The following is a 144,179-nucleotide window of genomic DNA, read 5'->3' as shown; positions in this document are numbered from 1 at the left end:
GAACGTGGCGAATGTGCAGCGAATCCTAAAAAGGATTCGCTGCACCTCGCAGGTATTCACATTGAATACCGCCCTTTGTCTATGTCAAAGTCACTTAAAGTGGTTAATATTATAATTACATTCAATACTTTTGCATCAATTTTTATAAATAGCTCTGGCTGTTTAGAACACTAACATTTATTAATACTTTCGTTTTCTCTCTGGTTTGCTGCTCTGGGCTTTCTGGCTTATGCTCAGGACCGGCACTACCCACTCAGCAGCTCCTGCAAAGCAGGGATACGCCATGCTGAAAAGGCGCTGTCTCCCTCTCTGCTCTGCTAAAGCTGCCTCAGCTCTCACTGTCACTGCCTCCTGCACGCCGCCCGCAGCGCCTGTCTGATAGCGGGCGGCAGTATGGAGAGGCTGAGCAGCTCCCTGCACTGTGCACACACTGTCCTCCTCCTGCGACCTGCCCCCCATTCCTCATGGACACTTGCGCTGAGGCATGTAGCGCTATCTGTGAATGCCTGGATGACATGTCATGTCCGGATCCGCCCCCTACCCATTGCTCCCCACGCCTGTCAGCTGTCAATCAAATGGCGAACAGGCAGCAGCGCCGCCTCCCCTTCCTTCCCTCTTCTCAGTGTGCTGTGCCAGTGCCGTTGCCAGTCCTCAACACTCCACCCCCTCTATCTCCTCCCCTCTTCTTTCATCTCCTCCTTCTCTCCCCTCCTTTCCCCCTCAGTCACGAGTTCTGCACATACTTTTTGTACTGCTTTCGGATCGCATCGCACACACATTGCATGCATGCCGTGCGATGCGATGTAGCCCATAACTTATGCGATTCTCGCAGCGTCTAAGGGCACCTTTAGTGCCTGCAACATTTTGTGGACACAGCGCTGAGATGGTGTATGCATACATGTAAATGCTCCTGAGATCCTCCATAGGATCACATGTTGCATCCACTCCCACAATCGGGCTGCAGCTTGTTGCAATGGCAATGTGAAAGGGCGCCAAATGTATGGTTTGCAGGAGGGCGCAGGTCACCCTAGCACCGGCCCTGCTTATGCTGATATTTGGGGTGCCGCAACCTGCACCTAGAAATAATAATAGGGACCCCCAATGCACAGAGAAGCCTTGACGATGGCTTGGGGGCTTATTTATATATTTGCAAATATATGTAACCAAGATCTCTGAATTCTATTATCATGTGGTGTTTAAGTCTGGTTACTGATACCATTCAGTGTGCAGGGGGGAAACAATGTATTTTTCCAACGTAGAGTTTAATGTGAGTTTGCACACAGTGCATATTCCAGAGTTGAGTATGCACAACTTTAGGCAACACAGGGTAGTACACTTGCTGATGATGCTGTGTAATTAGTCAGTAAGAGGGACTTTTGCTAAGTTAATTAAAGGTGTTTTAATTGCAATTGCTTTCTATGCAAAATTATGCATTTGTAAATTTTAGATAGATCTTTGCACCAGGGATAGTAGGGTATAGGTCAACAGTCAATGGGTCAACACGTGAAAAGGGTCAACATGCAGTAGGTTTACATGGTCAATTGGTCAACACAAGAAAAGGTTGACATGGAAAAAGTCAACATGAAAAAGGTCGGCATTATTTTTTTACTGTTTTTACGTCTATGTTGACTTAGGTCAACATGGACACTGTATAAGTGTGCCGCTTTCCATGCTTTGGGCACGGTGTCTCACTGTCATCGACACACTTTTATATTCCCCCTCCATGCCTAGTAGGATGGTAAAGTATGAACGAGTCCTTTCTTTTTTTTTCATTAAATCACGAAAAACTAATTTCGACCTGTTCCGTGTTGATTTTTTTTATGTTGACGTTTTGCTTGCATCAAACTTTTGTCCATGTCGACCGAATGCTTGTCAACATGTTTCTTGTGTTCACCCTTTGACCAAAAGTGGTTGACCTTTAAATTATCGACCTAATGACCACATCCGGTATAGCAGGCATGTCCAAACTGTGGCCCTCCAGCTGTTATGAAACTACACAACCCAGCACGCCTTGCCATAGTTTTAGCATTTCCTAATAGCAAAGCTGTGGCAAGGCATGATGGGACTTGTAGTTTCACAACAGCTGGAGGGCCATAGTTTGGGCATGCCCGCTGTATAGTAAGGGGGAATTAATAGTGATGATGGTAATTGCATAGTTGCCTACCCTCCTGCATTCTGCAGGAGACTCCCTGAAATAGCAGCAATCTCCTGCTCTCCCTCATTAGTCTAGCAATCTCCCTCATTTCACCTAGCCCACATTACACTGTTAAATTTTTTGGGGGAAAAAGGAATGAGAGACAGATACATTTACATAGAACCATCAGCACCATATCCCAGCTCTTTACCAAGAATAGTAGTTCTTACTAACTGCTTTGGGGCTCATCTACATTTGGATATAAGTAATTTAAAAAGATTCCTCTCAGATGTAGCAGTACACACCAGCGCTACAAGGTGCCACGTCCACAATATTTTTTCACTATCTCTCCATATATGGAAGTAGACACGCCCTTCAGTTGGAGCATGACACGCCCCCTCAATGGGGCACTGTGCAAAATACTACTATCAACTATAATCTCCCTGAAACTAGTTTTCAAATGTAGGCAAGTACTGTATGGGTAATCGTGGAGCTCTGGAGGTGCATTTACAGTAAGTTCTGTGGAAGCAATTACAGCCGACTTGCATTATACTTGTCACTAGCACCTGGAACTTATTTTATAATTCCTAAAGTATGCTGTATTAATGAGTTAAATAAAAGTAAATGCTTTTTTTTTTAAAGGGTCTCTTTTGTAATCATCAAAATGTAATCATGTTATTCACAGCCTCTCAACAGGGATATATGCAAGTACAACTGCAACAAAAGGAACTGAAATGACAGCACTCTGACACACTCCTCCATCATGTTTGTTTAGGAAGGTCCTAGAAATTGTATTTCACCAGCCACATTCGCTATCAACACACAATTATCTGGCTTAATCATGTGGAACAGTGGCAAATTCACCTGGGGTTTAAGAACTAATGACATTCTCGTCTGAGCTGCTTTAGTGAAATGGGCAAGCACCTGAAGCAGGAACAGCGAGATTGCTCAAGAAAATTTGGTTTTCTTTTTTCATTTCACAGCATAGGGTTCTGCTCAAATCAACAAACACCGCTGATTAAATAGCTGTGGAAGCTGACTTACTTGCACTTCTTCTGGTCGCTGTTAATGTTCATTGAGAATCAAAGACTTTTTTTTTTTTAGGAAAAAGAATCGCCTGTTGTTTGCACACATCCCTTCCCGAGATAGGAAATGCTCTCAAGTAAATCAGCACATAATATATTTGGAATGATTGCAGGCATTAGCATGGGTGACTATGAAGTTCAAGCAACCATCAAAAAAAAAAGAAAGGTGCAAAAGTAATTATGTATCAAACATGCAAGTTTGTATTTATTATTTTGAAACAATTCCCATTATATTTCTGCTTTTTGTATACCAGAGGTTATTTAAAATATAAACTTTCTGCAGTCTACAAATAGCACCTTGGTGGGCAAGAGGCAAGAGTATAAAGGTTACTATTCTGTTCATCCTCCTAAAACTCTAATACCACCCCATAAATTCACAAGAGAAAAATGTTTCAGGCTTTTCTAAGTACTGCACAGTTTAGTCAATAATGAGAGAACATTTTTGGCTTTTTTTCATGTGGCATGACTCTTTATGCATCATTACTGAGAGAGCACCTGGAAACGCAAGAAGTACCGGGAGAAAACAATTCCTTCTCTGCTTCTTCTATTTCAAATAACTGCCACATGCAACCTCTGGGGCTAATTTTTCTGCCAACTGTTAACCAATAGGCAACAATGGTGTTTTAATATCTAGAAAAAAAAATATTTGCTAAGCATTGCTTTTAATCCTTTGAGTGCCAACATCTCTATGAGAGAAATAGAGAGCAAAATATACACTAAAAATGCCAGCATCACATTTGTTATATACGTTCAAATAAATAATGAGTAAAATACAATTATATTCCCTATATAAGGTAAACATAATAGGTCATTATGATGAATAAAAATCCAACAACAGCTTCTAACAATGAAAAGAGGCGATGTTGCGAATAGCAACCAATCAGAATCTATCATTTCTCTATTAGATTCTAGAAAATTATAGAATCTGATTGGATACTATGGTATACTTGCCTACCTGACCCTCTCCATGAGGGAGAAAATGCTCTGCTCCTGGGACTTCCCTGGTAATGTATGATTGCCATCACCTGTGGGGAGCTAGGTAATTGATAAGAATGGTGTTTCACCACAGGTGATGGCAATCATACATTACCAGGGAGTTCTGGGAACAGAGCATTTTCTGCCTCATGGAGAGGATCAGGTAGGCAATTATTTACTATGGGCAACATCACACTTTTTCATTGAAAAAGCTTTAATAAAATTACTCCTATAAATCCCATTGGTTTCCAACTCAATAGAAGGAACAAGCAAATGCACCTGTAAAACTGACCAAAAACCGAAACTGCTGAACGCTGTTTCTGAGTGTTCTATTTGTGAGTAATCTGATACATAACCAAATTAACCCCTAGTCAGGCGCAGCAGGCCTGACAGGTGCCACAAAGCTGTTCTCTCTCCCCTCTCCACCCCAAGGAGGTGCAGGATGTCGAATTATGAATGCCATAAATGTCACAAAGTGATCTGCCTGCTCCATGCAAATATGGTCTTCCAACCTTGCACTTCACTATGCCAATGCTTCTCTACTGCTGAACTCTCCCACAATGATTCCGAGTGAGACTGACAATACTGTGCCTATATTTTTGAGTTGTGTTTGTAATTTTAATGTTAATTTGATTTTTTTTTTGTCTTGAAAACAAGACAATGTGATGGTGGGTCTTAAATTTGAGTATTTTTTGTTTTACTTGCTTCAAGGTTAATAAATTAAGTTTTTTTATCAGATTTTGAATATTCTCCCTATTTATGTCCTAATATAGGTCACTGATCACTTTAAAGGGGCCCATACACGGTCCGTTAAACGGATCCGTTTGGGTCTTAATTAGCATGCTTCGCATCGGATCGCATGCCTAGTGCATGCGGTGTGCATGTAATGCGATCCGATGCGAAGTTTAGCTAGTACAAAAAGTATGTGCAGCACATACTTTTTGTACCGTACTATGTGATGCGCGGGAGCGCGCATCGCATAGTACAAAACTATGGGCACCTTAACATACCTCCCAACATGACCCTATCCAGGAGGGAAAGAATGCCCTGCTCCTGCACTTCCCCCTGAATGTATGATTGCCATCACCTGTGGTGAAAACCTTTCTTATCACTTAACCTGTTCAAAACAAGTGATGGCAATCATACATTACCAGGGAAGTCCAGGAACAGAGCATTGTGCCCTTCCTGGAGAGGGTCATGTTGGGAGGTATGCTTTAAGAGCATTAGAATTTAGTTAATTAGGTGCTAATGACAATTTTCTAAAAAGCAACTGTCAGGTGCACTGCACCCAAACCCGGGAGTCTCCAAGGTGCGCCTGACAGAGGGTTAAAGTGAGTGAACATATAAATTGCACCCAGGCTGATGATCTGCTATTTTGTCATGCCATATAACCCAAAGAAGACAGTAAACAATTGAAAAAAAGAAAGAAATATATATATATATATATATATATATATATATATATTACCTATATATATATATGTCTAGTGTTCTGCTGGAAGAGAGTGAAACTACATCTCTTTCTTACACATACACAAACACAGAAGGTCCTTGTTATATAAGATGGTGGCAATAAAGGCAGATTTTTAAATGCAAAAAAGTGTACAATTTATTGCAGGCACAGCTCCAACATAGTTACATAGTTACTTAGGGCCTTATTCTGGTTGGTGCGACCGGGCCGTACGCGTACGTTCCGGGTTTTTTAATGATCTGCGCATGCGTACCATCTCCAATGCGCAGGCGCGAACACTCCACAACGCTTACGGACGGGTCTCTACGTGCGAAAAAACCTGTACGCGAGAGTACGGGCATTGGGGGCGGCATAGGGGCGTGATGAGGGGAGCGGCCGAAATAATGAGGGAAAATGGGCGTAAATATGGGCGTACACGGGGGTGTGCACCAAAAATGAACGGTGCTACTACCGCACGATCGCCTAAAGCACCGTTCATTTCGGACACAAAACAGGCGCCCGCCAACCGCCAGCTCAGACCACCCCTACAGATACCGCATGCCAGCGTGCGCCTGGGTTTGCTAATTAACGCTGATTACTACTCAAACACATAAACCTGAATGTAATAACCAATGCTGCAGTCTATTAAGTCCAAACCATGATTTCACTACCTGCAAGCCACACACAGCACTCAAACACATTGGAAGCTTATCTTTCTATACTTCTCGACATTTAAAGGTTTGTTTAATTTAAGGTAAGAATCTTTTTAAGACCTGCTTATATATGCTAAGGTAGGTATTTGTTAAACAGTTATACACATTCACTACGTGCTTTCATAGACTTTACACAGTAGCACACTCAATCTACACAAGTCGACATGTGTCAACGTGTTCACTCTAATACAAACATAGGTTTTGTATTTATGATACAATAACAGGTACTTATGAGTTATCTGGGCGCCCGATTTTTTGATTGTATGCCTTAAGTTAAGGCATACAATCAGATGCGATGCGATGCGATATCGCATCGCATCGCATCGCATGCGACCATCGGATGCGATGACCCGATTTTTCCATAGGAATCAATGTTAAAATTGACGGAGTCCATTTTAACATGGAATTCAATGGGAAAAAGGGGTCCTCTTCATACCCCTACTATCCAAGTGGGCATGGAGTTGGACATAAACCTGTGGCGAGCGTAGCGAGCCACCGAGCCCGAAGCGTGGCGAGCGGACGGTATTCTATGTCCCCTCGCGGGGCTCGCTACGCTCGCCACGCTTCGGGCTCGGTGGCTCGCTACGCTCGCCACAGGTTTATATCCAACTCCATGCCCACTTGGATAGTAGGGGTATGAAAAGGACCCCTTTTTCCCATTGAATTCCATGTTAAAATGGACTCAGTCCATTTTAACATTGATTCCTATGGAAAAATCGGGTCATCGCATCGCATCGCATCCGATGGTCGCATGCGATGCGATGTGCCCGATCCGACCCGATTTAGAAATCGGGCGCCCGGATAACTCATAAGTACCCAATAACATAAACCACATCTAACACCTACAAAGGATGTTTCAGCAATGTTTTAAGCCCATGCCCACTATTTTGCACACAATCTTTGTATAGTACCCAAAATACAGAACTGTACCACTATCTGATCTGCTATGAATTGGATTTTACTACACTCTGGATGTAAGATGCCACCAATCACATTATTGCACTCACATCTCTCTAACAAAGGATTCCTACATCTGCTTATGACACTGTAAAATCATATATATTTAAAAAGTTATACATGTTTGTTCACAAGCAATTTTCTCATGTTTGGCCGATTCACACATCTTTTTTTAGGGAGGACACATATGCATTCCTACACAAATGTACCTTTTGACCCTTGTTTGTCTGCCTCACCCACTCCATGAGGAAAGCATTGTTCTGGACCTGCTTTTACCTACTACTGTAGGAGCTACCTCACCTGCACACAAACTGCTTTCTCACCTATTAAGTTGCTCTGCACATGTGCTGACACAAACTAATTAGCAGGGAAAAGTTGGATAGGAACATGGGAATGGCCATGGAGAGGGTTACACATGGGAAACTTCTACCACACTTCAACAAATGTTCAAAAATACCCTGGTCAGTAAGTACACATAAATGTAGTATTTGTTTCACACAAGAAATTACACATACAACAATTTTGTTTTAATTGGTAAAATAAATTTATTTGCTGTTCAGCATCACAGCTTATTTGACACTTTAATGTCATAAATCAAATAAACAAATAAAATAGACACAAAAATAAAAAAACAGCCAGAACAAGAGGTTGCATATCTCCAAACATGTGTTACCCTGCAAATGCAATGGTGAAAGAAATGGGGACACCAGAATACGCACTGCAACAACCAGGGTGAATACTAAGCAAGATACACACCACCAAAAATTTATCCTGCATTTGTAGAGGTCAAAATAAGAACTTTAATGCCCATGGCACGAAAATGGATCGATGGCCAACTCAGGAAGTGGATGTCCAGTGCAATTTAAACATTTGGGGTCCAACCACAGAGGAAGTGAACCAGGTCTCATTATTTGGGCCCTTTTTTCCCCTTTTTAGATGGGGCCTTGGGGACAGGGGCCTTTGGCTCAGATGGCTTGCGGCGTCTTCCCCTAGTGGACACAGGAGGGTCAGCAGAGGTGGAAGGTTGGGGAGCAGCTTGGGGTGGGCCAGCAGATGGGGGATTGTCCCTTAGGGACCTGGCGGTGGTCAGCAGCTCCGCAAGAATTTCATTCTGGCGGCTGAGGTGTTGGCCAATGCTTTGCATGCCAGCCGCCAGAGTGTCATTCATGCGGTTGAAGGCCTCACACTGCTGCCTGGTTGTGGCCTGCCAATCCGCCAGAATGGCCACAACCTGCTGCTGACGGGCCGCAGCATCCTCCCCTTGCTTCTCGATCCTCTCCAGCGTCACCATCAAGCTGGCATCCCATGTGTCCTGTGTCTGGGGGTGTCGTCTTGGTGAAGGCTGGACCACTTGCTCCACCTGTGGCTCTGCAGAGGAAGATGCTGCCGGTTCATCCTGGGTTTCTGCTTGTTCTAGGATAATAATTGAAAACAATGTCACCATCACATACGCACTAAAAAATATCTTTCAAAATACAATGCATTACTATGACTTACCATCAAAATCAGCAGCAAAGATCTCCACCGGGAGCTCACTATCCACATTGGATATCCCCCTGACCTCGGCCACATCAATGACATCCAAGGCCTCCTGCTCCAGGGGGGTATATTCCAAGGTGTCTGGCATAGGCCCCCTCCCGGTGGACATGCTGTGGTTGTACCGGTAAGTCATCTTCCTCTTCAGTGTCGTTTTGAAGTCTGTCCACCTACAAGTTTAAACATACAAATATCACCATGAGATATGTGCACCACTGTGCTATTGAACATCATGACTACGTTACATTTCCTAGTGTGGGTGATCTTATGTTTTTTAGCCATATGTGTCCCACACACACATTAATGTCTCCATTAGGAGGCATTTCAGTGTCTCATCTCATTCATTAGGCCACTAAATGCACATACATAGATCACTATGCAGAAATGACATCATCCATGGCCAAATTATGCACCTCCACCTGTTGTGAAACTACACATTCCACCATAGCTTGACAGTGTGGTTATTATGGAGTAATTTAACTATGGGATGGCATACTGGGATGTGTAGTTTCTCACCAGCTACATGTGCACAGTTTGGTCATTCTTGTTTCAGTAGCATCATATGGAACATGTTACAACAACTCTTTCAAAAACACACTTTCTCTTGTCCCATCACATACTTCACATACTTCACATGAGCAGAACTGTGCCCATAACCTCACATCACACCAATGGTGCATGTTTCATATATAAATGTGGGTTATTAGACATGGTTGTGTTCACATGTGACATTGAAGTGTAGCACTATCTACAAACACACCTTTCTATTATTCTCAAAACATACATGTAACATATGTACACACATATGACATTATCAGGGGGACAAACACACTTGCCTTTTCTTCACCGCTTGCCAATCTCTGACCACTGGTGACACCTGGTTCACTTCCTCTGTGATCTTGTCCCAAAGGTTTCTCCTTGCACTGGCACCCGGCTTCCTGGTTGGCAATTCGATCCATTCGCGTGCTCTGGGCACTAAAATTCGCAATTCTGCCTCTACAAATGCAGGGTTTCTCTTTTTGGTGGTGGTATCCTGCTCAGTCCTCACCCTAGATGTTGCAGCTCGTTTTCTGGTGGCCCCAGTTCTCTCACCATGCACCTGCTGGGTCACACCTGTTTGGAGAGATGCAATTGTGGAGCTGGTGGAGGTTGAACAGGGCCTGTTAGTGAGGGGCCTGCTTGGTCTTGCAGGCTACTTCTCTCTTGGGCCCTCCTTCTCCGCTCCTGTTCCCTCTTCTGCAAAGCTTCAAGCAGGGATTCTGCTGTAGCTCTCTGTAGAGCGTACTCAGCTGCGGAATCGTCTGAGCTAGACATGTTTGCAGCAATTCTGGCCTGCATCTGACTGAATATTTATATGGTAATCTCCCGCCATGAACAAGGGGGCGTATATTTTTCCCCGCAATGTAGTTGCTAATTTACGCCGATATTTCCCGCCGATAATTGCCGCTTAAATTACGCAGGTCTCAACGCACCTGATCAATCACCTGTATATGCACATACACAGGTTGTGGAGCATTGTGTGCTACATCGTGAAATGTGTGCACCTGTCATTCCAATGATGAGTGTTGTCAGCTGGTATCTGTTGGAGTTCGTGTATGCTTTGTGAGTCACATTTCAAAACATCACGTTATAATGCTTTCCTTACATATGTAATGAGTATGAAATTGTCATACACCAACATGTTGCATTGTGCCTTTTTTTGCAGCATATTTATTAGTAGACGGTTGCGTGTATTCTTTTCCGCACACTGTATATACAGTACATCTCTCCATGGAAATCAGTGTATTGTGCCCCTTTAAGCTGCGTATTTATTAGTAGACGGTTGCGTGTATTCTTTTCCGCACACTGTATATACAGTTCCTCTCTATACATTGAATGCATGCTGTTGGTTATGGTTTGTGTATATCGGAACGGTCCGCGTAAGTTTCTATTCGCATCCAGTTTGTTAATGTAAGAAGGATTAATAAAGTTAATACTAAACAAACAATTTTTTACACCAATCAGCAAGCACCAAAAGTGATATATGTACCTGCAATTAATAACTGCGCCATTGCCACTATGACTTCAACCAGGGCTAGCGCGTTTTCGACCCAGGAGCTGGTGGCCTTGGTTGAGGTCATGGACCGTCGGCTGGGGCCCAGGGGCCCATATGTGTCCAACATGGACAAGCGGCGGGCATATAATGCTGCCCGCCGCCTAATATACACCCGGACCGGCGTACAGAGAAGCCTGGCCCAAGTCGAGCGGCGCTGGTCTGACCTGCGCCGGCGCCAGCCAGTCATGCTGAGTTCCAGTCGCCGCCATATTGCCCGATGTAAGTTTTTATTAACTAGTATGTCTGCGTTTTTTTTTCAAATGATTTCTGTACTTTTTATAAATATGTTCCTGAGTATGTGGGTGTATGTGGGTGTATATGGGTGTATAGGGGGTGTATAGGGGGTGTATATGGGTGTATAGGGGGTGTATATGGGTGTATATGGGGTGTATAGGGGGTGTATATGGGTGTATAGGGGGTGTATAGGGGGGGTTTAAGTAGTTGCTCAGTTTTTGCGTGTAGCATATCAATTAGTTCGCATGATAAATGTCTAAACTATAACAGCAATGATAATTTGTAAGGTTATGAGCATGACTAATGTGAATTTTTCTTTCCCCCATTTTTATGAAACCCAACCTTCGATTTCTATGCCATCAACATGAACATTTCAGCACGGGCAATGGCACGCATAGAAGCCCGGGAGGAGGCAGCCCGGGAGCAGGCAGCCCAGGAGCAGGCAGCCCAGGAGCAGCCAGACAATGAGGAGGAAGAGGAGGAGGAAGATGAGGAGGAGGAAGATGAGGAGGAGGAGGAAGAGGAGGAGGAGGAAGAGGAGGAGGAAGAGGAGGAGGAAGAGGAGGAGACAATGGGTCCAGCCGGGGACCACCAAATATCCACATCCCCTTCCACCAGCCACTCCCCTACCCCCAACCCCCACCCCCCCCCTCCCCCACCCCCTCCCCAACCCCCACCCCCTCCCCCACCCCCTCCCCAACCCCCACCCACACCCCTACCCCCACCCCCTCCCCAACCCCTCCCCTACCCCCACCCCCTCCCCACCCCATTTCCAACCCCCCTACACCTCTCCACCACCCACCCCCAAACCTCTCCAATCCCCACTCCAACCCACTACCAGTATCCCAAGTCCTATCCCATCCCCCTTGCTCCTGACCCCCCCAACCACCGCACACCCAACCAGCGGCGAGCAGGATGGCTCAACTAGCCGTAAGTAAATAATGTGTCTGATGTTTACCTACACATTTCTACACATAAACAATCACAACAACCACATATGTGTATCCAACATCAACATTAGTTGCAACATATCACTGCAGGGCGACCATGAGGTGTGGCCTGTCCTTCTCCAGGAACAAGGGTCCCCTTGGTGGTTTTTTGGAGTGTGGCCATGGCTCACCACTTGAATAATTGACATAACAGTACATCCAATGAGATATCCGACATTAGTGGTGTTGTAGTTATGTGGGTCCAGGTGTTGGGTAACTCCACTTCCCAGCATGATGTGCAACATTAATTTATAGATTGTTTTGTTCATAGTGTGTGAGGCCATGCGGATGCATGCTTTACAAACATAGCTTTAGGCCTATAATTTGTACAGCAATGTCCTAAATTTAAAATATTAAGGAGTGCTTAAGCCGCAACAATGTCATAACCCTTAAATAGCACAGCCTAATTGTGAGGTTAGAGGTGAGTCCCCCAAAACAAAACTACCAATTGGGATACAGAAAACATTCACAAGAAGGAGTAATTTAATTAATGTTATTTACTATGTACAGTATGTGTGTAGTTTTTAGTACTGTGTTTACATCAGACCCATCTTCAATGTAGTTAAAAAATGAATGTGGCCTTCACACATAACTCACAACTTCTTATTATGTACAAATACAACAAACATTTGTGTATATTATATATATATATATTTTTTTTTATCCCTTCACTACAGACACTGAACAGCACCAGGAGGAGGTGGCAGCCATTATTCGGGAGATCTTCCTGACCCTCCTATATTTGCAGATACTTTTTGGCCTACTGGAGGCCCGCATTTAAGTTTGTTTATTTTTTGTTTTTTTGTTTATTTTTTTTTATGTTTGTATTTTAAAATTAAAAATTTCTGTACAGAGAGAAGTTACCGGTGTTAATCAAAAATATGTTTGCAGGTTTGTAAGGGCAGGTACATACAGATGTGTAATGTAAGTTATATTTTGATGTGAGGGGTAACGATTGCTGTGTGAATGTGTGTGTTTTTGAGTTAAATAACACAGTAAAAATGCATGAATGTTTAATGTTGTTAGATGAAAACATCACACATAACATCAGGGTAGGTATACATGTTACACATTTTGGACAAAATAATTATGGACATAATTTAGTACATATACAGAAACACCAACATAACTTGTTTTAAAAGTAACAGCAATGTGGGGACACATAGATAGTGATTAAAATGCCACATTAGAACATAACAAATATACATGTAATGAGGGTTAAAATGTTGTTTTATTAGGGTCTTTATTAAGGTAGACAATTGAGTTAATAGAAAACAATAATTGAATAACAATTAGAATAATTAATTAATTGTCTGAATTGTAGTTGAAAGGCAAGATTTGCAGGTCCATATATGTGAAGGGTATGCCAGCGTGCACGGATGTACGCTCACTCTCACGAGCGGTGACATAAGCTGAGTTTTCTATTGAAAACAATAGGGACCCGTCCGTGCAAGCTGGCGTACGCTCAGATAGCCGCAAGAAGTCGGTGGGAAGACGGACGAGAGACGTCCGTAAACGGTGGCGTACGCTCTGTTGTACGCCAGTTGTCGGAGTGTAAGGGCTGGTCCGTCCGTGTACGTTGGCGTACGCTCAATTGTACGCCACTCCCCTTTGACGTTGTTTCTGGCCGTACGTAGGCGGCTGATTTGTGGGTGGACTTAACCCCAACGGCCGCGTACGGAGAGCGTACGTTAATAGTGAACGTACGCATGTTTGGCCGCTCCGATCAGAATAACCTCCATAGTATGTAAGGCTGAAAAAAGACTTGCGTCCATCTAGTTCAACCTGGTATAGATATCCATTGCTGATTTTGTAGGTTCTGGTATTTTACAGACAAATTATATTTCTTATTTGTACCCATGGATGTTTTTCTCCAGTAAATGTTTGTCCAACTTTGCCTTGAATGCATTTAATGAGCCAGCCGTTACCACCTCTCTGGGAAGAGAGTTCGAGAGTTTGACTGTTCTGACTTTTTACTAGCTGAATGAAATCTTTTTTCTTCTAATCTATACTCATGCCCCCGTGTCCTAGATTCCTTTCTAGTAGAAAAGAGGGTGTGTGACAGTTCCTTATATTGGCCCTTGATATACTTGTACATGTTGAGCATGTCCCCCCTTAAACGTCTCTTTTCTAATGTAAATAGTCCCAAATTGCTTAATCTCTCCCCATAGCTTAAATTCTCCTTTCCCCTAATAAGCTTTGTTGCTCGCCTTTGGACTTTTTCTAATTCTATGATGTCCTTTTTATAGTGTGGGGCCCAGAACTGTACTCCGTACTCTAGGTGAGGTCTCACCAATGCTTTATATAGTGGCATAATTACCCTTGAGTCCCTAGTTTCCATTCCCCTCTTAATACATGCCAGAATTTTGTTGGCCTTTTTTGTAGCTACATTACAATGGGCACTACATCCCAGTTTGCTGTCTATTTGGACTCCTAGATCCTTTTCAAGTATGGAATTACCCAGTTCCTCTCCGCTAAGGTTGTAACTTGCACACTGGTTGTGTCTCCCAAGGTGCATAACCTTACATTTATCTACATTGAACCTCATCTTCTATATTTTTTGCCCACTCATCTAGAATTGCAAGATCATTTTGAAGCATGGTGACATCTTCTGATGATTTGATGACTTTGCTAAGTTTTGTATCATCCGCAAAGATGGATACATTGCTGAGTAACCCTATCCCAATATCGTTAATAAAAATGTTAAACAAAATAGGCCCCAAAACCAAACCCTGGGGCACTCCACTTAGTACCGGTATCATATCTGATACGGCACCATTCACAACCACTCTTTGTTCTCTATTACATAGCCAATTCCCTACCCATCTGCAGATATTTTCACCCAATCCTAGGTTCTCCATTTTATTAATCAATCTCTTGTGTGGGACAGTATCAAATGCTTTAGCAAAATCTAGGAAAATCACATCTACAGCATTTCCATTATCGAGGTTTTTTCTAACCTCTTCATAGAACCCTAGTAGATTAGTTTGGCATGAACGATTTTTCACTAACCCATGTTGGTTAGTACTGAGTAGACGGTGATGATCTAAATATTCCTGGATACCATCCCTTAAAAATCCTTCAAATAGTTTACCCACAATTGATGATAAACTAACAGGTCTGTAATTAGCGGGATCTTCCTTTTTTCCTTTTTTGAATATTGGCACTACCTCTGCTATTCTCCAATCTTTTGGTACTATACCTGACGATAGTGAGATATAATGTTGGGGGGTAGCTAGTTCATCCCTTAATTCCATTAATACCCTCAGATGAATCCCATCTGGCCCTGGTGATTTATTTGTTTTGAGTTTGCTTAGCCTCAGTATTATTTCCTTCGGCGTGAAATCCACAATGAGATCTGGCTTATTTGTCCCATTTGTGGTAAATGTTCGTTCCACAGTCTGCTCTCATTTAGTAAATACTGATGAGAAGAACTCATTTAACAGTTTTGCTTTTCCCTTGTCCTCAGTAACACTTTTTCCACTAGTATCAGTTAGTGGGCCTATGTTTTCCTTAATTAAACTTTTACTATTTATGTATTTAAAAAACTTGTTTGGGTTGGTTTTGCTTTCAGTGGCTATGCACTCTTCATATAATATTTTAGCTGCTTTGATTACCCCTTTACAAGTTTTGTATGATTCTTTGTATTTTGCGAATGCCTCCTCATTCAAGTTATTTTTATAGAATTTAAAGGCTCTGGTTTTATTGTTGATAGCTGACCTTACTTCTTTGTCCAACCATGGTGGCTTTTTTTTTGTTGAATTTACCTTTAGTTACTTTAGGAATGTATTCAATAGTTAGTGAATCAAGCACCTTTTTTAGAGTATCCCACATTTCCTCTGCATTTTTCCCCTCCATAACCGTTTCCCACCCAATTCCTGTTAGGGCTTCCCTGAATAATTCAAAGTTCGCTTTTCTGAAGTTTAGTATTTTTGCAGATCCTTTTTGATGTAATTTACTGAAGTTGATTTCCAGTGAAACCATATTGTGATCACTGTTCCCTAATTGTTCAATTACTTTTGTGTTTGAAACTAATTCTGTGTTATTTGTTAATACTAAGTCCAAGAGTGCCTCATCACGAGTTGGAGTTTCTACCGTTTGTGTAATAAACCGGTCTTTAAGTAAGCTTAAGAACCCATTGCTTCTTGCTGATTTACCTGTTTCGTTTTCCCAATCAATGTCGGGTAAATTAAAATCCCCCATAATTAATACCTGACCCTGATTTGATGCTCGTTTGATTTGGTGGTCTATAGCATACCCCTATTATAAATTTGTTTTTGTTTTTTTTATTATTGTCGGTTATCTCTGCCCACACTGTCTCCGAGTTGTCTTCTTCCAGGTCTGTGCTCATATTTTTCTCACATGATGTTAAGTTATTATTTACATATAGGCACACACCCCGCCCCTTCTATTTTCCCTGTCTTTCCTGTAGAGTGTATATCCCTCCATGTTTAATGCCCAGTCATGCGACTCATTACACCATGTTTCTGTAATACCAATGATGTCGTAGTCGTCCCTACTGATCACCATTTCTAGCTCCCCGATTTTACTCACTAAGCTTCTTGCATTAGCCAGTAAGCATTTTAATTTATGTTTATTTTTAGATATGGCTCTAATATTGTGATTAGCTTCACCCCAGGACCCATTTGAATTCTTTACTAGCTTCCTCTTTCCCCTCTCCCCTTCAATAGACTCTCTACAGGCCTTCCCACCATGCACACTGCCTGCCCTCTTTATAGTTCTGGGAATTCTTCCTCTGTCCTTCCCTCCTTCCCGTATACTAAGATCATCTGTACCTAAGAACTGTAATGGGGTAACGTGACAGTTACAACATAACATTTTATTACATGACATTCCTGATGCACCCTGAGAGTTACCCCCGATTATACCCTTGTTATGTCCCAGGACTTTGTCTATGTCTCTGTCTCCGTCCCCCCCCCCATCTCCTTCCCCCATATGATTCCTGATCCCAGTCCGGCTTCTCTCCCTGATGGTCCCATAATGTCTTGCTGCCCCCACCCCCCTGTCGCCTAGTTTAAAATCTCCTCCAACCCTCTAACCATCCTTCCCCCAGCACCACAGCCCCCTCCTCGTTCAGGTGCAATCCATCACTGCAAAAAAGATGGCGCCTGACCGAGAAGTCCGCCCAGTGTTCCATGAACATGAATATCTCTTTCCTACACCAATCCTTAAGCCACACATTTACCTCCCTGATCTCCCTCTGCCTCCCTGAGCCAGCGCATGGCACTGGTAATATTTCCGAGAAAATTACCCTAGATGTCCTCGCCTTTAATTTCTTACCTAATTCCCTATACTCTTTCTTGAGGACATCCCACCTGCCATTGACTTTGTCGTTGGTGCCGATGTGCACCAAGACCGCCGGGTTGCTCCCAGCCCCTCCCAACAATCTGTTGACTCGGTCCGCGATGTGCCGTACCCGAGCACCCGGGAGGCAACAGACTGTGCGGCGATCGCGGTCCCGATAGCAGATTGCCCTATCTGTTCTCCTAATGATGGAATCCCCTACCACCACTATCTGCCTTGGTACCTCACTAACTGTCATCCCGTTTGAGCTAGAGGGACCACTCCTCTGGTTGCTAGAGGGAGCAGTCTCCTCCAGCTCTGTCATTTCGTCTCTATCCTCCCCCGAAACTTCATCCAACCGGGCAAATTTGTTCGGGTGTGATATATCCGAGATGTCGTTCCTGTCCCTCCTGTCCCTCTTGTTTCCCCTTCTAACCATGACCCAGCTGGCTGCCTGATCCTCCTCCTCTACCAGTGACCCCATCTGCAACTCCTCCATGTTTCAGGCTTGGCGGCCCGTCCTCAGAAAAAACAACCTGATATTGTACCGATATATTATTTTCGTTACGGAAACTACTACCAAGGTAAAAATTTTATCCGCCATTCAAAAATCCTACTTTTAAGACCTTTATGAGGACTTTGGAACAAGAATCTACATCCATGGCGTTACTTAAAAATTGTTACAACAAAAGTAATTTAACTAAAGATGTGTGGATATCTTTACAGCATTTATCCAATAACAAAGATTTGATTTTCCGGGCCGCGGATAAAGGGGGAGACTTAGTGATATTGAATGTAAAAGATTACATGATGATGAGAGAACATATTGCAAATTGGCAAGGGACCCTACAAGTAAATATACGAAGGACCTACTGTCTTGTTTGAAAGCCACTTCTGCAAACGTCATTGATAAAAATCTTTGTGATTTATTATTTCCGGAACATCCAAAGACTCAATTAATTTATCTGATCCCTAAGATACATAAGGCCTGCCTGGCCACCCTATAATAGCAGCCAGGGGCCCTTTTCCAATTAGTTTCTGCCTACTTCGACACACTACAGTATGTCAACTGTGTGGGCAAGATCACCCAAGATATTTACTCGATACTACCTTGTTGAATAAGTTGTCATTACCGCCATTTCCTATCAATATTTGGTTGGCTACTGTAGATGTCAGCAGCCTGTCCACCTCGATCCTGCATGAGGATGGTGTGCAGGCTGTTAGATGTTTTTTGACTAATAACCAATTAAATATGGGTCTACATATATCATTGATTCTTGAATTGTTGGAAATTATTTTAAGTAGAAATTATTTTGCTTAAGTTAACAATTTATTTTTAAGTGGATGTGCGATGGGGTCTCCCGTCACCCCATTGTATGCCAATATTTTTATGTTCTTGATTGAGAAAATGGTGCTTTTTAATGTGGCAGAGATTTTGTAAAAAAAAAAATTGTATACGATGTATAGACAATTTATTGATTTTTTTTTGGAATGGCCCGCAAGATACCTTTTGTAGCATTAATGGAACAACACAATTCAAGTAATAATCCCATAAAATTCAGTGAGTGAAGTTTCATATTTGGATGTTACAATTATAAGAGAAAATTAGGGTGTTACTACTACTTTCACAAAGGAAACAGACTGTAACAATCTTTTATTGTACAGTAGTATTCACCCAGTGCCTTTACAGACGGGGTTACCATACTCTCCATTTTTGAGAAAACGTAGGATTAATAATGACTTAAAGACAGCAATTGAACAGACTGATGTTATGGGGGAAATTTACTAAGATGTATATTCTACTTCACATGTGATGTTGCTATGGGCAACCAATCAGAATCGGCTTCTTATTTATTTAGCACCTTCTTGAAGATAGTAGACAGGATCTGATTGGTTGCCCTTAGCAACATCACATGTGAAGTAGAATACACATCTTAGTAAATTTCCCCCTATGTCTTTAAAACTCAGAGAGAAGGAATATCCAACATCTTTATTGAAAGAAGCTAAACAAAAGGTACTAAAATTGGAAAGGAAGGATGTCCTTATAAAAAAAAAGTCTAAAACTCAACCTCAGGATCAATTTATACAGACATAGTTCAATATCCATCTGATGTAGAATGATTGGTTATATTTCTCCACCCAAAAAAGGGGGTAAACGTTGTGCTATGTTGCTTAGGAAAGAATGCCAGTGGATTATGAGATTGAACACGCTAGCTCCATATGGTTTAAATGATCAGCTGGGTCTGAGCTGCTTTGATTGAATTACAGTGTATTTTTCAAAATGTTTTTTTACAATTAAGCTCAATGGTCATATTTGTATTATCTAAATTTAACAGGGTATTATTTCTATGTACAGTATATATTTGTATTGTATGTTGAATTATGTTGCTAGGTGATGGTGGTATACAAATGGTCACGGCCTCGGAATAGTAAATACCAGGCTGGGGATAGACTGGACCTGAAGCAGGGGTGCGTAACCTTACCGTGTGTTGGTAATCAGGATTTATGGTTCAGTCTGCTTTGGTTTTCTGTTCAGTTTGTGTTTGGCATTTGACTCACTGGTGGCCTCCAGTGGCAGGTCTGTGCCACATCAGCTCAATTTTCTGTGAGCAATTATTCACAAGGCTGTGAGGTAATTAGCTCGTTTAGCACTTGCTTGGGAGCTGCCTGGATATCCACCAGGTGTTTTCAATCACCTGAGACCTTGATAAGGCATGCTGACATGTGGAATCCTGCCAGTGATAGCTTCCTGTTACCAGTGTTTATTTCCTGCTTTCTGTGCAGGGAACTCTCTGTCAGGATACATATCCTCTGCAGCTCAGCGCCCAGTTCCTTCATCTCCTCCTGGGTCCCATTACGTCTGCTGCTCTGATTCCGTGCCTGGCCCTGATCCACTGTTACCTCCTTTCCGTGGGTCACATAAGTGATCCAGTGGAGCCTGGTATTATCTCTCTTCTTATTCGGCGGCTTGCCGATTTCTTTCGTTTTTGGGGCTGCTCAGCCCGTAGTTTAAGTTGGGGGTTCTGGACTTCGCCCCGCCGTGGGCTTAGCCTGCCTATTTCTCTGGTGGTTTCCAGTGTTTATTTCCCTGTTACCCTCTGCCCGTCATTCCAGTTCCTTGTAGGCAGGGCCCCCCGTTCTATATTGGGTTGCTTTGAGGATTTGCTGTGCTGGGTTATACCTGTTGTTTGTAGATTCCCCGAGTCTCTCTTGTGCCTGCGACTGGGTCGCACTCCCGTCCTTGGCCAGGTGCCGGTAGATAGGGGCGCTTACTTAGTCAGGCCCATTAGTCAGATCATCCTCTTGAGTAACCCCCTGACGATCGCTCACCCTTTGTCCGTCCCTAAGACCTGGCTGCATCGGGGCTGGAGTGGGCCTAACTCGCTCCTTCGAACGCGGCGGCCACAGGTGAAGCCTAGTTCCTGCAGGGGTTTGACATCTGCCCGGGGGACTCAATAGAGTCAGTGTAGGGTTCGCTGTGGCTGTCCTAACCAGCGGTCCTGGCTACGGGCTCACACCTGATCTCCAGCTTCCAGCCTCCGGTAGTTACATCCAGCGCCCAGGCGGCAACCATAACACCATGTTGATGGTTTTCGCCAGTGACCGATCCAAGAGGGATATGTGCATTGCTGCACCAGACATGCGGGTTGCAGTCCCCTGATTAGGTTCCCCATTTAGGACTGTTAAACCCTGGTAGACAGGTGGAGCAGAGACTGGATTACTCATGGTCTTCATAGCCAGGTCAGAAACAAGCGGGCAAGGCAGTTACCAAAGGATTAGTTAAGAGAAGTAAAAAATCAGGCAGGGTCATACACTGGGAGTCACAGGAAGTAACACTAGCAGCGGTACAGAAGGGTAAAGCAGGAGAATAGTCACGAGGAAGCCATCAATCACTGGTAGTCTGGAGAATACAAACACAAGGAATGCTGGAGCAGTTTTTGAACCTATACTCTGGCTGGGTATACCTGCCAGGAAGTGTCTTTTATAAGGAGCTAATGAGCTCAGCTTTCAGCACTGAGGTAGAGCTTCACAGGTTACCTTATCAAGGAGAACTGTGCGTGGACTCACCCAGGTGCTGCAATCAGCCTGCAGTGTTCAAACTAACACAGAGCTGGTCAGCAGCATGGAACAGAGGAAGACAGAGCAGAACCAGCAAGATTTCACAAAGCAGGTAACACAAAAATACAGAATATTATGACATTACCGCCCCCCCCCCCCTCTAGGGGTGGGCTCCGAACACCCCATAAGGAAAATTTCAAGGACACCCACGGTGCTTCTTTTCGTTAGACTGTTTGGATTTGTTTGACTGAGATGTGGCCTTTGGCACCACAAAATGGGCAGTAGAGGATATTGGACATCCCAGAAAGGTCCATGGCCAGTGTAGAAAGTTCTTGAGAATCCACCAAATTGGAAGAACATACATGGATAGCATACCTCCAGCTCTTAAGTCAAAGGAGTTGGGTTTCAAACATTTTTTGAGGATGCTCAGGAAATTATAGAATGGTTTCTATCCAACTGACTGATCTTCAACCCAGGACACTTATCAACTGAGGACGAGGAAGGTCCTACACCAGGATTCACAGATCTGAATTTATCCACCACGGCTCTTGAGAATGAAAGTCTTGGAGTCTGGGATAATTATGTTCCAGAAGTAGATTAGCTCATTCCAATGCTTCCCCTTTAAAGGACATCAATAAATATTTGACAATATTTGCCAGATTGACCCCGGAGGATGGGTCGTAGTTCAAAGTGTCTAAATATTAGTCTGCTTGGGCTTGGTAATGGGCGAGATCTCTATCAAAGTGGATGAACTGAGGCTCTTTAGATTAATCCAGTTGAACTGGATCCTCCTGGACCATTGGCTGGACAGACAATTTGGATTTTTTAGACAAGGCTGATAGTTTGGACAGATTGACCATAATAGATTGTTCTGGGACCTTGGGCACAGCAGAAGCCTCAGATAAGACAGACACCTCAGATGAAACGAATGCCTCTCAAACACCAGGCACAGCAGGCAAATCCTCTCAGACATCTGATGCGGCGGGCATCGGCACACTAAAAATATTTTTGTGGCTGATGTGTTTAGACCCAGGGGTCATGAAAGCAATAGACTCAGGGCCGGAGGTTGCAGAGGCAATGCCTGGAGGCCCCAGAGGCAAAGGAGACAGGCCCAGAGGCCACAGAGGTAGGCCTGGAGGCCATGGAAGCAGATCCGGAGAACATGGGGGCAGGCCCGGAGGCCACAGAAACAGATCCTGAGACCACAGAGACAGGCCCAGAGGCCACGGAGACTGGCCCATAGGCCAACGAGACTGGCCCGGAAGCCACAGAGACTGTCACGGGGGCCACGGCACACAAGTTCTCATGCCCGGAGGCAAGGGCCAACAGATTGTCATGCCCGGAGGTAAGAGCCAACAGATTCTCATGCCCAGAGGCAAGGGCAGATGGGTCCTCATGCCCAGAGGCAAGGGCAGATGGTTCCTTATGCCCAGAGGCAAGGGCAGATGAACCTCCTCCAGGGGTGACGGACTTGGAACCCCCACATTTGGTGACGGACTTGGAACCCCCACATTTGGTGACGGACTTGGAGCCCCCACATGTGGTGACGGACTTGGAGCCCCCACATGGGGTGACGTACTTGGAGCCCCCACATGGGGTGACATACTTGGAACCCTCACATGGGGTGACGTACTTGGAGCCCCCACATGGGGTGATGTACTTGGAGCCCCCACATGGGGTGATGTACTTGGAGCCCCCACATGGGGTGACGGACTTGGAGCCCCCACATGGGGTGACGGACTTGAAACCCCCACAGGGGGTGACGGACTTGGAGCCCCCACATGGGGTGACGGACTTGGAGCCCCCACATGCGGTGACGGACTTGGAGCTCCCACATGGGGTGACGGACTTGGAGCCCTCACATTGGGTGACGGACTTGGAGCCCCATTCTGGAGTAATAGAACAGGAATCCCCTTCTGAGGCAAAAAACTCAGACCCTTTTTGGGTAACATACAGAGCCCCTTCTTGGGGAAAAGTGCTCAGTAACCTCCTGGGGTGTGACGACCAAAGAACCCTTCTGGGGTGAAATGCCTGGAAATCCTTTGTGGGGTAATATACTCAGAGACCCTTTTAGGGGTACCATGCTCAGAGACCCCTCCTGGTGTAAAGTGCTCAGGAACCCCTTTTGGGGTGCAATGCTCAGAGACCCAGCCTGGGGTGTAGCACTCTGAGATCCCGCTTGGAGCCTGACAGTCTGTGACCCCTCCTGGTGCACAACACTCTGAACTCCTTCCTGAGGCTTGAAACTCTGAGAACCCTCCTGGGCTATGACAGTTTGACACCCCTCCTGGGGTATGACCCTCTGAGACCCCTTCAGAGGTGCCTTCAGAGAAGACTCTGAAACCCTTCTTGTCACTCACCGCTCTCAGACCCCTCTTGGAACTCAACACTGTGAGATTCCTCTTGGGGTAAAGCACTCTGACACCCCTCCTGAGGCATAATTCTTGGAAGCCCCTCCTGGGGCAATATACTCGGAAGCTCCTCATGGGGTAAGTCACTAAGAAGCTCCTCCTGGAGCTAGACACTCGGCAGCCCCTCCTGGGGCACAACACTCGAAAGCCCCCCCTGGGGCACACTACTCAAAAGCCCCTCCTGGGGCATGACACCTCCTCTTGTGGTTGGACCGACAGGACCCCATCTTGGGGTTGGACCGACAGGACCTCCTCTTGGGGTTAGACTGACAGGAACGCCTGTTGGGGTTGGACCGGCATGAACCCCTCTTGGGGTTTCATACTCCAAACTTTTCCTTTGGGACTCTTATTCTTGGCCTCATGGAGGGAGCAATCCCCAATTAAATTATCCTGGGCCCCACAATAAAAGCATACATTTAAGGATCTGCACTGCGGTCGTTCCTCATCTGACAACTAGGGATGATGGCGACTCAGGTACCTTTACTTACAGGTCAAACATGCAGATGCCACTGGAGTGCCCGTAATTGTTTCTGAGGGACTTGCAGACAGTGTGGAAGAAGTCCTGCTATCAGCAGAATCGCCAAGCAATTAAGTGACAAGGGCGAGGCTCTTGGCCAGCAGCTCCTGTAGTGGGATTGTATAGGAGATTGGCGCTCTACCTCTATGCCGGCTGCTTGGTTGAGGTTGTCCAGACTCAGGGTAGACGTAGTAAAAAAGGGGTTTGACCAGCGCTCTGGCTCTATGGTGCTAGCCCAGCAAGTCGCTGGTGGATGCCTAGTGGGTCTGTGCCGATAACGTTGGGTGCAGATGATACCACTAAATTGATGACTACAGTGAGTGTGCTGATAAAACAGTATTTATTCAACAAGTGACATGGCTGTATTAATACATACAAGCATGTAGGGTAGGTGAGGGAAAAGTCTCTGGTGGAGGGAGGCGGGATGGGGGAGTCTGGCTGTGGGTAAGCCTTTCAGTCCTGTGAATGCCACAGGGGGGTGTGGAAGGGCAGATAACACTTCACCTGCTGCGGTAAACGTGGTTCGTGTGCCCTGGATGAAGAGTCACTGTGTGGAAGTCACAATAAAGCTCCGGCTGCTGGTGGATCACATTAGGGGTCATGGGAAGTGCAGAAGTGTCGCCCGGAGCCACCCTGTCCTCTGGTCCCAGCGGTGCACCTTACACTTACCTGATACCCTGGTAGGATAGTTACATAGTTACATAGTAGGTAAGGCTGAAAAAAGACTTGCGTCCATCTAGTTCAACCTGGTATAGATATCCATTGCTGATTTGGTAGGTTCTGGTATTTTACAGACAAATTATATTTCTTATTTGTACCCATGGATGTTTTTCTCCAGTAAATGTTTGTCCAACTTTGCCTTGAACGCATTTAATGAGCCAGCCGTTACCACCTCTCTGGGAAGAGAGTTCGAGAGTTTGACTGTTCTGACCGTAAAGAAATTCTTTCTACTAGCTGAATGAAATCTTTTTTCTTCTAATCTATACTCATGCCCTCGCGTCCTAGATTCCTTTCTAGTAGAAAAGAGGGTGCGTGACAGTTCCTTATATTGGCCCTTGATATACTTGTACATGTTGAGCATGTCCCCCCTTAAACGTCTCTTTTCTAATGTAAATAGTCCCAAATTGCTTAATCTCTCCCCGTAGCTTAAATTCTCCATTCCCCTAATAAGCTTTGTTGCTCGCCTTTGGACTTTTTCTAATTCTATGATGTCCTTTTCATAGTGTGGGGCCCAGAACTGTACTCCGTACTCTAGGTGAGGTCTCACCAATGCTTTATATAGTGGCATAATTACCCTTGAGTCCCTAGTTTCCATTCCCCTCTTAATACATGCCAGAATTTTGTTGGCCTTTTTTGTAGCTACATTACAATGGGCACTACATCCTAGTTTGCTGTCTATTCAGAAACTTTTCTGAAGTTTAGTATTTTTGCAGATCCTTTTTGATGTAATTTACTGAAGTTGATTTCCAGTGAAACCATATTGTGATCACTGTTCCCTAATTGTTCAATTACTTTTGTGTTTGAAACTATGGCCAGTATTCAATGGCCGGGGGTCGAGGGCAGCAGCGAATCCTGTGTAGGATTCGCTGCACTTTCGCCCAGATTCTCCCTGCTGGGAGATTCGCTGGCAGCCGCCCGTTCACATTATTCAACGCGTCAGGGGCTCTCAGCCCCTGACGGCGATAATTACCCTCTGCGGCGAATTGCACTCGGCTCTCTCCCCTGCTGCTGTGGCTACAATGCCACTGCAGGGGATTGAGCGGAGTCACAGCGGGGGAGCACGCTGATGCTGCCAGGAGCCCCCGCACAGCTTGAGGATGGGGACGGGTCCAGCAGCAGTAGCAGACCTCCAGCAGTCCCAGCGCTGACATCTGCTATCACCACGCTGGGGCTGCCAGAGCCGGAGGACTGCTGCTGCTGGAGCCTTCCCCGCCCTCAGGCTGTGCGGGGGCTCTGTGTTGATCAGATGTGCCGGAGGTCTGCTGCTGAGAGCTCGTAAAAGCAGCTCCTGTCCTGCACTGTGCACTGCTCTTTCTTCTGTCAGCGTCTCACAGCAGCAGGACAAGACGCTGCTGGTGATGCTGCTGCTGCCGCTTGTCAGAGGCTCTGAGCGCGATGAATGGTGAGGGCAGCTTGCACTGCTTTGTCCCCCACTGCTAGGATACACAAGTAGGGGGGTCCTGAAACTCCACCTGTATGTTCTGCATGACTTATCCCCCATAAAATAAATCATGAACCGAAAGTGTCTGGTGCTGTCAAGGCCTTGTCTGTGGTTGATTATTGTATACAGTGATGTAACGTCGCTAGTAGCTAGCCAGTAATCGTCCTTCCAGTCTGTATGTTGCAATGTGTTAAGGATATCCGTCATGTCTCTGATGTGTGATATTTGACAATTCCCTGTAAGAAGTGTGTATTGTGCGAGATTGGCGGAGAGTGACTTGATGCCTGAAATAATAGGTCTGCCTGGCGGGTTCTTTGGGTCTTTATGTAGTTTAGGTAAGTAGTAAAAAAACGGTATGATTGGATGGTCTGTCTGGTTTGTTTAGAATGCCTGTCCGTTTTCCCTCTTCTAAGAGCGTGTCCAGTTCTTTTTTTATATGATGATGTGGGGTCTCTTTTCAGCTGTAGGTATGTGTTGGTATCTCCTAAGATTTTTTGGGATTCTTGTAGGTAGTAGTGTTTAGAATTACAATGCCCCCCCCCCCCCCCTTTGTCCGCGGGTTTGATGTTGATTTCATTGTTCTTTTCAAGTTCTCTAATGGCCAGGATTTCTTGTTTGGTAAGATTGGGTGTGGTGATGTGTTGTGATTTATTTTGATCGATGGTTTCTAAGTCTCTTGTCATCATCGCTTCAAAAGTTTTTATGTGATGACTTTTTAGATGTGTTGGGTTGAAGTTTGATTTTGGTTTTAAAGTTGTGTGCTGGTATTTTTCAATGTTGTCTTCATGGTTCCTGACTATGGGATTGGAGTTAAAAAAGTACTTTTTTATGCATAGTTTCCTGGTGAATGACTGTAGGTCACAGAATACGTCAAATTTGTTTGGTTTGTTGTTAGGTGCAAATTTAAGTCCTTTGGTCAGGGCATTCTCCTGCTCTAGAGTCAATGTGGTGTCACTTAGGTTGTAGATTGGTGTATTGTTTGTGATTTGTGTTCTGTCTGTTGTGTGTTTGTCACCTGTTTCTGTTTTTTTTTCGGTTCTTAGAACCTCCTCTACAACCTCGTCTTGTTCTATTTGTCTTTCTTTGTTGTTGGTTATCGGGTTTGTTTTGTTCTTATCTGTCTGGCAGGCTTTTCGGCCTGCCTCTGTATCTAAAAAATGTTCCCCCCCATGTTGCTTTAGGGGGGGGTGATGCTATTGCCTGGTGGGTCAGAGGTGTGTGTTTGTGTTTCTATTGTTTCTCTATTGAGATCTTGGTAGTACCTGAGTGTTGTGACCCAACCTTCATCAAAGGAGAGTTTAGCTAGATTGTCATACTCTGTATCCTCAAGGGTCTTGCAGACAGTGTGGAAGAAGTCCTGCTATCAGCAGAATCACCAAGTAATTAAGTGACAAGGGCGAGGATCTTGGCCAGCAGCTCCTATAACTGCTGGATTAGCACCTCAATTGTCTCTGAATCTGATATAACAGGCGTTGAAGGAGATGGAGCGAGGTTCATCTGCTGCAGCACAGTTTGTAAGCTTTGCATAATCAGAACCTGGACCTGCTCTTGCTTACAGACCCTAACAGACAGTTGCTCCCATAACTCCTAGGGTTGTGCCGATCCTACACAAATGGGGCCAATCCGAGCGGCGCTCGGAGTTTCCCGCCTGACTCAGATCCGGGCGCACGGGCAAAACGTCATCGCCTGGCGCTGGATTCTCAAAATGCTTTAAATAGCAGCTCCCGCCATCTTCACTCCAGTCTAGGAGCAGGTTGGAAGAGGGTGTGTTGGCTGGGTGCTGCTGCTGGGGCTTGTCGCTGGGGCTTGTCTCCCTCAGTGCTGCTGCTGTGTACTCTGTCCACTCTGCTTAGGGTGGGATCACCCTAGCAAGGATAGCTGTGTTAAAAACTAAATTTATATAACTTATTATTCTGCTGTGTGTACTACTGTCTCCTCTGTGCTGGGGCTTACCTCTGGTGGTGTACATATATTCTATATATAGTCTACTGGTGCTGCTAGTGCCTGCATTGCAATGAGGCTGCCAGTACCACTACCTACCTACGTATCTACTGAGTATATTTTTTGTACTCAGTCCGTTGGTGCCACTGCCAGTGCTACTGCCTACCTAGGCTGATGGCGCCAAGACAATAGGTACAGGAAGTAAAGGAAGTACACCCCTTTTATTTGGGAAACGATCCTCTTCTCCCAGTTTTAGAAAGCGTAATGTATAGTGCCAGAATACCGTACGTCCCTCCTGATGAGGTAGCGTATCCTCTTCTCCAATGTGTGACCACAGAATGTAATATTCTCAATTCTCGCCAAGCGGCACCAATGGAGATTCCAGGAGATTAACTCCAACAGATACCCAAAAACAAAGATACAAATATATGGTGAAATACTACTTTATTTGAAACACACAAAAAGGAAAGGAGACAAATGATAAAATAATGGCCAATATCCAAGGTGGTGGAGAACTGAAACAAACCGCTCTCTATCTGCGCTAGAAAAGGAGGTCAAGCCCGGGATCGGCCTCCACAGGCAGGTCAGGTAACTGGTTCAAAGTCCATTCAAAGGTCCCCACAGATAGCAGCTGGGAACTCCAAACGCGTTTTTGACCGTCCCCACGGTCTTTTTCAAGGAGTGCACCTGGGTGAAGATTCGGCCCCCTGGTCACACTCAATAGCGGTGGAACTGCGCCCATTTTTTTTGAACGCCTGATCCGTGGTGATCAAAGGCCACTGTTCCTTAATGATATGCTGTGTGCTCTTGAAATTCGTATCATAGTGGGTATTCAGGATCATTCTTGGAGTGGCAGGTAGGACCCTGGGGACCATCTGTTGGGTTGAAAACTTTTTTCGGGCTTTAGTGAGGCTTCTGTTCAGGACCACCTCCTTAGACCTAATATAAAACCAGAAAAGGTCAACAAGGAATTGTGGCTAGCTAAGAAGATTGGGTGCTACAAATGTCTTGGATGTGCCACCTGTCGGGCACTTATCACAGGTGCTTTCTTCTGCCACCCTCATAGGGCACTAAAATCTATTTGAAACACCGGCTGTACTACCAACTGGACTATGTGGTATATTATCTTATTTTGCCCTAATGTATTTCGGAAAAACCATACGGACCCTACGAGAAAGAATCAATCAACATCGATCCTCGATCCGCATGGCATACGCTACGGGTACCACAGACAAACCCGTTGCCGCACATTTCCTAAGAAAAAAACATAAACCTGCTACTCTACGCTACATGGCGATAGACTGGATCCCACCCCCACCCAGAGGCGGGATAGGGGACTTATGCTTCTTAAAAAAGAAGCCCAATGGATCCACCGTCTAGATACGGTCTTCCCAAGGGGTCTGAACGAGAAGACCCATATGAATAGTTTCTTGTAACCTCGCTCCACGATTTAGTTAGCTAACAAAGAGATTGAGCTATACTATTAAGTACTATAGATGTATCTATTGATTAGTATAGTGATTTACCGGGACTCAAGCAATTAATATTTTAATGACAGTTCTAGAAGTCTACTGGGGTGCCTTGCCAGGATGTTCTATCCTGAATCGGCTGCCCAATAGACTTATAATGATTTTAAATGTGTGATATGTGTAGTTTGTCTTTTTTTTATGCATTCCCAATGTTCATGTATACTGGTGGCGTGTGGTGATTCCTGCAGATCACGATCAAATATTCAGGTTATTCATTTATCTGGCTAGAGTTACATATATGAGCAACGTGATAGAGATGCCCGTGCGTTCGCTGGAGCGCACAAGCTGATGGTCTTTGCTAAAACAGGGGAATGCACCATTAATGGTCAGATTGACTCGCTGTAGATTAATCTGTTATGCTTAATAATATTAAGCTGTGCATTCTGGGAGATGGGAGTGGAACGCACAGGACCATATCCGGCAGAGCGCTCACTGTGTGTGTGATGCAGCGTGTGGACAGGAGGTATCGACTTCCGGGTTGTGTGTTCCAATGGAGTGGAACGCACGCCGGAGCTAAGACTTGAATAACATCTTTGAGCACTTAACCCGTTTATTCCAGATGAAAAAGTAAGTTCTACTACCCATTATTGATTCCGTTTAGGTTATAGTGGAGTTGTAACTATATAGTAATGAGTTTTATGCAGTTTGTTGTTTGATTGGCGAACTGTGGGAGCACTTCCTGCCCCCAGTGTATTTAAGTGGTGTATTTGATTATGGTGAGATACCTTCTGGGGCTGTGACCCACCCATATCTTGGTCTTGACAAAGGGCCCAGCGTGGCTCAAAACGTCAACATTGTTATGAAGACTTTGGTGATGTATTAAAAGTTTTATTTGCATCATAATCGGAAGACTGGTGAGTGCTCTCTAAACAGACTATATATTTGTCTGTACCCCTGGGATAGCGGCTTGAGTTTGGCACCCCAGCTGTTGGATCAGAGGATTGAGTGTGATGACCCCTCTTGACAAAGGTGCTGTGCGCACCGAAACGGCTGTCAAGGACTACTAAATGAGGACTACTAAATGATGAGTATCTGCCTGTTGGGTGTCATTTTACTATGCTGGAATATTGAGCATTGAGATGTCCTTTTTTGGACAATAAATCTGCATAATCTGCATATTTGAAAATCATAATGTGGACTGGTGCTGGTCTTCTCTGTTCACCTGCAGGGATGTATTAAGTATATATATATATATATATATATATATATATATATATATATATATATATATATATATATATATATATATATATATATGTATGTATGGACCTTAGTCATTCCTCTCTTTGTTTTTTGGTGTTCAACATATTCTATGGGGGCAATACGGGGGTATACAATTACCATGCAATCATTAAATGTGGGTAATTGCTTTGCCTAGTGCTATCCTATTAGCCTAAATAAGATGGCCCAAGCAGTGGCTTATTGGGTATTTTGTTTCGCTTGCATTATTAGTTTGGCGAAGCAAAATCCCTGATAAGCGCTGGCTCTTCAGGGCTGTGGCAGCGAAAGCACATACGTTTCTCTGAACCTATGTGTTTTCGGATAAAAAAAAAAGCCCTGTTATGCGAGAACTTTAATTGAATCCCCCGTAAAAATAATTATTGGTAAAACATCGGGAAAAACTCAAGTTTTTGCTACTGATGTTTAATGCATGCAATTGATTACCCCCATATTGCTCTTATTTATTTTTGTATAATTAGGCCTTTGTTTGGTAATACAGTTTTGTAACTAGCCATGGCATACTGTGAAGGCTATGGTGTAGATCACTTTGTTTTAAGCTATTGCCACTAACAACCTGCCCTCTAGGTAAGGCTTTTACGGATTTACTGTATATTTTTATGTTGTGCTTTAACATTTTTTTTATTAAAAAATAATTTATAAAGAAAAATGACTGAATATGTAAACTGGAAATAATCTTGAAATATTGTATTGTATATGAAGAGGATAATACATTCTTGGCCTTTTTATGACATCTTTTTGTAAACAATTATACATTGATGTGATTTCGGCAGCCATATTTATATCAATTACTCTTTTCAATGAAATCATATTTACATTTAAGTTTTGAAAGATGATATTGAGTTGTGCTTATAATATAAATGACATGTAAAGAAGACTAAATTGGTGGAGTTATTTCTAAAATTCACAGTGATGCTTTGTTACCGATCCAGAATCAGTAAAATATTTCCATATATAGCTACTGGATAAACAAAACTATACGTACTAAAAATAAATACCAGTCAATAGTATTTAAAGATAAATTCCATACATCATTTTCAAAGCTTGGGTTTTAGTAGTGACTCAGAATATTACTTTTGTGAGAGTACCGCTAAAGAAAGTTTTTTAACAAAATTGTCTAAAAAATTTACTTTTTTTTAGCAATACTAATAAAAAAAGCACCCCAAAAAAAGAAAAAAACCAAGCATGCAGGTTTATGTTATGCCCTGTCTGTTCCTGAATTAAGTTTTTAGTATGTTTTGTCTGGTCAGTATACTATACAAATCTAACATCTCAACGCAAATGCATAAGACTGGACTAGAGTCACATACAGGTGGATACTTATCTTCAGTCACTAAGCAATGAGAAGCACTGATCAGCCGCGCAGTGTTGTAGACCAACGCACAAAGGCGGCTAAACCAGCCAGTCAGCCGCAGTCCTACTTATTTCCATCTGACTGGAGACAAAGGTTTGAAAAAAAAAACATTTTGGGGAGTGTGTGTCGGGTGGGGGTGGTGTTGGCAAGCATTACTCTTGCATGATTCATGTGTGGTTTTGCAATGCTACTTAATGTGAGAATCACCTATTTTAAATGAAATATATGTATTATATAATGAATATTATATCTCTTATTATTTGATCACTAATTTGAATTATATCACAATAATATTGAATCCCAAACTTTAAATCAAGCACAGCACCTTGTTTTACTTACAGGGTTAAAGGTATATGCCACACAAGGGTAAAAGGCATTGATATTTCGCCATAGTGCTGGTTACTGAACTTTCAATATTTTCTTATCCTTGTGTCACTCATATGAACTGCAGCTTAAAGCAGTGGTAATCATTTCCTGTGTTTGAAAAGGAGATGAAAGCATTCATGGATGAAAGCAAGTTGGATTTAATCTCCGTCTCTCACATCCAGTGCACTGTACTGATCATTCTCAATAAAAAAAAAAAAAAAGCTTCTGAAAAAAAAAAAAACAAGACTTAAGCTCATTTTTGTCATGACAAAACTAGCTTCATAATAATCAGATGGCAATACCTAGAGTACACAATTCTAATATAATTACCAGGAGGAAATATAGAGGGGGTTGCAGGTCTGAGATAAAGGAAAGCCTGTGAATTTTGTATTAATGTCTTGGGCTCTCTTATTTGTGCAAGCAATCAATCTTTTGGGTTGTAGAATAGTAATTCTTTGCGAAAAATGACAAGAGACCGAGGGAGAATGAAAATAATCTGAGTTTCATTCTGCACACAGCGGGTCAACTGTGATTGACAAAGCTCATCACAAAAATAGAGCTCTCGGTATAATCCCAGTAGCCGAGTTCCATTTGTCGCTGTAGCAGTGCTAATGACATGTTTAACAGCTGCTTGTTGAGGCTCCAAATCTGCATTAACCTACAGCGTAAAGACTGAGAAACCAAGTTAAAGGATTGAAAAAGAGCCCTAAATATGCGGATGGGATGACTATGGGAATACGTTTTGTTTTTATTTTTCTTAGGCTGGGTGCTAATGTTCTAGTTAGAACATAAACACAGGTATGGCTGGAAGTAATGTAAAGTAAGCATGCAGACAACAGAGGTACATCGTGTAATAGGAAATGGCAAGGCTTGACAAATAGCTACTGTACAATGGTCCTGCCTCTATAATGGTTGTGATAAGAGATGCGGCGTTCTTCTTTGAGACAGGCCCTCAGCATTTTGAAATAAAAATCTGGGACAGCTAAGTGACTTGAATTCTCTCAAACAAGATAAAATATCTATATTCACTTTTTCACTTGGGTGCTTATTCACCTATGCTCTTTTATACACCTGTAATATGGTAGCTATGGGCAGCACGGAGGTCATGGGTTGGATTTCCACCATGACCCTAAAAGTTTGTGTATTTTCCCTGTGCTTGCATGGGTTTCCTCTGGGTAATCCGGTTTCCTCCCACAATGAAAAAATATACTGGTAGGTGACCTGGCTTTCAACAAAATGACCCTTTAGTGTGAATGTGTGTGCGTGTACAGTACATGTTGTAGGGTATATAGATTGTATGCTGGGACAGGGGCTGTTGCGAATGGCAAAGTATTAAAGCAGTATGGAATATGTGTGCACTATACTGTAGAAATAACTGCTTATAAAAAAAATAATTTACAAAAAATTGAATTATAGCTACCTACATAATCATTTGTGTCTATCTACAACACACAGAAAAATGTCTAAAGTAATAGGTTGTATACTGTAGATCTGATCTTTTTGATTTACTCTACTGCTCTCAAACAAGGTCATGTCTAGCACCAACACAAAACAATAATTATATAATACTACAAATACTCATCTAAGAATTGCATGAATTGAGGTGCAGTAGTTATGGGTTAGTATATTGTAGGTAGAACACATTATACATCAGTTAATTCAGCAGAGGAGACAGCATTGGAAAATGTAAATGGGAACAGAGCAATGTGAAAGGACTTATTCTTGAGTTTCTGTGTTTCCTTTTTTGCACTCATTATTATTAATAGTATGCTAAGTCTCCTCTGTGCCCCCCCCCACCACCACCACCACCACCATTCTGCCTCCATCTTTCCAACAATGTAATGTTGCAGCTTCCTGCCCTGCCTCTCCCTCATCTGCTTGCACTCTTCACACTCACCCAATTTGTTCAGCAATCGCCATTCCGCACTCTATCCCACTTATTACTCCCTTACTTACTGCAAAGTGGTCTAAGTGAACATAAACAAAGGATTCTGGAGAGCTGCAGAAGTGTGTCTTTACTAATTGCAGTACAACATCTGCAAAGGCATTTCCTGTATAATACACACTTCCTGTATAACACATGGATGGAAATGATTCCACTTTTACTAGCCACATACAGCATACACCTACACCTGCTTTTCCAGCATAAAAAAAAATACACAGGAATGTTGGTGTATGACATTGTGACTTGTGTTGAGTGTGGGGACAGTGTGCAACAAAGATTTCCATAGGCCATTTGCAGGAAGGTGTACCTGCATACAGGTGTCTTATAAACATGGTGAGCATAGATTATACCTTGTCCAATGTGTTCAGCCAGTATCTGAATTTGGCAATGGGAGTTTCTTAGCCTTTTGTCTAAAATTGGGGTACAATGTACTGGGGGTGTATTGCACAGAAGAGACAAATAAATTACACAATATATGTATTACTTTTTTCTACTGGCAGCTCAACTCATGTTGCAGGGAGTAAAGGTGGCCATACATCAGAAAGATATTGTACCCAATCATAACATCGCAATTGATTGTAAGATGGATTGTATGCAGATTGTGTGCACATTTTGTGGATGGATTGTATGACTGATTTTATGATGGATTGTGAGTAGATTGTGTGTCCAAAAACCTCCAAGGACTGCCGGGGATTTCAAGGGAAATTGTACACAATCATGAGCGCAATCGATCTAAAGATCGATCTTTCTGATGTATGGCCAGCTTAACAGGGCTTTGAAATAGAACACTAGGGTTAAGCGCACAAAACAGTACAAAAAATAGATCTATTGTTTAAATAAGTTTCTGTTCAAACTGCATGGAGTAACAGGGTATTGGCTAAAGCACACTACCTTAAAGCATACCAAAAAAAACAATAGAAGAATATCTTTCTTTGTAATTTTGCAGCTACAACACTTACTGCATTATGTATGTGAATAATAAATTAACACACATACAGGTGTGCAAACTTAAAATAATTAAATCTTTTTACTTCTCAAATTTTTTTATCAATTGACAATGACAATACCACTGTTTTTGAACACAAAGACACTTAGATGGACACAGCACAGCCAATGTAACCAGCACAGCATACAGCAGGGCAGTGGCGTAAGTTTGTCCCAGTTGCCCGGAGGCAAGATGAATATTGGTGCCCCCCCCCACACACACACACACACACACACACACACACACAACGTTATTCAAAATATATATAGCCTGTTATGAAATATATATTATATACTGTATGTATATACAGAAAGAGAGGGAGAACACATATATATTTCAGAACTCAGCCACAGAAGAAATTTTGATGGCTTTCAATAAATGGATTTAAACTGGCAGTGGTGGAGAGGTGCTCCCTTGAGGGCAGGAGCCCGGCGGCAGATGACTCCATTGCCTCCCAGAGTTCTGCCTCTGCAGCAGGGCACCTTAAACATCATTGAATATAAACCATCAGAGTATAGCGCAGCATACAGCAGAATGCACCTATACATCACTGACTTCACAGAACACAGGAGTCTGAAGCATTTTGCCTAAAGGCCCCCATACATAGAGCCGACTTGTCCTAAGGACAAGTCGGACCCAATTCTCCTCCGAGCCGCCCGGCAGCTCCCCGGGAGGCTCACATGCGATTAGGACTTGAGGTGCATGCGATTTAACACATGTAAAAAAAAAAAATAACAGAGAGCTGCATGGCGGTGAGTAGCAGCGGGGGCGGGCAGCGGCGGCTCTCAAATGAGTGGCCGGCTGGGGAGGAAGGAGTGGGGCAGCAGCGTTAATCAGACTCACTACTGTGTCCAGCGCCGCAGCGGGCGGGCAGCGGTGGCTATTACATCTTCAAAATAATGTGTCAAATGACTCTCCGGCTTTTGATTGGCTAAGATAGAGCACTCTCAGCCAATCAGCGGCCGCAGAGGGAGGCCACTGATTGGCTGAGAGTGCTCTATCTCAGCCAATCATTAGCCGGGCAGTCATTTGACATGCTATTTTAAAGTTGTAATTGCCGCGGCTGCTGCCCGCCCGCTACGGCGCTGGACACAGTGAGTGCACACTGATGATGATTCTGGTCACCGCCGCCTGCCCCAGCACTGCGTCCGCCCCACCGATTGTGAGGGATCTTATGTCCCGCCGGTCCGACCCCTGGGGCCGGGTCCAATACGCACGAGACCATGCATCGGACCCGACGCCATGTCATGAAGAAACGATATGTTCTGATTTAACAGGCGATTGAACGCAATCGGCCGAAATCGGACCAAATCGTCTCGATGTATGCCCACCTTAAGAGTTAAATGGTGCTAAGTCCCGGATGCGCTCTTTTTTACAGGATCCAAAACCTGTGAAAATCCAATGCAGAGAGGATGACATTTTACCCTGTTTGTAATCCACCGTTATCAGGAACTTTGTGGGTTTGGCTTTCTACAAATCGAACCAGCTCAATTCTGACTGGGAATTTACTAATGGTGTTACAGTATGTCTTTCTATAACATCATGTTGATATTTCATATCAGCACATATTAAGCCTAGTTTTATGCTATCAGACAAACCTAGGAGCAATAAAAATAAAGATGAGCAGTGCTGGGTTTCACTGAAAGAACTCGTGAACATGTAAAATATTAACAATTTTATAATATACACATAAATTTGAGAAAAATAATAATAAAAGTATTAGACAAGCCAATGCTGCATTTTTCTATTAGAGGAGGAGGTGAAACTCAAATGAGAATGAAGTGAAGTCTCTATTGATGCCTGTGGGCTTCCCAGTCTCAATTTGAAATGGGTCAAGCAAACAAGTGCATAGTCCCCTCTGATATGTACAGTTCCGGTGTAATGCCCAGCTTGGAAATAAAGGGTTACCCTGATTTAAATATGGTTGGCAGTCCCTCTGAGATGGCACTATGCTGGCATAAATGGAGATGGCAGGGTCCAGATTTTCAGAGTGCAGGTCCAGAACAGAGTGAAGTTTGGATGGTTTCTCAACGCGTTTCGGTGTCCAAACGACACCTTCCTCAGTACAAGAATGTCACCATGGAATAAGACAGTTATTTTATTGATATATATCCAAGCTCATAGTGGGCCCATATATTGAATGGCTTACCTTCAAAGTGCCTTATTATACACATACAAACGTTTTTACATGCTCACTGTATATCAGAATAATCACAGGGGAGTTCCCAAATAGACCAGGGTAACAGACTCTCCTTCTGTGGTGGAATTAGCTGAGTATCATAACATTTACATTCTCCACCAGAGGCACACCAGTGGAAAGAACTGAGGACCATAAGCCCCACAAAAACATAGCTGCATGACACTGTGGTAAGAACCCACATGCTGGTACCCAAGTCCTGAAATTAACTTAATTATAAGTCCTATGCACAATCCTGTCCATCATGAGCTCACTTGTTAATGCACCATAATAACATTTATCTGCTGGAGGCAACCTGTATGTCTGGATACACTCAAAGGAGCTCTGCACAACAATTGTAAAAGCATGGCCTGTCCATTATACTACTATTTTGCTGGTAAGTTTTTTTTGTGTTTTTTGTACCTTCCAGGTCAACATCTTCAGCACTAGCCAGGTTGAGTGGTGCACTATTTTTTTTTCTGAGAGCCTGGCACAAAAGTGTATAAACTGTTCCTTCTTAAACTTGAGCCACACATTTTTGGATAGTATTATCAAAAACAAGTGGATCTATTTGCTGGAGTGCTTTTGTTGTAGTCATAGCCAGAATTAGGAGTGAATGCAGGGTATATTGCATCCCGAGCCCTCTTTACCAGTGGACCCCCGGCCACATCACTAGCTGCCCCTATTATACAGCAGCAGAACCAGGTATTCAGAATGCGAGCAGGAGAGTATATAGTACAGGCAGACACGTGAGGAGAGTAAGGTGGGTGGAGGGAGCTGTAAGTGGCACAGGGATCCCAGGTTTCTTCTTCCACTCCTGGGTGTCTGGGCAATATTAAACTATTATTTTAAATATGTAACATTGGTTTACATGAAATATACACAATCCATACATTCCAACATGACCTATTGCATGAGGGACTTCCTTCTCTTCCATTCACCTGTGGTGAAACGCCATTCTCCTTAATGAAATAGTTCAACTTAGGTGATGCCAATATATATTAAATGTGCAGGTAGAGCATTCCTTCCTGGCATGGGTCATGTTGGAAGATATGCACAATCTAGTATAACCCCCCCACACATACACACACACACACATACCTTCCCAAGGGGTCCCCCTGTTTTAAGTACCCCAGGCATGCCATCGCTGGTGGTTTGACAAGCAGCAGGCAATTATGGGTGGCACCCTGGCATTTTAGATGGTGAGTGATTGCGAATGGGTTTGCATTTTCTGCCATGAACATGGGCGGGATTAGACTGTGGCAGGGGGCAGCTAACTGATCAATGGGCTGCAAAAAGTTGAAGCCCAGTGATCAGGTCTAAATCAGGCTCTTAATCCACCCTGGGTATATTTGCTAAAGGAAGGGGCAGCTGAGGGTGGTGGTGGGCCATTCCGTCTGCTGGCGGGTCCTGGCGATTGGCTATAGAATCACCAGGACCCGCAATAACGGCAGACGCTCCATCTGTAATTCCATTCTGTACATCTTACTCTCTAAGGACTGTTCATACCAACGGAAAAGGCTACACCCCCTTCACAAAGCACACAACCTTTTGATTTGAAATATGGCAGGTATGGTGTATGCATATGCGAGCTGTCCATATGAATACAGCAAAGGCTAGCCTTCGTTGGCTGCTCGCAAGGTGATTGGGGGGAAATCATTAGATAGTGAACAATTCACCCCCCCCCCCTTCGCTGTGTGTAAGGCTGCAAATGCATTCTCAGCCGTGCAAGGGGTGGGGGGTTGTAGAGCTAAACAAGGCAATGTTTACTTGCTCACTAGGCTCCAAACACTTGCATGCCAGTGAGCAGGTCTGAATGGGGCTCTTTGTACTTCTATAAATCTCTAAATTGTGAAGGAACACAGGCAGGAGTTAATGGGACAAAACCACCTCGTGGACAAATGTCATATTATACGTGATTATTTTTAAATGTCTTTTTATAATTTAATGCTCCCCATTAAGCTAGTGAGCTCAACTTACTTTATAAATTCGGAAGAGCTCCTATTCTTATTCATGCCCCCTTATGGAGCTGTGCTTGGCATACATTTCCCAGCGAGTCTTTGGAGCTACAGCATATTTAGCATACTGTAGTGTGTATGTACAACATGGTGGCGGACAGATAAAATAATCAAACAGTGGAATTATCAAAACATGAGTTGATCCAGAGTGGGATACGTACCTACTGTGGGCAGGTACAGTGCATAGAATGCGGTGACATTTACCGTTAAGCCATTAGAGCTACTGTAACTCTGGCCTGTCAGCTCATTAACAGATGATGCAGTAACCCTGAAGTCTTATGTAATTACTCATTTAGATGCCGGTAAATGCCCCAGGCGCTTAAGACTATGCTCAGGGGTTTGCCACAATGTCGGCAATATTATTGTATAAAAATAAATTGTTAATATGCTACCTAGTCACAAATTCAGACCCTGGGAATACAGCATGGAGATACAGTATAATGTAAGCTGAGCTTAGCCTGCCCTTACAGAGCTAAGCTTGGCATACTATACATGATCTGTATTCAGCAATACAGTAGCTTAGTGCTCATCTGTAAATCATACTGTACATTACTGCATTTAACATACAGTACAGCAGTGACGTGCGGTGAGGTTAGTGGATGGTGAGGCACTAGCTTGGTGGAGCCAGCGCTGACAAGGTCTGTGGGGAGTGCTGGGTCCACGTTGCTCCTGCACTGACATACAAGTGCAGGAGCAGCCGCCTACATAAGCAAGTCTGGCATAGCAGCTCCTACCCAGACCCAGCACTCCCCGCAGACCCCGTCGGTACTGGCTCCACAAAGCCGTCACGGAGTCTGCCCATTGTTCTACCACCCCTGCTGATGGGGGGCACTGGGCTGTTGGTGGGGAATGGTTAAATGGGGGGCACTGGGCTGGAGACGGGGATGGCTGGTTAGATAGATGGGAACTGGGTTAGGTAAGGGGATGACTGGTTAGATAGAGGGATACTGGGCTGGGGATGGGTATGGCTGGTTAGATAGGGGGGTCACTGGGCTGGGGGTGGCTGGTTAGGTGGGCACTGGGCTAGGGAAGGGGGGTGGCTGGTTAAATAGAGGGGCACTCGGCTGGGGACGGGAGATGGCTGGTTAGGGGGCACTGGGTTAGGGAAAGGGGGTGGCTGGTTAGATAGGGGGCACTGGGCTGGGGACGGGAGATGGCTGGTTAGGGGGTACTGGGCTGGGGACCGGAGATGGCTGGTTAGGGGGCACTGGGTTAGGGAAAGGGGGTGGCTGGTTAGATAGGGGGCACTGGGCTGGGGATGGGGGTAGATGGCTAGGTGGGCACTAGGCTACGGAAGGAGGGTGGCTGGTTAGGGGGTCACTGGGCTAGGGAAGGGGGATGGCTGGTTAGGTAGGGGTCACTTGGCTGGGGATGGGGGTGGCTGGTTAGGTGGGCACTAGGCTACGGAAGGAGGGTGGCTGGTTAGATAGGGGGCACTGGGCTGGGGACGGGTGGCTAGTTAGGGGGCACTGGGCTGGGGACAGTGGTGGCTAGTTATGGGGGCACTGGGCAAGGGAAGGGGGATGGCTGGTTAGATAGGGCTCACTTGGCTGGGGATGGGGGTGGCTGGTTAGGTGGGCACTAAGCTACGGAAGGAGGGTGGCTGGTTAGATAGGGTGCACTGGGCTGGGGACAGGGGTGGCTAGTTAGGGGGGCACTGGGCTAGGGAAGGGGGATGGCTGTTAGATAGGGGTCACTTGGCTGGGGACAGGGGTGGCTAGTTAGGGGGGCACTGGGCTACAGAAGGAGGATGGCTGGCTAGTTAGGGGGCACTGGGCTGGGGACAGGGGTGGCTGGTTATGGTGGCAATGGGCTAGGCATAGGGGTTGGGGGATAAAAGCACTGACCTGGGGATTGCAGTTCCTCAGCTCCGGCTGTGCTTGCATCAGGCGAGGGGGGGCCGTCAAGTCCCGCTGATTTCTTCGTCAGAAATGGAGCCTGGGCTGGGGCCAGGCGGCAGCCTCCAAGATACTTCTCCCGCTGGTCTTAGTGCTGGAGCTGGGGCCATCATCGGGGGGAGACAGGGAGCCGCTGGTGTCACTCCCGGGACGGCGCTGGGCGGTAGTAAACAAGTTATCCCCCCCCCCCCGCTGGTCTTACATTCAGCGCCGGAGCTGGGGCCAGCATCGGGGGAGACAGGGAGCCGCTGGTATCACTCCCGGGACGGCGCTGGGCGGTAGTAAACAAGTTATCCCCCCCCCGCGCTGGTCTTACATTCAGCGCCGGAGCTGGGGCCAGCATCGGGGGAGACAGGGAGCCGCTGGTATCACTCCCGGGACGGCGCTGGGCGGTAGTAAACAAGTTATCCCCCCCCCCGCGCTGGTCTTACATTCAGCGCCGGAGCTGGGGCCAGCATCGGGGGGAGACAGGGAGCCGCTGGTGTCACTCCCGGGACGGCGCTGGGCGGTAGTAAACAAGTTATCCCCCCCCCCCCCCCGCTGGTCTTACATTCAGCGCCGGAGCTGGGGCCAGCATCGGGGGGAGACAGAGAGCCGCTGGTGTCACGCCCGGGATGGCGCTCGCCCGCTGGTCTTCATTCAGCGCCGCGGGAGAGGGGGGTCTGTTAAGTAATTCTCCCACGCATCGCTGGAGCCGAGGCTGGGGCTTTAGGGAGGGGGGGGAGGATGGCAAATAACAGCAACACCTGCAGTGCCTTAGTGAAAGTCAGAGACACGCTTTCTGTTTCTGCCTATATGAAAGCACGCCCCTGTCACTGAGGCAGCGCCACTGTGCCCAATCACATCTGCCTCAGTGACAGGAGCGTGCTTTCATATAGGCAGAAAAGCACATCCCTGTCACCGAGGCACCGCTATAGGTGCCGCCTATACACACTTTTTGAATGAGCTTTTACAGCTCAGTTCTCAGCCCTGCCCACCGCCCGCCCCAGTGTCTTTTACTTTAATATGGACAGCGGGAGGCACCGCTCTTGGTGCCTCCTTAGCTGATAAAAAAAAAAGTAAAAATGATTCTAATAATACAAAGCATATACTTATGACACAAAATATGTGTCATAAGTATTTTCTTTGTATTGTATTATTATATTAAACATAAATGACTGGGGAGGCTCTGCCTCCCCTGACTGCACGTCCCTGCAGTACAGGTACAGTAAAGTAGTTCTTGGAGTGTATTACTGTACTGCATTTGATTGGAGACCTCACACATGCACAATGGTGATTTTCATCAGCGACATCTGGTGGATGTACATAAGCATTACACTCATCAGCAATGCAAAACTAGCCATGTTGCGAAACACTGCAACATGCTGCAGTGCGGATTGAATTGCGATCAGGCCACCATAGGTAGGCTAGATGAGCGTGGCTGTATCTGTGGTAGTATTTTTCCATTTGCAACATGTTGTGCAGTGCTATACACAAAAAAAAGACACAAAACAGGGTAAACAAAAAAACAATTACATAGATATATATTTATTCCCTTCACGTGAAAGAAAGCCATGCTGTCAAGTTCTTTCTGTACATGGAGTAGAGGAGGACATGGAGGTAAGAGAAAAGAAGGCATCATGAAGAGATTCATCAAACATATGTGAACAAGTGAATTTTTAAGTATTGTTTGAAGCAATGAAGGTGGGGAGAGTCTGATAAAGTAAGGGAGAGCATTTCATATATTAGGGCAGAACTTTCCAACCTTTCCTGCTACAATCCAGATTTTAAAGACATCCATGCTGTAGCACAGGTGACTTATTCAGTACCATAGTAAATTTGATTTAGCCTCAAGCATGGATATCTTTAAATCTGTAATGGAGGACTTAACATAAAGTAGGACATTTGTAAAAAATAGGTGTATTTGTATCCAGAAATACACTCATTTTTGACATTTACTTTCCCGAAAATACGGCAATTCCTATTTGTATTTATAGCACATCAATATGACTACGAATTGCCGTATTTCGGGATAGTAAATGTCAAAAATGAGTGTATTTCTGGATACAAATACACCTATTTTTTTACAAATTTCCTTTAGTCAATTTCCCCCAGAAGTTTATAGTCTGTTTAGAAAAAATTGATTACATAGTAGGGGAAGGGGGGCATGTTTATATGTTAAACCATCCTTAAAACCATACATAAGGGAAGACATATACGAGAGCACAATGAAGTCAGTAGAATCAGTATGGGTAGAAATCACAGGTAATATTAAAGGGGCTAAAAACTTAAATACGGAGGTAGAAAAAGACCTCTTGCTACAGGTGGGAAAAGTGGCCAGCTTAGGGGACATTATTATTATGGGTGAACATAAACTACCCAGAAATAAATTGAAAAGATAGGTCAAGTAGTACTGCTAAGGGAAATGGTTTATTGGATGCCCTGAATGGCCATTATTTGTATCAATTTATTGAAAGTCCAACCAGAAATAACAAAATCCTGGCTCTCTTGATAAGCTACAATGGGGACATTCTTACTAACATAACCATGATTGAGACATTGGGGAACAGTGATCACAATATGATCACAGTTTATTTAAATTTAACAAAAATAATTATATTGGAGCAACTATGTTCTTAAATTTCAGAAAAGCAAACTTTGGTAAGTTTGAGGAGTCTTTAAAGGATAAAAACTGGAAGGAATTATTTAGAGGTATGGATACTACTAAAAGGTGGCAAATTTTTAAATAAAAATACTGCTGGAGGGCACTAATAAATTTATTCCTACGGTAAATAAAAGAACTAATGTCAGAAGGAAACCAATGTGGCTTAACAGCAAAGTAAAATTTGAAATAGCTAAAAAAAAGGAGGGCATTCAAAGTGTTTAAACAAGATAAAACACCCAAATCATTTGCTGCATATAATGAATGTAATAATACATTTAAAAATACAATCAAGATGGCAAAATTAGAGACTGAAAGTAAAACAGCCAGAGATAGCAAATCTAATCCCAAAAAATTCTACAGTTATATAAACGGGAAACGGTTAAGGAAGGAAAATATTGTCCCACTAAAAAATAAGCTTCTTTCAATAGAAGGAAAAGTGGAATTATTCAATACATTTTTTGCTTCTGTATTTACAAGGGAAGAATCTTCAGAAGATCTCCCACAGATTAAATGCTCGGCTTTTCATTGCTCCCAAACTGTATGTTTGAGTGAGAAAATAGTCAAAAATAGATTACAGAACTTAAATAGTAACAAATCTCCTGGTCCGGATGAAATACACCCTAGGATACTAAAATAATTGAGTTCTGTCATAGCACTACCATTATAACTGATATTCGAGAAATCAATAAACTCGGCGACAGAACCAAGGGATTGGAGCATAGCTAACATAGTGCCAATATGGAAGAAAGGTAGTAAAACTAACCGTGAAAATTATAGACAGGTAAGCCTTACATCCATTGTGGGGAAAGTATTAGAAGGAATAAGAGATAGTATCCAAAATTTCTTAGAACAGGAGAAGGTGTTTCCCCGATAATAAGCCCTACCCCGAAAATAAGCCCTACACTGGCTTTTGAAGACTGGTCCAAAATAAGCCCTACCCCGAAAATAAGCCCTAACAAAATTCACATTACCTGAGTGCGTTCACCAACTTCAATACCCTCAGGTCCACTCTAACCCCCGCTAACCCCCTTCACCGCCGCTTGAGGGATGCTGTACAGTACAATGCTGTTCTGCCGTTGAATACCCCAGCTCCAGGTCCCAGGGATGCATCGCGCCCTGCGCATGATGTCACTGCGCTCATCACGCGGCTTCTGTACATGGCGGGAGCGGATAGCAGCGATGCCGGTGGAAAGCAAGAAGAACAACGAACTGGAAGAAGGTTGTAGGTGAGGAGCAGGGCCGGGGGCATGGTGCTGTAAATGGGGGCTGTGAAAGCAGGACTGGGGGCATGGTGCTGTAACTGGGGCTGTGAAAGCAGGACTGGGGGCATGGTGCTGTAACTGGGGGCTGTGAAAGCAGGACTGGGGGCAAAGTGCTGTGAAAGAAAGACTGGGGGCATGGTGGCTATAAAAGCAGGACTGGGGGCATGGTGGGCATGTTAATTAAAATAAGCCCTACCCCGAAAATAAGCCCTAGGGTGTTTTTTGTTACAAAAAAAAAATAAGACAGTGTCTTATTATCGGGGAAACACGGTACATTTGAAGAGAAGCCCTTGACAGCGCCTGGAATTTCTATCCCTAGGGATAGAATATTTTCCATGTTCAAATACAGGACTGGGAATAATATGGAACTGGGAGATGATTTGTTCACTAACAGGCCTATACTTAGGACACGCGGGCATGTACTGAGAAAAATATATTCTGTATTGAATTAAGAAGATGATTCTTCACCATTAGAGCAGTACAATTCTGGAACTCATTGCTGGTGGGCTGGTTACAGCAACTACTGTTAATGAATTTAAATCAGAACTGTATACATTTTGGCCACTAAGAGAATCCTATAGATATGACTTACTCTAGTCAGTAGTTACAAGTTAGATAGGTGGAACTCGATGGAACGTCTTATTTCAACCTTAACCCCTTCACGACATTGCCTTTTAAGGTAATTTTTTTTTTTTTTTCCTCCTTGCGTTCAAATAAGCGTAACTTTTTTAATTTTCCGGCTATATAGACACATGAGGGCTTTTTTTTTGCGGGACAAGTTGTACTTTGTAATGGTACCATTTACTGTACCGTATAATATTCTGGGGAATCAGGAAATAATTCAATGTGGGGTAAAAAAAAAAAAAACCGCCATTGCACAATTTTGCGCTGGTTACGGTTTTTTTGGAGTTCATAGTTCGTTTAAAATGATGGGTTATCTTTATTCTATGGGTCGTTACGATTCTGGCGATACCAAACTTATATAGTTTTCGTTATGTTTTACCACTAAAAAAAAAAATCGCAACTTTTACGGTTTTTCTAATTTGCGTTGCGTCGCCATGTTCTGCGGCTTATAACTTTTTTATTTTTCCACCTACGGACCTGGGTGAGGGCTTATTTTTTGCGGGCTGAAGTGTACTTTTTAATTAATACCATTATGGGATATGGGCGACTTTCTGATCTCTTTTAGTTATTTTTTTTTGGGTACGCGATGCGACCAAAAAACGTAGTTTTGGCGTTGGGGATTATTTTCCGTTTACGCCTTTAACCGTGCGGGATAACTAATGTTATATTTTAATAGATCGGACTTTTAGGAACGCGGCGATACCAAATATGTTTATTTTTTTTATTTTTTATTTATTTTTATTTGGGAAATGGGGAAAGGGGGGTGATTTGAACTTTTAATATTTTTTTATTTTTTTTTTATTTTTAAACTTTATTTTTTTTTTTTTTTTACTTTTACTACAAGGCCCCCTAGTGTACTTGACCACTAGGGGGCGCGATCGCCTGTACTAGGTTCAGCCATAGAGCTCTATGGCTGAACGTAGTGATTTTATGCACTTTCTATTACATCCTGCCTGAGGCAGGATGTAATAGGTATGCATACACGGACAGCACAGGGGTCTACATTAGACCCCTGGCTACCATGGCAACCGATCGGCACCCTCCGATCGCGCTGCGGGGGGCCCCGATCGGCGCCGGAGGGGGGCGCCCCCCCTCCGATCAGCTATTTAAGCACTGCGGGCGCTTTGCCCGCGGTGCTTAAAGGGTTAAACGGCCACGATCGGCGAACTCGCCGCTCGTGGCCGCGAGAGCAGGGACATGGCTGTAATATACAGCCATTACCTGCTCTCTATCAAGCCAGCTCACTCTGTGAGCTGGCTTGATTCCCCCCCAACGGACATATGACGTATATATACGTCATATGTCGTGAAGGGGTTAATTACTATGTTACTATATTACTATGACTTATGGAAACTGGATTCGGAGCAACACAAGAAATGTCTCAGAAGTAAGAGATGGTCATCAGTAGGGAGGACCATTCAATATCTGAGCTCATAGGCAGGAGATAGTGTAGAAGAAAATTAATTTTGAGATTTAAGAGGGAAAGAAGACCATAACAGCTGTGTATGAGGGTTATATGAGTTTAAGCTGTATTCTATAGGGGACAGAGCATCAGTGCACCAATTGCAATAGTAAGGAGACAGAAACAGAAACAGAGCAGTCTGAAGGAATATTAATCTATTAGCAGAATTATGGAGGAGCGAATGAGGGGAAGACCAGAGAGAATAAGATGGCAGTAATCAAGGAAAGAAATGATGCAGGAGTGGACAAGAGTTTTGGTAGCACCAAGGTTGATGGAAGATTGAATTCTAGTGATATTCTAGAGATGGAAACAACAGGATACAACATTTTGTTTTATTTTCTGGTTACTACACAACATGTACGTATGTAGCACAGGGGTCAATTTTGGATGACATCTCATAATCTGTACATTGGATTCTTACCAGGGCCAGCTCTACCATTAGGCATCTTTAGGCAGCTGCCTATGGTGCCGGGATTTGGGGAGGCGCCACCATGTCTGTCTATCAAAAAATCAAGAATGTCTATGAGGATCCTTGTCGTACTTAATGCAGGTGGTGGCTGAGGAACTTCTAAGACCTCACCTCCATACTTTTCCTTGAGGCATACTTCCCTATTTTGCTGCTGCTTTTTCCTTTTACTCTGATGTGGGTGGCAAATGGGAGGGAGCACGCAGCCTCCAGGGAAAGCTGTGGACTTGCCCACCTCCCCAGGGGGCTAGGTGGACCACCCAAATTTCGAGCCTCCCTGCCATTCCGGAATGTCAGGCAAGTATGCCTTAAGGGGTTGGAAAGGGGGTATTAGTGGCAGTATGGGGGGGGGCGGTAGGTTGAAGTTTTGGCTAGGGTGCTGAGAATCCTTACACCGGCCCTGATTCTTACATATTATACGAATTACATTTCTGTATGTCAGTGTAGAGTAGGGGAATGCTACAGTAACTCATACACATACTGTACATTAATAACACTGGGCTTCTGTAAATTCCCACTTTCATTCATACAGTACATATTAGTTTGAAAAAAGAGAAAACAAAGGTTCTTTCATTCAGCACCTGTGAATAAGCATGTTCAAGCAGCAAGTTAGCCCTCATCATTATTACAGCCAATCTAATCCATTGTTTCCATTAGAATTGTGTTTTTTTCTCATTTAGAAATGATGCTGTCCTACAGAACATGATATTCATACCACCACATCTAGCACACGGCTGTGCATTTTCCTATCAATTTAACCTAATTTAATGAATGTATAAAATTGCTTCACTCGTCATTCTCATTTTTTTTTCTTGTAATGGGAGCAACATTACTTTAAATAACAGATCTCTGGCTGTGATACACTATTTACTTACTTTTAGCATGAGATTAATTAGTAATCAGCCAGAGTTGTGCTTTTTATGCCACCTTTGACCTTGATTGCAATAATGATCCAGCGCTAAATACACAGCTGGCACACTATTATAAGAATTGAAGCTTTAAAAAATACGAATAAATTACCATTTTTTTCCCTTAGAAAGCTAGACCATTTTGTCATTTTCTTTGCAAAAGAAAAACTCTGGAAACATTGGTCTCTTTGTTGTTTCTTTCTGTAGACAGGCTAAGTAGCATAGTAGTATACATCTGTGTTATTTTTCTTACAAGGAAAGTACATGCTTTGCAGCAGAATGAGCCTTATTGCCATTATAACCCAATGCCTTGGTATAGGATCATATCAGGCTGCAGACTAACAAGAAGCAACTTTTCACAAAAATGATTCTCAATGTAATTTTCTTTTATCTGTTACAGTGCAGCTTTACTCCAAGTTTCCCTAGTTCATTCAAGGGATGAAAGGATTTAGAGCACTTGCATGAATGTACCATCCACACATGTAATATATTCCCTGTTCATATTAATTTCAGGTGGCGCCTGTGTATATGCTCTCCATAATCTCCAGTACATGAGCATTTCATTCCAGATTAGTGATTAAAGACTCACAAAAGTAGATGGTTTATTGTTGCTTACTTGAGGTTGGCTGTTGTATAATATAACACAAACCCCTCCCAACTTTTCATACAAGTAAAGAGGGACCATTAGGGGGCGGCTCTGTAAACTGCTGGCCAGCCCCCACCTCTCTGCTGCGTGAATAGATGCACATAATCTATTCACCGGACTACGGGGGAGGGACTCCCAACTGCCCCTCGCCGTGGGACACTGCCGGCCCCGGGCGGGACTCAGGAACATCCCCAAAAACCGGGACAGTTGGGAGGTATGTAGTACATAGGGCCTTATTCACTAGCAGCCGCTGTGACCTGAAACATAGCCGGCCTGTGTCTGGCCTGCAGCCAGGGGGCAGCTGCTAATTTGTGACTGTTTTGCTGAGTAGAGAAGCACTCAAACTTTAGCAATGTACCCGAAAAAGTTTGCAGGCACAGGAGGGACTTGGCAAGCAGACCTCTACTGCTGCTGTCTATCAGGGGAAGGCAACGCTCCCAGAATCTGGGTAGCACTGGGAATGAGTGCATAAAAACAATATACAATACCTGGATTATATTCTTTTTTCGAATGTGTTGCAATGTGTTGTAGTCTTAGATTTTTAAAACCCTTTACCTTTAATTGGAACAACTGTTTGGTCAAGGATTTATTACTAAATCTTATCCTGATCTTTCTATTGGATATCCACCATTTGTAGCTGCAGGGCCGGCGCCACCACTAGGCAGCTTTAGGTATTTGCCTAGGGTGCCAGCCACTGGAGGGCTGAAGTTGGAGCAGGTGTCGACCCCACCACCGCATCACCCATCCCCCCGCCCCCTGTGGAGTGACCAGGGCCACAGTAGCACGGCTCCAGGCAGCAGGAGATGAGCGGACACTCTCCTCCTCCCGCCGTGGAGTGACTATGCAGCTGCTGCCGCATGGCACATCCCTCGCCCACCCCCCTGTGGAGTGACTCAGCAGCAGCAGCAAGGATTTTGGCAGCAGGAGGTGAGCGGACACCGCATTGCCCGGCATCCCCCCATCAATATCTCCCACAAACACACACACCTGGGACGCTCCAGTGCCTTGCACCGGCCCTGCGTAGCTGCAATTAGGTCTGATCTCTTCTCCTGCTAAAGCAAATAATCTCCTGGTTTGATCATTGTTCAGGTTACCCTCACACTTTTCTTAAATCAGTGGTCCTTCAGGTGAACGATATTGACCGAACACACTGGCTGATATTGTTCACAATATTGGTCAGCGATGTCACCAGCCACAGCAGTCTGCATTCTAGAGCAGGTGGCTGCTTTATAAAGGTATATGACAGATGGGCCGATGGATCGTCAGGCAGGAGGGTTTCTAGGTACTTGGAAACCCCCCCTGCAAGCGCGGGTGCAGCCAGCAGTTCAAGATGTGATAATTAAAAAGTGAATACTGTAGATATGAAGTTGAACTTAACTGCTGTATAGATCATATCATTTTTTTAAAAAAAGAGTACTGTAGATAAAATAGTTCATACGATTGTCACAGATACTTTAAAGAGATACAAACAAAATATAACATTCCCACTCAAGGTTTTTATTAGTTCCTCCAACTCCACAGCTTTCACAGGGCATGTTACTCAACCCAGAGACAGGGAAGTAAATCTTCACTGGAAACTCTGTGTTATAAACGAGTATCCTCTAAAGACCTCATATCTATAATTTATCAACTCATGCTCAATTATGGTAACCCCATTCGGACGCCTCTCGATTTGGCTTGGGAAAGAGATTTAGGAATGCAACTAAAGGTAGAGATATGGGACCAGGTTAAACAAAACCTGGTATCGGTCTCCCCCTCAACTCGATATAGAGAAAATGCCTTTAAATTATACACTAGATGGTACATGACACCAGAGAAACTAGCACGCATATACCCAAATACATTGGATCAGTGTTGAAGGGAGTGTGGACAAAGAGGTACCCTGCTTCATATTTTCTATAAATGTCCCAAAATTGTAGGAATGTGGAAATATATTCACAGATTAATAACACAGGTTACAGAGATTGATATGCCTTTTATGCCGGCGTACCTTCTTCTCCCGCAAAAAGTCCCAAGGATACAGAAAGCAACACAAAAACTCATATGGTATATGACCAGTGCTCTTAAAATAAAGATTGCATCACACTGGAAAACACAGACTATCCCATCCAGAACAGCAATAATGGCTGGAATCTGGGACATATACCATATGGAATATTTGGCCAGTATTGTAGAAGATAACGAACAATCTTTCAGAAGTACATGGTCACCATGATTAAAGTACCATAATTTCCCACCACCATTTACATTTGGACTATAAAACGATGGCCCTTATTCTGGTTGGTGCGGTCAGAGCCGCACACGGGGCTCTGACCGCACAAACCAATCCCCGCCCACCCTACGGATCGCCACGGCCGTCCGTACACGGACGGCTGGCGATCCGCATAAAAATGGTGGAGGCGTACGCCTCCACCATGCTGGGAGCTGCCCCCTGCATTCGATGGTCGTCGACCATCGAAGGCAGGTCCGCACGCCGCGGCAGCTCCCGCAAGCTGAGACCACACGGACGATTGTCCGTGTGGTAGCTTGTATGGGGGCTGAAAGCTGACATCCGGCGACGTCAGCTTTCCGCCCCCATGAGTGGCGTCATGCCCTCATTACCATGCATACGCCCCGCGTTTGCATGGGAACGCCCATGAAACGCGGGGCGTACACATAGGGAAATGAGGGCATGATGCCTCTCACGCCCCTATACGCCCCCTTTGCGGCGGACGAAAGACGTCTGCGGCGAAGGGGGCTGCACATGCGCAGAATGACCTCTGCGCATGTGCAGAACAAAAACATCGGCGGTACGGCCGCACGCGGGCCGTACCGATCCGATCAGAATAAGGGCCATAGTTAGGATAAATGGCTTAAATTAGCAGAGAATAAAGAGAGTTATTTATGATTCTAGAAAATGATAGACATATATATATATAATTTAAGAATTACTTTAAAATTAGTGAAACTGCAAAAAGTTACTGTGTATTTCCCCTTCCCTACCCTAACCTTCCCTGTTTCTTTTTTCTGTTTATCCCTTTACCCACCCCACTCTATGTATAGGAATGAATAAGTGGATATATGTATAACTCTGAAACTCATTCAATAAAACAATAAAAAAATAAATAAAAAAAAAAGATTGTACCCTAAAGGTACTACCTGGCATGCACAGTAACTTAAAATACAAAGCAGCTCCTAACTGACTTTTTTCAAACACAGCCTGTATGTAACATGGCAGTTAGGAAGTGATTGACTGGACGTTTATCTCTCTTTATCACCCTTGCATTTATCTCTTGTTAAGGCTTAATACATCTGCCCCTAAGTCTGTAACCTGGCTGTAACTGGGCACCTGGCCCCTGAACTGAAAGTATCATTATTATGGCTACAATTCTTATGTTTTTCTTGTGAGTTTTTGGTTTGATTGGTTGATGTTCCTAACAGGTGTTCAGCCTGATGTTATTTCATAAGCTCTGTCTCATGTCAATCTAAAAGGCTGTTGACTGCATGAAAAAAAACTGATGGATTTTATGCCACTGAAGGGAGTATGGAGTGGAAGATAGTTTAAATAAGAGTATATGAAGCACATAAAGGAAAAGGGAGCTGCTTGTGAGGGCTAACATTTTAAAAGGGAGAAGCAGATAGCCCGGGTGACGCAGAAGGTGAGGGAGGAGTTAAGGATTACTCCAAGGCATTTGCAGGCTAGAGGAGACAATAGGGTTATCAATAGATAATGAATTTGCAAAAGATGAGGTTGTGCGGGAGGGTGGAAGAAGATCAGCTCAGTCTTAGACATGTTGAGTTTATGAAAGTCCTGGGACATCTAATAAGGGATCACAGAGAGACAGCTGGAGACACTAATGAAGAGAGTGGGGTAAAGGTCAGGTAAGGAAAGGTAGATTTTTGTATCATCAGCATAGAGATGATATTGCAAGTTAAAAGAGCTACTCAGCTCACCTAAAAAAAAAAAAATATATATATATATATAAAAAGAGGAAAGGAGAAGACCAAGAACAGAACCTTGGAGGAACACCTACAGTTAGAGGAAGGAGGGTTTAGAGCAGGCATTCCCAACCACGGTCCTCAAGGCACACCAACAGTGCAGGTTTTAGTGATATCCAGGCTACAGCACAGATGGTTTAATCAGAATCCCTCAGATACTAATTAAGTCACCTGTGCTTAAGCCTGGATATCTACAAAACCTGCACTGTTGGTGTGCCTTGAGGACCGTGGTTGGGAATGCCTGGTTTAGAGTCATGAGAGGAGACATAGAACGATCGGTCATAGAGATAGGAAAACAGCTAAGATAGACAGTATCATGTAGACCAAGGGAATGAAGGATTTGCAGAAGGAGAGGGTGGTCCAAAAGAACAAATTAATAATTTGTTATAACATTTAAAATAAATCTGCAATATATCAGTAACTTGGTTCCACACTAGCCCAGTACTGTAATTAGGGATTTTGAAAAAACAACGAGTTCCACCTCATGGGAAGTCCCATGAGGGTTAAAATGAAAATTAGTCACAAATGTTCAATTCAGTGTATGGAGATGTAGACCAGGAATTATGCTGTCACCTGGTTAGATAAATCAGAGACGGTTTTGGAATTTATCCACAACTGTAGTGATAAGAGTCATAGTTGTTGCGCACGATTCGTTGTTTGTTTTTACTGTGGTCCAAAAGAAGCAGAGAGGTAAATGAGAATAACTAGAGAGTAGTTGCCCTTGGACTGAGCAGCAAGGTCATTGCAGACTTTTTACTTATTAAAGCTGGACTGGAATTGGTCAAGCAGTGAGTGGGGGGGGAGGAGGAGGCAGTAAAATGGTAAAGCATAGAGGACAGTGCCAGATTATAGGGAGAGATTGAAGAGGTAGGCAAGATGGGAACAGGTGAGAAGAGAGAGGTACTGTAGCTGTGAAGGAGGAGTAGGAAGGGGGTAAGGTCAAGTGGGGTAGTAGATGAGGCTCATGACATTCTCACCAGATACATGGGAGAAGGATTTGAGAATTTGTAAAAAAAGAGGAGGTGGATAAGGAAAGGAGGCGGCTGGTTGCTGATGGTCTGGTGGGATGTGATATACATTTGAAGTAAGCCAAGATCAGAAAGTGAGGGGGGAAGATGACCTGGAGTTGTGCAAAGGAAGGATTTGACAGTGGCAAAGAGGCACTGGGTGGTTGAAGACTGGGAGGAGATAAGGTTCTTGAGTTAAAGGCAGCGATGAAGGATTAGAGCATAAATTTGAAATGGAAGAAGTCTTCTTTAGAGCATGATTTTCTCCACTGTAATTCAGGAGCATGTGAACATTTTTGAAGATATCAAGTCATAGAATTTATGTATTTTAAATGTTGCACAAAAAAAGCTGCTTTAGTATGCTTCCAATGTTCTGAAAAGGAAGTCACACCACTGACTCATACACATCCTCATCCTTTTGTAGATAGAGGTGTAATATTTGAAGGATTCTTTAAATGTGAGAATTCCCTTTTCTGTGGTGCCTCTCTGTGAGATACGAAAAGTGAACGAAAATGTGTTGTTCAGTCAGTGTCAGATTAAGCCTTTGGGGGCCCGGGGCACTTTAGACAGGGGGGCCCCTTGCACTTGTCATTACTGGCTGCAAACTGCATGGGAGAATATTACACTGTCAAAATGTCAAAACACAGGGTAAAGGCAGTATAAACTCGGTGAATGGGTAACTGCGGGGGGGGGGGGGATACATATATATATTATATTTACATGGACACAGGTGTACCTGTGTTCCATTAAGGCACCCCACCCCATAATATAAATTGAAGGTGTGAGTGCAGGCTTTGTGGATCTATATATTTATATTTATATAATATATATATATATATATATATATATATATATATATAGCGAGGGAAATCATGGCACACACTCGAACTTTGTAAATAATGGGGATCAACACACGTTGTGAGATACCAACGTTTCGGGGTTTATTCCATTTCAACGTTTAGAACAACTGACATACATGGAAGAACATACCGAAATACATTCTGTCCTGTACCACGAGCCCAGTCCTGTGTGCCAGCATCCCGACCATGCAGCCTGTCTGAGACTGCCCTTCCTTATGATGTCATCATCTACAAGCTCCTAATTCTCCGGCTCATCGTCAGTGGTTGCTTAGCAAAATCGGGAACTGGGCGCTGTGAACAGAAACGTGAAGGCACATTAACATGAAAGAAACACCGCAAGTGCATACAAATACAATGTATCGAAAATAATAAAGTGTTGAACCTGACTGAAGGAACTGGGAACATGGTGCAGATCAGTCTCTGGCATGGGGATATTTATCGTCACATAAAGGTGTTCAGTAGGAATTGTTCATTGAGACCTTTTGGGCGTACAGTGTCAAGTTTGAAAATCCACTTAGCTTCAATTCTAAGCAACTTTTTGCCCCTGTCTCCCCCACGATGCTCATCAGGTACTTGATCAATGATAATGTAGCGAAGGCTCGATAGGGAATGTTTAGCGGATGCGAAATGTTTCGCTACTGGTTGGTCCACGGGTTTGTTATTGAGGGCGGCTTTGATCGCTGATCTGTGCAGCGCAATGCGCTCTTTGAAAGTTCTGATAGTCTTTCCGACATATCCTAAGCCACAAGGGCACAGGATGAGGTACACCACGTATGTTCTGGAGCATGTCAGGGGATATCTGATTTTATAATTGAAGCCCTGGTGCGGATGAGCAAAGGTTTTGGAATGGATCATGGCATTACATGTCGTGCACCCTGTGCATCGATAACAGCCACCCGTTTTTTTATAAGTGCCCTCTGGGGTTCTCGCCGAGATGTCAGTTCTTTCTAACCAATAACGGATGTTCCTGTCTCAGGTGTAGCATGACATCAGTCTGGACGTTTCAATTTTTTTCAGGTCTTTATCATGCTGAATGGTCGGCCACAGATCTCTTGACGTCAAGGTTATTATGTCATCCGCCACATTGTAGGATCGGACCCAACGGATCACATCGGTCCTCACAGGCTCAGTGCTGCCTCTGATTAAAAACCCTCCCATGACTAGGCTGCTGCTGCTGTCCTCCATGGGCCTGAGAAGCATGTAATGAGCTCCACCAATCAGAGCTCAGCACAAATCTCTCAGCCTCTGCCCTCTTGTGCAAAGTGTCATGGGACTTAGTCAACTCCCAGTAATGCACTGAACACTTGTGCAGTCAGTGTGCCTTGGCACCCAATTCTCAGCACCATTAATCATTGTCACATTGGCAGATGAGGTGAAGCTGCAGCACTACCTCACTCCCATGCACAAAACCTTTTTAAATAAATGCCAACCACAAGGGGCCCCTATCTAGAGGGGGGCCCAGGGGTACTGACCCCCTTGCCCCCCCCCCCCCCTTTTAATCCGGCCCGGAGTACAGTCACAAATTAGTATAAACGTCAAATGTAAAGTATATACATTTTGCCGTAAAAATTAGACCAATAAACTCCCCCCAAAAAGTTAAAAACAAATGTTTCTGTGATGACTTCTTGTGAAAGTTCTTGTAAAAGTTAACCCAATTCCCTCATTGAAAATTGCACCCTCACTCACATGGTTATCTACTATGAGAAATGCATAAAGGTATCTTTGACTGTTAAAGATATCCTAACACAACATTCAAATGCTGCGTACCATACTCACGGTATGGTGAATACAATCCCATAAAGGTATCTTTCCATACTGATGTAAGTTACCCCCTTCTTAACTTGAAATTCTTTGATTAGTATGTTCAGCATGAAAAAAAGAAAAGATTGAAATGTGAAGTACTGTTTTTACATTTATTAAAAAAATGTGAAGAAATTTGCAACATGAGGGTTTGTGCATACCACATTCACATCAGTCTGTGTGTGAGTGTGTAATCATGTATATACTGTATTTATCTTTAGATTCTACAGGTATGTGCCTAAAGGTGGCCATATATCTACAGATCGATTGTCGGATTGGGCTGGTTTGAAGAAAAACCTAGTAATATCTGAATGACAGTTTTTGGCAGTTTTCCAGCATTTCCAAGCAAATGGTCAACTGTCATTTGCTCTCATCCATTACCAGGTTTTTGTTCCAACCAGCCCAATCTGACAATCAATCTGCCTCTGGTAGTAAGAGTTGTTTTGGGGTAATAAATGTAGGTATTCAAGTGGATCGCCCATACAATTGGTCACCTGGATACGTATTCACTTGTCTGGCTCAGCAAGAATCTATATAAATATATATATATGCTCGAATTATATTGCCATGGGGCTCACTCTAGTGTTGATGGCCCTGCTTCATAGTGCATTTTTAATTATGTTAAAATATGAGCTGCTTCAATGAAAACATTAAGACTCGTACCCCATCAGTGTGGGCTGGAGTACCACAAGGTCAGATGCTTTGATATAGGGCTTAAATCGCCCCATGTGTATACCCCTTTACTCCTCTAAAACCCCCTGAGCTTTGTAGACTGTTTCCCCCCTTTTGTCCCATGCCCCCTTGCAGTTAACCCTCTTGCCCCTGGTACCCATGGCATTCTTACTCCTTTCATCCCATGCTCCTTTCACTTGCCCTTTTACCCCTCCAATGCACTGTCTACTACACCACCCTTTTACCAATCCCATTTGACAACCACAACCTGGGGATGTTGCAGCACATGTAACAGGGTCACACAAACACCTGTTTTATGACTGGCAGTTGCTAGTACTGGTTTTGCCTATCCCTTTTCCCATAAATAATTTGATTTGGTTCCAGACCACCAGCCTCGTGGCACCCCAGGATGTCTAGGCACACAGTTTAGGAATCGCTGGGTTATAGTAGTCTTAAAAATCTTTGAGAATAGCAGGTGACATCCACCAAGATGTCACAATAATATGCACACATTTAAACAGTACTAAACATAAAAAATGTTTTAATTTTGCTAGCATTACATTACAAAATAAATGATTTAGGGAGCCTCCAAATGTCTCCCCTCTGTAGTGTTGCTTCAGTTTTGATGATAGGTCCTATTTATTTTATGTGACAGTTAGGAAAGAGTTGTTAGTCAGTCAGGCAAAGGAATTTACATTTAACAATAGCGACAGTTAATAATTTAACTTTGAGATTACCTGGCTGGTACACCATGAAATAATAATATAATTGCAATAGACAGTGTCTATCTGACAAGAAAAATAAATTAAAAAATGATAACTGAAGAAAAAAACATCACCGGTAGTTTCAGAATTTATATTATGACTGGCTCGTAATAAATCTGTCATTACTCTATATATAAAAGCTATGATTGTGGAAGTCAGTTAATGTATTACTTGTTAATGTAAAAAAATCACATTTGTCTTACAATTAATGAGTGACTGGATGGGAAAAGAGAAGGATGACACAAAGCATTAACATTGGACAAGAAAGATGATGATGTGATTCTGCATGCGTGCATACAAGATATTTGGGTATTTTGTCTACTTCTTGGTCTATGGGCCAGACATAAAGGGGTTTATTTACTAAGATGGGAGTTTTATTGGGGATGGCATGTTGCTATGGACAACCAATCACATTCTATATATTATCTTCTAGATTAGGTGCTAAATGCATAAGTAGATTGGTTGCTATGGGCAACATCCCAATCTTCAATATAACTCCCATCTTAGTAAATAAACCCCCAAATGAGGATCTATAGATTAACAACATTTGAACTGACATCCTGAACTGTGTTGTCTGTTTACAATATAATGTAGTATACATTGTCATCATAATGCCAAAGCAATGTGCCACCACTAGGAAACAAAGCTCATCGTGGAATTGTATTTCTTCTTAACAAACTCCTAGATTCAATGTCAGAAAACTCTCCTATTCTTAATGTTACCCCAAGGGCACTTAAGAAAAAGGGTTGGGGCAACTATGATACTGTACATTGCACTAGTTAAAGTCCCTAGACACACAGCAACAGGTAGAACCCCTTAGACCCCGTAATGCCCATTACACATTATGCCACACACCGTAATGCCCATTACACATTATGCCACACACTGTATTGCCCATTACACATTATGCCACACACCCTAATGCCCATTACACATTATGCCGCACACCAAAATGCTTATTACACATTATGCTACACACCGTAATGCCCATTACAAATGCCACACATCGTAATGCCTATTAAATATTTATACCACACATCGTAATGCATATTACATATTGTACCACACACTTTAATGCCTATAATATATTATGCCACATAAGTGCAAATTAGCTACATGCTCATTGCCAGACTTTACATGTACATTGCCAAGGGTTTCTTGCTCGATTCCAGAGGGTACGTGCTTATTGCTTGGTGGTTATTTGCTCCTTAGATGATCATTGCCATTGGAGATTACATGCTCATTTACATGCTTGTTGCCAAGGGGTTTACATGCTCGTTGCCCTAGAATTAAACATGCTTGTTGCCGAAGAGGGTTACATGCCCATTGTCCTGGCAGTGGCCCTCAGCCATTTGAAATGCGGCACTGGATGGTTAGCCAATCAAAGCTTGAGGCCCGGCAGCTGCGCTGATTGGCTACTCGGCCACGAGCTTTAAGGGGGATGGAGACGCTAAAGCTGATTTCAGCCATCATCTCAGCAGCGCTGCCCGGCTCTAACCAGCGGTAATCCCGAGAATTTTCTGGGCTTGCCAGCCTGGACAGTAAGGCATAGCCCAGAAAATTCTCGGGATTACCAGCGAAGGGGTTAATAGTGTTATGAATAATGCTAGTGATGTATTCTAAACAATAGATCTTTCATATTCCATTAATACTGTAATTGCAAAAAAGAGGCTAGCGCTAGTGGAACTAAGTTTTTCCAATATAAAGTTATTTGACACTATTAAGCCTTAAAAAGAGATAAAAGCAAGAGTAATAAAGAGTAATAAACGTCCAGAAAATCAGTTCCTACAGTAGCTGCTCATTTTCAAACACAGCCTATAACATGACAGTGAGGAGCTGATTGGTTGGACATTTATCTCTCTTTATCACCCTTGCATTTATCTCTTTTTAAGGCTTAAGGCTTTTTTGTAGAACACTGAAATTGGATTCTGCGCTGGATAATTCACCCAGTGCCAGTCGATCATGAGGTTATAGATAAGAAATGGGAGGTACAGTAGGGGTAGATTTGTGAGAGCCAACTTAGATTTAGAATTCCTTATATTGGTGGGGTATGAGTGAGTTGGGGGTGCTCCCTAGAGTCAAATCAGTAACTTAGAGCAAGCGAAGAAAAGAAGACTCTTTGCTAGGTGCACTCAATGGCCCTTATTCTAGTTGACTCGGACGGATGCGTATTTTCGGACGGCCACCAAGTGTTCTTTGCCCCGCCTACCGTACGGATCGCTCACACCGTCCGAATGCAGTAAGATGCCGAGCGAACGGACCGCGAGTGGATGTTTCATGTGAACAACTCCCCCATCTGTGGGAAACTCCCCCATCCTCCGATGGTCACCGACCATCGAATGATGGACCGAGCGGTCAGACAGCTCTGAGTGCTCCAGACCACTCGGACATTTTGTGCGAAAGCAGGGATATGGGCGGGCAGCTGGCATCCGGTTATGTCAGCTGTCCGCCCCCCACACATGCGTCACGGCCATATTACCATACCAAACAATTTTTTTTATTTTTTATAAAAACTAAACTTCCACACCGGTAACTTTCTTATAACTTTGATCATTTACTCTTGAAAACAGATGTGATTCTAATAATATAATATCGCTATTCTTATCATAAAAACAATTGTTATGTACCTAAATGACACAAATATCTATCTCTTTATTGATTGTAACCATTCATGTATATGATTGTTATGCATTTTAACTGATGCCTCAATGCAATAAAAAATATTAAAAAAAAACAACAATTTTTTTCATCAAAAGGGGTCATTAGACTCCTCGTAAGTATTGTGTCCACAAATGTGCTCATTTTTATGTGGTGATAAGTAATTATACTTAATAATAAAACAGGAAAAATTTCTATGCTTGAGACCTATTATTTTTTCATGTTAATTACATGGTCTTGCAGGAGCTCTGCATAGCCCTGTGTTCTATTTGGCCTTCTCAGTTAATATTTCTAGAAGACAGCAATGGGTTAAATCCAGAGCATTATTTTCACAAAGTTTGCTCAAAACCAATTCTCCTCCTATTGTTAATCAATCTTAAATACAGCACAGTTACTAGCATATATCTCATGTGATTCACGGTCACCAAGTGATACAAGGACAGCACTGGCACCAGTCATTATCCCTGCAGCAATAAGGGTAAATTTGCAAAAGACACACAGAGAGTCATCTTAGTCTGTGCCTGGGCATGAATACAGTACACCACATCCAACACATATGGGATGCAAAATTTTCTTTTTAATAAGTGTGTGTCTAAAGGGGAATACAGTGCGACTTTTGTAGCATGGGTTCCCCTTTGCAGTATGCTGCACATAGTATTTTCCCTGATTGATGTGTTATGAGTAGCCACACTTGACCCTAATCCAGAACACTTCCTGGTTACCTAATTTTTATCTGGCTGCTACTGGCTCTTGGTTGTTCTGCTGGACTCTTCAGTCATTCCTGCTATTCTTTCTTGAAGACTCCAGTTTGTTGCATTACAATGTCCCCGCAGTGTCTCGTTCACTTGTTGCATTAAACTACAGTAGCCCTGTAGTATTGCTCCAATTTGCTGCATCATAAATAATCCATCTGCATCTCTACAATTCCATACATTTTCAGCAAAATCTCCTGCATCACAGCTCAAGGGCTTCACTAACGGTATGTACACCTGGTGTGATTTGGTGGCCGCCAATATCGTTTCGGACGCTGGGACTGTGCTTAACAGTCTATTTCTACTTCAGATTCTGATGGTACGGGACCGCCCATTGGCAGGTTCGGATTGGCCCGGTCGGGGGAACGGGGGATTCCCCAGTAGGCCCCACTGATTTTTGACCTCACCCACTTTTTGGAGGTGGGTGGGGTCTGGTGGAAACCTTTATCCCCGATCCCCCGCCAGGCATGTGGAGCACACTGAGCCACTGCCAGAAGCTGGAGTGGGTGGGGAAGGCAGCGGAAAGGTCAGAATGAGGGAGATGGGAGGAGCCCAAAACAGCGGCAGCAGGATGACAGGACGTCTGATGTCATGACACCCGCTGCATCATGACTTCAGACGCCGGACCCGCCCACATAGTGATGTCAGACATGTCCACAGTGGTCAGACATGCCTCCCAGTCCGACGCTGCCCATCAGACTCAAATCAGGGGCAGGCAAACATGGTGCGATTTTTGCTGACTTTTATTCTGGCAGAAGATGGCCCAATTTGTGGCGGGCGCTGATGGTATGTGATATCAGCTGCCTGCCCCAAACAGGCATATGCAGTGGCACGCCCAGTGTTTTTATGGGCGCACCCACCATTTTTGTGGGCACGCCCATGAAACACTGGGAGGTCCCCTGTGTCCACCTGCTCCCTGCCCTCCCATCCTGGAGCGAATGTTCTGGCGAGTGGGTAACTCTACGAAGAAGTTTGCTTTGGGAGGGTGGGGGGTCACATGCTCATATTCGCACATGCGCATGTGCAAAACCCTAACATCGGACAGGGTAGTAAATTTGGCCCACACCGTGCAGCAGGGCCAGACTGGGACCAGAAATAAGCCCTGGCATTTGAGCACACAGGTCCACCTGCAGCAGGTGGGACCCTTGCATGGCAAAAAGGGGGCATGGCCTCATGGAAAGGAGGCATGTCATCACAAAAAAGAGGCACTACACATTATGGAACACACCGTTATGCCTATTACATATTGCCGCACACTCTATTGCCCATTACATATTATGACACACACCGTAATGCTCATTACACAGTATGGCACACCGTGATGTCCATTACTGAATGTGACCAGAGTTCCATTGCTTATGCATATGCACTTCAGTTTTTGCACATGAGAACAAATTTTGCTAATCTGCATCTATTACTGAATATGGCCCAATAGACTTATTATTAGGATGGGGCAGCACACTTGATAACTGGGAAATTATCAATCTCACATTGAATACACAGCTCATTTGTTGCAGATCTGCACTTACTGAAAGTTTACAACCTGCGCAGCATCTGCCCCTGCTTTTTCCCGCATGAGTCATGAAGAATAAGATACTGGAGGTGGATCTGTGAGTTGTCACTCAAGAGCTCTGCAATGGCCCATGCAAGTAATTGCCATGGATAGACATGCACAGCAGTAGCCCCCCGCAGCCATTTTGGCTGCTGGTACCACTGCCCACAGATTGCTGTAACTAACCAATGCCCGGTCAGCATAGTGAGCCGGCCTTATGGCCGTGCTAGAGAGGGCATGGATCAGCCAGGCAGAACGAAGCCTGCACAGCACCCCGACAAGCTAATCTGCCTTTCTTTTCATTCACTCACAGGGTGCGGAGGTTAATTAACGCCGGGGCAGTGTGGCTGTTTGTGGTGTCACCCCACTGAGGCTGCACATGCTGCACCCCACTAGTGACGCCACTGACAGCCAGGAGGCAGCGGGCTCAGATACAGCCATGTCATGATTGGGGGCAGCGTGCTCAGCGCTACTACATAAAGTTCTAAGTACTTTCTGCACAAAATCAGCCCTTCTGGCATTTGCCAGAATGGACATATGGCCAGTCCGGCCCTGCCGAACAGGTCTGAATTGCCCCCTTTGTTTCATATAACTTCATTCTCTCAATGCATTTCCTTAATTTATTGTTTATTGTTCATTTACTTTATCGTTTCAACCAATTTAATGTAATAAGTGATCTGATCAGGAATCATGAAAAGATTTAATAAATATTTCCGTTATAAGGAGTTTTACTGTTGTTCTACCCATGCCTGTATTAGGAATAATTATCTTATAACTTATAATCATTGCATTTACAAAAATAAAAGTAATATGACTTTAAAATAAAAAAAAGGTATGAAAGAAAGTAATACTTACATAGCTTTAGATGAGTTAACAGCCTGGAAATATGATTTTTTTTTAAAAAGATGAATGATCTTATATATTGAAGGTGCAGCACTTAATATACTTTCTTAATGCATCTCAAGCACGGTAAAGATGTCTGTGCAACGGACCTTCCTGCTTTATGTGCAAATGGAAGGTAAAATGACATATTCATCAAAATTAGTAATGGCAAAAGTCCTAAAATGTTACTCATGTTATTTTATAACTCTGCAGATGGATATCCTGCAAAGGTTCCCTGCTTAGAAATCAATTGTGTTTCAGTACTATACAGAGGCATTTTATCATGCAAGTGTGACATCTACAGGAAAAATGGAGAATTGTCAACTGATCATTACATTAGCAAGATGTGCGTATTAAACAATTTACTACAAATAATAATAATAATGATGATGATGATAATAATAATAATTCTAATAATACATAATTTATTTTAGTTATTTCTACGTTCTAATTTATGCAACATTTTTTCAGAAACCTCAATAAGGAACCACAAGGATCTTCAATATAGCTCTGTGCTTCATACTAATTCTTCATGTGTGGAGGTTATTATTATTATCCTTTACTAATATGGCGCCACAAGAAATGAACAGCACCCAATTACAGAGTACATAAATGAATAAGCAATAATACTGTACAATAGAGGGCAAGCATAGGTGTACGCACATTGAGTGTTAGGGGTGCACAGGCACCCCTTAATGCTGTGCCCACCCTTATGAACACCTCCCTGCCGCTAGCAATACCAGCAATATGTTTTACCAAAGACTTTTGCTTTTTAGAACTGTGTTCCATTAAAAAAGCGCCCGTCAATCAATAATGTGTGTTTGCATTGTTAATTTTACTAGACCATTGTCATATCACTACAGGTATGTGTTTTTGACTTTATTTTTCATGCACTGTTACACAGAGTAATCAGAAGATTAAGGGGGCGATTCTCTGAGACAGAAATGCGGTAAAAACAACGTTATCTGGGTTTTTACCGCATTTCTGTATGCTCTAACCCCCCTCTGCCGTGGCAGCGCTGCGGAGGGAATCGACAGCATGCCCTGCGGCTGGCGCGTAACTCTGCACCAGCCGCAGAGGTGCACCTCTTAATAAAATGTGCTGTGCACGCCTATGAGGACAAGTACACTGAAATATTTCATACTTGCCTACTTTTGAAAACTAGTTTCAGGGAGATTATAGTTGGTGGTAGAATTTTGCACAGCACCCCATTGTGGGCGTGTGTCATGCTCCACCTAAACAAGCTGTCTAATTCCATATATGGAGAGATTGTGCATAGTGATTGTGAACTTGGCACCTAGAAGCATGGGTGTGTACTGCTACATCTGAGAGGAATCTTTTAAAATGACATATCCAAATGCAGATGAGCCCCAAAGCAGTTAGTAAGAGCTACTACTGTATACTTAGCAAAGTGCTGGGAAATGGTGCAGATGATTCAGTGTAAATGTATCTGTCTCTCATTTCTTTTTTCCCAAAAAATATAACAGTGTAATGTGGGCCAGGTGAAATGAGGGAGATTGCTAGACTAATGAGGGAAAGAGGGAGATTGCTGAAATTTCAGGGAATCTCCTGCACAATGCAGAAAGGTAGGCAACTATGCCCCACTGTAGTCATAGGCGTGCGCAGCCCATTTTCTTAGGAGGTGCACCATTGGAGGGGCGTGTCCATCACCGCCTACTGGGCGTATCCATCACCGCCTATTTGGCATAAATGAAAACTAAATAGAAGGTGACTTATTTATGTATATGCACTCCAGAATGAATCATTCCCCCCTACACATATCAGGTACAGGTACAGTGCGCGCCACAGGCACACTGCAAAAATATAAACTGTAATGCTCATTACGCATAATGCCACACACTGTAATGGCAATTACACATAATGCCCGTCACACACAATGCCTATTCCACATAATGCCACACACCATAATGCCCATCACACATAATACTACACACAGTAATGCCCATCACACATAATGCCACACACCGTAATGCCCATTACGCCAGGGCTTGACAAATTTTTGTAAATTAGGGACAGTGCGCACCGAAGGCATGCACCAATAATGTACACTGTAATGCCTATTACTCGTCACACAACCATTTCATAGTATACCACATGCTCTAATGCCCAAACACGTTATACCACACACAGTAATGCCCATTACACGTTGCGCCTCACATTGTGATGCCCATTACACCTCACACCGTAATGCCAATTACATATTAGGCTACACACCGTAATGCCAATTACCTATTATGGCCCACACTGTAATGCCAATTAACTATTACGCCACACACTGTAATGCCAATTACATATTACGCCCCACACCAAATTGCCTATTACACATTATGCCACATGCTGTAATGTCCATTGCACATTATGCCACACACTAAAATACCTATTACACATTATACCACACGTATATGGTGTATACATTACATATTATACCACACACCATATTGCTCATTACACATTATGTCACACACCATAATGCCCATTACATATTATGCCATATAAGTGTGCTTACCTACTTGCTCCTTGTTAGGAGTTACATGTTTGATGCCAGGGTTTACATGCACCTTGCGAGGCGGTTACATACTCCTTAAAAAGGGGGTGGGGGGGTGTTGCATGCACATTGCCACAGGTATTACATGCTTGTTGCCCAGGGGGATTACATGCTCATTGTCTGGGGGATTACATGCGTGTTGCCTACATATAATGCCCCCCTTAATTCTATATACATAATGCCCCCCCATAGTGTTACATTCACAATGCCAACCATAGTGTCACACGCATTATGCCCCCTGTAGAGCCACACACATAGTGCTGACTCTTTAGTGCCACACACAATTCCCCAATAGTGCCACACACATAATGCCCCTGTAGTGCCACATGCATAATGCCCCTGTAGTGCCACACAGATAATGCTGACCCTTTAGTGCCACACACAGTTCCCCAATAGTGCCACATACACACTGCCCCCCATAGTGCCACACACATAATGCCCCTGTAGTGCCACACACATAATGCCCCTGTAGTGCCACATGCATAATGCCCTCTGTAGTGCCACATGCATAATGCCCTGTATTGCCACACATATAATGCCCCATACTGCCACACATATAATGGCCCCATAAAGCTATCACAGGAGCTTCCTTCTGATGAGAGACTTTTTATACTACAATAAATAAAGGTTACATTTTATAAAAATAAATTGATTCTCAGTGCACCCTACAAGATACTTCTTTTTCTTTGTGGGTGTTTAGGTCTAACTTTAAGTAGTGGGTGGGAGGCGCTTATGCTGCTGGAGTGACATTTGCAGCTGCCGGGCGGAGGGGGTGGCAGGCAGGATCCGGCCAGCGCTCAAAGGGGAAGGAGGCGGCGGTGGCGTCATTAGGAGGTGCCTGTGCACCTCCGGCACCCCCCGTGCGCACGCCTATGACTGTAGTAAGTTTCAAAAATAGATCCTTTTCTCTCAAGCATTTCAATTATATCCACTGTTAAGCTTGTTTAGTATTTTGTGCTGTAAAGGCAAATGTAAAGCACTTTGAGTTCAATTGGGAGAAAAGTAAAACTAGTACTATATAAATTATTATTATTATTATTATTATTATTAGAGAATAAAAAAGGCTCATGAAATGTATACATAGTGTGGCAGGGACAGCATCTATTCACATTCAATGTGGAAGATCCAGTCCAGGATTTAGAGCAGCAGCAGCAACAAGAAAACCTGATGTGATCAAAGTTGGGCTGACTAAGCAACACCTGTGGCATTCTAATAAAAGTGTTTCCGGGTCAGAGGGTCATTCCTATTGATGGTGGAATAGCTGCCCTAATGATAGGCCGGGGTGTGGGCTACAGTAGGGACCACTGGAGCTTTCTGAAGAGTTTGTACATACAGTTAACATAAATGTGTTGTGTACTTGCTGACGCTTGCATTAGATGTTTATTGTCTTATGAAACCTTTTATTCTGTAAGTGACTGACTTAAAAGATGCAGTAAGTGCCTCATTAGAATGATCTTTGGCTGCATGATAATACAGAATATTGGGATCAGTTTGAGCGATGCCAAACACATTTTTCCTACAGGAGGTGGACTCAGTGAACTGTATACTCTGGCTATACAGTATTATTATATAGTACTCAACACTTTCATCATTAATGACACCTGACCTCTTAAATTGCTATGCAATAATGCAAGCCCAAAGGAAGAAGGAAAATGCCCCCACTTACTGTAATGGGAAAAACTATCTGTATGAAATCCCAACACCTACAAACATTTTGAGGTGAACCATTTCTTAACCTTTCCATTTGCTAGGTTAGTCCTATTAATGTGAGTGCCAGAAAACACACATCAGTCCTCATAATAATGATGCTTAATGTGGACTTTTATACTTGACATACTGTACTGCATAGCTGCCTACCATCTTGAATTCTGCAGGAGACTCCCTTTAATAGTAGCAATCTCCCTAACTCCCTGAATAGTCTAGCAATCTACCTCATTGTTCCTTACCCGCATTATGCAGCTGTTACATATTTTTTTGGGGGGGGAATCAGATTTATATATATTCAAATCGAATAATCAGTACCACTTCCCTGCATTGGTTATAGGGCACAATGATCCCTATGGCTGCATGCATTTTAAATGAGGTTTCTCGTGGCCTCTTATATACCACGTGTAAAACACAATCAATGGACATGCCCTGACAGGTATCAGTGTCTTTTCTTCAATAAGTACCGTAGACCAACCTCGCTGCTTTGGGGCTCAGCTAAATTTGGATGTAAATCATTTTATGATACACCTCTCAGATGAAGCAGGACACGTCACCGCTTCTATCTGCCACCTTCACAATCTCCCTGAAATGCTTTTTCAAAAGTAGCAAGGTATGCATTATGTATTATGTATTCCAGTCGTAAAGCACAATGGAATATGCTGCACTACATAAGAAACTGTAAATAAATGAATAAATAAATGTATAATGTGCTGAGAATATAAATATCACAGCGAATACATACTGCAGTTGCAAATATATAGTTGCAAACAAGAAACCCCATATTGCAGGCAGCAATCTTAGTATCAATACTTTATATTGTTGCTAAGTTTATATAGAAATATCTTGCACCAACAAGCATTTAAGCATAGACACACCCATATGTATGTGGCGCTAGAGAGGCCCTTTGGCGTGCCCCCTCTATGGCGAGTCATGAATCTCCCTTATAGTGTGTACACACGGTTAGATTTGGCTTCCGATGTTCCCGATATAGACCTTCTCAGTAGATCAGTATCACTAAATGCCCCTGGTGTAGTGTTAGTATCTTAAAGATACAGCTACCTGGTAAATATGCCTGTCAGATCAAGCCAAAACCAGAGGGCCATATTGCCATTCTTATCAGAGTCAAACAACATGGGACAGATTCCATTACAGATTGCGGAGTTCTGCGCATGCACAGTATAGTCTATGCCAGTGGTAGCCAACCCTAGCCCTCGAGAGCTACCAACAGTTCATATTTTCCAGACAACCTAGCTGCTGCACAGCTGCACTCATTAATCACTGACACATTTTAAAAGATACACAGATGGAGCTAATTAGCTCACTTGTGATTCTGTGAGGAGACCTGCAAAACATGCACTGTTGGTAGCTCTTGAGGACTAGGGTTGGCTACCCCAGGTCTATGCCCTCTAGTACACAGACTCTACTGCGCTGTGCACCATAGAAACATAGAATTTGACGGCAGATAAGAACCACTTGGCCCATCTAGTCTGCCCCTTTTTTTAAACATGTTACCTCAAACCTTATTTTTTTGTAAGGATATCAATATGCTTATCCCAAGCATGTTTAAATACTACTGTATTTGCGTCTACCTCCTCTGTTGGGAGGCTATTCCACTTATCTACTACTCTTTCTGTGAAAAAATTCTTCCTCACATTTCCCCTGAATCTTCCTCCCTCTAGTTTCAGTGCATGTTCTCGTGTTCTGTTGCTCCTCTTCCTGTGAAGAATGTCTCCCATCTGTACCTTGTTAAAGCCCTTGATATATTTGAAAGTTTCTATCATGTCCCCCCTTTCCCTTCTCTGCTCTAAAGTATACATATTAAGATCTTTTAGTCTTTCCTGGTACGTTTTGTGATGTAGGCCATGCACCATTTTAGTTGCTCTTCTTTGTACAGTATCTAATGTATTTATATCCTTCTGGAGATATGGCCTCCAGAACTGAACACAATACTCTAGGTGAGGTTGTACCAATGACCTATACAGTGGCATTATTACTTCTTTCTTTCTACTGCTGATACCTCTCCCTATGCAACCAAGCATCTGACTTGCCTTCTTCATTGCTTTGTTACATTGCCTACCTGCTTTTAAGTCCCCTGAAATAGTGACACCTAGATCCCTCTCTTCCTCAGTAGTTTCCATTATAGTGCCATTTATACTATATTGAGTCTTTGGATTTCTGAGACCCAAGTGCATGATTTTGCATTTTTTGGCATTAAACTGTAGTTGCCATTCTCTTGCCCATTTCTCTAATCTGCCTAGATCCTCAATCATTTGTTTTACCCCTCCTGGTGTGTCTACCCTGTTGCGATGCTGCTGTGGTGGCTGGGAGAGAGAGGAGGGGGCCAAAAGGAAGAGACTGTCTCCTCCTCTCTTAAAGCACCTCTGATGCTGCTATGCCAAATATAAGAAGAATTTTACTTTTATGATAAAAAAAAAAGATGTGGTAGAACTTTTTATCGCACACCATGCTTACTCTTATTGGGCCTATCAGACAAATTTGTTCTCAAAGTGGACAAAGCCTGTAGGTGGGGCAAATGTAACATGTGCAGAGAGAGTTAGATTTGGGTGACATGTTGTTTCTGTGCAGGGTAAATATTGGCTGATTTATTCTAGCACTGCAATTTAGATCTCACTTCCCACCCAAATCTAAAGGTCCATACACACTGGGCATTTTTGCAAAGCAGTCCTCAAAGCCGCTCATCTGCTGGTAATTTGATCCTGATAACAATTCACTTAAACTGATAATTCATATACTAAACTTTTAGCAAACTACGTAATGTTAGTGCTAAATAGTATGAGCAAGTGTGTGTTGTTCAGCAAGTGTCTTTACTTTTTCAATTCATAAAGAGATTTTTCCTTTGTTATATGTACTAATTGAAGTAATACAATTATCTTGTAAGCTCTACATAAAAGGTATAAGAAACTCCACTGACCACTTTGACTTCCAATTGTCATTCTCAGTGGACTGTTGAATTAGTAGAATCAGATACATTTGGCAATTTTGACATTGTCAAAGGCACATGAAACTGTGTATACTGTATGCAGTGGCTTATTCAGAGTTACCTATTCTGAGCAAGCTTAAGGCCCCTTAAACTACTGCGATTTGGTCCGATTTGACCAGATTCCGACAGATCAGGCCAATAAATTGGACCAAATCTCATGTGTAGACATCCCTTCCGATCGACCCATCAGCGGCACATTGTTGATGCTTGTTATCACCCGCGATGTTTTGGGTCCCCTGACACACACCTTTCTGCAGGTCTGGGTGGCAGGGCGGGGAGTGGCCAGCAGAGGTCTGGGTGGCAGGGCATTCATATTGACTGAGAGTACTCTTTCATCCAATCAGCCACCAGCCAGTCTAGATAGGTTTTTTTTTTTATTCTTCTGCCCCCCGCCACTGCTGCAGCTCCCTGGGAGTTTTTACATGCGATATATTGCATGTAAAAATGGCACATCAATGCCAAATCATAAGGGAGCTGCCGGGGGAGGTCAAAGGAAATTTGGACAAGTTGGCCTAATGTATGGGGGCCTTAAGAGTTACTCAGATGCTCGCGATAATAAGCCAATGCTTCATGTACAGACTCAGCACTGGGATCTGCGATGTAAGCAGCAGGTATCTTTTCTCACCAGATGTCTCCTGCAGCGTTACCATTTTCCCATGACACAACCTCTGAATCAGGTCCATAGTAAACATTTTATATTCAGTTCTTCTTTAATTGCTAATTAAACTATCACACAGCCTTTACAAAAGCAATACAAATACCAGATTAATGTGATATATGAGATGTTACATTGTAAAAACAGTATACAATTTGACATACATGCATTGTAGTCAAAATGGCAACAATGTCATAATGTCTACATTGTGAATGTCGACATGGAAATTGTTTAGGTTAAGCTGCAGTTAAAGTTAGGGTTATGGATATGGTGTGTGCACACGGGTACAATCAGCAAGAGATTTTGACTATATACCGTATATACTCGAGTATAAGCCGACCCGAATATAAGCCGAGGCACCTAATTTTACCTAAAAAAACTGGGAAAACTTAGTGACCCGAGTATAAGCCGAGGGTAGAAAATGCAGCAGCTACTGGTAAAGTCCCCTGTATAATAATACAAGGACACCACAGGCTGCTCCCCCTACATAATACAAGGACACCACAGGCTGCTCCCCCTACATAATAACAGGACACCACAGGCAGCTGCCCCTACATAATAACAGGACACCACAGGCTGCTCCCCCTACATAATAACAGGACACCTCAGGCTTCTCCCTCTGCATGGGACACCACAGGTTTCTCCCCCTGCATGGGACACCACAGGCATTGTTCAATCCAGCTCACGGTGCAGTGTAAATGGGTGACCCGGGTCACAGCAACCCAGGGCCCATTCTCACCAATGACATAGCCAGCACTGAGAGATGATCCCATCTCCAAGCACTGGCTCCAAACCCACATTACATGACAGCAACCACCTGGCATTAATGTCAATAGGGACACTGGTGTAAAACGCCACAAGCCTTTTAGCCTCACTTAAAGTGTGACTGACCTCCATCCCCTGTACTGGGGGGTTGCAGCTGCCGCGCTGTCTGGCTCCACAGAGAGGCGGGGGGAGGAGGGTGCACAGCCGCCGCTGTCCTCCTGGTGTGTCCGCTGCTGCCCTGCTCGCCGCTGCCGCTGCCCTGGTCGCAGTGCTCAAGAGGGAGGTAGAGGGTGCCGCTGACAGGCTCCACGTGGGGAGGGGGGTGCGCGGCGGCAGCCGCTGACTTCGTCGCGCCGATGCCGTCCTCTGCTCTGTAATGGCCAGGCCTCCTGCACCATACATGTCCTCAATGCAGGAGGCCGGCGGCCATGTTTCTGTAGCCGCGGCCATCTTCCCTAAGCCGCGGCTACAGTATTAAAGCCACTGACTCGAGTATAAGCCGAGTGGGGGTTTTTCAGCAAATAAAAAGGGCTGAAAAACTCGGCTTATACTCGAGTATATATGGTAGTCAAAATCGAATGCAGATTGCACAGGTTTTTTACAGTGCGATCCTGATGCGCACTCCCGTGGCAGCACAAATCGAAGCCCAGATAGACAGGGCAGCAATGACTATATAGACTGAGCATATCTGCACTAAATCCTCCAAATCGCATGTATGTCGGGTGGCTTGCTGTGCGATTCGATCCCGATGCGATCGGATAGCAAGCCTAATCGACCGTATGTACACTCCATTAGACTGTTGTTAGGGTTAGGAATAGGACATAGATGAATAATTTGTCAACATGCTGACTATCAATATTTTCTCTATGTTGACATAACATCCATGGTATGTCAATATTCTCAATGTTGAACATTTGTACCACAGCAGTATGTGTGTGCCACTTCATACAAGCACACATGCATTTATCTCCTATCTATCTATCTATCTATCTACAGTGCCTTGCAAAAGTATTCACCCCATTGTTTTTTTTTACCTATTTTGTTACATTACAACCTGTAATTTATTTTTTTACTGTGTGTGTATATATATATATATATATATATATATATATATATATATATATATATATATACACACACACACAGTTGTGCTCATAAAGGTACATACTCTAGCAGAATATGTGATTTTCTGGGCATTTGTCAGAGAATATGAATGATAACTCACAAACTTTTCTTTCACTCATGGTTAGTGGTTGGGTGAAGCCATTTATTGTCAAACAACTGTGTTTACTCTTTTGAAATCATAATGACAACAGAAATTACCCAAATGACCCCGATCAAAAGTTTACATACCCTGGAGATTTTTGCCTTATACCATGCACACAAGTTGACACAAAAGGGTTTGAATGGCTACTAAAGGTAACCATACTCACCTGTGATCTGTTTGCTTGTAATCAGTGTGTGTGTGTGTATAAAAGGTCAGGGTACTTGTGTAGTTTCACGGCGACAGCTGGCCGTCCGCTCCTTCCGGGTTCGCGTCCACTCGCGCTCGGCACACTTTATAAAATCAACTCCACACCGACGTGGGTAGTTAAAGTGTGGTGAGCGCAGTGAGCCACCGAGCCTGAAGCATGGGCGAGTGCAGCGAGCCCCGCGAGGTGACACGGACCAGGAAGTAGCAGGCGGCCAGCTGCCGCCGTGAAACTGCACAAGTATCCAGGTCAATAAGTGTCTGGACTCCTGAAAGACCCTTGCATCTTTGATCCAGTGCTGCACTGATGTGTCTGGATTCTGAGTCATGGGGGAATCAAAATAATTGTCAAAGGATCTGCGGAAAAAGGTGAATGAACTGTATAAAACAGGAAAGGGATATAAAAAGATATCCAAGCAATTGAGAATGCGAATCAGCAGTGTTCAAACTCAAATTAAGTAGAAAATGAGGGATTCTGTGGAAACCAAATCATGGTCAGGGGAAACATTTAAATGAGTTGGATTGGCCTAAGGTGCGTACACACAGGGGCGATTTTGTGCAAAATCGCGGGAAATATGGTCGCTGAGCGACCATATTGCCCGCAATGGGAGTGTGCACCGGCAATATATCGCCGGGTGCGCGCTCCCATTTTTGCCCCTGTGGTGATCGCTGGTCGCAGGAACATGCTCCTGCGACCAGCTGATTACCACTGCCAGGCTCCCCCCCGGCAGTTTCTTTTTCATCAGCGACCATTTATGGTCGCTGATGTAAAGTAGAAACTGAGCAATATATTGCTCAGCCATATATTGCTCAGCAATATATGGCTGAGCAATATATCTCCCCCGTGTGTACACAGCACTAGTCAAAGTCCAGATCTCAATCCAATTGAGAATCTGTGGTCAGACTTGAAGATTGCTATTCACAAGCGGAAACCATCCAACATGAAGGAGTTGGAGCAGTTTTGCCTTGAGGAATGGGTAAAAATCCTAGTGTCAAAATGTGGCAAGCTCACATTGACTTAGCCAAAGCAATTTACAGCTGTAATTGCTGCAAAAGGTGGCTCTACAAAGTACTGACTTTAGGGGGTGAATACTTATGCACACTGTTTTCTTTTATTTTGTCCAATTTGTTGTTTGCTCCACAATTCAGAAAATCACATCTTTAAAGTTGTAGACATGTTCTGTGAATTAAATTATCAAACCTTCAAACAATCTATTTTAAATCCAGGTTTGGAGGCAACAAAACATGATAAATGCCAGGGGGGTGAATACTTTTGCACGGCACTGTATCTATTCATCTATCTATGTATCTTATTCAAGCCAATGTCAATGTCAAGCTATGTTCATGTATTTAGTCACCTACACTTGTGTCCCTTTAATATCAGCATACACCGTAACATGTTTTAAAAGTGAAACGCCCTGTACCATTGCAATACAATTTCAACAGTTACAAAAACTACCATATAATGTAATAAATTGAGAAATATATTATTGATATATACATATTGGTTACAAGTGGTTCCAAAAATATCAGTAAACATGCACTTACTGTAATGAGAAGTTAACATAAACTGCAACCGTAAAACCTGCAGAAGTATCATCGAATATGTGAATTATGATTGCTGGCATTGAAACCAAATGAACAACTGCATTCTATTTCTAGCACTGAAGAGCACATTTACAGTATGTGAGGATGAGAACAAGCAGCACATAAGCAGATGAAATTACAGCATCTGCTCTTCCTCTATAATCTATCAAACACATTATAGAGAGCATAAAAATAATAAGTAAAATGTTACACTCTCCCCATCACATAAATAACTGCTAGAATTCTAATTTCATTCTATGCTTGGCCTGTGCTCAACATTACATTGTCTTGTAGCACACATGCATAATTGTTAGCTAAGGATCCAAGAGAATAACTACAACAATGGAATAAAATAATAGTTTTACACATAGGACCTTATTTTGGTCCATTCGCTCTCCTGCGCCCATCGCATCACAGACCATAAGGCATGCGATGGTATGTGATGCGATGTTCCGCGATGTCCCCCGATGTCATACAATGTTAAAAATGTATGGCATTGTATATGGCATACAATGCCATACAAAGCGATGCAATGCGATTATAAATTGTATAAGCACCGTAATGGGGGCTTACAATGTTAAATGCACCCCCACTATGAACGTGAACCCGAAGCATGGCAGGCGCAGCAAGCCGCGAGGGGCGGCGGTACGCGTCCTCCGACCTTTTCATACCCCCACTATCCACGTCGGCGTGGAGTTGATTTTATATAGTGTGGCGAGTGCAGCGAGCCACCGAGCCCGAAGCATGGCGAGCGGACGCGCATTACTTCACAAGTGTTACGCATGCGCTCGCCACGCTTCGGGCTCGGTGGCTCGCTGCGCTCGCCACACTATATAAAGTCAACTCCACGCCGACGTGGATAGTGGGGGTATGAAAAGGTCGGAGGACGCGTACCGCCGCCCCTAGCTGCGCTCGCCACGCTTTGGGTTGGCGTTCATACTGGGGGTGGCGTGGGGGTGCATTTAACATTGTAAGCACCCATTACAATCAAATTGTATAGGGGCTTAAAAGTCGTGCGACTTAATATCGGGGGCGCCATGATAATACACAAGTACCAGAAATTGTTATGCGCATGTGCAGCTGCTTGGTGAGAGTGTACACAGCACTGTGGGTGGGGGGCATGGGGGTTCCCATGGACATTCGACGTGGGGGTGAGCAGCTGATGTCAGTGGATGTCAGCTGCCTGCCCGCTTTCGGAACAGGGTGCCCACAGACCCAAGACATCACAGAGGTGTCTTAGGTCTGCGAGCACTGTAGAACTCATTTGATGATCGGCAAACATCAAATGATTTCCTCCCCGCACGCAAGCTGTGAATGGATGTTTATGTAAACAAACCATTTGCATGCCTGCAGGGGATCACGGCATGCGAGGGGGGGCGGGTGGCCATGCGGGTTGCGACTGGTGGACTCGCAACTGCGAGTCAACCAGAATAAGGTCCATAATATCAAGCTTCAATAAGCAGCATTACATGATGCAAATGATCACAGAAGTATCTCATGTCATCCACTTTTTTATAGGTCTGCATTGGTTGGATGGTTGGTTGGTTGGCTACGTCTAATAAACTGCATAGCTTTAACCCCTTCCCGACACATGACGTATATATACGTCATGTGTCGGTTGCGGGGGAATCAAGCCAGCTCACGGAGTGAGCTGGCTTGAAAGAGAGCAGGTAATGGCTGTATATTACAGCCAGGCACCTGCTCTCACGGCCACGAGCGGCGAGTTCGCCGATCGTGGCCGTTTAACCCTTTAAGCACCGCGGGCAAAGCGCCCGCAGTGCTTAAATAGCTGATCGGAGGGGGGGCGCCCCCCTCCGGCGCCGATCGGGGCCCCCCGCGGCGAGATCGGAGGGTGCCGATCGGTTGCCATGGTAGCCAGGGGTCTAATGTAGACCCCTGTGCTGGCCGTGTCAGTATTCCTATTACATCCTGCCTGAGGAAGGATGTAATAGAAAGTGCTGAAAATCACTATGTTCAGCCATAGAGCTCTATGGCTGAACCTAGTACAGGCGATCGCGCCCCCTAGTGGTCAAGTACACTAGGGGGCCTTGTAGTAAAAGTAAAAAAAAAAAAAAAAAATAAGTTTAAAAATAAAAAAAAAAAAAAAATATTAAAAGTTCAAATCACCCCCCTTTCCCCATTTCACAAATAAAAATAAATAAAAAATAAAAAAAAAAAACATATTTGGTATCGCCGCGTTCCTAAAAGTCCGATCTATTAAAATATAACATTAGTTATCCCGCACGGTTAAAGGCGTAAACGGAAAATAATTCCCAACGCCAAAACTACGTTTTTTGGTCGCATCGCGTACCCAAAAAAAAATAACTAAAAGAGATCAGAAAGTCGCCCATATCCCATAATGGTATTAATTAAAAAGTACACTTCAGCCCGCAAAAAATGAGCCCTCACCCAGGTCCGTAGGTGGAAAAATAAAAAAGTTATAAGCCGCAGAACATGGCGACGCGACGCAAATTCGAAAAACCGTAAAAGTTGCTATTTTTTTTTTTAGTGGTAAAACATAACGAAAACTATATAAGTTTGGTATCACCAGAATCATAACGACCCATAGAATAAAGATAACCCATCATTTTAAACGAACTATGAACTCCAAAAAAAGCGTAACCAGCGCAAAATTGTGGAATGGCGTTTTTTTTTTTTTTACCCCACATTTAATTATTTCCTGATTCCCCAGAATATTATACGGTATAGTAAATGGTACCATTACAAAGTACAACTTGTCCCGCAAAAAAAAAGCCCTCATGTGTCTATATAGCCGGAAAATTAAAAAAGTTACGCTTATTTGAACGCAAGGAGGAAAAAAAAAAAATTAACACAAAAGGCAATGTCGGGAAGGGGTTAAATAATAAACCAATGAAAATTAAATATGTTTTTAAACATTAATTGTTGCTTCTGTGATATGCTCTCATTAACAACATTGTAGCAAGACATTTATAATACAGTAGTTGTAAATGTTATATATTTTGAAGTAATTCATTTAAATTAATGCAAGTCCTATTAACACAAAAAAGCTGGAAGTGTAATGGGTGCCGGATGACACTTCAACAGTTGGGATTCCGATGGCCATTCGTCCAATATCGGAATCCTTACAGTTAAATGCCTGACAGTAGGGATCCCGACTGATTGGGACTATTCTCCCTCATGGGTGTTCATGTCCCAGACCCACATAGAGGGAGAAAGGAACCTGTTGCAAGTTCAGCGAGCCCCCCTGTCAGAGTCCCTGCAGTCAGGATTCCAATGTCAAACAGTAGAAAAACAGAAAACTGCACAGCGCTCGGAGAGGAAAAACCCCTAGCAGCCCTCACTCCTTGGGGGGAAGTCTCGGTCCCCCTAGTAATACAATGGAGAGAGTAGGATTCCAATGTCAGACTAATGACCGTTTCCCAACTATCTGAGCATCATACCACATCCAGTGTAATACAGGCACACTTTAAACAAGTAAATACAGTACCCATTGACAAATTCTCAGAAACAGTAGCAGGAAAGGAAATACTATACATGATTATAGTTTCGGGTCCATCATTATACCAAGTAGCAAACATTCAGAAAAGTTTTACAGTTGAAGCTTTGTAGATGACAGAGATGACTTGGTTATTTTATGTGCTTCAGAATAGTGTGTCCAACTAACAGGAAGAGCATTCCTGACAAAAGAGAGAAAAGTATTCCAAATGGAGCCAGCATGAAGGACCAACCATAGCGAATATCCACAGCATAACCTGGGCAATCCTCTTGTCTCATGTGTTCATAACTTTTCACATCCGACACACTCTGTACCCAGATGACATGCATCACCACTACAAGCGTAAAAAGTATACCTGCAAAGGAAGAAAATGATCCTTATTTTGAAATCAAGCAGTCAAAATATATACATATTAATTTGCACAGCAATGGCAAGTGAAAACTCCAAACACCAGTCACAAGATTGTTGGACACTGTTTTGAGAATCATATAAGGGGATCTGGGAGAAGGATGCTGAATGTACACTAAGGATGTACTGGGTACCTCTAAGTGCAGCACGGTTCCCTTTCAGACACACCACAAGCTGGACAGATCCCAGTTGGGTGGCACACCACTAGTTATGTGCGTAGTGTGCTGTGTGTGCGTATCTATTGTACTGTGTGTGATGTGTGTGTGTACAATGTGTACGTGTGTGTGATATGTGGTATACAGATGGAGCCCCTCTTATTCACTCTCAGCGCTCGCCAGAACCTCCCCGCTGGCAAGCGCTGGCGGAGAGGGACTCCATCAGTGGGACGCACGTGCTGGAAAATGTCACTTAGAAATGTAAAAAACACCAAGGTTCAATTTACCTTGATTGATGATGATTAAAGATTGATGGTCTGGGAAATAGATTATGGGGAACAACACCACACCTTATTTCATTGGTGTCATTGAGTATGAATGCAAGCACATTCTAACATTATGGTGGAGGCTTTAAACAAATAGGAATAATTGGGGCTATACATACAGACGGAGCCGGCCTCTTCTTTGCACCAGCCCCCGGCAGCTGCCAGCCTTTAGAAAGGGGCGTGCGTGCACGAGACGCTTGCGTGCCCTGTTCCGATGGAGCTCCCCCCACCGTCCACCACCTCCCCAGCCACCATCGCCAGTCCCCACCGCCGCCCTGCTCCCCCCTAACCCTGCCTGTCTCCCTGAAGCGGATATGGACAGGGTCACGCCGCCCAGCCGCCGAGATACTGGGATGCCCCTGTGTGTGAGAGACGCACGCACGTCCCAGTCTGATGGAGTCCCTCTCCACCAGCGCTTGCCAGCGGGGAGGTTCTGGCAAGCACTGAGAGTGAATGAGAGGGGCTCCATCTGTATACCACATATCACACACACGTACACATTGTACACACAATCACACACAGTGCAACGGATATGCACACATAGCACACTACACACACATATACGTTGTGCACCTCACACACTTACACATTGGACAGATACACATAACACAGCACATGCAGTACAAAACACACCCACATACACTACAACACACACCCAAAAACAGTACAACACACACAAACACAGAACACACACACACTTAAACATTACACAGACACACACAGCACACTACACACACATATTTACGTAGCACACTTACACATTGGACAGATAAACACAACACACACACATATAACACACCACTCACAGTACAACACATACCCACATTCACTACAACACTCCCAAAAACAGTATAACACACACAAACACACAGAACACACACACTTAAACATTGCATGTATGTACAAACACACACACAAACATTGCACACATACATAGACACATACATAACACACCACATACACAGTACAATACACACCCACATACACTACTACACACACAAACAGTAAGACACACACAGAACACACAAAAAATAAATGCATCCTACTGTAGGTGCTAAATCTCAGGAGTGGATGTGGAATCATCAACACACACAAGCTATCAAGTCATGAACGGTGTGTTTCAAACAACACCACCACACCTGATGATGGAGGTTTTAACAAATTACAATCTTGGGCCATTGGCACAGCATAAGAAGACATTTTACAACAATTTTGGAAATTAAAATAAAAAAAATGACTGGCAGTTCAGCTAGTTTTGCATAAATCAATAGTTTTGTAAGACTTTTTATCGTATTCTGTATTAAGGGTACATAGACAAAAGGTACAATACAAAGGGCAAGCACAGTACCCACATAAATATACAGTCACATTTTTTTTTTTTTTTTCATTTCATGGTAGCATACTACTCCTGCAACACATAAAAACAAGGGTATCTAAAGTTGCTTCTAGCAGACAAAATGTGTATTTAATAAAGATATGTTGCTAATATGAATATGTCAGTCAACAGCCCTTTGATACAATATTCTTGAAGTTTTTCATCACTATTAATTAAAATTGATATTTAGAAGAAAGCAATCAACTGTAGTTTTTGAACATGCATTACAGAGGAAGTACTCAATATTTGCATGGGGGTGGAAATCTTTAATTAGAATGGCTTTTAAATAAATTTATTTTCCTATGAACTAGTGAGGTTCTTTTTTGAAAAACATCACTACAGTAACTGCAAAATGTTTTCTTCCTGTCACACCAGAGTTAGTAGGAACATGTCTAATGAGCTAAGACCCCAAAAAGATGTTGACATTTGATTAAAAAGGCCTAAGATGTAAACAGATAATTCATTAATGATCTTTCGTGAAATGTTAAAGACTTTAATAAAGTAATGAGAGTGAACTTTAAGTCCTCAGTTTTAAAATCAATGTGTCACTTTCTGCTCTGTTTAGTGTTAAGGCATTTATATTTTATGAGCACCTAATGTACACAGTGACACTGGCAATGTTAGGAAAGATTCTAGAAAAACATTCATGTTAAATTTAAAATCCTTAAAAGAAATGACAAAATCTAAAGGTAGAATAAATAAATCAGTAAGCAAATATTGCTAGATAGTTTACTAAAATAGTTTTGCATTTGTGTCCTGTTATGGTGAAACTATGCCTATGTGAATTATTTCCATCTCATTATAGTTTGCCTTTTTTTTCCTATAATTGCCCCCTCCCCAACAATCTTTAAATAGGCAAGATCAGATGAGAAAAGAGGCTTGCCTACCAGTCTTGGCTCACTACAGCCCTTCCTCCCCCAGTTATTCCCAGACAGCAGTGGTACTGTACTTGTGATTTTGAACTTACAGTTGAGCACTGATGGGGGTACGGTCAGCTGTCTCAAGTTAGGCCCCAATCCCCTTTCGGTAGAAACCTACAAATCATGGGTCGATACTTGTGTAGTTTCACAGCGCCACCGCGCGCACAGTCTATGTTTAGTCACGTTAGCGGTGTGCCAAGGTGTCCAGTTTAAAGCAGCCACGGGCTGCGCTGAGAACAGCTAGAGCGGCACACGCACAGTTAAACACAGAGTCTGGCAAGCTGCCAAGTTTCAAACATAGACTGTACGCGCGGTGGCGCCGTGAAACTACACAAGTACCCATGGGTCTATTCAGAGGGAGAGGTCCAAAGTCAAATGATCCTCTTCCCTCTTATTGGCAATTTACGGCACTCCCCATCCTGCCCTATTTACTAGTATGCAGAATCTGGGGGACTTCCCAGACATTTTATGAGATTAGACAAGTGTGGAAACTCTGCCCATCAAAGTTCTGCAGGAAGTGCGGTATATAAAGCTGGGTACACACTGTGCTATAAATCGTCAACAATATGGACAATATCATTATCGCTGATGATATTGTGTACATAAAGATGGAGCCCCTCTCTTCCTTGGCTGGTGCTCGCCAGAACTTCCCCGATGGAGAGCACTGGCGGAGAGGGACTCCATCTCTTCCTACAAAATCATGTCTTCCTACAAAAATCGTTGGAATTTATTGTAGTGATTTCTGTGAATACCCTGATGAAGTCCTGTGTTTGGACGAAACGCGTTGGAAACATTTGTTTGCTATCCTGAAATATAACAAAGATACTATTGAACCTTTTAATAGTCTGGAACAGCCACCAATATTACGTGGAAAAAGAGACTTTTTAATAAACATTTATAAACTTTGGACTTTACTTTGCTTGTTTTGAGATTGATTATAAGGCTGTATTGATCTAATTACCAAGATCATCAAGGGGGCGCCATCTTACAACTGTTACCCATACTCTCCCTTCCTTCCCCATCCAACAGGGGATCTTGTAAGGCAGGCAGCACAGTCATAGTAATTCTAAAATCTGTGGCGCGAAACAGGAGTCTGTTCTCTCTCTCTCTCTCTCTCTCTCTCTCTATATATATATATCTATATATCTATATATATATATATCTATATATAGATATATAACTGTATAAAGTATTAAGAAAATATCACAATTGTTTTCTTTTATCTTGTACATTCTATGGGATGCAGTCAGCATCCAGGCCAGATGCTGGTGTTCAGTAAACCAGTGTTGCAACTACGAAGAGGTCAGAATAGGGACACTGGAATACTGACAATCGGCATCCCGATTGGTAAGTATGCTGAGAGTGGTAGCAGACAGCACAGAAAGGGGGGGTTAGGTTTAGACACTAGTGGGGGGACTTAGGGTTAGGCTGTGGGGAGTGGATGGTTAGAGTTAGGCTACAAGGAGGTGGGGTTATGGTTAGGCACTTAGAAGGGGGGGGTAGGGTTAGACTGTGGGGTGGGTTGATTAGGGTTAGGTGGTGGAGGTTAGGTTTAGACACAAGTAGAGAGTGTTAGGAGCAGTCTGCATGGATGGAGGGTAATTAGAATAACCTCACCCCTGTCGGGATTCCCTCCTTTGGAATGCCAGCATCAGTACTCTGCCGGTCATCCGTATTTATCCCCATATATATGAAAGCTATGTTTGGTTGCAATGGGCAACTTCACTTTAGAATGGTTGATAAATTCCCCCTCCTTAATGTGAGTACTGCTTTAGTATATTAGCAACCTGGGTAAATCAACACTGACAGATGTAGCATCCAAAATCATGTAAGGACCAACACTGGACCTTCCAGCTCTTCTCATACGACTCCTAGCCCATAAATCCACTTTCCCACAAAACAAAGTTGCATGCTGTCACAGAGCAGCAGTGGTAAATACAGGCTATGGGGCAGATGCACTAAGCTTCAAAAGTGATACAAATGGAGACCAACCAATCAGCTCCTAACTTCCATGTCACAGATTGTGTTTGAAAAATGTCAGGAAGGTGCTGATTGGTCAGTTGTTTATCACTATCCATTTTATCACTTTTAAAGCTTAGTGCATCTGGCCCTGTGTAAGATCTTAAATTCACTTTACTAATTTAAACTTTTTTTTACCTCTTTTGGTAATATGGGACCTGTATCAAAGGGAAGAGAGATAAAACGATTTGTCATCGGTGCACCACAACTTTTTCTCTCTCATCCCCTTGATACATGTGTAATTGGTCAGTGGTAGCACACCCCTGAATTGATTCTTACCTGCACGATCTCTATAACTATAAACAGGGGGCCTGCCTATTTGGACCATTAGAATACCACATTTGTCAGTCCTTGTGTACCAGTACTGTTATTTACCCAAACCAAAAAGCCCACGGGGGCAAGAAGAGCCAAAGTTCAGAACTGGTGAAAAAAACACAACAACAGAAAGTAATCACAATACAGTATGGAGCACATTTTTTAATGTAGATTTGCCCCTCCACCTACAGCCTTACAAGGCCCGTATGTGTGCGCATGTGCAGCCGCTTGGTGCGAATTGCTTATTCACTGGCTCGTTCACACCTAGCAAGGGTGGGGTGGTGGCAAGGGGTCGCACCCATGGGAACGCCCAACTTTGGGCCTTCCCATGGAAATGCACCCGTAACGTGGGTGCGGGGGGGGCGGGCAGCTGACAGCCTGCTTTCCGCACAGGGAGTCCGCAGATCTAAGACACCAGAGAGTGTCTTAGATCTGGGAGTGCTGTTCAAATCATTCGTTGATCGGCAACCATTGATTCATTTTACACCAGCACGCAAGCTGCGAATCAATGTTTATGCATGTATGAGTGCGGGTGCAATCTGCGTACGGGTGTCGGGCCAACATTCATGCGGGTGGCAGGCAGTGTTTAGTTGGCTAGCAAAGCTGCGAAATTCGCAAGCTTTGCGAGTCAACCTGAATGACCTCCCTGGTGTATTATGGCCTATTTAAGGTGTAATATTTATTTTGTGTTTTTTCTTTAATGCAGGAAAGTCCTATTGTATAATCAGTAAACCTCTATGTGGTATGTTGTAATCCAACCAGACTTACCTACTTCTAAAGTCTCCTTTCCAGGAGAAGCTCGGAAAGGAGACACTGACACTTTGGAACAAAAATGAAGCCTTATGAAGCAGACATTTACTATGAATTATATAGAATTTTATATAGAATTATATAGTTTTGTTGTTATTCATGAAAGAAAAGTTGGAATTTCGAATACACAATGTGAGTAGATGCCTTCAGTTTGTGTGAGTGGCAGATTTTCTTACCGGCAGTTATAAAAAGTCCTCCGCCTGCTTTATAAAGTCTGTAGTTTGTGAATGGTGCTGCACAGATGATGAAGAATCCTCCTGCTATAACTGTGACCAAGCCAAGGAGCATAAATATATTCCAAAATCCACGATACACTAAAATAGAGGAATATGTGATAGAAATGCAGCAGAAATATCTGCATCTACTAAGTATTACATGCATTTGCACAAATCATTGTTTTAGGGTATGGGTCATAGGGTCGACAGTCAATAGGTAGACCACTTTTGGTCGACAGGAGATAGGTCGACACATGAAAAAGGTTGACAAACCTATGGTCAACATGCTCAAGAGGTCAACACAAGCATTAGATCAACTTGGAAAAGTCGACATGAAAAAGGTAGACAAGAGTTTTTCACTTTTTATGGTGTCTATGTTGACATATGTCGACATGGACACTTTATAAATTTACCACTTTGCTCACCATGCTTTGTGCACGTTACTCTATGTCCACTTGGAAAGTAAAGAATGAAAAAAACACTTAAAAAAAGATAGAAAAACTCACGGCAACCTTTTTCATGTGGACCTATTGCTTGTGTCAACCTAAGGTATGTTGACCTTTTTCATGTGTTGACCTATGGCCTATCATCCAATAGTGGTCGACCTATTGACCTAATTTCTGTCGACATGCTAACCGTATCCCATTGTTTTAGATCCTTCATACATCACTGTATGACCACAGGAACTGCAGGAAGTCTTCTTTTAGAGAGAGAGAGAGAGAGAGAGAACCAATGCCACACTTACCAATTGCAGAGTGATACGCTGTAGAGTTGCTGTTCTCACTACTCCTTGGAAACGGCGAAAGGTAAGCATGAGTGCAGTTCTTAGTTGGGGCTTGATTGGCTATGGAGTGACAGGATTAGATTGCATATTTCAAAATATATAGACACTACTGTACAACTAAAACAATCATGAACCTTAAAAGGAGGTTTGGAATATTAGGTTTATAGTCATCATGCCAATATTTATAAAAACCAACGTGAATGTCAACATTGTTAATATGTTAATAAAGTTGCTTTAAGGTAAGTCTATCCCTAACAATATTATACAGCAGTATCACTGAACTTTAACAGCAGCACCAATGGAGTGGACTTATGCAGCAGTATCACTGGACTGGACTTATACAGCAGTATCTCTGGATTTTAATGGAAATACCACTGGACTGGACTTATGAAGCAGTATCACTGGACTGGACTTTAAAGGCAGTAGCACTGAAATGGACTTATACAGCGGTACCACTGGACTGGACTTATGCAGCAGAATCACTTGATTAGACTTTAACAGAGTATATATTACTCAAGAGCAAGCAAAATAAAGTTGCCCATAAGAGAAACATGGGCTATCAAGAATGATGATGCCTGCCACCTATAGTGATTGTCACTGTGCATTGTTGATCCTCATAGCAAAAGGCAGGCAGACAGAAATTTTTTGGGACATGGGGTCGAGAATTGGTGGTCTTCGTTGCCACATTTTGTTTCTTAAACCCCATGTCCTCTACCCCCTCTATGTTATGCCATATTTTGCTTCCCCAACCCAGTTTGTGTAGTAGGCAAACTCGTTTTTAGACCCCTGCGACCCCCTCGGGGTTGGGATTTGGACACAATAAAGCCAGCATGCATTGTTTTGTACAAATCAGTCCAACAGTGTTCAAATGCATACCAGACAAACAGACAAATAGCATATGACAAATACTGTATGTAATATGTTTATATATAATTATATATATATATATATATATATATATATATATATATATTCCAGATGGTAAAATACAAGCTCACAGGTGTATTCCTATTCCTATTTCAATGTTTCAGTGCTTTAATGTATTTTTGGAACTGTTGGGGAGCCACCTGCCAAAGATTGGTTCTCACACCACTGGGCATCTGAAGTGGCTTGTTTTTGCCATCTCCAGTGGACCACCTGCCATTAGCAGTCCTAAGGAGCTGCTATTGCAGCCTGCTTGCAGGTGAGCTCTGCCAGCTAGTTTCACAATTGATGACCCGGGCCGACATGTTTATGTATACACGTCAGTATCTGTTAAGATCTTGAGGAATACTGGCATTGATCAGTTGAATCAGCTGTCAGGCAGCTGCTGTCCATTCAAGTTTGGACATGCTGTTCAATGTGGATTAAAGCATCTCTTCAAATCATTCTTGGAGTGCAGGTTCTTAACTATGTCCACTTTAAAGGATATATAGATATATATATATATATATATATATATATATATATATATATATATATATATATATATATATACACACACACACACACACACACACACATTATGGGCCAAGGGGGTGATTCTGGTTGACACACAGCACTGCAAAGTTCGCAGCACTGCGTGTCATTTTTAGTCCGTCCGTCCCTTGCACATTCCGCCACCCCCCTTCGCAGGGCGAATTTGCCCGCACAGCTGCGAATGGATGTTTTTCATAAACATCCTTTCCCAGGCTATGTGGTGACATCCACATCATTCGATGGTCACAGACCATCGAATGATGTGGTACGCACACACAAATCTAAGACACTCTCAGGTCCCTTAGGCTTGCATGTGTCCTGACCAAGGACAAGGTGGGCAGCTGACATCCGGTGATGTCAGCTGCCCACCTCCAGAACCCACACCACTAGGTCATGACCATGGAAACGGCCAGCATTTTTATGGGAACACCCATGAAACACTGGGCGTTCCTATGGGCTAGACTACCCGACACCGCCCCGCCCCCCCCCCCCCCCCCTCCGCACGCACTGGTGAGTGTGACTGCCCGGAGAACACTCTGTTCGCCCTGGCCGTGCACACCCAGCGCATGCACATGTGCAGCAATGCACATGCGCATGCACAGCAATGCGAATGGTCCAGAATAAGGTCCCAAATGTAACAGGGGCCCTTATTCTGATTGACGCGTACTTTACCGCATACTTTCGGATCGCGTCTTTACGGCGTCTGCGCATGCGTGGAGAACGCTACGCGCATGTGCCACGCCTTGACTCCGTACCTGTTCGGGCAAATCCCGTACAAAACTGGTCACCGCAATCATTCGGGAAATATGGGCGTATTATGGGCGTCATGCGGAATGACACATGGGCGTAGTTTCAAAGTGGGCAAAACGGGGCGGAAACATGGGCGGACACGGGGGAGTACACTTATGTTGGGGGGCGTGCATTCGGATACCACTCCGAATGCACGCGAACAAAAAGGGAAGAAATGTGCGGTGTCCAAAAGGCCACTATTGCTTTGCGGACACCACTCGTTCCTGCGGGAGGCGAACGGACCGCCTAATGACTACAAGCATTAACACCTGAACCCAATAAAATCGACTCCTTTACTCATTACTCACTAATAGGACGCTTGTCAGTGCTTTAATTGAAACCATTGCACTTCAATTGCTGTAAGGGTTAATGTGTGCAATGCATGTGTTAGGCATGCTTGTAAGGATATATTGGAATCTAATTGATTCCAATTCCAAATAAGCATTTTTTTATGAGGATAGGTAATTGAATAAGTGGGTCATGTGATGTATTGCAGAATTGACATAATAGTGGGTTGTTTGGCGTAAATACACCGCTTACGGGCGGTAGCACCGCTTGGCTCCCGTTCGGATGCGGTATTCCCGAGCATACTCTGTAATACTCTGTAATACCGTGCAGAATCGGAGTGTTTCTCCCGCACACGCATGGTTTGTATGTCGTCCGTAAACACGCCCTGTTCTTAAAGAGTGAGTCCGTCCGAATGCGGAGGACACGTGGGCGTTTCTACGGACGATGGCCGCACGTGGCAGAACACCGTGGCGTGCGGACCGCTCCGTAAGAATGCGGGAATATCCGCACCGATCAGAATAAGGGCCAGGGTGTGAGAATCGTAAAGTGAAAGATTTTGGAAGAGATTTCTCATTTTGTTAAAGCGAAAATCATTTATACTGAAAAACCAGTTGATTTTGCCATGTAAATGATTGCCACTTTAAGAAAATTGAAAAACTCTCCCAAAATTTCTTACTTACCGATTCTCACACCCTATTACATTTGGCCCTATATATTTGTTTGTGTGTGTAAGCAGCACTCCAGGTCTTCAAGAATTAATCAGTTTTTTATCTCATGTCATAACAATGGCAACCTGCTTATCCTTCTGTGCCCAAATACCAGTTCTCGGTGTCCATTCTGTATCCATGTCCTCTCAGTAATTCCCCTCAGTAATTAATAATTCTGTGCCCTCAATACTATTCTTCATGCTCTCACAATTCTATTCAGTTATCCTATACCCACTCAGTACCAATTGTCTGTGCCCCATCAGTACTACTACCCTATTCCCACTCAGTACCATTTTCCTGTTTTATTTATTAACAATTTCTTATATACTGTAGCACAGCAAATTCAATTGCGCTTTACAATTGGAAACAACAGTGATTTGACAAACTTTATAGTTACAGTCTTGCAAACGTACAATGTATTTGGAAATAGGCACTGATACACAAGTACAGATGTTCTCTATTGTATAATGGTCCACAAGATTGCAAAAGTATGTATGATAAAGTCACACAGCAATGTTGGCCTGGGGTCAGGAGGATGGGAAAGTGAGAAAGAGAAAATAATTGAGGATATGAAAGGACTTTACAGTGGTGATGTAATTGGATAGGAAAGGTTTATGAAGGTTATGTGGGCGGTTCTGAAATTTGAAAAACTTGAAGAGTTGAGTTTTCAGGAAATGCTTGAAGGTTTGGAGGCTGTAGGGGGCTCCTATAATACCACGAGAGAGCACTCCACAGTGGGGGCAGCTCTAGGAAAGTCTTGCAATGTGTGTGGATGAGAGACATAAATCTTGTGAAGAGCAAAATGTTTGGGTTGGGAAATATTTGATATAAGCAAAGAGATGTAATTTTGGTTTATGGCCTTGTGTATAAGTAAAAGTATTTCTTATTGAATAATGTAAAATACAGGTAATCAGGGACTGACAGAGCAGTTTTGCAGATGATAAATGTCTGGCAAGGAAGATTAGACTTGCAGCTGCATTCATGATGGATTGTACTATTCCACTTTAGTACTGTTCTCCAGCACCTCCTCATTACTGTAAAGCACTGTGAGCCCTCAGTGTCAGTCCTTGTAACCCATATATACCTGAATCCTCAGTATTGGCCTCACCAATACCACTCCAATATTTTCTTCAGAACCACTGCCCTGTGCCTCATTTGTATCAGTAAGATTTTCCACACTTTATTAGCCTTCTCTCGTATCAGTCTCTGTCCAGTAAGTAACATTTACCATGTGCCCTCTCAGTGACAGTCCCCAGTGCCCACACAGTACTAGTCTCATGTGCCCTCTCAGTGCCAGTCCCGTGACCCTGTGTCAATCCCCAGTGTAAGTCACTAGTGTCCCCTCAGTTCTTGCCCCTTTGTCCCTTAGAGCCAGTCCCCAGTGTCCCCAGTTCCCTATGACGCTTAGTATCAGTCCCCTGTATCCTCTCATAAAGCTGTATAAATGTTGGGGGGGCTGTGTGCGGAATGGGGGGTCCGAGTGAGTAGGGAGAGCTGTATGTATATGTATTATATTTACTTTAATATGGAGCACCACACAGTATACTGTATCTCTTAGGGTCATGTGTGATCTTTACCTGGTTGTATACAGCCTCCACAATATTCTCCCCACTTAGGGATATAAAAACTGCCTCAGAGGTCACTGCCAGTACCATATTGCTCCTGCCAACCCAGGGTAAGGGGGGCAGCAAACTCTGGACCTTATTCTGGTTGACATGCAGTGCTGTGAAGTCTTTTTAAGCCCGCCGCTCGCTTTGCTGTCCGCCCCCATCGCAGGGTGAGTTCGCCCACACGGCTGCAAATGGATGTTTTGCATAAACATCCATTTGCAGCCTATGGGGTGACGCCCACATCATTCCATTGTCGCTGACCATGGAATGATGTGGTGAGTACAAGTTTTGCGTGTGTCCTCTTTGAGGAAAGGGTGGGCAGTTGACATCAGGTGATCCCCCGGCCCTCTACCCCATCCCCCCCGCCCACACTGTTGTGTGCGAGCACCTGGCGAACACTCTGTTTGCCATGGCCACTCACACGCAGTGCATGCGCAGAAATGCAAATGCGCAAAACAAAAACATCATGCTCCTGAGCGCATGGACCAGAATAAGGTCCTCTGTCTTGCCTGTGAGTGATCAGGATGAACATCCCCCACTGCTCCTAAATCAGCTTCTAAAGTTTTGTTGGTCACTATAGTTGTGTTAGTCAATATGCAGCACTTTCAGCATACAAGGCAATCTTAAGAGGATAAAAAGTACAGCAAACTTGGAAAGACACAATGGAAACGCTTGTGAGTCATCTGAGCTCTGTATTGGAGGATTTCTCACAGGGACTCTTTGGCAAAACTAGTCAGAGGTGTTTGCGCATAATGATTTAATGATCACTACACTGAGGTTATGTATATGTCACAGCATGCTTGCTTTATATCATATCAGGGAGTCAGCTGTAGTGAAAGTCATATGGCCTCACGAGGGAAACTCCTTTGTACAAGGGGTGTGTCTAACCCCACCCTAACTGGAACTTTTGTTTTTGCCATATACATGTTTATAACTGTTCAGGCCGACTTTCTTACTCTGTATGTACATGCTACCACCTCAGGCATTGTACTGTTTTGCCAACCTTTGCTGGACAAAGTTCTCGTTATCTGTACAGTATATTCTACCAAATGTGCTAATAGGGTGTGAAGTTGGAGGTTATCAACATCTGTCACAAGGAGGTCATCATAAATGTCAACACTGAGGAAAGTTGAGTAGGGGTCCAGAATCATCCTTGCCTACCTGACCCTCTCCATGAGGGAGAAAATGCTCTGTTCCTGGACTACCCTGGTAATGTATGATTGCCATCACCTGTGGGGAGCTAGGTAATTGATAGGAAAGGTGTTTTACCACAGGTGATGGCAATCATACATTACCAGGGAAGTCCAGGAACAGAGCATTTTCTCCCTCATGGAAAGGGTCAGGTAGGCAAGTATGGTCCAGAATGGGCCATCGTGAAGCTCAGAATGTAATTGTATAGCATCTGGATGTCGTAGCACTGTGACATTTTCATTCTGCCTCTGTCCTCACACAGGCACAGTCCAACAAATTAAGGACTGTGGACAAAATTTTAGCCTGTTTACCTACCCATGTATCTTTATTGTGGGAGCCTTATGGATTTACTGGCTACGTGCCACAGTATTCTCTGTAATCAGATTTAAATGCAGTTCGGTATTTTTGCAAGTTAAGTACACATCTTTGCTTTTTATCCTTTTCAGACCTATCCCAGATATACAAACTGCCAATGTCTCACCTTTTCATGTATTTTCAAATGAAATTTTTTTTTACCTATATTAAGGCCACTGCTCCTTTGTCCCCATCTATAGTAGGTTTTCTGCAGATTACTATGGTAGATTCACTTTTGGTTTATATTACTACCAGAATGTGTAAATTAAGTTACTTATATAACTTGCTAGTGGATATATCTTATACCAAAAATGTGCAGTGGTCTAATCTGGTTTAAAAGTGTTTATGGGGCTTAAGACAATGGTTTTCTTTCATCCAACCAGCTGTTAGTAAGTTACTTTCCTGTTGAAAAATGGTACTGTATTCCTCTTGAACAATGCCAGATTATGGTAGCCTCAACATCATTCTGCATAAAGGCAGTACTGGCCCCACAGCATGGTCAGGGGTCCTTTTAATTCACTTTTTATTGCTACTTCCAGATTTTCCCCTCCTTATTTACAAAGATTAACTGACATCTAATGACATTATGATGTATTCTAAAATTGCATGCATGTTCTTCCATACAACTATACAGTACAACCAACAATAAATCCTGTGACATGGAGTTATTGTGAGATCCTGATGAGTCTGCCCGTTTTTTATAATGCAACAATAATTTTGGCTTCCAATTTATTGGTCCTTTAAATTAAAAAAAGGGAAAATTAAGAGAAATCTTTCCAATGCATTCACCTCACACAGAGGCGCTTTAAGAGTTGAGGAGGCCCAACCTCCTCCGTTCTGGCCCCTTCCTCTCTCCCGTTCGAGGGCTTAGACTCTACTGCGCATGCACAGAACTTCAAAAAATGCCTGCTGTGGCAATTATTCTGTGTATTCCAGCAGCGTTGCTGCCTTAATCTTGGGATTCCAGAGGGGTAAGTATTAAAAATATGTGCGGTGTACGCCCCCTGGGACTCAGGGCCCCATGTGCACCATGCACATTGCACCCATTATAAGTATGCCACTGACCTCTCAGGTTATTACATTTCCACCAGAAAGTCAAATTGTACCCAGAACATAATGTTATCTAGTATCCAAAAACAGACCAGCAGGTCGTTCTTATACACAAGGGTAGACATACTGTAGACATGGTAGTATTTTAGAACCATGCAATTATAAAAATGACTTTGATAAACACATATACATTATGAATATTTATAAGTAGAAATATAATATTCTCAATATTTGCATACTTTTATTGTATGGCATAATTATCAATTGTGCAACTAGAGTTGCATGATATGGTACAAACCTCATGTTTTGGAATGGAAATTGAGTACTATAAATTAAAATATTTGGAATGTTCCAAGTGCTACTGACTATAATGCAGGGCCAGCTCTACCAATGGGCAGCTGTCTGGGGCTCCAGAATCTGTGGGGTGCCCCTGAGTCTGACCATCACAAAGTAAGGATGAGGAGAAAGGTATCCTTATTGGTATCCTAACACAGCAGGTGTTGAACTTCTTAGACGACACCTCCACACTTTTACCTGAGTTTCTGGGAAGTCGGTATTGGTGTGGGGGAGGGGGGAGCACTAAGCTGACGTTTTGCCTAGGGTGACGAATCTTGAATCGGACAGAGCCATCTGTATTTCTGAGTTGCTAAATTTGAATATATATTACATGCTTACATGTACACAGAAGAAGCAAAGGATGTCTGTTAAAATTGCTAAAACATTCACTTTCCTGTATTTTTATTTAGAATTTATGTTACGTTATAGTTACTATCAACTCATATAGGCCTTTTCTATATTGCTTATTCTAGAGGAAAAAGAATAACATAAAAATCTCTCGAAAACAACAAATTGTATAACTTTGAACATTAACATTTCTCGGTAGATAAAATGTATATTTACTGATCCAGAAGGCTGCCATGCTGTTATTATCTGATCCTACTTCTCCATTATACCAACATCTCCAGAAGAAACCTTCATGGTGCAAGAGGACTCGATCAACACCCTATAGATAACAAAAAGAAAGAGAGAAAAATGTTAGATGTTATATATTACTTGTTTAAATTAAACATAATAATAATTTCAAAAGAAAAAAGTAATTTTGCTTCTTTTACTCTCAACTATAAGTACATTAAAACTTTGTATACTGTGGTAGAAAATAGGACAAAACATACAGTATCATACCTCCCAACGTCATAATTGCCCTAATCAGGTCTCATTCGTATGGCAAAGCTGCGGGTTCCCGATAAGGTGGAGTGACTTCAGGGGATGATGCATCCACAAGCCACGCCTCCTGTTTTCCATAATGGTGGGGACGTGCTCAGCGCTCTGGGAGCTGTTGGTCATAACCCCAGCTTCTCTGTCTGCATTAATTAGCATCTATTCACCACTGGCAACAAGTGACAGGGGGACTCCCAAATACCCTCCCTCCACCACCACAGGACACTACAACTTGTGGGTGAGACAGCGTGACAATACAAAAATGGACTGTCCTGCAAAAATCATGACAGTATGTGGTACTTGTGTATTAGCACCGTGCCGTTTTCCTACATACGGCACCGTAGGAAAATCGCATTGCATCGCATCGCATGTGCCATTGTAACGGCCGTGCGATGCAATGTGATTTTCCCATGTAATTTATTCACTGCTTTCTTAGCCCCGGGGAATCGCATCACACCTATACAATGCCATTAGGTGTACAATGCCATTTAGGTATACAATAATGACATACAATGAGGTTTTAGGCACCCCCCCCACACACTATCCACGCGTCCTCCGACCTTTTCATACCCCTACTATCCACGCCGGCGTGGAGTTGATTTTATATAGTGTGGCGAGCGCAGCAAGGCACGGAGCCCAAAGCGTGGCGAGGGGCCGCGGATTACTTCACATGTATTCCGCGTCCCCTCGACACGCTTCGGGCTCGGTGGCTTGCTGCGCTCACCACACTATATAAAATCAACTCCACGCCGACGTGGATAGTAGGGGTATGAAAAGGTCAGAGGAGCGCGCTCGCCACCCTTCGGGGTGGCGTGGATAGTGGTCGGGTGCCTAAAACCTCATTGTATGTCATTATTGTATACCTAATGGCATTGTACACCCTATACAATATACATAACAAAGCACTGAATACATTACATAGGAAAATCGGATAGCATCGCATCGGCACTTACAATGGCCCATGCGATGCGATGCAATGCGATTTTCCTACGCAGAATAGCCCACTAAGCAAATAGCTTAGAGGGCGCCATCATAATACACAAGTACACAGTATGTAGTATACATAATGCTATAACAGTAACACTGGCGACATACATGCTGTGCAGCAAGCAGGACAACACATATATACAATGCTATAATAGTAACACTGGCGACATACATGCTGTGCAGCAAGCAGGACAACACATATATACAATGCTATAATAGTAACACTGGCCACATACATGCTTTGCAGAAAGCAGGACAACACATACAGTTTACACAATGCTATAGTGGCATTTTTATAACTTTATTAAATACTTACCCTCCGTACTCCAGTGATGGAGGCAGCAGCGCTGCAGAAATCTCCAGAAAAATATCCTCCACGAAAAAAATGTCAGTGATCTGTGCATGATCAATCGAGTCTGAGCACTCTAGTGCACAGACTTCACACTGCTGCTGGTGCAGACATCTCCAGAAAAATGGCCGCTGCATTATTTTTCTGTAGATGTGCGCATGCGCAGTAGGGTTCTGAGCATTCTAGTGCTTAGGCCCTGCTACTCTGAGTCCGAAAGAGAGGAGGAAACCTGGCCAGATGAGGCTACACATGGGCCACCTCCTCTCTTAAAATGCCTCTGCAATGCTGTAATAGTAACACTGGCCACATACAGTACATGCTGTGCAGCAAGCAGGACAACACATATACACAATACTGTAATAGTAACACTGGCCACATACAGTACATGCTGTGCAGCAAGCAGGACAACACATATACACAATACTGTAATAGTAACACTGGCCACATATATGCTGTGCAGCAAGCAGGACAACACATATACACAATACTGTAATAGTAACACTGGCCACATATATGCTGTGCAGCAAGCAGGACAACACATATACACAACACTGTAATAGTAATACTGGCCACATATATGCTGTGCAGCAAGCAGGACAACACATATACACAATAATTCAATAGTAACACTGACCCCATAGTCTTGATTTCCTGAGCATTTATCAACTTCCTTGGCAAGAAGCCAATAGTCTGTTCCAAATGCAACCAAAAAGATTAAAATTCCAAGAGCACCAAAAAGCCCGCCAAAAAATATCCCAATAGTAAGCTTCATTGTCAGTTCAGGTAATTGAAACTATCTGACAATATCAATCCCACCAAGATACTGTACATCCAGCAGAATATCCTTTCTCCTGTATTGACCAGCATGTACTCTAGATGACCAGTATGTACTCTGTCTGCAGCTAGATCTGTAACATATGGGTAGGGGCTTCTATTTTGGGATTTCGATGAGGTATCTCTGCAATGTTGCTCTGATAGGGAGTGTCCTGTCAAAAATAACTGACCTTTTTGTACTGTCAGGGATGGAAGGATAGTTTCACACACTGCATCCACTACACGTTGTTGTAACAAGCACGAGTGTAATGTTACCAGTTATAAGCACAGTGTGTCTCCATTAGCAGCAGGTCTCCATCAGTACCACACTGATGTAGTGCCAGAAGGAAAACCTGGTTTTTGGTATTACTTCAATCTTTTTGCTTGTCTTCTACCCTACTAGCAGTCTTGAAAAAACGTAGACAAAACCACTAGAGTAATAAAATGAGAAAGTGGTGATAGAAGCCTACTGAATACAATTTGGCAAATATAGAGATGGTATGGGGACAGATTTGTATTACATGATAGGTGTATAATCGGAATCAGTGGTGGTACAGGTTGAGTATCCCTTATCGAAATATCCGTTATCCAAATTATTCTGAAACATACATTCCAGAAAGTAAGAAATTCTTGCTAAAAACTAGAGATGTGCGGGCTCGGATTTTCCAGATCCGAGCCCGCACGAACGTCATTAAACCGTACCCGGATCCGAGCAGCGTTCGGAGCTTCCCTCCTGACTCGGATCCAGGCGTGTGGGCAAAATGTCATTGCCTGGCACCGGATTCTCGAGAGATCCGGAACGCTATATAAAGAGCGAGTGTCCGGCACCATTTTTCACTCGTGATTTGAACTGGTTAGAGAGAGTAGGATAGTCTGTGTGCGGAGCTTTGTTAGGTTAGGAGCTGTGGGTTTTTTTTTCTGCTGTGGCGAACGCCAGTGCCTACTAGTGCCACTGCCTGCTCTCTGGTGCTGTGTGCTCTGCACTGCCAGTGATCAGCTGCCAGCCCATCAGCAGTAGTACCTCTACCTGGCCAATTCAATCATACATGTATATGACTGTGCAGTGTTGTAAAGCTTATTAACCACTAAAATACCCCCCCTGCTGGTGTATTTTTTACAGCCTTATATCAGACATGTGTATATGACTGCAGTGTGCAGCACTGTTGTTAAACTTATTAACAAGTGACCAGTCTGCTTGTGCATCTGCTGTATAATAATTAATAACACCCCCCTGCTGGTGTATTTTTTACAGCCTTACATAACTAGTACATATTCTCTGCTGGTGCATCTACTGTACTACTGAGTCTGACATAAATATATATAAATAAATTAATTAACAGTGTATTCAACTGGTGCATCTACTAAATAAATCTCTGCTGGTGCATATTAATTATACTGCCATATATATAATATCTCTTTGGTGGTGCCTAATTAATTTACTGCCGTATATATAATATCTTTCTGGTGGTGCCTAATTAATTTACTACCGTATATCTTTCTGGTGGTGCCTAATTGAGTACTGTATATTTTTCTGGTGGGGCCTAATTAATTGACTACCGTATATCTTTCTGGTGGTGCACAATTAATTGACTACCGAATATTTTTCTGGTGGTGCCTAATTAATTTACTACCGTATATCTTTGTGGTGGGGCCTAAATAATTGACTACCGTATATCTTTCTGATGGGGCCTAATTAATTGACTACCGTATATTTTTCTGGTGGTGCCTAATTAATTGACTACGGTATATCTTTCTGGTGGGGCCTTATTGACTACCGTATATCATTCTGGTGGTGCCTAATTGAGTACCGTATATCTTTCTGGTGGGGCCTAATTAATTGACTACCGTATATCTTTCTGGTTGTGCCTAATTAATTTACTACCGTATATATATCTTTCTGGTGGGGCCTAATTAATTTACTGCCATATATATAATACCTCTCTATTGGTGCATCTACAGTGGTGCTGTCCTGGGGTGTAATATATAACTCCACAAAAATAATGGAGATCCAAAATATGGAGAATCAATTAGGGAAAGATGAAGGGCCGCTTCCTCTTCTGAATCTGCTGCAAATGCAAGTAGTAATGATATGCCATCAACGTCGTCTGCCAAGGCCGATGTCCAGTGTCAAAGTACGGGGCATGTAAAATCCAAAAAGCCAAAGTTGATTAATAGGAGGACCCATAAAAATAAATTCAAATCATTGGAGGAGAAACGTAAAATTGGCAATGTTCATTTACGACACGGAGTGGCAAGGAACGGTTAAGGCCCTGACCTGTATTTATGACTGGTGGTTCAACTACACATCATCATGCAAGCCCTCCTACTCCCCTCTTTAGAAATTTGAAGAGATTTCAGCTGTCACCAAAAACACAGCAAACATCTCTGCCTACTAAAGAAGACATGTTACCACAAACCCCCAAGGAGAGTACAAGGGTATTGGTGGTTGCGATGCCTGACCTTCCCATCGCTGTACAGGAATAGGTGGCTCCTTCCACCATTTTCGGCACTCCCTCTGCATATGCTGGAAGGATCACCCACAGTGCTGTTCCTGATTTAGATAATGAAGGTGTCAATGTTGTAGACCAAGAGGAGGATATTGATGTATCTGGCGCTGAGGAGGAATTTGACGAGAAGGATGTTGAGTTAGTTTGCTTAATGAGGCACAAGGGGGGAAACAGTTGTTGTCCATGGGATGAAAAAGCCCATCGTCATGCCTGGGTAGAGGACCAATAAATCTATAAACCTCTATGGTCTGGGATTTTTTTTATCTGAATCCGGGCAACAAATGTATTGCCATATGTAGCTTATGTAAAGTTCCACTAAGCAGGGGTAAGGATCTTGCCCACCTAGGGACATCCTCCCTTATACATCACCTGAAGACCCTTCATAAATCAGTGTTTAGTTCAGGAACTGTGGCTAGCAGTCCAGGGACACCTAAATCCCTTGGTCTCCTATTGGAGCCAAGTGCCTGAAAAGCACACCACCAACTCCCTCCTTGTCAAATTCCTCCTTCATCCGGATCGGGGGGAGTCTTGCAGGCCATTTCACCAGCATGACTGACTCCTCTTCTATCCGAGATTCCTCCGGAGGATCCTGAAGCGCTACACCTACTACTGCAGCTGCTGCTGGGAGTCGGTCATCATCCCAGAGGGGAAGTCATAAGACTGCTACGTCTTTCACTAAGCAATTGACCGTCCTACAGACATGTGGACAAGTGGATCAGGGCAAACTAAGGACTATATGACTGTGACAGCCCACTGGGTAGATGCATCGCCTTCCGCAACAGCATCTCCTGCATGCCAGCTCCTTCCAAGGCAGGCTACGCTGTGTATCACCGGTTTCAGGAAGAGGCACAACACCGACAACCTCTTAGAGAAACTGAGGGAAATCATCTCCCAGTGGCTTACCCCTCTTAGACTCTCCTGGGGATTTGTGGTGTCGGACAATGCCAGTAACATTGTGCGGGCATTACACATAGGCAATTTCCAGCACGTGCCATGTTTTGCCCACACAATAAATTTGGTGGTGCAGCATTTCATCAGAAGTGACAGGAGCGTGCAGGAGATGCTTGCGGTGGCCCCAAAAATTTGCGGACACTTTCGGCATTCTGCCAATGCCTGCTGAAGGCTGGAGCAGCTGCAAATCTCCTCAACTTGCCCTGCCATCATCTTAAACAAGAGGTGGTGATGCACTGGAACTCCACCCTCTATATGCTGCAGAGGAAAGAGCAGCAAAAGGCCATTCAAGCCTACACGGCCACCTACGACATAGGCAGAGGAGCGGGGCTGCACCTGACTTATTCTAGTTCACTCTTTCTGACAAAATCCTTCTTAGATGGACAAAACCATGTGCACTGCAGGGGGGCAGAAGTAAAATGTGCAGAGAAAATTCGATTTGGGTGAGTTATTTAGTTTCTGTGCAGGGTAAATACTGGCTGCTTTATTTTTACACTGCGATATAGATATCACTTTGAAGTAAAACCCCACCAAATCTAATTGGTACTTGTGTAATATCTGGGCCTACTAAAGGATAATTAATCCTCTCTCACTCGCAAAATCGCCCGCATATCTGCACTGCAATGCTGAATTTAGCAACAGTGATTATACGGCTCGACTGAACGAGCAGCAGAAGGTACTACGGCCAATCTTCTATCTTTCATTTGCGGAGGCTCTCCCCATATTTTCTTTACCACCATCCTCTAAACGTATGATGGTGAATTATAGAAGTCTGGGTGAGATATAGACACCAGCAAACTATTTTTCAGTTTACTTTACCTCTCTCCGTAGAGCTACAACATACACCAAGTCCTGGTAGTTGACGCAACTTAAGGATAACAGTTAATACGTAGATATATGCAGGAGGCTACACCCTTTCGCCCAAACCCTGAGTGAAATTTAGCGGTTTCCCAGACGCGACTATTGAGTCACAGTGCATCTTTTAATTTATTGTCACAATTTGTGTGTATTACCACCTATATTAAAAATTAAGAATATTAAAAGCTAAGTTTTAAAAGTAATAATAATACATACGCCAATAATAATTTTCCACATATTTTGGTAATTTACAGGTATATCTTTATTTGCATACATGTCTATGCAAATAACTGTTTAAGAGTGCCCCCAAAAAAGAGTCTTCTTTTTTCTCCATGTTATTTAGTAATATCTGGGCGCCCGATTTTTTCATTGTATTACATCGCATGCAATATAGTGGCATACAAATTCGTGCAATGCGATTTTTCATTGTAAAGACCCAATTTTTAATTGTATAGTCACCCATGGGTGATTTCATACCCCCACTATCCAACTACACATGGAGTTGATTTTATATAGTGTGGCGAGCGCAGCGAGCCACCAAGGCCGAAGCGTGGCGAGCGGACGCAGAATACATGTAAAGTAATCCGCGTGCGCTCGCCAAACTATATAAAATCAACTCCATGCGTAGTTGGATAGTGGGGGTATGAAATCACCCATGTGTGACTATACAATTTTAAATTGGGTCTTTACAATGAAAAATAGCATCGCATGCCTTAAGTACTGGTATGCAATAAAAAAAATCGGGCGCCCAGATAATACACAAGTACCATCTAATTCTCTCTGTACAAGATACATCTGCTCCCCTGCTGTGCACATGGTTTTGTCCATCTAAGAAGGATTTTGTCAGAAAGAGTGAACTAGAATAAGGCCCTTTGCGAGTCAGGAGGTTACCACCAGCTTGGTCCTTCTATAAGGCAAACTTGAATTAGCCGCCAGCCAGTCTTGGTCACTCATTTTCTAATTTATAATGCAGAGTAAAAACGTTTAATTATACTTTTACATTTTTCATATTTTAATAAATTTATTTTAAAATGGATTATGCTTGATTGTGTCTTTGATATATAAATGCATACTCTCAAAAGGTGCAGAGGTTGTCAGGTCTAGCCTGGCCAATGAGACTAGAGTGAATTATGGGAAATAATACAGTAGCTGAGGAGCTGAGAAAGCTATGCTATATACACTATAGAGCAGTGGTGTCAAACTCATGGCCCTCCAGCTGTTGTGGAACTACACGTCCCAGCATGCCCTGCAACAGATTTCATATAATGGATTGCTAAAACTGTGGCAGGGCATGCTAGGACATGTAGTTCCACAACAGCCAGAGGGCCATGAGTTTGACACAACTGCTATAGAGCATGGAGAAAGGCATACAGTTTGGTGGTAATAAAAAAGAGGATGATAAAGGAAAAATGATGACAATGGATGGAGGCTGCTGATAGAATTAGGTAGAGAAATATTTTATTTGTATGTAAGTAAGATACATGAAAAGTAATAATAATAACAACCATATAACTGGGTGATAAATGCTTAAGTATATCTGCTGCAACATCATCGAGAAGAGAATCCAGTGACATTTTGCTCATGAAGAAAGACAGAGAGAAAAAAAAAAAAGACAAAGCAGAAAAGAAAAGAAAAGAAAGAAACCAAATCAGACCAAAAAATGATATCAAAATAAAATACTGTAAAACCAAAAATATTTTATTAATTCCTTAATACCGATTTCAATTGTTTATCTTGGTTGCACCTGGGAATATATTTCCATACCTATTAGTGTTCTTGTTTTACATGTATACATGTATGTATATGTTTTATTTAGAAACATAGGGGGAACTTTACTAAGATGCAAGTTTTATTTCACATGGAATGCTGCTAGGGGTAACCAATCAGTTACTATCTATTATCTTTTAGAAGATGCTAAATAAATAAGTAGATTCTGATTGGTTGCCCATAGCAACATCCCATGTGAAATAGAACTCCCATCTTAGTAAATTTCCCCCATAGAGTTTGATGGAAGATGAGAACCACTTGGCCCGAAAACCAATTGACACGCACACACTTACACACTAGGGTTAATTTGTATTGGGAGACAATTAACTTACCAGTATATTTTTGGATCGCGAGATGAAATCTGTGTACCCAGAGAAAACCAACGCAAGCAAGGGGAGAATATACAAAGTCCACACAGTGAGGACATAGTGGGAATTGGACCCATGATCTTAGTGCTGGGAGGCATTAATGCTAACCATTATGCCATCCATAATATCTATCTATCTCAATTGTCAAAATCCTGATATAAAATGTACCGAGACCATTCTATTGAGTATGAGTTGAATAATTTTACACATTGAGAGGTCTTATTACCTTATATATTGAATCACCCTTGTACACAACAGTAACATTTTAATATATGATGAACTGCACCCCCACTGGCAAACCTAAACAGTTGTGCAAAATATATCCTATTAAAGAAGGTAAATACAGTAGGTGATGTAAACATGCAATACGACATTCCTCACGTCCGATATAGACTTATTAGGACATACTGAACAGTTCCTAATGAACACAGCTAAGGTCCTGACAAAGCCATGGAAGAGAATGAAAGCAAAATACAGTAGATCTAGTGTGTCGAAAGTTTGTACAGTTATATAGAGAACAGCCATGGCCAGACACCATTATTTCTGCTGGTCACAAATGAATTGTTGTGCGTGCCTGGAACTTTCAGTCTCAATTTACTGCCACAAGTCCCAGCATGCGGGGCATTAAAGGGCCCGCTGGCACTTGTAGTTCCACAGTAAAAGAAATAGTTAAATAAACACACTGACACCCATTAAAAATAAAACTTGAATACATACAAAGCCCACACATACTGATACTTACCTATCTTTAGCCCGTAAGTCTCCCCCCGGCTGTGGCATTACCCTGTTGGCTGGTTGGGCCTGGTGCTGGTTGTTGAAATATGAGGGACCCCATGTCATTTTGTCCCCCGTATTTTGGGAACCAGGACCGGCCCTTGAGCCTGGTGCTGGTTTTATAAAATCCAGGGGACCCCTATTTGTTTTGCCCCGTGATTTTATGAAACCAGGACCGGCTCTTTGAGCCCGGGGCTGGTTATGCTCAGGAGGGGGGACCCCACACCATTTTTTTTTTCAGATTTTTTCTTTAACTCTATTTTAACAACAGAAACATGCACAGATCGCAATGATCTGTGCATGTCTCTGACCAATTCGCACGTCAGAACCTGGTCTGAAAAAAGTACGATTTATAGACACCTCAAAAGTGTCCTTAAACGGTATTTCAATGCAGTTTTTGTTCCTTCACAACACTGAACCCGTTTTAACCCATAGCAAACAGTGGATGAAAAAAAACGGGTCTGAAACGGGTAGGACCCTGCTATGTTACCGTTTAGAAATACCAGTTCAATAGATCTGCACCTTTCAGACTGCACAAATTACCGTTTTAAAACGGTAAAAAAAACGGCAAAATAACAGGTAAAAAGTGCGGTCACCTCTTCAGGCAAGCTTATCATATTTAAGTTCTACGGTACTTGTTTCCTAGCACGGCCACAACGATTTAGATCGTTGTGGTCGTAAGATAAAAAATCGGATCGATCGCATCGCATGCGATTTGGTCGCATGCGATGCGACCGATCCGACCGACCGATTTTTCACCCGATTTTTTTTTTTTTTTCACATGATTATTTTCAATTGCCCCCCCAAATGTTACTAAGTGGGCTAGACCCCACGATAGACGTCAACCCGAAGCGTGGCGAGCGCAGCGAGCCCGCGAGGGGCGGCGGTGCGCGTCCTCCGACCTTTTCATTCCCCTACTATCCACTAGGGCGTGGAGTGAGAATAGAATAGTGTGGCGAGCGCAGCGAGCCACCGAGCCCGAAGCGTGGCGAGCGCAGCGAGCCCCGCGAGGGGACGCGTATAACTTCACAGGTATACGCGTCCCCTCGCGGGGCTCGCTGCGCTCGCCACGCTTCGGGCTCGGTGGCTCGCTACGCTCGCCACACTATTCTATTCTCACTCCACGCCCTAGTGGATAGTAGGGGAATGAAAAGGTCGGAGGACGCGCACCGCCGCCCCTCGCGGGCTCGCTGCGCTCGCCACGCTTCGGGTTGACGTCTATCGTGGGGTCATGGCGGGCACATAAAAAATGTGAAATGGGTCATATTGGCCCATTTCACCTTTTTTATCATTTTTCCCTATGTGAGATGGACTTAATCAAGTCCATCTCATCTTGTGCCATTATAATGGCACAAGACCGACCGATTTCAATGTTAAAAGATTTTTTAACATTGAAGTCTATGGAAAAATCGGGTCAATCGGTCGGTCGCATCGCGGCCGATTTTAATTGGTCGCGACCGACCGATTGACCCGATTTCTGTCAATCAAAGGGAAAAAATTGTAAAAAATCGGCCACATCGTGAGGATCGTGTCCCTTAATTAAGAGCCACGATCACTCACGATTGTGGCCGTTCTAGGAAACAAGTACCAGTTCTACACCCATAACCCTTTGAGGTACTTATGTATTATATAGCTTCCCTTCTGGACTTGTAACTTGGTGGGACTGCTATGCTATTACTGGTGCCTGTCCTTGTGTTTCCCTCCTATATCCCTATAGATTGTAAGCTTGCAGCAGGGCTCTCCTACCTCCAAGTCTGTCTGTTGTTACCCAGTTTGTTTTATCACTGTCTACTATTGTAAAGCGCAACGGAATCTGCTGCGCTATATAAGAAACTGTAAATAAATAAATAATAAATTATTGGCAAAACACTCATCTTAGCAACAGACATTGCAATTTTCATGTGCAGAGTGTTCAAATAAACGCGGCCACTGGTGTCAAAGCAAATGCATCTTTACCACTACCACTATATAAGGCAATGGTTAGACCTTATCTGGAATTCTGTGTGTAATTCTGGGCCCCACACTACAGAAAGGACATTACAGATCTGGAAAAAGTCCAGAGAAGGGCGACCAAACTGATAAAAGGGATGGAGTTAGGGTTCATTCGGGTGCCATTTTCAGCATGAAAACAGCACCCAAATTAACCCTAACTTGCTCCCTTCGCAGGGCCGAATTGGATGAAATTTGCTCGCACCTCTATGGAGGTGCGAGCACTTTACAGGGAATTCGGCCCGCCGTAAAGTGCGCCTGGTGTCGTGATGATTCACACTCGGCGAATCATCCGCACACATCGGGGTTAATAGAATCGACCCCTAGGAATGTTTACACTAGAAAAAGAGGCATTTAAGATGAGACATGCTTAACATGTACAAATAGGTACTTGTTTCCTAGCACGGCCACAATCGTGTGGATGTGTACCTTTAAGTTAAGGTACACAATCCACACGATGGACCCGATTTCCTTTGAAATCAGGTCCATTTTGCCGGCAAAGGTACAAAATCGGGGGCATCGCGTCGGTCGGGACCATTAACATTGGTCCCGACGCGATGCCCCCGATTTTGCCATAGGCTTCAATGTTAAAATATTTTTTAACATTGAAATCGTGAGGATCGCGTCGGTCTTGTGCCATTATAATGGCACAAGATGAGATGGACTTGATTAAGTCCATCTCACATTAAAAAAAATGTGAAAAATATGAAATAGGCCAATATGACCCATTTCACATTATAGATGTCCCCGTCGTCACCCCACGATAGACGCCAACCCGAAGCGTGGCGAGCGGCGGCGGTGCGCGTCCTCCGACCTTTTCATTCCCCTACTATCCACGTCGGCATGGAGTTGAGAATATATAGTGTGGCGAGCGCAGCGAGCCACCGAGCCCGAAGCGTGGCGAGCGCAGCAAGCCCCGCGAGGGGACGCGTATAACTTCACAGGTATACGCGTCCGCTCGCCTCGCTGCGCTCGCCACACTATATATTCTCAACTCCACGCCGACGTGGATAGTAGGGGAATGAAAAGGTCGGAGGACGCGCACCGCCGCCCCTCGCGGGCTCGCTGCGCTCGCCACGCTTCGGGTTGGCGTCTATCGTGGGGTGGGGTTTACGTCGTAAAATTTGGGGGTCTAGGGAATATTTTACATTGAATCCAATGTAAAATCGGGTCCCAGGGACCCGATTTACATTTGATTCAATCAAAAAATCGGGTCGGTCGCATGCGACCAAATCGCATGCGATGCGATCGACGCGATTTTTCCGACACGACCACCCCGATGTAAATCGGGGTGGCCGTGCTAGGAAACAAGTACCTACAAATATATTAGGGGGCAATACTACTAACTGTCCCTTTCTAAACCCAGCATGTAACTTAACAGTCAGAAGCTGATTGGCCGGTGATAAAGAACCAAGCACTTTATCACTTCTCTCACCTTATCACTGCTTCATACATCTACCCCTATGTTACAATGTTACCAACACAACTGCAACATGTCTGCATCTAGTAGTCACCTCCCAGTTACGTAACAGAAGGGCATAGATCTGCATACAATATCAATTTGCGACTCCATACAGTCAGTGTTATTTGTTACCTGTTCACATTACTTTGTAACCTGAGCCATTCTTATTCCAACCAGATCACTACCCAAGTTGTAATTCCAAGTACTTTAACTGTAACTTATTTTTTTCAAAGGAGACTATTTCACATCAAGCTGCAATACATCAATATTGAGGTTTGTGGTATATTTATTGGCCAAGAAATACTAGCACACCAACCAGTGTCTAAGTGACATCATCTGGTGGGTCCATAATACTAATGCCTTGTACACCTGGTTTGATTCGGTCTAGGGATCTATTTGATTTTGCAATATAAGCTAAATTGCATCTAAATCAAATCGAACACATTTAGATCCCGATGTGGCTGCGGCTTTGAAAAAAATCGAAACGGGATTGAATAGCAGGACAATCGCACCACGTGTGCACCTCTTAAGTTTAAATCCAGGGCAATATCTAACCGATAGTTGCCTACCCTCCTGCATTGTGCAGGAGACTCCCTGAAATAGGAGCAATCTCCCTGTCTCCTTGAAGAGTCTAGAAATCTCCCTGATTTCTCATAACCCACTTTATGCAGGAGTTACCTTAAAAAATAAATCCAAGATATGAACAATCAGATGGGATTTGCACATGGAATTTATTACATAGGCATCACATTTCTATCACGTATGTTGTGCTGAGAGAGAAGAAATTATAAATATTACAGCAAATAATTTCAAACAAATAATCCAATATTGCAGGTGGAACTGGTATTATCTTTACTTGCTACATTTCCCATATATATATCCCATATATAGTTACTAATGCTATTTAGAAATATCCCGGAACAAGCATTTAAGCACATATATGCCCATATATGGAACTAGCCACACCTTTTGGTATGCCTGTGGGTAACCTCCCACATCTTTCTATGGTCGGCGACCATCGAAAGTTGTGGATGGTACACGCATATATAAGTGACTTTTTAGTCACTTACATATGCGTGCATGCTGGCACGGATATGGGCGGGCAATTGACATCCGGTGATGTCATCTGCCCGCCCCCCGCTCCTGCGTCACAGCCTCATTACCATGAGAATGCCCAGTGCTCTCATGGGAACACCAAGCGTTCTCATATGGTAATGAGGCAGCCCAGCGCCCCCTGCCCTTCTCCGCCCCCCACACGCCGTCATGGGTGCGTACACCCTGCGAACCAAAACTTCGCCTTGGGTGCACGCACCATACGTCTGCACATGCGCAGAAACCCGCATGCGCAGATGCTCAACATCGGTCCTGCGTGCATTCCAAACAAACGTGAATAACCCCCCATATTTCAAGTGGTGCCCAAAATAATAATGAAAAACAACACATTTAGCATATGGTCATCTCAAGAGTGGACATGTCTGTGAAACCTTTGATACACCGTGGCAAAGCTACAACATACTGCCATTGGCGGATCTAGATGTTTCTTCTGGGGGGGGGGGGGGATAATCTTGACCCTACCCCTCCAGTCTAAACTCCTCCCCTTCCCAGTCCCGACTCCTCCCCTTCCCAGTCCTGACTTCCATAATACAGATAAATATTTTGTAAGTTTGTTAATTGTCTTTTTTAGTGCTAGGCAAAGCACTAAAGAGCTGCATTCACACGGGTGGCGCTGGGGACATGGCAGGCGCTGACCAGAGTGGCAGGACAGGCTAGTGTTAATTGTTGTATTATATATTTACTAATGTGTATACAGTATATAGCTGCTACGTCTAAGTGCATAAAGGAAACCCATCCTGATCCTAGTACATTCCCTGGTTACACTGCAAACATGTTCCAGGAGCAAATTATTTTGTTATTACATTTCTTTACCCCCCACGTCACACTTGGCTCAGAACTGCTCGGGACTATCAGCATGACGACGAGCTATATAGACCTCGATCCTGCGCATGTACAGTGGAACTCGGCAGTTTCCGCTACGAGACTCGGCATTTTCCGGGCCCCTGTATAGTTGCAGACAGTAGCTGAGCTGTGTGTGTGCCAGCCCGGCATTAGCAACTGCTGCAGTGAGGGGCCGCTACCAGCGGAGGATGGAGAATGGGGGCCACGGGACAAGCTTGCACCCCAGGTGGGCGGAGACTGCAGCACTGCCTGCACGTGGTGGGCTTCTTGGTGAGTGGCGTCGGACAGTGGGGTGGGTGCTGGCCTGGATAGTGACAGCAGGTGGCGTGGGCTGAACGCTGTGGAGTGACGTTGGTGGGGGTTTATTTGTAATTGTGGTAGCACTGTTTGTGTCTATATTTGTGTTGCAATGCCATAGTTACTTTCTCCAATGACATTATTATTAATGTTTCCTTTGCGTTTCACTTCTCTGCCTGGCTGCTGTAATGAGGGTACTGACAAATAGATTAGTAGCATTATCAGACATACATTATAACAATGTTGAATGCACTACTGTATCCTGTTTTCTGACCTCTATACTCGCCCATTAATCTGGAACATGTAGACCCTCCCACATGACCCCTGCCATCAGGTAATAAATGTTCTGATACCGGTGTTCCCTATTCATTATAATTTGCTGTCACCTGTATTGTAGTTAATTGATGGGGTGTGGTATAGGGGTCCGACAGTCATTATCCCGACGTCAGGATCCCAACAGCATGGCGAGCGCAAAAAAAAAAACACCTTGTGGGCTCGCTACGCGAGCCACCTATTCTATTCTGCCTCTATGGGGGTTGTGGGCCCCCACAATGGAAAATAGCCGATGGCCGCCGGGAACAGTTTTGACAGTCGGGATCCCGATGTCGGGTGAATGCCTGTCGGGATCCCGTCCGGCACCCAATTGATGATACAGGTGTATGAATAGGAAACTCCAGTAGCAGAGGAAGGAAGGGGCTCATATTGGAGGCATGTAAGATGGGGACTAAGTGAAAACCGGACCCAGACAGGACCCCGGGGGGTGTCTTGTCCGGGGGGGATGCCTGTGATAGCTTTCAACAGGGACATGGGGAAGGGGAGATTACAGCCTCCCCGTGTGGTCTGAACCATCCGTTTTTTGTTACATACCCGGACCATACAGGGAGGATTTATTCTCTCCTCTTCCTGGTGGCAGCCGTCCCAGACAGGAGGACACCCCGAGGACCGAACACTACAAGCTCCCGAATGCACTTTGATGTCCAGTCCGGCATTCCGCGGTCTTGTCTAGGTCCGGTTTTTACCTACACCCTGCAACACGTTTTTACTGTGTGTATCTGCCTTCAGCTGTAACCATGTACATAGAGATATGGCGCCAGCATGGCTACTTCCCTCACCAGTCTGCATCACCATAGACTCATTTAAGTAATCAATGTTCTTTGTTACTGGCTTGCTACTGTGCATGTGTAGGCAGTTTATCTATCTGTACGTTTGATGTATATCTGTACTGCCATTATTGCTTGCTCCTTGGACTGATAACCCTTTGTATTACATTGTTATTTTTAATGTCTGTAAAGCGCCTTGAGTCCTGTTGGAGAAAGTGCGCTATATAAATAAAACTTACTTACAGTTTATGAGGACTTTGTGATGGTTCTGGTGGGCATCTATAGGGCCAGATGCACTAAGCTTCAAAAGTGATAAAATGTAGAGTGATAAACAACCAATCAGCTCCTGCCTGACATTTTTCAAACACAGTCTGTGTCATGGCAGGTAGGAGCTGATTGGTTGGCTGTTTACCACATACCACTCTACATTTTATCACTTTTGAAGCTTAGTGCATCTGGCCCATAGTCTCTTCTGGGAGGCAGCTACACTTGTGTTGATTAGCAATTCCTTAGGCAGAACTTGCAGCTTTGTAGGCATGCACCTACAAACATCCATTAGGCCGTATGTGTACAGAAGCAGTAGGAGCTTCATGCATGCCCACATAAACTGGGCTGTGAGCACCAGTTTTTGGCTGGGCACCAGAATTCAGCACCCAATGGCTGGCAACCATCAAATACCTACAATATTGATGGAAAAACTACTTCCATTCATGGGATTAGGAACATAGATGGTTGCTAACATATTGGATATGCACAGATGCGTATTAGTTATCTCTGTTATGTTTAAAGTCAGGTGGGCTCTTGTTATGCTGGCTGACCCCCTCCCTTGTCCTCTGTGTACTGACAAGGGAGGTCCTTGTTAACGACTGCCATGGCATGCTGCAGCATAGCCCCTGATGGCATCAGCAAGTTTGTATGCACTTGCCGGTTCTGGCACCTGCCACTGCCAATATAGTCATCCTCTCCTTCCTTTGACACAAGTAAACCCTGTTTGGGTGCGACATGCACGATGTGCATGTGTGCCCAAATAAGAATTGACTTGTGATAATTGTTTGCGCATCTAAATATTCCTGTTTAGAGAGCAAAATTAGATGCACAAAACACTTGAATTCCCCCCAAAAGAACGCAAAAGCATCTGACTAGTCCTAATTTTTTTGGTAAGCAAGCATAGTTTGGTACTTGTGTATTAGCAGGGCACCCAATTAGCATACGTAAACTAGCGTAGGGAAATAGCATCGCATGGGTCATTTTACTGCGATGCGATTGTCATATGTAATTTATTCACTGCTCTCTTGGTCCCGGCGCATCGCATGCGATCGCACCTCACGCAAAATCGCATGTGATTTTCTAGGGTGCGATGCCATTAAATTTACTATACACTTGTATGACATGCAATGAGGTTTTAGGCACCCCCCCCTATCCACGCCACCCCGAAACATGGCGAGCGCAGCAGAACCTGTCCTCCCGACCTTTTTATACCCCCACTATCCACGTCGGCGTGGAGTTGACTTTATATAGTGTGGCGAGCGTAGCGAGGTGAGTGCACGCTGATTACTTTACATGTATTCCGGGGGGGGGGGTGCGCTGCGCTCGCCACACTATATAAAATCAACTCCACGCCGACGTGGATAGTGGGGGTATGAAAAGGTCGGGAGAACGCATTCCGCTGCGCTCGCCACGCTTCAGGGTGGGGGGGGGGGGGGTGCCTAAAACCTCATTGCATGTTATACAAGTGTATAGTAAATTTAATGACATCGCACCCTAGAAAATCGCATGCGATTTTGCGTGAGGTGCGATCGCAATGTGAACTGCCGGGGCCAAGAGAGCAATGAATAAATGACATAGGAAAATCGCATCACATCGCACGGCACTAAACCAGCCCATGTGAGGCGATTTCTTACGCACAATCGCCCACTAAGCAATTTGCTTAGTGGGCACCCTGCTAATACACAAGTACCCATAGTTTTTAGCACCCCTCACTGTGGATATTGTGGGTGGAGTATCAATTGATACGTATTAACAGGCACAGTGATTGCTGGAGGTGTGTGTCAAAGATTGAGGGCATAGCCACATAATAGTACCAATTCACATTACAACACACAGTAGTGCCCCTTAGACACACTGCGTCGGCTAGAACCGCTTAGACACATTGCACCATTACACATTGTGCCACACACTGTAATGCCTGTTTAACATTGTGCTGCTTACCTATGTCCTAGTTGCCAAGGGGGTTTCATGCTCATTGCCACTGGGTAGTTAAATGCTTGTTGCCATGGGGGAATGAAATGCTGCTGCTCGTGGTAACGGGGACAGCCACCGCCAGCTGAACAGAAATGAAAGGAGTGACAGACGGTCAGAGAGCGGTGTGCTGCTCGGCTGTGTTCAGAGCAGGTTCTCGGCTATTTGAAATCTCGCGCTGGCTTTTGAGCCAATTAGGGCTGCCGGACTACAAGCTCCAATTGGCTCTCGAGCAATACATTTCAAATGGCCACAGACCTGTTCTGAATACAGCCAGGCAGCGCACGGCTTTCTGCTGGCTGTCACTGCTTTCAGTTATGCCCGGCTGTCGCTGTTACAGCGAGCGGCAGCCAGCAGTAAGGTTCCATAGTAATCAGGGCACTGAGAGCAATGAAGAAGACATTGATTGCTCTGGTGCCCTACTCAGCTGTGTGCTCTATGTAACGGTAGGGTCGGCCCTGGTGGTCAATTAGGTGCATATGGAGCAGACCACATGGTAGTAATTCTCACATATGATGCATAGCATTGTTTACACCACTTTCTATTGTCCAGAGTATGACCATAGCCTTGGTAATATCTGATCCATCAAATATTATCCATATTCTGCTTCTTTAGCAATACCTGTACATCACACAAATACTGTATTTTTATTGTGCCTTCTTTTATTGCACTGTTAAAAATCTTAGAAATTGATAAGGTGTTTATCTACAGGATGCGTTTTGGATAGTGAATATGTAGCTGAAGTGTGAAGAAAGGGTGCCGGACGGCTCATAGACAGTCGAGATTCCGACAGTCATTACTCCTACATCAGAATCCCGACTTCTCCCTCGTGGGGGTCCACGACCCCCATAGAGGGAGAATAAAATAGGTTGTGAGTGCAGCTCGCCACCATGTCTGCAGCGTGGCGAGCGCAGCGAGCCTGCAAGGGGCTTCATTGCACTCCCCCCGCTGTGCAGTCGGGATTCCGACGTCTGAGCAATGACTATCGGAATCCCGACACCCAGAAGCAATACGAGTCTCAGTAAACATAAACTGTTATTTATTAAAGGCACATACGGTGACAATTGGTATAATGTTTCCTAAGTCAGTCAGGAATGGTAACTTATACCCCTTACCCATTGCTAAACTGGATTGGACCAGGATTGCCCATTATACAGAGGAATCAAAAAAATGAAACTGGGCTGCTTAGAATAATCTATTAAAATTTAATTTCAATAATTCACAATATTGTTCAATAATTCATAGACAGACAAACCAATAATAACTATCCTTATATGCACACACTAGATCTTGTATCATTAGGTGTCCTTGTCTCCTTTTACATTGGACAGTCAGTTGTTAATATTGCATGCAGTACTTTATGGATTCTTTGGTGTTATTTCGAATGACTGCATTGCTACAGGGGTAATTCCTTCCTCAGTTCCCACTAATATGTGCACATAAAGAATTGCATGCAATATTATTAATTTCTTTATTTACAGTTTCTTATATAGCGCAGCATATTCCATTGCGCTTTACAATTGAAAACAAACGTGATTAAACAAACTGGGTAGATACAAACCAACATGGAGGTAGGAGGACCCTGCTCGCAAGCTTACAATCTATAGGGATAATAGGAGGGATACATAAGGATAGAATTCCATAGCATGGCAGTCCCATCAGAGTACAAGACCGTCCTGATGGGAAAAAATTACATATAAATGCTACTGGAGGTTGTGTGGATGTTCCTGAATATGATAAGCTTGCCTGAAGAGGTGAGTTTTCAGGGAACGCTTGAAAGGCTAGAGGAGAGTCTAATGCTGTGTACACACGGGGGCGATAGGGGCTGAAATCGCTGCGAATATGGTCGCTGAGCGACCATATTGCCAGTGATTGGAGTGTGCACCAGCGATAAATCGCCGGGTGCGCGCTCCCGTTTTCAGCCCCTGAATGGTCGCTGGTCAGGGGAGCAAAAATGGTCGCTGATCTATCTGGTGGGAGCAAAAACCTGGAAATGTATGGGAGCATATGACAATCAAATTTCCACCCAAATGCAGGAAAATCAGAATGATTTAACAATTTGTCTGACTGATCGCTGTCTGTTTTCAAGTGTTTGGGAACATTTTTTTGTCAGTTGCTCCCATACATTTCCAGGTTTTTGTTCCCACCAGATAGATCAGACAGAAAATCTGTACATGTGTATGCACCTTTAGTGTGAGCAAGTAATGAGTGTGGATGAGAGACGCAGATCTTGTACAGAGCGGAGAGGTCAGTTGGGGATATATTTTGAGATAAGAGAACATATATAAGTCAATGTAGTCAGAGTAATGGCTTCTGGAGCCTTGGATGTGTCCAGACTTAGAACATGGTTGCCTACCTGACCCTCTCCATGAGGGAGAAAATGCATACCTCCCAACATGACTCTCTCCAGAAGGGACACATTGCTCTGTTTCTGGACTTCCCTGGTCATGTAGGATTGCCATCACCTGTGGTGAAACACCTTTCTTATCAATTACCTAGCTCACCACAGGTGATGGCAATCCTGAGCAGAGCATTTTCTTCCTGAAGGAGAGGATAAGGTAGGGAACCCTGCTATAGCATTGTTGCCTACCTGACCCTCTCCTTCAGGGAGAAAATCCTCTGTTCCTTGACTTCCCTGGTAATGTATAATTGCCATCGCCTGTGGGAAGCTAGGTAATTGATAAAAAAGGTGTTTCACCACAGGTGATGGCAATCATACATTACCAGGGAAGTCCAGGTACAGAGCATTTTCTCCCTGAAGGAGAGGGTCAGGTAGGCAACAATGACTAATGCTGTGTACACACGGTCCGATTTCCTTTCCGATGTTGACGATATAGTCAACATCGGATTGGCATCGGATCAACATCGGATGCAGATCGCAAGGGTTTTAACCCTTGCGATCCTGATCCGATCCCGATGCGCGTTCATGTATCGGAAGCCAGAAAGTCTTGGCTGCCTTGTCTATATAGTGCAGATCTGCACTATATAGTCAAGATAGGATGCAAATCTGATGTGCCTTAAGATCCTATCCACGATCTTATCTGATCAGATCGTGGATAGGATCTTAAGGCACATCTAACGTGTGTACACACCATTAGAACCTGATCACATGAAGAGAATATTCACAATGCATTAGAAGTAGTTTAGAAGGCCTACTCCAATACCTTAATTGATAAACACTTAATATTTAAGAACACCAAATCTATGGATATTTGGATAGATCCCTAGCCCCAACAGTTTACCCCAGTGGTGTCAAACTCATAGCCCTATAGCTGTTGTGGAACTACATGTCCCAGCATGCCCTGACACAGTTTTAGCAATCCATTATATAAAATCTATGGCATGCTGGGATGTGTAGTTCCACAACAGCTGGAGGGCCACTGACGCCACTGGTTTACCCCTTTTAGCTCAATCTTCACGTTTTAATCCACCCATCACAGTTCATACCTTTTGAGCAACAGCTGAAAATTTAGCAGACTGACAGATGTTGACAATCATGGACATTTTTCCTTTGTCGCTGAAAAAGCTCTGAAGGTAGTGTGTAAGCTTGCCCTCTCTAAATGGGACTTAAGTGATGACTGTTCTTCAATGCATTGATACATTTACCAAGAATCAATAAAGAAGTATTTATAGTCTCACTTTCTTTCAGCCTTTCTCCATTGTTTTGAGTTTTGGCACATCTTTCAGAACTTGCCAAGTCACAAAGTGCTAATTTGCTGACTTTTACTACTCGAGGAACAGCCAATTTTTAACAGGCAAACAGTAAATATACTATGATTCCTACTTGAGGAACTATTTAGTTTTGTGAAAGCAATACTTTGGAACTTTATTCTTAAGGCAATGTTCATTCATGCCTCACAAACCTGACTTGGTTTACATCTGTTTTCTGATTTCCAATGTGTTCATGCTGCAGCTGCTCTGCATTCCTCTTTGATTTAAGCTCCTGTGAGGCTATCTGGCTTCAGCACTGGTCACATGTGAATTCAAGTAATCCCACTCCCTGGTTGTGACCTAATTGCTGCTGCGGCCAGTAGCCAATCCCCAGCTACCTAGGGGGATATAAAGACTCACTTGAGACTAGCTCAGGGCCTTGAACAACTAGTCTGATCCCTGTGTTCATCCAGAAGTCAGCATTCCAAGGCTCCAGGTTCCCTGTGGTTTTCTGTGCAATCTGCTGCTGTTACTAAAGCTCCCTGGCTCTCTCCACCTGCCAGGTTACCTTCCTTGATGTTACCATCTCCAGCTCCCAAGGGAAGAGGCTAGAGCACTCCAGCATCTCCCAGCAGAGTTTGCTATTGGTCTTAAAGGGCCATCACCGTCTTTGACTCCCTAGTTGACACCGGTGTCTACTCTAAACCTCACTCGTCATTCTCCTGAGTTTCCCAGAGACTGACTCCAAGGCTCCTAAATACCTGCTACAGTGAACCTCATCCTGTTGCTGCTGTTTTTACTACAACCTTGCCTGGTTATTTCCACCTGCTATAGCTGCTGTTATATTGTCTCCAGCTTACAGTCAGCTTCCCGAGTGCAGCACAGGACAATCGACTACCAGGCCGTCACTGACTCCCATATCGACGTGGCAACCATCCCCAGCTCCCAGGCTGAAGAATACATACAGACCGGTGTCGGCTCCCAGGCCATCAACTGCCCATGTCGGCTCCCAGGCCATCAACTGCCCATGTCGGCTCCCAGGCCACCTACAGTCCGTGTCGGCTCCCAGGTCGCAACACCCCTTCGGCCTACAGTCCATGTCGGCTCCCAGGTTGTCAACACTCCTCCAGGCTGTTGACTACTCATCGGCTCCCAAGCCAATGTCATCTCTTCGGCCTCCCAGGCCAATGCAGACAAAAGTTCCAAGCTCACTGCCACTAGTCACCGTCCAGTGTAGTTTCATGGCGCCACTTATTAGTCAGTGTAGTGTCCCTGTCAGCATTATCGTTGTGTTCCCATAGTCGGCTTGTGTCTGCAACTGTGTACGTTCGGCCCTAAACGGAGCTTACGAAGTTAGTGTAGTCAGTCAGCGTTGACAGCCCTTTTTTTACATTTGTGTGGGAACCATTGACCATTTTACCTGCCTGACATGACAGTGAATGTGTTCCTGAAACACCCCCACTATCCACGTCAGCCTGAAGTGTGTTGAGCGCAGCGGTACGCGCCCTCCCGACCTGTTCATACCCCCACTATCCATGTCAGCATGGAGTTATTTCTATAAAGTGTGGCGAGCGGAGCTTGGTTACGTGACATGTATTACAAGTGCGCTTGCCACAATTTGGGCTCATTTTGCGAGTCCGCTTGCCACACTTTATAAAATCAACTCCACACCGACGTGGATAGTGGGGGTATGAACAGGTCGAGAGGACGCGTATCTTGTCCCCTCGCTGTGCTCGCCACACTCTGGGTTGACGTGGATAGTGGGGATTTGAAATGGAGGCATTTGCCAGTATGTAACACTGGCAAATGCATCCTTTATTGTGCATGAGAAGCACCTGCACCGCCCCCCCCCCCCCCTTTTTGGACGAGACGCATGCGCTACCGAACCCCTAAACCTCCCCAGAAAAAACTCACCCAGTGGGGTGCACTTCCTAAAAAAACAAAACCCACCACTGAAGGGGTTAAAAAGCATTTCCATTGACCTTGGTAAAATACCTGCATCTTCCTTTGTGCCTTGGAATGCAAACATTTTACCAGTGGTAACACCATATGTAAAAACTAGACGGTTCTGATCAGCCATAATATCTACCACTTGATTCTTTAAAGTGCCTTCAAAAATTTGTGTTTGTGTTGTCTCTGCCAAATGCATGGGTAAAGGTGAACTTCTGGTCCAATGAACCACTGCTTTTGTCACTTAGCCGATATGCCTGTGAATTATGTGGGGCCTTCACTAACACAATACATGCATCTGGAATGCTGGCCCAATCCTGCAACTCATTACGTTCAATTTCAGAAGCAGTAAAGGGCCTGACACGGAGAAATACATGCATGTGCCGATGGGAGGCCTCGGCTGTCATTTCTACACCTGTGTGCTTAGCTTCATTCTGTCCGAACCTCTCCCCATATGATTATATACACTTCTAGGGCATTATCTGAGCAAAATGCTAATGTCCTGTGTGCCCTAAAAGTCACAGTTGGCCATTCTCTAAAAATATGCATAGGCAAATGCTGCAATGTCCTTTCAGGGCTTATAGGAGAATTGCAAACCATTGTAGAAATCAAATTATTAACCCTATGGTTACAGTTGGCTCCATAATGGAACATAAATCATCCCCCGCCGCAAGGACCTCTTGGGACTCTAGTGCATCTCCCTGGGATCAGCTGCGGCTGCCATCTTCCTCACTGACCATCGGCCAAAGCTCCCGCCCTCTCTATTTAAATACCTGCAACATTTAAACAAGATGATGAAGAACTGTTGCGCTGTCTTTAATAATGTGAAGAGTTGTTTATCCTCTTATCACACATTCATCGGTAAAATACCTGCATCATCCTTTTTGCCTTGGAATGTGAACATTTTACCAGCGGTAACACCATATGTAAAAATGAGATGGTTCTGACCAGCTATAATATCTACCACTTGATTCTTTAAAGTGTCTTCAAAAATTTGTGTTTGTGTTGTCTCGGCCAAATGCATGCGTAAAGGTGAACTTCTGGTCCAATGAACCACTGCTTTTGTCACTTAGCCGATATGCCTGTGAATTATGTGGGGCCTTCACTAACACAATACATGCATCTGGAATGCTGGCACAATCCTGCAACTCATTACGTTCAATTTCAGAAGCAGTAAAGGGCCTGACACGGAGAAATACATGCATGTGCCGATGAGCGTTTATGGGAGGTTATATCTCCCTGGGATCAGCTGCTGCCGCCATCTTCCTCACTGACCATGGCCAAAGCTCCCGCCATCTCTATTTAAATACCTGCAACATTTAAACAAGATAATGAAGAACTGTTGCGCTGTCTTTAATAATGTGAAGGGTTGTTTATCCTCTTCTCACACATTCATTGGTTTCCCAAGAGAATTTTCACCAGGATGAAACAGGGAAACATGTCAGAGACAGATATTTACAGAATGCCCATGCAAGGGATATTCAACGATGATGCTCAGTATCATATACGTTTGGTTCTATTATACAGAGAGAGAGAGAGACCCCAGGTTTATCCTTTCTCATAACCTGGGTTGGTCGACCTGGGTTATAAACTTTTGCTTTTCCGCCGCACCTCAACTCTGGTCCATACTATACAAACACGGCGATAACCTGGTCTGAGGTGCGATGTGGTATTATTGATACACAGTGTTGGCTGTTACCATGACTTATATAGTGATTTACAATAAAATAATGGCTGCTTCTCAAGGGTTTTGAAGGACATGGGAATTGTGATAGTTACTGGAGGTTATGTAGGAGACTAGTAAAACACTCAGTGGTTGTGTCAGTTCTTTTTCCTATTGCATGCCATAGATTTGACATACTGTATATAGGTATGACCTTACAGGCATGGCTATTTTTACAATTGCTCTTTGACACTGAAAGTACTGCTGAATATTGTTAATTCATTTATTTTTTTAGAGCACATAGGGCCTTATTCTAGTTCACTCATTCTGACAAAATCCTTCGGTACTTATGTATTATCTGGGCTCCCATGTTAAATGCACCCCATTTTTTCATACCCCTACTATCCAACTACGCATGGAGTTGATTTTATATAGTGTGGCGAGCGCAGCGAGCCACCCTGCCCGAAGCGTGGCGAGCGGACGTGGTCTCCTAAGAAAAACGTGAGCCCAGATATTACATACATTAAGTACCAATCCTTCTTATGCTGTGTACACACGGGGGAGATATATTGCTGAGCAATATATGGCTGAGCAATATATTGCTCAGTTTCTACTTTACATCAGCGACCAGAGATGGTCGCTGATGAAAAAGAAACTGCCGGGGGGAGCCCGGCAGTGGTAATCAGCTGGTCGCAGGAGCATGTTCCTGCGACCAGCGATCACCACGGGCAAAAACGGGAGCGCGCACCCGGCGATACATCGCCGGTGCACACTCCCATTGCAGGCAATATGGTCGCTCAGCGACCATATTTCCCGCGATTTTGGCCAAAATCGCACCTGTGTGTACGCACCTAAAGATGGTTAAATGTGCAGAGAGAATTACATTTGGGTGAGTTATTTTCTCACCTGTGCAGGGTAGATACTGGCTGCTTTATTTTTACACTGCAATATAGATCTCACTTTGAAGTAAAACCCCACCTAAATCTAACTCTCTCTGCACAAGTAACATCTGCCCCCCTGCAGTGCACATGGTTTTGTCCATCTAAGAAGGATTTTGTCAGACAGAGTGAACTAGAATAAGGCCTATAGTCTCAAAATTAGTTGTCGTGGATAATTGTGCTCCAAAACTATTATATATTATACAGACCTTAAACCTACAGCTACATTACTTTTGTTAAAGTTTACTGTCCACAAATTAATGTCACCAGTATATTATCTCCCTAACAAAGTCATGGTGATTAAGGGGACCAAGTGCTAGTTTAAAATAAAAAAATAAAGTGGGTTTTGTTTTAAATAAAGTGTGTGTGTGTGTGTGTGTGTGTGTATGTGTGTGTGTATATGTATATGTATATATATATATATATATATATATATATATATATATATATATATATATATATATATATATATATATATATATATATATATATATATATATATATATATATATATATATATATATATATATATATATATGTGTGTGTATATGTATGTGTGTGTGTATATATATATATATATATATATATATATATATATATATATATATATATATATATTTACTGCAATGGTTGCTTTGATAACTTAAGGTCCATACACACTGGGCGACTATGCCCAGCGTGTATGGACAGCGATGATGTCAATCACCGCTGCGGGGAAAGCCGCTCAGTGCATACACACTGAGCGGCTTTCCCCCTGCCCGGCACAGATGGAGGGGGAAGGATGGTGTTGCAGAGCTATGCAAAGCCGCCCTCAACACCGCTCATCTGCTGGTATAACCAGCAGATGAGCGGCTTTCCCGGCGATAATGCAGGAGCACACAGCAGCGATCACCGCTGGGGCATACACACTGGGCGGCTTTGAGCTGAAAGCCACTCAAACAGGCTGTTTTGACCGGCTTTCAGCTCAGTCGCCCAGTGTGTATGGGCCTTTAGTTGTACATGAGGTATGACTTTGCTCTAGTTTTATTATTTTGTAGTCAAATACAGAAATTTAAATCTCTTGTATGTATACAAATTTAATGTAGGTGCATTGCTGGACAAGGAGCCTGCGATCATTTGGGCCTTTTTGTGTTGTCAAGACAACCTTTTTAGTCTAAGCTAAAATTTGCCACTAACTCTCTCTGATGGATGTTTTGGGGGGTTTTGCAGCCTAAGGATTGACATTGACCCTATATTGTGTTTTCACAGCAACAGCTTCTAAATGCAAATGTCACACATGGAATCCACTCCAAATTTCTAATTGAAATAGCTTTGAGGGGGAATTCAATAGTTTTTCCCTACAGCCACCGCAACATGGCACCTTTTTTGAAGCAATTCAGTTGTTGCTCCAACTGAATTGCTTTGATTAGCCCATGCCAGACACATTTCAGTTCATACTGAATCCAGTTCTATTAGAAAGAGCTTTCGGTATCCTCTCCCATCAATTTCCATGGAAGATTAGGTGTGACCAAAAAACAAATGGACCTTCTAGTCAATAGTAATTACTTTTGGTCCCTTGAAAAAGAGGGGCTACATATTAAACAGCTGTATTTCCCAAACTCTTCCAATTTGGATGTAAATACCCTCAAATGAAAGCTTGATAGTCTGCACTTTACCAAAACATCTATAAATTATGTAATGAAAGTGGTTTTAAACAGCTAAAATGACAAAAATGAAATCTGTGTCCAAATGGACCTAATGGTATATATTATGTGACACTTTTTTTTTTTCTTTTTTTTTTTTTTTTTTTTTTTTTTTTCCTAGGACCTTTTTGGCGTGAGCATGATTGTGCCTTTACTAAATCACCACATGAAATCTCTTGGTGCAAGTCCAACTACAGCAGGTATAATAGGTAAGGAATATGTTGGTGATAACATTTATGAGCCTCACTACTCTACTATAACAAACTCCTTTTATCTCTTGAACAAGGCCCAGCATGTGTACTGTCGGCAGAATAATTCTTGTCCCGCACTTGGTCCTTATCCTGTAGTGTGTGTATATATATATATATTATTATATTGCCATCTTTATCTGGAATCAGAGCTTGTTTAAATGTTATTTTGGTTGAGCTAAATTATGTAGCATCTGTAAAATATTCGGTACTTGTTTCCTAGCACGGCGCCCATCACATACCATACTTAGTGGTGTGCGATGCGATATTCATGTTAAATTAACAGGAGTGCTTGTACAATGAAATATCGCATAGCATTGCATGCCAGCAAATGGCATGTGATACGAGTTATAATTGTACAAGCGCCCTGATGGGTGCTTACAATGTTAAATGCACCCCCATTGGCAACGCCACCCCCACTATCCACGCCAACCTGAAGCGTGGCGAGCGCAGCGGTACGCGTCCTCCGACCTTTTCATACCCCCACTATCCACGTCGGCGTGGAGTTGATTTTAGATAGTGTGGTGAACGCAGAGAGCCACTGAGCCCAAAGCGTGGCGAGCCCCGCGGAATATGAGCACGAAGCGCAGCGAGGGGACGCGGAATACATGTAAAGTAATCCGTGTCCCCTCTCGGGCTCGTCACGCTTCGGGCTCGCTGCGCTCACCACACTATCTAAAATCAACTCCGCCGATGTGGATAGTGGGGGTATGAAAAGGTCGGGGACGCGTACCGCTGCACTTGCCACGCTTCGGGGTGGCGTTGCCAATGGGGGTGCATTTAACATTGAAAGCACCCATCAGGGTGCTTGTACAATTATAAATCGCATCGCATGCCGCTATATTGCATGCGATGCGATTGTATAAGATGTACTACGATCAAAATTGTGGGCGCCGTGCTAGGAAACAAGTACCAAATATTCTTCCACAGCTAGATTGGAAAACTGGGACTTCTGGCAAATGCCAGAAGTCGATGGACTGGTTTGGATACTTGGAGGCTTGGCTGAGCAACTCCACTTCCTGGCCCTCTGCTGGGCCGGTATGTTGAGACGCAACTCTTTGTTACATATGAATACACCCTTTGTTTTTGTTGCAGTTCTTGTATGCTGTTTCCTATATGCTGCTGCGTTAGGCTGAACTTTGACACTTCAGAGTAATGGTGTGCCTCATATAAAGTGATTATTTCTATGGAGGTACTTTTAATGTCGGTCATATCTTAGGATCCTGGTTTAAAGGCTCCATCATGTGGCTGTATACGGTTATACCAAAAACTACCTCAAAGGGGACTAGAATGCAGTGCCGCCTGTTTGGACCTGGCTGCACCCATTAGAGTCTTAGAGGCTGGTGCAGATTGCATGCTGGGAAATAAATGCAGATTTTCGGTTGTAATTCGAGTTAAGATTAATCTGTGTGGCTGTACCAGCCATATCTATTTTCCTGTGAAGCAGCCATCTTTATTATTAGTGAGCATGTGCATGAGACATATGCCTGATACAAAAGATATGTCTGAAATTAGATAAATATCCTTAATTTGGTGCCACAAGGGGTCCGAAGGGCCTTTACAAAAAACATAAGCAGAAACCGTGCAAACAAAAGATGAAGGTACAAAACATTGCAGAACGTGAGATAAAATCAATATAAACATTGCTGCATATTAATTAGTAATATTATTCGTAAAAATAGTACTGACTGAACTGAAGGGCTCGGTGCCATTGTTGGCATTGAGAAGGATATATTACTGAGGGAGGGAAGAGCAATCCTATATCTGGAATTTACCCTACATATCACCTTGTAAAGCTAAAATAACTGCTAAAGTCAGATGACCCAGTCTGCTAATATAGTCTAGTAAGTCTGGTTTTGCAGGATTTTTTCTTCTTCTAGTTTAGTATTGCTGTACATTTCTTAACCCTTGATACCTAATCTATATGTCTTGATTATGGAGTACAATTGTCCTTGATAATACGAATGTTAGATTAGTAGTTTTGACATTGTTTACATCTAATTTATACTAAGGTCCCCATACACTACTTCAACTTTTGCAAGGGGAGAAGTCTCAGCCGATCCCACTCGAACTCCCTAAGACCGTAATGGCTAACCTTGACACTCCAGCTGTTGAACTACACATCCCAGCATGCCCTGCATCGGTTTTAGCATGGCCAAATAGTAAAACTGATACAGGGCATGCTGGGATGTGTAGTTCAACAGGTGGAGTGTGAAGGTTAGCCATCACTGACCCAAGAGCTTCCCGGGCTGCAGGATCACATACTGTATATATCGTATGCGGTTGTTTTGGATATGATATATTGTATGCGTTTCCATTCGCTGCTGCAGAGAGGCTGTCAGGTGGAAGTCGGACCAGCAGAACATCTGATCTCTGACTCGGAACCAATGCACATGGGACTGCCGATCAAATCGGATGTCAAATACATGCGCTTTTGGCTACTCTTGGCCCAATCATTGGAATCTGGTGAAAAGTGAGCAAATCGCACTAGTGTATGGCCATCTTGTTTTAGTAATGTGTCCTGATATTTTTTTAACATAGTAAATGAGGTAAAATAAAGACCAAGTTCAACCTGTTTAACTAGATTCATTGGACTAAATCCTAGATATAAACTGGGGTGTCGCTGTCTGCTTTAGTGCTTCTAGCACAGTGTGGTCTGTATGTCAGCACATATATGCAAACCAGACCGGTGCTAGAAACACTGCAGCAGACAGTGACACCCCAGGCAGGGAAGAGGAACTGCATGGGTTTTCAAATATGGTGAGTGCTAGAATGAACACCTATCCATCAAGTACTTGTCCAATGTGATCTTAAATGTATTTAATGTGTCTGTATTTTTGTACACCAGATACATTTTTAAAACAGTACTGATTTAATACTGTACTTTCTCTTAGGCTCCTGCTATGGCGTTCTGCAACTCTTCTCTAGCTCAATTGTGGTAAGTGTCGCATTGATTTATTAACAGAGAACTTTGCATGTACTTAGCAGCTCTGTCAGTTGGTTATATGAAGATCTTATTTATCATTCCATATTACCTTAATTATATTTAAAGATCCAGTATAGAACAGTTTGCAATTAAAATCTATCAAAAGCTGTGTATGAGGAAGCTAAACTCTCTGGCATATTTAGACTTTACTAAACTGGTCCATCACACTACTTTGCAGCAGGCTGCCATGTAAGGAAGGGGATGACTCTCTAGGTAAGCATGCAGATTGAGTGACAGGTTTGCAGTGTGTGGATTTATGTAGACAGTCAGTAAGGTCACATTAACCTAAATTGTATAAATAGTTTTTACAATTGTTTTTGACCTGATGACATTGCTGTTCTTAAGATGAGGAAAGCGTCTGCTCTCTTTATTAAAGTTAAAGAGGAGACCCTATTAAAGTTAAAGAGGAGACCCTTTTTAACAAAGTTTGTGTCAAAGGTCCACTTTAATGTGTTGACATATGAACATGGTTTGTATATGAGACTATGCAAGTTTAGTTGTTGTTTAACCCATCGAGTGTCAACATCTCTGGCATTTTTAGCAGATATTTTGCACATCTCTCAAAGTGTCCCTCACATGTGTTATATAAATTGAAATAAAAAATATTGTGTAAGAAATTAAAAAAAAATATTTCCTATGGTCATTATGATAAATAAAAATGTTTGCTTAGCAATTTTCACACCTATTTTGACAAATTCACTTTCCACTAATTATCCATGACATGAAGACTTCGGGGGGTGTTCAATGTGCCGCCGCTATTCCTGACGGGGGAAATAGCGGTGGCTCCATATTCAATGCTGTTTTTAGCGACAGGATTGAAGCGGGATCACAGCAGAACAGGCCCGACTTTAGAAGCTGTTGTGCTTGTTCTGACAATAACGGCGTGTACTGTCGCGATCCCGGCTCCAGATCAACAATCCACGGCTGTTTTTGTGGCCACACCCCCTTTGCACCAATTGGCAGGCGGGACATTGAATCCCGCCTGTGGTTCAGCTGTCGGGTTAACTGCAACGGGCCAGGATCACGGCTGTCGGGAGGGATCGACAACAGTGATCGTGGATTGAATACCCCCCTTCCTTGGCTGACCAGTGATGACAATATAAACAAAAAGAACCACTCTTTAGTACTTTCTATTCTTCCTTTTTTGGTGAGATGAGCCCAGTGGTGGTGTCAGTGTTCCATGTGATAGCGGGCTCCTGGGTCACTTAAGGTGTGTACACATGGTGCAATTTTTGGCTTATGATTTTGACAATATAGCCAAATACTGTATAGATTGCATAGAAAGTTAGCGAAAATAGCACAGTGCTCCTCCTACTTATGATACTGATACGTGGTCCCATGTGGTCAGTATATCTTGGCTAAATAGACTGCAGGCAAGGCCATTTTGACGATATCGCTTTTAATGTATTTGGCAATAGGCCATAGAGCACATATTCAAAATTGCAAGAGACTATACTCAAGATTTTATGGTTCTGGGCTGTGGGGAATTAAAGGGAAGCGCATAGTCAAAATCAACCCATGTGTACACCACTTTACTCCTGTTTGCTATTCACTTGTTTAAAAATAAAATCTGAGAATTGACTGACACGAATGTCACAAAACTTCCTCATAATCAGTGCATCCATCCAAAGTGCATCAGGTCTAGTTCTCCTCCCACTTTTTGACTACATATGTGTGGGCACATGTGCTGAAATCATCTGTGTTAGTTGCTGGGTACACTTGGCAACAAGGGTGCCCACCATGCCTTAAATAGTGCCGGTTTAGTCTTTAAGTAATACAGAAATATTTTGAATTGTAAACTTGGTTTTTATAGGGCCCTTCTCTATCAGCATACAGTAGGACTACAAATTAACCTTAAAAGGGACTATTTGCCTTGAGCTGGCTCATGATTTTAATCTGCAAACCCCTAGTTTTTAATCCTGCCCAGCCAGAACTTCCTTACTCTGTTTCCAGAATGTCTAATCTTGCCCTGACCAAACTAATACTATTCCAGTGCAGACATTGTTTTCATATAGTCACACTTCATAGTGAAAAACACATACTGACTGTTATCACAGTTTTTGGAGTCCTATTATTCAGAAGGTTTGAAAACTACTGTACTTTGATGTACCAGTTCATGCCATATAGAGGTGCATGTTGTCCATGCTGCTGTCTTCCTCCAGCAGTTTCAGAGTCTCTCATCTCTACTACTGTCTGTTTCTGTCTGTGGTTTCCTACTTGACCGGTCACTGCCTCACACAGTATCTGCACACTCCATATTACATGGATATGACAGTCTACCTTTTATTTTAAAAGTTCTCAAGCAGAAATCTGGCCAGGATAGGGTCTATAAAAGGAGCGCCTACATTTGACATACTTGCTGTGTCTCCTTTTACAGACCCTATCCTGGCAATATTTTTGCTTTAGACATTTTTTCTATCCAACATCGAAGTCCTGTGTGACGTATCACCAGTGACGTGCGGTGAAGTGAGAGACTGGTGAGGCTCTGTGGACCCAATTTTGATATGGGTACAAGTCCTGCCCGCCAAAGCACGAAACAGTATCACCGCTACCGCCGCCAATGCTCAATTGTGAGAGCTTTGATGACTATCCCCTAAGTATGTAAAATACAGGGTATATATTATATAGAAGCAGTGATGAAATGGACTGCTTCTACAGTTTATATACACAGTCTTTTATATACAGATGGTGTGATAGACCATAGTAAATGGGCCCCCTAATCTGTGAGTGATGGCTGCATGAAGGATTCAGGAAAAACTTTCCAGATACTGCAGCTCCCTCTGGAACCCATTCCCTCTGCCCCAACACACAGACCTCAGATCACAGCACAGCCCATATCAATCATTATATACTGTATGGCTGAATGATCCTAGAAAAAACGCTGCTGAGCTGAGGTTGAATAGATAAGGGACAGGGTAGGGGCTGACCTTGACCTGTTAGTGCACTGGATGCAGGGAGAAATCACGGACAGTGACAGACTGCTGCTTATCACTCTGAACGGAGCTGAAGTGTTAATGAGATAACGGGCAGCAGGACACATACTCACACACTTGAAATGCTGTGCTTGCTAGAGCTGAGGCTGGCTGGACAGACACAGATAGAAAGGGGAGAAAGCCAGTGAAGGGAGAGAGGAGGAGCAGACGGGGCAGAGTGGATCTTATTGGCCGGGCCTCGGGAGAGCTCTCCTACCTCTGCGAAGTTCTGCTGCTGGCTCAGTCACTTCTGTTTGTCTAGCTTACACAGCAGTGATTTGGAGGGATTGATGCAGATTCCTGGAGTCCGACATTCGGCACACACACAGACAGTGGCAGCACATGGTATGGAGCTGTATTATGGGATGTGATCTCCTAAACCCGCCCCTGAACTCAACCCTGACAGCGGATACAGGCTGTCAGTGTGTGACAGCCTGATCCGCTGTCCTATTAGATCTGTTACAGTGACAGGGGTGTGCCTTGTATATGGACTGAAGGCACGTCCCTGTCACTGATGCAGATGTCTAGGTGCCGCTTCCCCATTGTTTTTCAATGGGCTTTGCAGCCTCTTTCTCTGCCCGTGATTAGCCCCGCCCCCCGCTGCTGCTGATAGTTAGCAATTAGCCGGAGGCACAGCTCCTGCAGCCTTTAAGACTCACAACAGTGTCCCAACTCATCATTTATATAAAAAAAATACAAATAAGATATTTCTCATACTGTCTATGTGTTAGAAATATCTTTGTATTTTTGTTAATCAATGATGACAGGTGAAGCACTGCCTCCCCTGCCTCCCCTGACTGCACGTCCCTGCGTATCACCTATGTTTAGGCATAGAACTTCTGCTGAGACAGTCGCCTAAAAAAATCTGAGGTATACCACCTTCAGGCACTTACCACTCCTACCGCCCACAAACGCATAAAAAATGAGATACATCATCTTATAGTCCATTATCGGATGTTTGCAAATCTATTTAAAGGAACAATTCAATTTGTTACCTGTCTGCTTAGACCCTGATGAAGTAGTTGTAAGATGAAACGCGTAGGGTTGGACTTACCTTGTATCGTCTTGAATTAAACGATGTGGACCATGAAATTTTATAGAATTTTTAATAAAAACTCAAATGTTATTGTCATCAATTGTGTACATCTCTCCACGCTATTGGTGAAAACCTGTTAGGTGGTGGTTATCATTAGCACTCTCTATTTAATCCAATACATAAATATATCCAAAATCACTGCACTCTTTAACCCAGGCATCCACTGGGGTACCGTTTAGAAAGTACTGTAATGATTCAGCATTCACAATGACGTACCCAGAAACCCCAAAAGAGGGAAAAGCAGCACTCCGTCTTCTCAAAGTATAAACCCAGAGTTTAATCCAATCGATAGCCTGCCGACGTTTCGGTTCTGGTGCTGACCTTTGTCAAGGCGATGGCAATACAAGCAGCAGTAAACAGCAAGCCAACAATGGGGTAGGGGTACTGGGACAACATACAAAACTTCAAGTACTGTATATGTATATAATCATCTCAAGAAAAAGATTAAAAAATATCTATATCATTTTGGGAACATTGACCTTTTACCAAGTTAATGACAGCTGAGTACTGTATAGTCCCCTGTTTTTATGTAATTATGGTAATAAATGTATGAATATCTGTAATAACACTATAGCCACTGTATAAAAAAAAATTCTTCTTCTGTGCAGGGAAGCTGGAGCGATATCATTGGAAGACGCTATTCACTAATTACTTGTATTGTTATCAGTGCCTGTGGCTATGGTCTACTTGGCATATCCATTAACATTTACATATACGCTATTGCAAGAATACCAGTGGGTAAGTATCTAGAAGCAGTTGCTCACTAATTTTCTTAAATGTACCTACCGCTTGCGCAGCAAATTTATGAGTATTGCCAATATTCATGAAGACGCAGTCTATCAAATCTACGGTCTCAGTCATATTATTATTTTTATCATTTCTCCTACTACAGCAAAGACCATCTAATGCATCTTTGGCTAAGATTTACTGGTACTTGTTTCCTAGCACGGCGCCCATCGCATACCATAAGCCATACAATGGTATGCGATGCGATGTCAGCCGATGTTGTTCAATTTTAAATCTTATACCATCGCATTGTATGCCCTATACAATGGTATACGATTTCAATTTGTATAAGCACCCTAATGGGTGTGTTCAATGTAAAATGGGCCCCCTATAAAATTATTAATTGTATAAGCACCGTAAGGGGTGCTTACAATGTTAAAAGCACCCCCAGTATCAACGCCAACCCGAAGCATTGCGAGCGGCAGCGGTGCGCATCCTCCGACCTTTTCATACCCCTACTATCCACGTCGGCGTGGAGTTGATTTTATATAGTGTGGCGAGCCACCAAGCCCGAAGCGTGGCGAGTGGACGCAGAATACATGTAAAATAATACGGGGCTCATCACGCTTAGGGCTTGGTGGCTCACCACACTATATAAAATCAACTCCACACCGACGTGGATAGTGGGGGTATGAAAAGGTCGGAGGACGCGTACCGCCACCCCTCACGGGCTCGCTATGCTCGCCACGCCTCGGGTTGGCATTGATAGTGGTGGTGCATTTAACATTGTAAGCACCCATTAGGGTGCGTATACAATGAAAAATCGTATAGGGTGCTTAAATCGCATTGCATGCGGCTATATGGCATGCGATACAATGCATAAGATGCCATACGACTGAATCGTGGGCGCCGTTCTAGGAAACAAGTACAGATTTTTACTTGTTTATTTTATAGTAAATATAGCTGTGTGTGTATAAGGGAGTCATTCTGAGTAAAAATGCAGAAGCTAATACTGGGGCCGATCTTTCTACTGAGATGCGCAGTGGTTGCGACACAATACCGTTTCTGTGTGTGCTTAGATGCCACCTTTTGTTCACTCCATTAAAACTGGCAGGTGCAATGTCTGTCTGAGTCTGGCCTCCTGTGAGGAATTATGTCTTTAGTGTCAGCATCACATCTGTGTCTAGCTTGCCACTCCTCTTTTACCTCCCAGGAACAGTCCCTGAATTTGACAAATCAAATGTCTGAGTTTGTTCTGATCTTTTAGAATTAGCCATTGGGATGCATGTCCAGTGTGACGGACTAAGGCCCAGATCTGATTGCAGAACAAATTTGTTCTCAAAATGGGAAAAACCATGTGCACTGCAGGTGGGGCAGATGTAACCTGTGCAGAGTTACATTTGGGTGGGGTATGTTGAAACTGAAATCTAAATTGCACTGTGAAAATAATGTAGCCAGAATTTACCCTGCACAGAATGAAAATAACTCGCCTGAATGTAACTCTCTCTGCACATGTTACATCTGCCCCACCTGCAGTGCACATGGCTTTGCTCATTTTGAGAACAAATTTGTACTGCGATCAGATCTGAATAAGGGCCTAATTACGTCAGACACTTGCAACTGCCATTTCAAATAGACTCACTGGCAGTTGGTGCTCTCCTAATTGAATTTTGAACTGTTCTGTAGCCACTGGACATAACTACTGCACCCACCTCTGAATCAAGCCCAAAATATGTAGGACTAGAATAGTTCAGCAATGCATAGTTATCAGAAATAAATAAAAAATCTATAACTTGGTAATTTCTATTGACCACTTGAGTGGTATGCCCAGAAATTTTCCTGGCTCAGCTGCGCTGCTGCAGCGAGCTGTCCTGAAAAATTTCCGGGCATAGCACTAAGATGAAGGTGTGCACCACTGGCGCATCACTTGTCCGGGGAACCCCCCAATGGACCCCACTCTTTCCAATGACCATACCACCACATTTGCTATGATTGGCGCAGTTATACATTTTAAATGCCATGCCCACTAAGCCTTCTATTAGAGAGTTGATCAAAGGCCAGGTACACACCAGAACGATCCTGATTGTTAGTAGATCGTTAGCAGATTGTGTGATTTTCGCACGATCTGTTGGAGCACATGATCTGCTAACGATCTGCATCCAATCTGATCCCAATCCGATCTGTGTCTGTATCCAGTTGAATGGATCTTTTACAGATCCTCACTGCAGCAGGTAGGATCTGTGGTACTTGTGAGTTATCCGGGCTGCCGATTTTTTGATTGTATGCCTTAAGTTAAGGCATACAAACAGATGCGATGCGATATCGCATCGCATCGCATCGCATGCGACCATCGGATGCGATGACCCGATTTTTTCCATAGGAATCAATGTTAAAATTGACTGAGTCCATTTTAACATGGAGTTCAATGGGAAAAGGGGTCCTTTTCATACCCCTACTATCCAAGTGGGCATGGAGTTGGATATAAACCTGTGGCGAGCGTAGCGAGCCACCGAGCCCGAAGCGTAGCGAGCCCCGCGAGGGGACACAGAATACCGTCCCCTCGCGGGGCTCGCTTCGCTCGCCACGCTTCGGGCTCGGTGGCTCGCTACGCTCGCCACAGGTTTATATCCAACTCCATGCCCACTTGGATAGTAGGGGTATGAAAAGGACCCCTTTTTCCCATTGAATTCCATGTTAAAATGGACTCCGTCCATTTTAACATTGATTCCTATGGAAAAATCGGGGCATAGCATCAGATGGTCGCATGCGATGCGATGCGATGTGCCCGATCCGACCCGATTTTAGAAATCGGCAGCCCGGATAACTCACAAGTACCGGATCTGTAAAACAACTAAACGACAGCGGGGACGCGCATCGGATTGGAATCGGATCGGAATTGGACCTAAACATGCCCAATCTACATACAATCTGCATCCAATCGGTCGGAATTGGATCCAGATTGATGGAATTGAGCCCTAATCGTTCTGGTGTGTTCCCCCCCCCCCCCCCAAAGATGTTCACTTGACAATAACCCTAATAGACCACATCATTTAAGAGAACTCTCCCCTTAATAGTACAGTAATTCTGAGCTTACTGAACCAGCCTGGGGAAGACATTCCCACATTCCTGGACTTCTTAAGTATACTGATATTTTAAATAGCTGGTTGTATATAATTTATAGCTAATTCCATTATTACATTTTAATATGTACCTAATTGTCTTTCAAGTGAAATTTGTTTTAATTGAATTCTATTTGCATGGTTACTCTGTGGCCAAATTCCTATGTTTGCTTTTTGTTTTTAAAGGATTCTGCCTTTTAAATAACTGCCCCTTTAAAAAAAAAAAAAAGTTTGGCCGGCATCCCGCACCTCCGGTGAACTGGGTTGCTATTAAATATGCTCTGTTATTTGCTTTATGTAATTCATTGGATCACATATTAGGAGCGGGTGCCAGATTACTGCTTGTCAGGGGGTTCCCGACTGTCAGAATCCTGAAGTCAAGATCCCGACTGACAGGGCTATTCTTCCTTGTGGGGTTCCACGACCCCTATAGAGGGAGAATAGAACCTGTGGCAAGCCACCAAGCCCACAGCGTGGCGAGCATGCAAGGGGCTTCTTTGCGCTTGGCCCCCCCCCCCTGTCGGAGCACCGGAAGTCGGAATTCCGACGTCGCATACTGACCGTCGGGATCCCTCCTGTCGGGTGGTCATACTACACCCATTAGGAACACTGATCAATAAATAGTTTTTAACAGAACCCCTCCACACTGTATCTTACTCCTACTTTTTTCTTTAGTAGGTTATTTTCTTATATTTGTAGAGGAAGTCAAGATGTACGAAACGTACATGTGACACTTTTCAAAAGTAACCTATAAAAAGGTGTTTCATACAGCATTGTGGAGTGTTATGTGACATATTAACTGGGGGCACCACTTTGTGGCATAATATGAACTGGGAACTATTGTATGGTCTGGTATAATATGAACTGGAGGCACTGCTGTGTTGCATATTATTAACTGGTGATACTACCTCAATGTTCTAAACCTCTCCATTGCTCTTGTAACTGGCCTAGACATATTAAAATAAAATACTACTTTTCTACTTGCAATTAAGTATGAGCCAATTTGTTATTTTAGCTTTGTAAAAAAAAAAAATCTATTTCCTCCCTAACAGGAGTTTTTAAGCATTCGCTCTCCATTTCGAAAGCATTCCTCTCAGACCTTGTATCAGAAAAAGAGCGCCCCCATGTAATGGGAAGGTTCAATGCAGCTTCCAGCATGGGGTTTATCCTGGGTCCTGTTGTTGGTGGTTACCTTACAGAGTTACAAGGCGGTCTTTATATCACCTCTTTCCTCTGCACCGGTATTTTCATAATAAATGCAGGTATGTAACATAACATTATAAGCCAGTATAGTTGTTAGTTTAAATAGTAAGTCCTTTAGTTTTATAGATTTCATTATTTTTTTTTAAAGAAGAATATTTACTGCAATATAAGTTCTGTGTGGTTGATTTTCTCCTGTCATAGTATTTTTACACTCCCCTGCCTGTCTCCCATATGACTGCTTTAGTATACCTATTCATGCATGCAGAATACAATCTGCAATAATAACAAAACTATTTATTTGGTCATGAACATAGAGGTCCCCTTTTTTTTTTTTTTTTTTATAAATGGGTTCTCAATCTAATCATGTAAGTAAGTGGTGTGCTGTCTGTGTGCATTGCACAGTGAATTAATGGGACCCACACTCCGCATTTAGGGGGTGAATCAGAGCTGGTTGCAGTTTTGCAAACTTTCTGGGACCTCACCGATTGACGTGTCCCTTCCCTGCAATAATATTCAGGACATTGTGAAAGTGCAAGCGCTTCTCTACACAGTGAAGTGCTCACACATGACTGGTAGCAACCAGGGTCATGCAGGCCATGTTTTGGGTTGCAGCGGCTACGTGTGATGTCACACAGCTGCTGCGCTCCTCCCCCAGAGAGGCCTGGGCACACCTACTTTTAGAAAACTCTGCTTCCCATCCCCGCAATGCCACATCCCGCCCCACCACCCAAGCGGTACATTCTTAAACTGCAATCACAAGGTGAGTGTAATTTAAATGTTCGCGCACTGGTGTATGGGTCTGATTCAGGCCTTTTGTAACTCGACACTTCGATTTGATGTTGCCACTCTAATCGTGCCTTCACAATCCAAGACACAGTAACCTAAACGGTGAGGCCCCCAAATGCAGTAGATCCTTTACAAATGTATTTGTTTAATCTATATTGAAATTATTTATTTATATCACAAATGTGTGATCCTGGGTAATGTTATAGGAAAGATCATTTTTTTTCTTTTTTTTTCAAAAAATATTTGTTGCTTGGAGCCACTGTAGTGTGATTATGTTAGCTATAACCTGGAGGTATGATGTCACATACATTACATTCACAAATTGTCTCTTACCTGAGTTTTAATCATTCAGAAAACTTGAACAATTGTCTGATAAAGGTGGGGGGAAATAGTTCTGTGACTATTTGACCTTTTGATTTTTTTTTTTTTTTCCATTTCCCTCATTTTCAACTTGCAGGTCTAGTTTGGATTATGCCACAGACTGAGGACCAGCTGGGCAGTGTGCCTCTCTCTAGTAGCCGTGTATGTTTACAGAATAATGGGACACCAAAGCTTGGTATTATATTAGACGCCTCACAGGAGGACAATGTGATCACTCCAAATCCACCTCTACGGACCTTTTGGGGACAGATTGTTTCGGTTTTTAAGAAGGTCATAGACGTGGCTTTTTCTCAGATGTGGGACATATTTTTGGTTCGTTTACTAATAGCAATTGCGGTGATGCTATATTACAGCAACTTTGCCTTGGCTATGGAAGAAAGATTTCACATGACTCCACGGATGACTGGCTACCTAATAAGTTATGGCAGCACCCTTGGAGCTTTGGCTGGGTTTTCACTGGAACCGCTTACAAGACTTTACCAATATAACACATACACCATGTTGTTACATTCCAGTGTCCTCACGTTCTTTTCCATCCTGCTATATTCTGTAGCACCTAAAATGTGGATAGTTATTCTGTCTTCAACGTTTTTGGCCTTCTCTACTAATATCGGGAGGACATGCATTGTGGACCTAGAACTTTCATTGGGGGAGAAACATGGAAGCGGTACACTTATAGGAGTTGGACAGTCAGTAACATCAGTGGGACGCATACTCGTTCCTCTCTTCTCAGGAATTGCACAAGAATACAGCGCTTGTGGGCCACCTCAGCTTGGTGCTGTTTTGGCATTAGCATCTATATTTCTGATGTACAAAAGTAAATCACATTATAGTAGCTCAACACACAGCAAACCTAAAACGGAATGAGAAATGTCTCCCTTGAAAGAAGACTGAGAAGAAATATGAAGATCCTTCTAATTTGCGGCACGTGCAATAACTACTGTTAATATACAAATGTTCTCATACACTGTGGCTTCTGTCATGGTAAACAGCCCTTTTCAGCACCAAGTCCCTGATGGCTCAGATGTGCCAAACGTAATGTTTGCTCAAACATGTGCGTCTATTTGCACAAATAAGCCAACTGTATGCAACAAAACTATTTTGCGTAATTGCACTGATGGATTTGATGTGTGACGTGTGACGTGTACACATTATTCTTAATCTTTATGCAAAGTGCTACTGCGCAGCAGTTCTAACATAGAGTTCCACTGTGCTTCCTTTGCGACTGTACATGTCTAAAATTGATTCAGGTTCTGGTTAGTCGTAGCCAAGTGTCTCTAGTACATTTGGTGGTGTTTTGTTGCACCTGCAATGTGACCAAGGGCCTGATTCAGACTTGATTGCAGCCGCGCATAATTTGATGTACCTGTGTGAATGTATACTATGTTTGCAGGCGTACAACTGCAGGGCCGTGATTCAAAACTGTCTTGCACAAAAGAGCTACATGTCGCGACTCTGCTGGTGGTGGGCGCGACATATCAATCATGTATGCGTTGGCTAGGCTGCCCACATCGCATTTACCAATGTCATTAACCAATTAAGCCTGCCGACATTTCACTCCTGGTGCGGACCTTTATCGAGGCAATGGCAATACAAGCAGCAGTAAACGGCAAACCAACAATGGGGTATGATCAGCCATCTATAGTAGGGTGGCCAATCGCGGGATCCTGGGATTTGGCCCCCAAAACACCGGGATTGTTGTATCCAATCCGGGGTTTCGGGATTAGACTGCGCATGGGCAGTCTAATCCCGGGCAGCATCTGAGCATAGCTCAGACGCTGCCCGACTTCCCCTGTACCCGGCAGCGCTGCCCTTCGCCGCGTGACAACGTCATTGGTCACGCTGCGCAGGCCTCAGACAGCCAAGAAGTGTGCAGAATGTGCTGCTGGCTGGCTCCCGGAGACCCCGCCTACCCACCCGGCACAAGGAGAACTCTCCCCCACCCGGCTTCCTGCTTGCTCCTGCCTACCCACCTGGCTCCTTGCTCCCTGAGACCCCTCCCAGCTCCCCACCCAACCTTCCGACGACCCCACCTGGCAACATCACCATGTAAGTAAACATGCAGGGCATTTTTTTTTCTTTTAGGGAAGCCAATACCGGGAATCCTGGGATTGAGCATTTTTCAATCCCGAATCCAAAAATAGATTGGGATTAAAAAAATGCCCCGGGATTGGCTTCCCTAATCTATAGAAAAACACAATACATGCTCATTATAATGAATTTGCTTGCTCTCCTCAGCAAGCTATTCTGTCTTCTCATCATCTTTGTCAGCCTCTGAGGGAAGGGCAGCCATGGGGCGGGGGATCTTTAATGGGGGATGGAGGTTGTAAGGGTGTAGGATTATCAAAGTAGGAAGGGTATGGCAAGTGGGCAGAGGAGATAAAGTAGGATGGTGACAGCATGAAGTCAGGATTTTGGGAGGGGGATAGGGATAGCATGGGGTTTTGGGAGTGGGGTAGGGAGGAGTTTTGGAATGTATATTATTTAACATTATTAAGGTTACTATTATTAAGGCATTAATAAAACAATACAAACACATACCCCTGTCAAATAGTTTTTGATATTTCAAAACATGGCCACACACCTGCATGTTACTTTTAGCAAATCAAATGTCACATAACAGCATGACACTTTTTTACAAACATTAAGTCAAAACCAAACAAACCGACACTCTCATATGAAACTTTAAACAAAATTAAATCTATATACAGATTTATACTTACAGGCTTGTATCCGCTGTCGCAGGCTTGACAGAAGTTCTGGCTGTCGGTGGTGGTTCGACCACCTCCTTTCTAATTGGGTAATTGACTGCCTGTGGCCTGTCTGCATAATGATGTGTTTAGATACTTAGTTGAACATGTGTGATTGTGCAATTTGCTAAATCCACATTGATGAAGGAACACAAGTACCAGGTTAATCGCAGCCAAGCATATCCATAGACTGACTCGGGGGTTGCAATATATTTCTGTGTAAGTGGCTGCACCTAAATTTGCAGCCATCTGAAAAACTCCTAATTGTTTGCCGGCATACGCCCACCTTCTTGCCCCTCTTGTCAGGGCTATGCTTCCACATCAGCGGGCCCGGCGACAGGGGGGGTCAAAGGGTACAGCTGTGACGGGCCCCGAGTATCAGAGGGGCCCCAAGTTCAGCCCCCGCTTGGCCGCCGGGCCACTCATCCTCTGACTGTTAGCGTGGCCGTGGTGCCGCTGAGACAATTGAGCCTGCAGTACATGGGGGCTGACTGGGGACATTCGCCGGGACACGCAGCTCTTGGCTGCCGCGCAAACAGCCTGTGGACGGTCCGCCGGGACATGCAGCTTCCGGCTGCCGGCGCTTACACACACTGACATGAGCCGGTGCTGTCAGTGTATCTAAGCAGCGGCCGGAAGCTGCGTGTCCTGGCGGACCGTCCACAGGCTGTTTGCGCGGCAGCCAAGAGCTGCGTGTCCCGGATGTCCCCAGACCATTGTGGGTGCTTATTATAAACATCAGCATCTAAGGTGAGAAATCTTTATATGTGGGGTGCACTTTGGGTCTCTACTGCTGCTTCTCGGGGGCGTGTCTAGTGTTAGCTCAGGTCTGGATAGCAGTCTCTTGTCAATGCTTTGATTTAACATACTGCACTTGAATTGGTCTCTAAGGACGTATGGCTTCAAACTGGCAGTAAATATCTGAATTTGGTCACACACGTGTATATACAAATACACTCCACAAAGGCCGCACATGGATAAGAAAGAAGGAAATCATGCAGTTGAAGTTCAAATGTTTTCGATGTATTTTACCACATCGTCATCAGGATAATACACGGGTGAAAATCACATACCTTTATCATACCAGCACCAGTGAGAACACCGCCCCCGCATCATCCGTACAGAGTGGATGCGCCCGCTGATGACGTCATCCTACCCTGTCGGTTACTATGGAAACGCGTGTAACACCAAGCACCTTAACTCACGCCACTTGAAAGGTGATGCAACCCTGGTTAGCATCATCATCGTGCGGCGGTTGCCATGGTGCGTAACATCAATTGTCTAATGGGCATTAAGGTGTGTGGTATAATATGTAGTAGGCATCACGATTTGTGGCATAATGTGTATTAGTTGTCAATTCAGAAGTGAGACTATCTGCGCTGGGGGCAGCAATTATATGGGACTCCTTGCCACCAATATGCCCACCATTCCTCCCTGCTCCACACAACTACTAGTGCTTGAGGGGGTGAGGGCCCCCAGAAATATCAGTGTATGGGGCCCCAAGATTTCTGTTGCCGGCCCTGCACATCAGGGGCCTCCCACAATGTGCCTATTTCTTGGTCACTGCCCCGTGTACAGGTTTAGGTTCGTACGACTCTCAATTTCATTCTACAAGCATTTTGGCACATGTGCAGTGCGTGTTTGGCCCAGTATGCAATAAAAGCCTGTGCTGTGAATTCGCACAGCAGCGATCAGGTCTGAATTGCACAAAATTTAAAGAGACGCTACAACACACAGCGCAGCCCAGTCTTGCCTGGCTTCTGATGTATTGGGGCTAAGTGTATGTGGACGCATGTACTGTAGATTGTCATTCTGTTAATACATAAAGCCAATTTGCTATTTCTGTAACTACCTTAACTTCTAGATCTGAGACTGACTAATGGTTTTATTGATAATCCTAATCCTAACCACTATTTAAAAAAAATCACACCATGTATTTTTCTAATGGCCAGTCTGCTATTCTAGACTACTATATCCCATATAATAAAAGGCTAGCACTGCTACTGATCTCTTTTGGGGTAATTCAAGTGTTTTTTACACTTTTGAGAACAAACTTGTACTGCGATCAGGTTTGAATTAGGCCCATTGTTTCAAGACCACCGAGAAATCCTTTCTATAACAATTGGCATTAAGCTTTTAGGGCATTCAAGGTTACTTTTTTAGTGCTTTGTATGCATTTTAGCAATCTGGTAAATAAATATTAACCTATTCTGTATGTATTACACTACTAATATTATGCTATTTTTTTATTCGTGGCACAAGTTGTTGAATTTACTAAAATACTGTAATTGATTGTAATTATTATACAGCATTTATATAATTTGTTTGAGAACTTGCCTTTGTGCTGATGATCTGTGTGTGGCGAGCCGTCTTTCTCCTTGTTGCACAGAGTTCATGTATTTGTACTGAGGGGGTTATTCTGGTTGATTTGTAAGGCTGTGAATTTGTAGCCTTGGGAGTCCACCAAACCCCGCCTGGCCAATGAGGGCCTGCCCCCTTTGCAGCGTGTGTTCGCACGCACTGGCTGCGAATGGATGTTTAACATAAACATCCATTCGCAGGCTGCGGGGGAACACCCACATCTTTCGATGGTCGCGTTCACCCATATATAAAGTGACTCTCGGGTCACTTATATATGCGCGCACTTTTGAGATGAAATGGGCGGGCAGCTGACATCCGGTGATGTCGGCTGCCCGCCCATGTCACCCGGCGATTACCATGGGAACGCCCAGCGGTTTCACTCCTGCAATGTTAGGTGCGTGTATGCGAGCGAACGGACCTGAATAAGGTCCTGAGTACAATACACTTACGGCTATTATAGAAATATTTGCAACAAGACTACTCTGTATTATTACTGTTGGATGGAAGCTGTCTTTACATTCCTGACATTTCAGTGCTGGCCACAGTGAGCTGCCACACTATTTGGATGTAGTAGGTTTTTATTATAAAATGTGAAGACTTATATTGCACAGGTGTATACATGTCTTTGTTACACCTTCTGGGGACAGATAGGGTATTTTAGCAATAGAAACTGTAGCATGTGTAATTAAATATATGCAGTACATAGTTACATGAAACATTGCATATCTCTTGCACAATCAGTGTGGTGAGGTCACTGGTTAATGATTAAGAATCAAGTTCTCATAAGAGTAGTAAGATCTATACAGGAACAGGTCAAAATAAACTGATTTGTGAATGCAGTCTCACACTCTAGGTGTATGGGTCATAGGGTCGACACAAGAAATAGGTCAACATGGTCATAATGTTGATAGCAGTTGTTGTTTTTTTTTTTGGTGTCTGTTAACTTAAGTCAACATGGACACTGTATAATTGTACCGCGGCCCCTAGCCCCTCACTCTGGACCTTATTCTGATCGGTGCGT

At 43.6% G+C, this 144,179-nt stretch overlaps 2 protein-coding genes across 4 annotated transcripts; one reads left to right on the top strand and one right to left on the bottom strand.

The window, feature by feature from the left end:
- Positions 1-79,558: 79,558 nt before the first annotated feature.
- On the bottom strand, positions 79,559-118,619 carry TMEM182 (transmembrane protein 182). 2 transcript variants are annotated; one of them, XM_083174395.1, is made up of 5 exons: positions 98,201-98,448; positions 95,913-96,015; positions 87,527-87,625; positions 86,743-86,880; positions 79,559-80,593 (listed from the first exon to the last, which is right to left on the bottom strand). In XM_083174395.1, exons 1-5 carry the CDS (start codon positions 98,336-98,338, stop codon positions 80,370-80,372), a joined length of 702 nt encoding a protein of 233 aa, XP_083030521.1. In that variant the 5' UTR covers positions 98,339-98,448; the 3' UTR covers positions 79,559-80,369. The 2 variants fall into 2 exon arrangements, with proteins under 2 accessions (XP_083030521.1, XP_083030522.1); XM_083174396.1 differs by lacking the exon at positions 98,201-98,448 and adding an exon at positions 118,510-118,619 and having other exon boundaries at positions 79,561-80,593.
- On the top strand, positions 111,077-141,398 carry SLC67A2 (solute carrier family 67 member 2). Of its 2 annotated transcripts, XM_083174393.1 has the most exons (6): positions 111,077-111,281; positions 124,652-124,739; positions 127,673-127,716; positions 132,441-132,570; positions 136,730-136,939; positions 138,124-141,398. In XM_083174393.1, the coding sequence occupies exons 1-6, from the start codon at positions 111,207-111,209 to the stop codon at positions 138,912-138,914; spliced, it is 1,338 nt and encodes a 445-aa protein (XP_083030519.1). In that variant the 5' UTR covers positions 111,077-111,206; the 3' UTR covers positions 138,915-141,398. The 2 variants fall into 2 exon arrangements, with proteins under 2 accessions (XP_083030519.1, XP_083030520.1); XM_083174394.1 differs by lacking the exon at positions 124,652-124,739 and having other exon boundaries at positions 111,087-111,281.
- Positions 141,399-144,179: the final 2,781 nt, after the last annotated feature.

Source organism: Crinia signifera, chromosome 2, assembly GCF_055691185.1.
Source record: "Crinia signifera chromosome 2, ASM5569118v1, whole genome shotgun sequence".
In the NCBI taxonomy this organism is placed as follows: Eukaryota; Metazoa; Chordata; class Amphibia; order Anura; family Myobatrachidae; genus Crinia; species Crinia signifera.
Note: the sequence above shows the minus strand (reverse complement) of the source record. Positions and strands in the feature narration are given on the sequence as shown.

Coding starts and splice junctions, on each gene's coding strand:
- SLC67A2 (XM_083174393.1), top strand. CDS start 111,207: ATGGGGGCCACGGGACAAGCTTGCACCCCAGGTGGGCGGAGACTGCAG. Junction 127,717..132,440: donor TCTTCTCTAGCTCAATTGTG/GTAAGTGTCGCA, acceptor TCTTCTGTGCAG/GGAAGCTGGAGCGATATCAT. Junction 136,940..138,123: donor TATTTTCATAATAAATGCAG/GTATGTAACATA, acceptor TTCAACTTGCAG/GTCTAGTTTGGATTATGCCA.
- TMEM182 (XM_083174395.1), bottom strand. CDS start 98,338: ATGAAGCTTACTATTGGGATATTTTTTGGCGGGCTTTTTGGTGCTCTT. Junction 86,881..87,526: donor AGCGTATCACTCTGCAATTG/GTAAGTGTGGCA, acceptor CCTCTATTTTAG/TGTATCGTGGATTTTGGAAT. Junction 80,594..86,742: donor AGGACTTTTTATAACTGCCG/GTAAGAAAATCT, acceptor CTTCCTTTGCAG/GTATACTTTTTACGCTTGTA.